General features: G+C 42.8%; 1 protein-coding gene across 1 annotated transcript; it reads left to right on the forward strand.

Moving 5' to 3' along the window:
* The first annotated feature begins 8,793 nt into the window (after nucleotides 1–8,793).
* DDX4 (DEAD-box helicase 4) lies at nucleotides 8,794–107,264 on the forward strand. Its single transcript, XM_065406277.1, has 20 exons — nucleotides 8,794–8,865; nucleotides 17,552–17,615; nucleotides 28,437–28,511; nucleotides 32,397–32,438; nucleotides 36,750–36,794; nucleotides 48,622–48,717; nucleotides 49,064–49,141; nucleotides 59,291–59,332; nucleotides 68,410–68,457; nucleotides 68,564–68,608; nucleotides 72,688–72,830; nucleotides 78,066–78,218; nucleotides 79,611–79,765; nucleotides 82,056–82,185; nucleotides 83,714–83,880; nucleotides 84,536–84,681; nucleotides 87,965–88,064; nucleotides 97,068–97,338; nucleotides 97,508–97,615; nucleotides 107,181–107,264. Exons 1-20 carry the CDS (start codon nucleotides 8,794–8,796, stop codon nucleotides 107,262–107,264), a joined length of 2,064 nt encoding a protein of 687 aa, XP_065262349.1.
* Nucleotides 107,265–144,179: the final 36,915 nt, after the last annotated feature.

Below are 144,179 nucleotides of genomic sequence, written 5' to 3' on the forward strand. Positions count from 1 at the left end.
GACAAATAATAAATAATAAACCTTTTATAGAGCTATTATTTTTGGGTGTCTCTCTGCAGACTGAGGAAGGCCTAGGCTACGCTACAAATATAATGGAATCAGGTCTCATTTATAACATGATTAACTTTTTAGCATGGACAGGACTTAACCATCTTATTGTAATGAGGCTAGTGCCTTGGATGTTTCAACATTACACTAGAGCATTAAGAAGATTTTTCTTTGCAACAATAAGGGAAACTGAAACACAAGGTACTGCAAGAAAAGTGTTAGAAAGAACTTCCAGACTGACCCAGCTCACTTCAAACCTGGGCTGAATCTAGTGCCCCAAGGAAATGTAATCACGGACACTATTTTTTTTCCAGTGACTATTACTACTATAACTTTTGGACGTACAAAAGAAAAAGAGAAGTTGGACTGAATCATCAATTCTTGCATACTCAGCGCTGTGGTCGGAAGAGAGATGTGGGATAGAGGCTGTAGGAGTTATTCTAGACTAGAGCCTGTGAAAGGATCAAGGGTGTTTGCAGATGCCAAAAAAAAAAAAAAAAAAAAGGCCATGAAAAAACAAAACTGAGAACAAAGTTCATTTTTGATTACATATAAATTGTATCTCACTATCTCAATTATTATGAAATAAGGCAGTTTGAATTTGTATTCCAGTACATACAAAACTTTCAGTGTCTTTTTAGTGTTACAATATCTACACGTTTTTTCCTAAAGCATGCTAATTTTCAGTATTGTAATACATTATTTAGGGAAAAGCTGCTCTTCATGGGTCACATTTTCTCATGCACCAAGATCCACTTGGTGCAATTGTTGGGAGGTAAAGGGGACCATGCTTCTTAGGCCTTGGCTACACTGGCGCTGTACAGCGCTGCAACTTGCTGCGCTCAGGGGTGTGAAAAAACACCCCCCTGAGCACAGCGAGTACAGCGCTGTAAAGCGCCAGTGTAATCAGAGCCTGCAGCACTGCACGCTCGCTCGCAGTGCTGCAAGCTATTCCCCTCGGAGAGGTGGAGTACATACAGCGCTGCAAGAGCTCTCTTGCAGCGCTGGCAGCGCGACTACACTCGCGCTTCACAGTGCTGCCGTGGCAGCGCTGGGAAGTCCCAAGTGTAGCCAAGGCTTTAGTTCACAGCTGTTCAAGCCACTGGCATGAATTAGGGCTCGGCTACACTTGTGAGTTAGAGTGCATTAAAGCAGCCCCGGGCGCCCTAACTCACGACCCGTCCACACTGGCAAGGCATTTAGAGCACTCTGACTCCGTGGCTAGAGCGCTCCTGGTAATCCACCTCAGCGAGAAGCATAACGCTTGGTGTGCCTCGGGTGAAACGCCCGGGCGTCAGTGTGAACGAGGTGTTGTGTTACTGCGCTCTGATCGGCCTCCAGAAATGTCCCATAATCCCCTTAAGTCAAGTGGCCACTCTTGTCATGGTTTTGGAATCGCTGCAGGGATGCGGATATAAAAAAAAACATTACTGTGGAATGCTGTGTGAGAGAGAGAGAGGCAGGGGGGAGGGGAGATTTGCTGCTGTCTGAACTTACAAAACAGCATGCTGACATGCTCTCAGCCCTCCCAAAACCCACTCTCTCTCCCCCACATACACACATCACACTTCCTGTCACACTCCACCCCACCCCATTTGAAAAGCATGTTGCAGCCACTTGCATGCTGGGATAGCTACCACAATGCACTGCTCTCTGTGGCTGCTGCAAGTGATGCAAATGTGGCCACGCCAGTGCGCTTGCAGCTGTCAGTGTGGACAGATTGCAGCGCTTTCCCTACTGCGCTCTACGAAGGCTGGTTTAACTCAAAGCGCTCTACATTTGCAAGTGTAGCCATGCCCTCAAAGTAGCCTAAGGGCAGCTGGTGGATATCCCAGCTGGACAGTTACGGACAGATTTTGTCTCCTGTGCACTGCTTGATTGGTGCTATTCAACCTGCTAATCAGTGACCGAGTCATGCCAGAACACTGGAATGGCATTCCAGCACCTTTTTGAGTGGCAGCATAGCATTCATAGACCTGTCTCCCTGTTCCTGAAGGAGAAGAGGTGGAAGAGGCAAGGGCAGCATTTCCTCACACTGCTTCCTCCACGTCTTCTACTTCCAGGTCTGCTCCAGAAGAGATGGTCACTCAGTATCAATCTCTCTTTCCCGAGCAGGTAGCTGTGCCCAGGGGGTGCCACTCAGAGTTTGGAGCCATCTCTCCTTCCAAAGCAGGGAGATGGGTCTGGGGAGTTCTGGCACTCTTTTTTTTTTTTTAAGGATTTGAGCACTGCTGATTATAAAAGATAATCTGGCCCCATATTATTTTAAAAATTACAGTTTAGTATAAATCTGTACCCAAGAATAGGTCTTATTTTAGAGCTTCAGGAAGCTTCACTCCCAGAAAACATCGCCTGGAACCTGTGCTCTAACTCCACTGCTTACATTAGGTTAGTGGTATTAGGTTTGGTCTACACTTGAAAGTTATATTGGCAGAGCTACAGCAGTCAGGGATGTGATAAAAGCACACCTCCGAACAACTTAGCTATGCAGACATAACCCCCCAGTGTAAATGAAGCTATGCTGACAGAAGACTGCTTCCGTCAACATAGCTAATGTCGTTAAGGGAGGTGGTGTTCCTATAGTGATGGAAAAACCCCTCTGTTGGAGTATGCTGTGTACACTATGGGGCTATGCCAGCATAGTTATGCCTTGCCGAAATAGCTATAGTCCCCATAGTTTAGACATACCCTTAGAAAAATCCTGTCCTCTGTCTGGTGGCTGAACTCTCTAGACACATCTACACTTGAGTGTTTTGGTATTAACGACACTCAGTCACCATCTGGCTTCTGCTGAAGCAGTGGTTAAAGTGTGAGAGTTGTCTCTGTTAATGTAATGAGGGCAAAATAGGGATGTAGATAGCCTGGAAACAGCAGGGACAGAGCAATCTAGGGATGGGGGTAGGGAGAGTGTGCTAGTCTGTCTACTCCTGAATAACACAGGCTTCCTGAAAATGCATATGACATGTACTTTGCTTGGCTAGCCTTTATAAATGTCCAGGAAATAGCATAACTGATGCTGCGGGGCTAGCAGCCTTTTTGGTTGACATATTCTGCCTACTTCCTTGGGTAGGCACAAAAGGGGACTATCAGTGCTATCTCTTATATAGCACCAGGACAGTATGGACATATAGCTTGCAAAAGCCCTCAATAATTTCAGGTGCATTATGCCTTTGCCCACATGCCAGCTGCCATTGTGAATTTCTCAACCTCAAACATACAGTATATCTCACTGAATGATAATTGCTTGGAATTACCAGCTGTCATAGAGTAATATCCACTTTATTATTCACAGTGAGCAGAGCTCCCATCTGCATTGTCTGGTGCTATAGTAAGCTCACAGAGATAGAAAAGTTAATTCATAAGTTTTACTGCTCTTTACCCTCATCCCTAGACTTCAGCACAATCTTGTTCCACTAGTCACTGGAGGATGGTCCTGGCATGAGCACAGGAAAAAATCCAATAAAGGTCCATAATGAGCAGGCATCCGAGACAGTTCTGAACAAGGTAGCAGAAGCCAGATCCCCTTTTCTTCAGTGACTGCCCTCCAGCAGCAGGAACTCCCTCTACTAGAGAGAGAGAGAGAGAGAGAGAGAGAGAGTGAGAGTGTGTGTGTGTGTGTACACACACACTTACTATATGTCCTTACTATATGTTCCATTCTATGCATCTGATGAAGTGGGCTGTAGCCCACGAAAGCTTATGCTCAAATAAATTTGTTAGTCTCTAAGGTGCCACAAGTACTCCTGTTCTTTTTGCGGATACAGACTAACACGGCTGCTACTCTGAAATCAGCCTTGACAGCCATTCAGTTCTGCATTACCAGTCTTTCCATCAGAAAATGGCAAAGAGATGGCTTAGTTCCTCTGCAATACAGGAGGAGCTATTATCCCGTTGGGATAATTGAATAAAATGGCAATGATTATTAGACAATTCTGGGATAAACACCCAGTTTTCTCAAATATTCTTTTGGTCCCACAATACCTTTTAGGGTCTTCTACAAACCCAGATTTCAGGGATGTGTGGTGTTGAGAACTGTGGAATAGATAACCTGAGGCGCTTACAGTGGATAGTTGGAGTAAATGCATGCAGATGCACTGAACTGTTTCAGGAGCAAATGGTGCTATAATTGCCTAGCTGTGATGTTGAAATGGTGTAGTGCTCTAATGTAGTCAGGCTTCGAGAGCAAAATCATCCGTTTTCCAATCTCCCTTATACCACTTTACATTGAAGGCTTGCATCCACAAATGGACTTAGGCACCTAGAAAAATCACTGGGACAACACTGCAATCCACAAAGCCTGAATTAGGCAGGTAGGCTCCCTAGACAATGAATGGGGAGAAAGAGGTGACTTAGAATGAAATCCACAAAGCAAGCATGCTAGTCAGGAATCTGACTAAACTAGCCAATGAGAGATGCCCATGAGAGTGGTGTGTCCTGAGCCTTCTGACAGAGAAAAGCGCTGATATCCAGGCTGCAGGGAGGTGCCTACTGATGCTTGTGATTCACTAGTGGGAATGCCTTTTCTTGGAGTCAGGTGGCTTAGGTGTCTAAGTCAGAGGTTCTCAAACTGTGGTCCGCGGACCACCATTGGTCCGTGAGCTCCATTCAAATGGTCCGCAGGCTGTTCACTTTAAGGTGCGTGCCTGGGTGGCTGCACATGAGAGAATGAAGGGCCACCCACCTAATTAGTGAAGCCGTCCAGACCTGGTTACACTAATTAGGTGCCTGGACCCTGGAGAAGATGCACATATAAGTTGAGGGCAAATGGGGGTAGGTGGGAGGGGGAAGTGGGGTGAGAAGAGGGGGTGGAGGAAATTTGGGACATGCAGGGCTGTGGCGGCCAAAGAAAGAGGCGACTTTCCCCAGCTCCAGCGCTGAGGCTGGTGGGGGAGAGACCACCCCCCAACCCCAGCTCGGGGGCTGCTGGGGCAGGGGAGAGACCCTCCCCCCTCCCAGCCCCAGCCCGGGGGCTGCTGCAGCGGGGGGGAGAGGGTACATCCATCGCATTAATATCAGTAGTCTTACCTTTCTAAAATATGAGTTGTGTGCTTTTATTTGTAGAACAAAAACATTAATTGTTATTAAGTTTTTTTTAATATAGCACTTTTATCCAAAGCACTTTACAATAGTTAGCTAACGGTACAAACAAAATCTGGAAAGATCATTAAGTGATCCGCTGAGACCCTCAGCAATTTTCAAGTGGTCTGCGGAAAAAAAAGTTTGAGAATCACTGGTCTAAGTTATTTCTTGTAAGAATAAGTCAGTCACCTTCCTCACTCCACAAAAATGGCCCAAGAAGGAGGTGTGCTGCCTACTTTATAAGTGGGTAGAGTGCTCAGCTGCAATGTGGGAGATCCAAGTCCAATATCCCCTTCTTTAGGAGAAGGAAAAAGAATTTGAACGGGGGTCTCTGTCACGAGGCAGGACTCACCCCTGCGGCACCTCCTGCTGGTCATCCAAGGAATTAGCATTTCCAGCTCCGGAATGCCCTCTGCAGGCCGGTGTCCCACTTACCGCTGGGCCCAAGTCCCTCCTGGACCCCGGTGCCCCTTTCAGGCTGGGGTGCTGCCACCTAGGAGCCGGACCTGCTGGCCACTTCTGGGGTGCAGTGCGGTGCCAGGACAGGTAGGGATTAGCCTGACTTAGACCCGCAGCACCGCTGACTGGACTTTTAACGGCCTGATCGACGGTGCTGACTGGAGCTGCCAGAGTCCCTTTTTGACTGGGCGTTCTGGTCAGAAAACCGGACACCTGGCAACACTAAGCAGAGCCGGGGGTCAAGCAACCCCTGGCACTTTGGAAAGTCAGCGCCTGTGGGAGAACCTATCTTACTCATAGACTCATAGACTTTAAGGTCAGAAGGGACCATTATGATCATCTAGTCTGACCTCCCGCATGATGCAGGCCACAAAAGCTGACCCACCCACTCCTGGAATAATTCTCTCCCTTGACTCAGCTGCTGAAGTCCCCAAATCATGATTTAAAGACTTCAAGTCGCAGAGAATCCTCCAGCAAGTGACCCCTGTCCAGCAAGCGACCCCTGCCCCATGCTGCGGAGGAAGGCGAAAAACCTCCAGGGTCTCTGCCAATCTACCCTGGAGGAAAATTCCTTCCCAACCCCAAATATGGCGATCATATTTTGGTTTGTGGATCACTTGGGGGCTTACGTGGGAGATGGGCATCTGGATGCCTGTAGAGAGGAACCAGTGTGTGTGCCCACACGCAGAAACGTAGATATCTAGAGAACTTTTACTGTAAAAATGTCGGTGCTGAGTGAGTTTAGGCGCCTCCAGGGTTAGGCAACAACTGAGCAGTAGTTTTGTGGATTCCAGTGGAGCCTATAACTGGGATTTAGGCACCTAAGTATCTTTTTTACTGCCTGTGGTTGATAATGTTTTCTCAAAGGTCAGTTGCAAAACACTGGGCTTTTGCCAAGGTGTTTTTGTTGTTGTTAATTCTTATGCTGTATAAAGGCACTTGCTTTGCTTGATGCAAAATGGCTGGAGGATGCAGCACCCATCTTCTTAACTTTAGCCCAGTAGTTAGGGCACTCACATGGGATGTCAGAGACCCAGGTTCAATTCTTCTCCTGCCTGATGGGGAGAAAGGATTTAAACAGAGTTCTCCTATCTCTCAGGAGCATACTCTAAGCACCCAGCTATGGGATATTTTGTTGAAGCTGTGGATAACTAACAAAAAAGTGATTAGAACAGGGGGAGGGGATCCTGAGTCTTCTACCACGAAGGAGGGTTCCCTAACCAGCAGGCTATAGAGTCATTCCCCCTCTTTCTCTTGCCCACTGACTGTTCCATTGTGGATACTTAAATAGGTATTGGGCTAGAAAGAGTGAAAGGGAAATGACTCTGAAGCTTGCTGGTTAGGGAGAGACTGAGGTAACCTTGCATCAGAACATCCAATAGCTCAGGGATTAGTGCATCTCTCTTAAGAGGCGTGGGAAACCCCTGTGTAAATTCTTTCTCCATCCTATGCAGAGAAGGGAACTGAACCTGGGCCTTGCACATCCTAGGTGAGTGCTCTAACCATTGGGCTAAAAATTATCTCATGAGCTCTGCTACCTCCCCCCAGATTTTGAATGGGACTTGATCTGGTAGGTGGTCTCTGAGAGAAGACTCACTTATCAACCCTATATGTGAGACAGGGGTTAGTCTGCCAATGTTCCCCCAATTTGTGAATTGCTCTGGGGCTTGGGCAGGAGCAAAAACACTGGTGCTGTGGGAAATTCACCCTGAAAATGTAGGCACTGAGAGAGTTTAGATGCCTATAAGATTTCGTGGGGTTTTGTGGATGGCAGGGGAGCCTAAAACTGGGGTTTAGATGCCTAAGTTTGAGGTTTAGGCACCGATGTATCTCTGTGGATCAGGTCTACAGTTCCTTATGAGCTCCCTACCACTTCTTGCACAGTGATGCAGAGGACTCCTTGCACAGTGACAAAGAGCTTTGAGAGTCTATAGTTGCAGTAATCTTTCCAATATGTTACACATGCTCTGCAGCACAAGCACATACAGAGCTGACCAGTGATCCCCTCCACCACTTGTGCACTGACACAGTCACACATAATGCTCCTTGGACAATGACTCCCCTCTCCCCCTGCCCACACAACCTATGTACAGTAACCCATTCACAGCTATTTGCAGTGACTTTTCTACTTTTAGTGACAGAAATCTCTTGTACCCAGACACATACACCCAGAAACATTGTATTTGCACAGTCTCTCCCTTTCTCTCACAAAGCAAACTGTACAATTACCTTCTCCAGACCACCAGTACAGTGACATACGGGGCAGGGGCTTTCTCTTTGCTCTCTGCTTTGAAAAGCACCTAACAGTGGAGGTCCTGGTCCCTGACGGGGCTATAGCTCGATGCTAATACAAATAACACAATACTGTGACCCGCAGCCCATTACACAGCGACACAGCTCTGCTTACCTACCGCCCCCGAGTTCCTTGCCAGACACTGTACCTAGCGACACAGCCACACATCCCCTGGACCGGCCCTAGAGCCCCCCAGCTAGCGGCTCAGCCTCAGACTAACACAGAACCAGCGCCACGTGCAGAAGCTCAAACTCACGGCTGAGTGACTCATAGCCACTAGCAGCGCTCCGCGCCCAGGGCGCTACGGCTGCTGTGTCCTCATTGGTGGGTGGGCGTGGCACGTGACACAAAGACGGGGCGCTGCGCGGTGGTTGGTAGGTAGCGGCACGTGCTGCGGCTGCTGAGTGGAAGAAGCCTCGTTGTGGGGGCGCGCCCCCTTTGTGGCGCGTGACGGCTGGTGCGGCGTGGAGCTGAGGAGGTGAGAGGGAGCGGGGCGGCTGCCGCCTGCTCTCCCGCCACGCCGGGGTGGGGTCGATGGCTTCCCTATGCAGCGCTGGCCTAAGGCAGCGGGCGGCGTTTGGGTGGGAAGCCCCGCGGAAGGGAGCTGGGCGGCGGCCCGCCCGGGCCAGCAACTAGTGGGAAGTCCGGAGGGAGAGACTAGAAAACATGGGGCTCCGCGAGAAGAGCTTGTTGGGGACGTGGATCGGCCGGGAAGGGCAATTCCGGGTTGGAGGAGGTGTGGGACTCGTGCGGTGCTGCGGGTGTTGGAGGGTCTGGGCTTTACAGGCTCTTCCAGTCCTGATTCGGCTCAAGGACTTCGCGGCCACTTTGTCGGCTCTGCCTGGCCGCGGCAGCTTCCCGTGGCCGCCAGTAACAAGGTCTTGCCCTCTCCGCGCAGATTGAGAGCCTGCAGCATGGGAGATGAGGACTGGGACGCCGAGATCCAGGACCGCATGGCATCCTTCGTACCAGACTTCCAGCAGCTGGTACGAGACCATGAAATTGGGGCAAAGGGAGGCTGGGGCACGGTTACACTTCATAGGGTGACCAGATGTCCCGATTTTATAGGGACAGTCCTGATATTTGGAGTTTTTTCTTATATAGGCTCCTATTACCTCCCTCCCCCTGTCCTGATTTTTCACACTTGCTGTCTGGTCACTCTACTTCAGCATGCCCTGCACAAGTTCTTTTTAACCTAAACCCTGGCCCGGGAGAGACAAACACGATCCCATATGCCTCTTCCCTTGCATTGGAGTGATAGATTGGTGGTAGACGACTGTGTTAGAGGCCAAGGTTTTATGGAACAACAAAGGAGTATTTATCTAGATTTCCTAAGTGTGTGTCAGTAGGGAGAGACTGTTTCTAATCTTTATACCATGTTCACCATGACTTGTGTAAATAAAATACTCTTATCCTTCTAGTCTCAGAAGTGCTGAGAAAATGTTCCTGCTGAGCAGATCAAGTTCTTTCCCCTTGATGTCTGTTGGATTCCTGTCTCTTTAACAACTTGACTTTGTCTATAAGCAGAGTACCTACCTAATCCTGCTCCCTCAATCCTTTGTTTTAGTTCCTCTGTTCTTTCTTGCGATGGCCTTCCCAATCATACCAGTTTACTGTTCCCTTCATTTCTGATTTTCAGCTTTTTCTCCAGGGATGTTTACTTCTGTACTTGGAACAGTCTCTTTTTCCATCCACCACAAGTGTCTTCTTTCTTTGTTGTAAACCCACTTTTCCCAGACGTCCTTACCTTCATTTTTGTCATTCATTCTCACACTGTCCATTACTTCAATCATTGAATTTTGTCGTTTCAAATTTTCACTGTATGCTTACAGCACTTGGACACCATACTGATGAGTAGGGCCCTACCAAATTCACAGTCCATTTTGGTCAGTTTCACAGTCATAGGATTTAAAAAATAGTAAATTTCATGATTTCAGCTATTTAAATCTGAAGTTTCACAGAGTTGTAATTGTAGGGATCCTGACCAAAGGAGTTTTTTTTTTGGGGGGGGGGGTCACAAGCTTATTGTGTGTTTGTTTGGGGGGGGGGTTGTGGTACTGCTATCCTTATTTCTGCACTGCTGGTGGTGGTGGTGCTGCCTTCAGAGCTGGGCGTCTGGAGAGCGGTGGCTTCTGGCCTGGAGCCCAGCTTTGAAGGCAGAGCTGCTGCCAGCAGCACCGTAGAAGTAAGGATGGAATGGAATGGTATGGTATTGCCTTACTTCTGCACTGCTGCTTAGTCTGCAGCCACCACTCTTCAGCTGCCCAGTCTCCCCAGTGAAATCTATATAGTATAGGGCATCGTTTCCCAAACTTTTTTGGCCACGGAACACTTTTTAGGCTATTACGGAATACATATAATATTATTTTGTAGTCGTTTTGTTTTCAAATAAAAAATTGCGTTATTTATGTTAAAATACATTGTATTTTATAAAACAAAGCAAAAATACAAATTTAAAATAACTTGAACTAACAATTTCTAACTGGAAAGCGCGTACAAAGTAGTACAAAAATCATGTGCAAGAGTCAAAATTAAAAACAGTGTTCTACTTAAAAAACCCTGTTTTTATATATACCCAAAGACCAAACAAATTAGATTTTTACTAGGAAAATCTATTTTTATAAATAGAAATACAAATTTGGATTTAATGGGATTAGTGTTTCTGCATTTTTCTATCACAAATTCGCTTAATATTAGGAATAATGCTGGAAAGTTGAATCCTCATGTCAGGCGCAGCATCAAGTCTATTCCTATAATTGGTTTTCGTTGCAGTATAATACGAAAATCCCGTCTCTCACAAATAAGTTGTAGCAAAAGGAAGGAGCACTCGAACTGCACGTTTAGCCATATTAGGGTACTCTTCTATTAGGCTGCTCCAAAAATTATTCAGCGGAAGATCCTTAAACTTTTGTTTCAAATCAGAGGCAGAAATTAAGTCAATTAGGCTTTCATAATCGTGCGCAGTAAAGCTGACTGGTTTGGCTGTAATTACAAACGGATTTCGAACCCAAGCATTATCATCAGTAGTTGTAGGAAAATATTCTAATAAAAAGGCCTGCAAGTCACGCTAGTGCTGTAAAATGGTGCTGGAAACTTCTTCATGGACTGTAGAATTTATTTCAGTCAGAAATTCATGTACTGTAGGGAAGCAGTCGAAGTTATTCTGTTCTACAGAAGATGCCCAGAATTCCAGTTTCTTTTTTAACGACGAAATTTTATCCATTGTAGTAAAAATGGTCACATTCTTTCCTTGCAGCGACAGATTAATTTCATTTAATTTTGCAAAAATATCTGCAAGATACGCAAGTCTCATTAGCCATGAGGAATTTGTCAGACATTCATTAAATTTTCATCCTGAATTATCTGAAGTGAAGAATACCACTACGAAGCTCAAAAAGCCTCACAAGCACTTTTCCTCTGGATAGGCACCTCACTTCCGTATGTAAAAGAAGCACTTTGTGCTGACTACCCATTTCCTCACACAAAATTTTAAATAACCTGGATTGAAGTGGTTGAGATTTGACAAAATTGATAATTTGTACTGCTTCATTGACCATAATTTTCAGATAGGCTGGTATTTTTTTAACTGCAAGTTCTTGTCTGTGTAGAACACAATGGCTCTAGTGCTTTCTGGTGCCACACTTATGATTCGCGTTACAGCTCCTTTCATCTTCCCGAGCACCGTCAGTACATACATCAATACATTTTCCCCAACTAATTTCATGCTGTCCGATAAAATTGTTGATGCAGTTGAATATTTCTTCTCCAGTTGTGTTGCTTTGCAGAGATTCATATTAGAGCAGGTCCTCTTCAATAATATTATTAAATCTATATCGGACAAATACTAGTAGCACAGCAAGTCCTGAAACATTAGTGGACTCATCTAGCTGCAATGAATACTCATGGCAAATTTGCAGTCGGCAAACTAGCTCTTTTTCTATGTCATTGACAAGATCTTTAATACGGTGTGCAATGGTATTATTTGACAACTGCATCAATTTTTTTACCAGACTGCTCGCTCAACATGCACGTTACAATATCTTTCACGCAAGGCTTGATAAGCATTTCTCCAATAGTGTGAGCTTCTCCGGCAAGCGCTATACGGTAACTTAATCAATAAGATGCCTCTGTTGCACTTTTGTTGTCTGTTTTAGCAATTTTAATCATTGAAAGTTTACAATTTCCAAGTGAGCCTCGCTTCCTCTTGAAAAAACGTATATCTTTGTCTTTGTATTCAGCATGTTTGGTTTCCAAATGCCTACAAAGTTTAGCAGGAGCCAATGAACTGTTTGCTAGTATTTTGTTGCACACGACGCACTGCGCATCAGGAACATCTTTATTTCCAACACATGTAAAACCGAAAGACAAATAACTTTCATCATACTTTCGTTTTGGTATTTTAACACCTGCTGCTTCTTGTTTTTTGATATACTTCGGTGGAAATTCTTTCACCTTGGATAACTCATTAGTACCAACAGTTTTTTTGGCAACAAAAGACTGCGATTGTTCATCCTCACTTTGAAGTGTCACAATATTTTGCTCGTTTATTTTGGCCACAGTTGGAGTACCAGAAGAACTTGCTTTTCATTTCAAAGTTCCTTCTTTTAGCCACAAATCCATGGTGATTAGGTTTAGTAACAATATTTAGAAATACTGATTTTTGTCAAATTTTGTTTGTCACAAATATTTATATTGTTTTGAGCGAAGCTAGTTTAGTTGTGCTTATCGCACACACGGTAAAGACCCGTAGGTTTGAACGTGTTGAGGAATGTTATATTCAACATGGCGTAAAGAGAATGGTGTGTGCATACCACTGCAGTTCGCGCAGCCTCGAGCTGAAGGGGTATGACGTCACTAACTGAAACATGCCCAAAAGGGGTAGACGTCAACATGCTTGCGTGCCACGTTCTCTTTACGCCATGATATTCAATACGAGATCCATCAATAACCGGAAAAAGAGTTTTATGTTAAATTAGTCATTCAAAAAGAGTTGTAAACTACGCTTCAAATATGCCAAATTTAAAATTAAAAAAAATTTAAAGACCCTTTTTTAAAATTATGATTCTTTCACGGAACACCTATTCACACCGTGCGGAACACCAGTGTTCCGCGGAACACAGTTTGGGAAACACTAGGCTCTCATGCTCTCTAATGAGAGATGTGCGTGTCTTTTGAGTGGTTGTGGCTGCCTTCTCTCATATCTCCTCGAGACAGAAAGGTGGAAGGCAGAAATCTCCCACATCATGGTTAGAGGTTGCATATGTTATGTGTATGAGTCAAGGTCCATGTCAGAAAAGTATCCTCCTTCCCTCCTCTCACCCTCCATGGAGTTGTCTGGCTGTACACTGGGGCTTTTCAAGGCACTACCTTGCTGGCTCCTAATCTTCAGCTTAGAGGGAAGGAGGATATTTTTCTGACATGGACCTTGACTCATACACAAACTTGGCTTTTTGTTCAGGAGTATGTTTTGTCCTGCAATGTAATGTAATGTGAGCCTCTGAAGCGCTCACAAGATCCTGGTGGGTATGAGTGCAGCTCTTGGTTACTAAAAATAAAATGGTTTTTTATCTGAATGATCTACTCATAAAATCTCTAAACTGACAATCTGCCTTGTGAGCAGTTTAAGGATAGTATCTCTTTTATCTTACCTAAACTTTCAGTCAGGACAAGTGAGTTAATTCCAGATCAACAGATGGTTCTTCTAGAATTCGTCTTTGACATTTCCATCAGAGCAGTTTTCTCTTTTCAGGAGACAGGAAAAAGTCATCAATCTAGTGAATGACGCTCAGGGGAAGACAGATCTCATGAATTACACAAATGCACCGCTTCTCACTTCATAAAATTAGTGCTTTGGGTTAAACACTCCTGATGTCCCCTGTCTGTACAGCTTCCAGTTAGAGGGGCTACAAATGTTAATTTATTTCAGTTCTGTGGTCAGGCAGTACTTCTGGTGAGAACTTCCAGAGAATTTATTGAAAAGTATGCCATTGTAAGAACTCCAATGTGAACGATATTGGGGATTTTTGTGCTTGAAGGAACAACTCCTATTTAGATATGTTCATGGGAAATGGTCCAGACCCAAAAGAAAGATGCACCTCAACCTCCTCCAGCTTAAAGCTGTGAGTGTTCAAGGATGTGGTGTCAAAGCATGGTTCTCCGAATCTGATTTGGCACAGTGTGATGGTTTTATGTGGTTTTACCAGAGGGTACTGGGAGCATAACTTTAGCCAGAAAGTTGAATGTTTTAAAATATTCAAGTAAGAATCTCAGAGCCTTAGGCTTGGTCTACACTTACCCCCCAATTCGAACTAAGGTACGCAACTTCAGCTACGTGAATAACGTAGCTGAAGTTCGAAGTACCTTAGTTCGAACTTACCTTGGTCCACACGCGGCAGGCAGGCTCCCCCGTCGACGCCGCGGTTCCCCCGTCGACGCCGCGGTACTCCTCTCGTCTAGCTGGAGTACCGCAGTCGACGCCGATCACTTCCTGGTTCGACTTATCGCGTCCAGACAAGACGCGATAAGTCGAACCCAGAACTTCGATTCCCAGCCGCCGAACTAGCGGCTGGGTGTAGACATACCCTTAGAAGCAACACACCAGGCTCTTAGAAAATCTCCTTTTTTGTTCAGTAAGGTCTCAGATCTCGAAATGTAATATCCTTGCTGTTCTAACTTGCTTAAATTTGTGCTTGCAGTGAAACACTTAACTGATCTGTTCAATATTTTACTTCAGTGTTTTCTCTATAGATCTGTAAATCATTGTACAGGTGAAAATATAAACAGCTAAAGACAGCTGATGAGAAGTGTTGTTCAACACTTGCTGTATTCAGTGAAAAAAAAATTGTATGAAATTTACCATACACTGGCTCTGCAACAGCATTATGTGCAAATTTAAAAATTCAGCCTTCTCTTTAACCAGGATTACATGAAAAATATTAATTCATACATTAAATGGGGTAAAGCTAAGGTTATCAAAGGAACTGACTTTACTATACACATTCTACTCCTGGGGGAATTCTGCGCCAAAATATTAAAAATTCTGCGCACAATATTTTAATATTCTGCAAATTTTATTTGTCAAAATAGCACTATATAATCACGCCAGTTTTAATTATTTTGGTAATTCATTTCAAAATATCTGTCAGCAAGTATGTCTCTAACAATACAGAGAGACACACAAATTCCCCCAAAAATAGAGAGTTAAAGAAACCCTACGACAATCCAGTTCCTGTTTCTCTGCGCCCGCGCCCCCCCCGAGCCTAGTTCGGGGTCCAGACACTCACACCCCTTCTCCCTCAGAGCCCAGCCACGCCCCCCCCCAGCCCAGACAGTCACGTCTCCTAACCCCCAGAGGCCAGCTGCAGGCCCCACTGGCCCAGACACACTCTTCCCCCCCCCCCCCCCCCGAGCGCAGCTTGCGTGCGCCCTCCTCCCCAGGGATCCAGAGGGAGAAACAGCTTATTTGGTGGGGTCCCAAGCTTGCACGGAGTTTCCTGTGTGCTGCCACCGCCTCCTTCCTTAAGGGTGTGCTGGGAACTGCAGCTGCTGGGAACCCTCCAGTTCCCTCCCACTCCCCCTGGCCTTGTCATCTATTTGCAAGCTGGGCTCTGCTGGGTCCACTTCGTGGTGGCCAACAGGTCTGCCGCCCATTTCTGTGGGGGGAAAAAAGGAAATTCTGCATGCACAACTTTAATTTCTGCAAAATTCTGCATTGCGCAGTGGTGCAGAATTCCCCCAGGAGTAATTTGACATTCAAAGTAGCAATTACATCTTAAATTTGTTTTGCTTTAGTGGTCAGCAGTATGTCTGCTTTGAGAAGGGTTAGATGATATGGTAGAAAAGCAGGGAGGATAAAATGGATGTTGAAAATAGTCTAATTTAATTTTAAAAATTTTGTTTATAAAAATGATTTTAAAATTTAATTGAAATTATGGTAACTTGGGTTAAGGCCTAAATTTACTATAATATACTAAAATAATTTGTATTAAAAATATATTAAGCAGAACATATTTGCTGCTGAAGTTTTAAAGAGGGCCAAACCTCTAAGCTGGTGAAGTGTTAAACCAGCTTTTGACAGCATTAGTCTCTTCTGCAAGTGCAGAAATATTTTCTTCATTTCAGTTTATGCAACGAGTTCAGTTCAATGACTAGTTTGAGAAACTGGGAGTTGAAGGGAAAAAAGGACAAAAGCTTGTTTTCCTTTTTCAGTCTATGGATAAAAACAAGGTGTGAGATGATGAGATCTATTGGTTCTAAAATCTTGAAGGACACGATGAACAGAAACAGTTGAGTTTACTAACTACAGTTAATACTTCCTTGTTTTAATAAATCAGTTAACTTTAAATATATTTTGATAATTTCTCTTAGGTATTCAGCACACTTAAGGCAGTTTTATTTAATACAAAAATTAAAATGCTGTTTGTCCATTTGTGAGTTTCAGTTTCCATCCAAATACAGCTTAACGCAAATCATAAATAAAAAAATTAATCAGGTAAACAAGAAATGCATCATTCACCATTTTCTAACAATGATATAAAAACTAAGATTCTGAATAAATGTATGTTAAGCTATATAATTGATTAAATGTGTATTGAATGTGTATAGATGTAATACCAAATTTTGTGTAAAGGCTATATGTAGTTGCCAGTCAACATGTTTAATATGGTTACTGACCAATCAATTTTTCTTTAGGAAAAATAACTAAAAATATGAAGGTGAAACAAGATTAATATTAAATCAAGGTTTCCTGCTTGCTGATATAAATCATCATTAAACTCTGTAATTTAGATTGCTTTGACTTAAATCAATCCACCTTGTAAAACAAACAAACCAACCCCAATCCTGCAAATAGTCTATTCTATCACTGCCACTGTTAACATTGTTGGAACTGCACCGTGCTTGACAAGAGGTAGTATAATTAGAGAATTCTCAGTGGAGTATACAGACAGTGGTGATATCACAGAAATCAAGAGTGAATGTTAAAGGATTAATTGGATTTTTGGTTAGCTGGTTTGTTTTAGCAAACATTTAGTTTGGATTAAAAAATGTGTTAAATGTTCAACAGCTCTGCTGTTTCAATTAAATTGTTAAAGCTCACAATACACATACTTCCATGATGATCTCCAGCAGAACCAGAGAAGATCAAGCATAACGTTCCTAATCTGTCTAAAGAGTAAAAGTAAGAACTTCCTTCACGTTCATTTAAAAAAAAAAAAAAAAGAAAACCCAAACAACTTTCAGACTTTTGTGCATCAAAAAAACAGTAAAGGCCCATTTAAAAACAAATAAAATTGAAGCACTTGTTCCGGGGAATTGACAGTATTCCTGTGTTAAAGGGACATGTTAAAAATAAATATGCATTTTGGCAGCCCCCAAAATTTGGGTGGTGTACATTGTGTCCTGGAAGTGTGTGAAAAGTAAAATGTTGCTCAGTTTAATCGTTTAGCAACTGTAGAAGATAAAGATTTTGAAAGAGATGTTAATAGGTTTAGCATATATTAATGCAGAACATTTTGACTCGAAACATGGTTTTGTTAAACAAAAGAGCATTTATAATATTTACTCTTGGTGTAACCTCCTCATTGATAGATGCATTTGCAACTGAAGTTTTTTTTTTTTTGCTTGGTCCAGAACTGTTATAATAGGTCTAATGTGTCTTGCTGTCTGTTGTAGGATAACTTTTCTGGAAGAGCAAATGACCCCTCATTTAGTTGCAATCAAAGCAGAAATTCAGCAGGTATGTGTTACGGAATTTCTAATGGTAAGCACTTGTGTTTTAGATCACTTGAGTGGCTTAAGAGATGCAGGAGGTTTTCAGCCATACAATCCTATGAGTGTATTTAGTACATGATAATATAGTAAAGAAAATTCAGTATAAACCAGCCATTCTTCTGTAATTTTGCAAACTTATGATCTGTTTTCTAAAGAATATAAACAGACGCAGTGAGGTTGGGTTGGTTCTTTCTTTCCTTAAGAGCTGAAATTAAAGGAAACATCAATATTTGTCAGTGTTTATTCTATAATACATAAAATAGGGGATGACTTTGGAAGTTTAAAGAACTGCTTGTAAACGTTGTAACATATTGGGGATTAATCAGTATAAATTCATGTTTCCCATTTTGGAACTTACACATTTAACACTATTGCAAAGAGAAACCAACTTAAAAATTGCATTTCACTCTGTTACACTAGACAGTAAAAACAAGTAATGTCCAAGATTGGTTTAAGTGAAAGAGTAGAGAAAAATATTTATTTTTCAGTTTGTGCATATTGCGCATTTTAGAATTTCCCCCAAAGCAACAGCTAAGCACCTAATTAACTACTGCCGGTAGCAAAAGGATGCACAGAGATAAACTTAGTCTGAAATGCCTAAGTCTGTAAGGCACTGTACATAGTACACCTCTACCCCGATATAACGCGACCCGATATAACACAAATTCTGATATAACGCGGTAAAGCAGTGCTCCGGGGGGGGCGGCGGGGCTGCGCACTCCGGCGGATCAAAGCAAGTTCGATATAACGTGGTTTCACCTATAATGCGGTAAGATTTTTTTGGCTCCCGAGGACAGCGCTATATCGAGGTAGAGGTGTAGCTTAAAATACTTTAACAGAAGTAACATTATTTAAGCATTAATTGTGCTTGCCTGACTTCCTAAAAAACTTTACATCGTTATTCAAGAAATCTCATTTGAACCCTACAAGAAGAGTTGATGGTATAACTTTTGAAAATTGCATAGTAAAAGCTGTTCACTAGTATGGTCTAGTACAAGTCTCAACCATTTTTCAGTATTGTGTCAATTTGTGCTTAGCATGTGGAATTTTCAGAAGCACCTGACTAACTTAGGAGCCCAATGTTCTCATTGAAAAGCAACAGGATTTAAAAACTTCTGAAAATTGTACTAGCATGTAACAATACTGAACAGACAAGGAATGACAATAGGTATAGAGAATTAATATCGGAGGGTAACATGTAGGTCAGGACTCGTTAGGGTATGTCTATACTGCAATTAGATGCCTGTGTTTGGTCCATGCCAGCTGAGTCAGACTCACGGGGCTTAGGCTGGAACCTTGGCTCTGGGGCCCTGTAAGGTAGGAGAGTCCCAGAGCCTGGGCTGCAGCCCGAGCCTGGAAATCTACTCTGCAATTAAACTGCCCTGCAGCCTGAGCCCAGTGAGTCAGGCTATCCTCTCTATCCTCATTTTGTAAATCCTTGCCTCTTTTCAAAATGCCTAAAAGTAGAAATTAAACATTTTGACTCAACATGTTTTAGATTTCTTGATTTGCCAAAAATTTCAGAAAATGTTTATTTTAACCCAAAATAATGTTTTTTCAATTTTGCAAAATGGCTAGTAACCTGAAAAATCCATTATTTGCCCAGCTCTAGTTCAGATCTCATTAAAGGGGTCAGAGGTTCTATTACCATAGTACCTAGGCGCTCTAATCATAGACCAGGACCTTACTGTGTATAAACACAGAATAGAGATGGTCCTTGCCCCATAGAGCTTACAGGCTAAGTATAAGCCAAAAGATGGATACAGACAGGCTAACTGGAGTATGATAAAAGAATGGGGAGTATAATCATACAGTATTAGTCAGCATGGCAGGCAGTAGCATCAGTGCACTAATGGCTTAACATTTTTTTGTAGGCATCATGGCAAAGGAAAGTTTTAAGAAGGACAGGGCTGTCATGGCAAAGTACCTAAAGATACACTGCAGGACTGGCACTACTTTCATTGACTGTTCAGTCCTCTTCCCCTGTTTTCATCAGCATTTCTGGTTATTTCCTTTGGCTGCTGGCTGTTAGGAAATGAACAAGGTATACCCCTCAGGGCAAGGTTGTGTCAGATCCCAGCCACCTTCCAAACTCTTTTCAGAGTCTTCTCTTGAGATTTATGGGAAATGGTCTTGGCCCTGCTAAAATGTAGGAGATAGAGCAGTGGTGCCAGAACCATACAAAGGGGATGAAGTTTTGTTTCTGGTATTTTCTTCTTCTGAAGGAAAAAAGTCTTGCATATTATTTTCAACCTCTACAAGATGAGTAGATATCTAAAAAAGTTATTTGTGGTTTCTAAAGCTCTCAAGCTGTGTTTGCATCCAGTCCTGCTGTGACCTCATTTAAAAGCTGCGACAGTGACTTGTGGCAACATCCTAAATGGAAGGACAAACAACAATAGATGTGCAACTAGGGTCCTTGATTTCAAAGGGGCAAACTTTAAAACATTAAGGGAATTTGTTAGGGAAGAGGACTGGACTGAAGAACTCAAGGATCTGAATGTGGAGGGGGCTTGGAAGTGAAAGTTGTAGAAATTATCTGAAGCTTGCATCCCAAGCAAGAGGAAAAATTTGTAGGGAAGGGTTGCAGACAAGCAAGCATCTCAAACAGGTGATTGAGAAAGCAGAAAGCCTCTAAGGAATGGAAGATGGGGTGGATCAGCAAGAAAAGATGCTACTTCTAGTGCTTGTTCATGTCCATTCCAATCAGGTGTGTGAGTGCCGCATGCACGGTCGTTAGAAAATTTTCCCTTAGCAGTTGCCATTGGGTCAGTTTTGGAGTCCCCTGGGGTCGTGCCTTCATGGCGCTCAATATATGACCCAGCCTCCCGCCCCGCCTCCCCCCATGAAGTTCCTTCTTACCGTCCGTGACGGCCAATGGAACTGCGTTTGCTTGCCTTTTAGCTTTCTTCTTTAGTCTAGTTTGTTTCAGTTAGTAGTTTTAGTTTTGTGTATATAGTGTCCCTGCCAGCAGGTAGGGGATCTTGGGGGGACAACTACTGCACTGGTGGGGTGCAAAATAAACTTTAGTAAGAAAATGCAAACACAGGGAAAATTCAATAGTGAGGGGTATGGGGTTTGTTAAAGTAGACAATTGGGGTGTGGTTTCAATAGTGGGGTACAATACAGTTGGTAACCAATTAACACTGAAGTATAAATGTAACAGGTAGCTAACAATTTCTATGTAAAGAGTGTGTCACAGCAGCATATAACCGACTAACAGTATGGGTAAAATGTGTTAAATAACCAACAACTTTAGGTAAAAATGTGTCACAGTGGTGTAAATGTAAAATGTGAGGTGTGTTAGAAAGAAAAGGGGTAACCAGTGGGGTTTTATGCTAGAAAGAGAGAGAGCAGACAGGCTGTAAGTTTAAACAGCAGAGAGGAAGAGAGAGAGAGAGAAAGAAAGTGGTAGAGACGTGAGGTTGGGGGATGGGGGAAGAGGAGCACGTGGTGGAGGGAGATTTAAACTCAGGGAGACACAGAACAGACAGGCTGCAAGTTTAAACAGCAGAGAGACAATTATACAAAACACAGCAAAATCTTATCTACGATTTAACTTAACCAAAACTACACAAATTAGCAAGTAACAAAACACAATGCAACAATTCTTTAAGCCTAACTTACAGGGTACAATGCAAGCAATTTTCTAAACCTAACTTAACTACAGCTATGCAAAATGAAATTACAACTTATCTAGACTAAAGGACAAAATCTAACCTAATGGGTGCACCTTATACTAGGGGTAGTTCCAGAGGGCAGAGTGGTGTGTGCCCAGGATACAGCTCCAAGGGGGGAGGGGGATTTAACTAGTGGTGGCTGCAAGCGGGGGGGGGGGGGGGGGGGGGTGGCTGCAAGCTGGCAGCCCAGGATACAGTCCAGGAAGGCACAGGCTTATTTCTAGCAGCAAAGGCGCTGCAAAGCAAGAAACAGATTACAGATACAGACCAAGGAGTTTAAGAGAGGTTTTAAGACACAGACCAAGGTTTAGCTTGAGTCTGTGTGCTGGGGAAACAGAGCCAGCAGCTAAAGTAATAAAAGTGTAGAAAGTTTCACAGAGGGATTTTTACCAGTCCCCAAGTCAGCAGCAAAGGCAGAAGCAGCAACAACATCAGAAGAAGCAAGGAGGGCTCGGTACGGTCTTGATAATCAGGAGGTCTCTCGGGCAGCAATTCGTTCTTCGTGGGGGGGGGGGGTTAAAAACGGGGGTACGCTCAAAAATAAAACAAGAGCGGAGAAAGGACCCCCCAGAACCCCTGGCTGATCAGACGAGGTAGCAATGCAGGAACCTTTCTGATGTTTGTTTCAAAAATGCCTGTTCTTAAAGGCAATCTCAGGCAGTTTCCCCACCAGTAATCCTGATAGGCTCCTTCTGTCACAGGGGAGGAGATACAGGGAAAAACTGCAGGTGAGCATAGAGACGTGCCTGGGCAGAGTCCTGGACCATAGGCGTGAGTTCCCACCTCAGGACTCAAAAGCACATTAGGTCTTGCAGCTCTGGACATTGCCTACCCTACACCGAGCCCAGGTTTAACAAGGTGATAACAGGACCAACCCTTTGAACAGGGCAGTGGTCCCACTTAGCACGCAGCACAAGTGGCCATCCCTTTGAGAAGGGCAATGGCACTTGGTAAACAACTTAAGGGGCCCTCCCTTTGAGAAGGGCAGTGGCCCTGGTAAACAATTTAACAGCCAGGGAGGGGCGGCCACAGGAGGAGAACAAAAACAAAATGGAGTAAGGGGACAGCTGTAAGAAACAATGGAATAGGGGGAAAGCTGTAACAGACACATAGTAGTTTGGGTTAGGGTGCAGGGTCCTCCCCTATCTCTTACCTCCCCTCGGCTCCGGGGCATGCCTCGGGGCCAAGGATTTAAATCTTGTGGGACACGCGGTAAGCCCATGCCAACAGGTGACCCCCACGACATGTGCCTGAAGTGTCTGGGGGAAGAGCACCAGACAGGTGCAAAATCTGCTGGTCTTTCCTCCCTAGGACAAAGAAAGAGAAGGGTTTTTGTCTGAAACAACTTCTGATGGAGTCCGCTCTCGATCCACAGCCTGCCAGGGAGCGCCGGGATCTGGCACCGAGCGTGTTGGTGCGGAGCGTTCCGGCCTCAGTGTGCGACATGGCACTGAGGAAAGACTCTGATTCAAGAGACTCTCGGCACTGGTGCTCGCTGGCACTGCAAGTGGCGCAGACAATCAGGCACCGCTCGCACTCACTGGTGCCGCACAAGCGGCACAAGAAGATGGACAGGGGTCATTCCTGGGTGTTGAAGGCAGCGCCAGGCACAACAGCAGTACGTCCCATGAAGGAGCACTCAGCGCCCAAGGACCAGGAGTTGGCACCGTTGACTTCGGTTCCCCGGAGGGGACTGTTGAGCCTGGTGCCCAGCGACTCCCCGGACAGACAGTGCCAGGTGGAGGAGTTGGAGTCCCCCTCTATCCCAGACACTTTTGAAGCCGCCAGTGACCTAATAGCAATGACGGCCCCACAACCTCTGGTTATAAGGGACAAGCTTCTGGTGCTGCTGCGTGTGGCGCCATCTAGAGGCAAGCCAGCCATGATGCGGTGATCACCTTCTCTGACATGGCACCGTTCCCCTTGGCACCACTTGAGTTCACCATCGCCGAGGCACCATTCTCCAGCTCGGGACCCCGTGCAGGGTTCCACGGCTCGGTCCCCGGTGGAGCAGCACCGGTCCTAGCTCAGTACTGCTTGGTGCTGCCATGGTCATCACGATCTAGATCAGTGTTGTCTGACTCGGGCGGGGACTTACTTTATTCACGCCGCAGCAGGCACAGGTCAGATTGGCACAGAAGTGAGGCATGCATGTTTCCACAATGGCCCTTTTGGACTCCCTGGGCTTATCACCAGGCCCAGGGCTCATTTTCCAGGGGCTCTCGGTTAGTAGTCTTAGAAGCCCGAGCACCCCGGCCCCATAAAGATAGCCCGGCACCTTGGGATTGGAATCGACTCCAGCACAGGGTCCACAGCCTGTCTAGGACACAGTTGAAACAACCGTGGCAACAGCCCTGACAGCCGGCCAAACTACCATTGCCGTGACAACTGTCAGCGCAGAGCCCACAGGCACTGACCAGGAGGACACTAGAGAGCTGGATGGTGAGGAGGACCCGGTACCGCCTCTAGCCTCCTCAACTTTGTCCCCGGACGAGGCGGTTGCAGGGACTTCGGCCTCAGGACCTCCTCCAATAGACCACCGCACACACCAGGACCTCTTGCGCAGAATCACCCGTAAGATGGGATTGCAGGCAGAAGAGGTTATCGAGCCAGAGGACCCCATGGTTGATATCCTGACTCCGGAGGGTCCCTCCAGGGTAGCTCTGCCCCTAATTAAAATTATACAGAGCAATATCAAAACGCTATAGCAGACACTGGAATCGATCCCGCCTATGACGAGGGACGTGAAGCGCAAGTACTTTGTCCCATCCAAGGGATACGAGTATTTGTTCTCGCACCTGCAGCCCTGCTCCCAAGTAGTGACCACGGTCAATGAGGAGGAGAGGCAGGGCCAACAAGGACTGACTCTTAAATCCAAGGAGTTTAAAAAACTAGACCTTTTTGGTAGAAAAGTTTACTCAACGGGTGGCCTGCACCTGAGAATAGCTAACCACCAAGCTGTCCTCAGCAGATACAACTTCAACTCATGGGCCTCCATGTTGAAGTTCAAGGAGCTAATTCCATCAGACTCCAGGGCTGAATTCATGGCCATTATTGACGAGATTAGTGCCACCGCCTTCCCTTCTCTTCAAGCCTCCCTTGATGCGGCGGACTCTGCCGCCCACACCCTCTCATCAGGGTTAGCCATGAGAAGGGGTTCATGGCTGCAGGCGTATGGGTTGCCCCCCCGAAGTGCAGCAAACCCTTCAGGACCTGCCGTTTGAGGGCACGGTCATTCTTGGAGCAGACGGACTCCAAGCTGCACAGCCTGAAAGATTCCCAGGTGACCATGAAGTCACTGGGTATGCACACCCCTGCAACCCAGTGTAAACACTTCAAACTGCAGCCTCAACAGCAGTGGTCGTACCCTTCTTGACCCACACAGGACTTCTATAGAAAGAGGAGTAGGAATGGCAGGCGCAGACCGTCTCACCCCCAGTCAGGTCAGGGCCAGGGCCCGACCAAACCTTTGTCAGGCTCAAAGTAGGCCTTTTGAAGGTGCATCCGAGAACAGTGTACCTGCCACTACACCGGATCCTTCCCTGTGCTTCATGAATCTATCCCACTTGGTCCCAAATAACATTGGACCGCTGGGTCCTTCACGCGGTAGAGGTGGGATATTCTCTCCAATTCTGCTCCTCCCCTCTCTCCCACTCCCTTTCCCCATCCTTCTTCAGGGACCCTTCTCATGAACAACTCCTTATCCAGAAGGTGCAGTCAATTGCTCCTCACCATAGGGGCAGTGGAGGAGGTTCCTTGGGAGCTAAGGAACAGAGGATTCTACTCTTGTTATTTCCTAATCCCCAAAGCAAAGGGGAGTCTCAGTCCCATTTTAGACGTGCGAGGACTCAACCAGTTCTTGGTCAAGCTGAAGTTCCGCATGGTCTCCCTGAGCACAAGCATCCCGTCCTTAGATCCGGGAGACTGGTACACCGCCCTCGACATGAAGGACGCGTATTTTCACATATCCATTCGGCCTGAGCACAGACGATTTCTGCAGTTTGTGGCCGACCATGAACATTATCAGTTCACTGTTCCGTTTATTGATGGGCCCCCAGGTGTTCACCGCGTGCATGTCGGTGGTCGTAGCCTTTCTTTGCGGGAGGCAGATACAGGTTTATCCCTTCCTTGACGACTGGCTGTTACGGGGGCGCTACAGGGAGCAGGTGGAGTCTCAAGTCCGACTAGTGTGAGCTAATTTTGAGAGACTGGGACGACTCCTCAACATGAACAAGTCGACCTTGTCACCGACCCAAAGAACAGAATTCACTGGGGCAGTGCTGGACTTAATACAAGCAAGGGCGTTCCTGCTAGAGACCCGATTCCAAGCAATGACAGACATGATCCAAAGCCTCAGGTGATACCCCACCACAACAGCAAGAGGATGCATGAGTCTCCTTGGCCACATGGAAGCCTGCACTTACGTGGTCCAAGAAGCGTGGCTCGCTTTGACCTATCGCCCAGGGCGCGACAGCCTGGAGTCAGTGGTGTCTGTGCCAGAGCACATAATCAAGTCCCTCTGTTGGTGGCTCAACCCTCGGACAGTCTGCGAAAGGAGTTCCCTTCCACAGCCCAAAACCCTCTCTGTCCCCAGTAACAGACACGTCAGCTCTGGGTTGGGGGGATCACCTGGGAGATCTCCGAACACAAGGCCTATGGTCGTAGGATGAGCTCTTACTCCATATCAATATCAAGGAACTCAGAGTAGTGTGCCTAGCCTGCCAGACCTTCCTGTCCCGACTACAAGGCTAGTGCATGGCAGTGATGTCCGACAACACCACTGCCATGTTTTACATCAACAAACAGGGCAGAGCCCGTTCCTCCCCCGTGTTGGGAAGCCATCAACTATGGGAGTTCTGCATAGCCCACTCCATTCACCTGGAGGTGTCGTATCTCCCAGGAGTGCAGAATGAACTAGCAGATCACCTCAGCAGGAGGTTCCGCAACCACAAGTGGTCCATCCGTCCAGATGTCATACATTCCATTTTCCAAAGGTGGAGGTTTCCCCAGGTAGATCTGTTTGCAACAGAAAGTGCCCAGTGTTCTGCTTCTTCTGGAAACACAGCCCGGGCTCGATCTTGAACGCATTCATGCTACCCTGGGGGGACTGCCTCATGTATGTCTTTCCACCGGTCCCACTCGTACACAAGGTACTGCTCAAGATCTGCAGAGACAAGGCAGAGCCGTTGGCCCCAGCGTGACTCCACCAACATTGGTACACCACGCTTCTGGAGCTGTTCGGGACACCCTAATTCTGCTACCGCTTTACCCAGATCTCATCACCCAGGACCACAGTCGCCTTCACCACCCAGACTTCCAGTCCCTCTATTTCATGGCTTGGAAGCTTCATGGTTAAACCCACTGAGACTCCTGTGCTTGGAACCGGTAAGGGAGATTCTGCTCGGCAGCAGAAAACTATCCACCAGGACCACTTATCTAGCTAAGTGGAAGAGATTCACTTGCTGGTGTGTCAAGCATCGCACACCTCCGCTCCAGGTGCCTATACCACTCGTCCTGGAGTACCTCCTACATCTGAAACAGGGCCTGGCAGGGTCATCAGGGTACACCTCGCTGCTATCTCAACTTGCGGAACTCTGTGCCAGAGGATGATGTGGAGGCCAAGACTATAACAGGGTTCAAAAAAGAACTAGATACATTTGTGGAGGATAGGTCCATCAATGGCTATTAGCCAGGATGGGCAGGGATGGCGTCCCTAGCCTCTGTTTGCCAGAAGCTGGGAATGAGTGACAGGGAATGGATCACTTGATTATTTGTTCTGTTCATTCCCTCTGGGGCACCTGGCATTGGCCACTGTGGGAAGACAGGATACTGGGCTAGATGGACCTTCAGTCTGACCCAGTATGGCTGTTCTTATGTTCTTGTTCTTCTTGTGGCAGTTGTCAGTTTTCTCAGTCTTTTTCAAACAGTATGGGGAAGAGAAACATTTCCAAGACATCTTGAGAGAGATTGGAATAGATGTAATAGCTTAAACAATTTCTTAAGTTGCATTCCGTTTAATAAGTGGAACCATGTTATAATTCAGACTAGTGAAATGAGAAACCTGGACAAAACAAAATTTAACAGCTGCAATAGTCTGTAGTGAAGACCCTAAGATTTCATTACTTCCGCAGCATGTAGTGATTCTTTTTTGCATATGTACACTGTTACTGTAAAGCTAAACTACTAATGGAAAAAGTACATCTTATAATGCAATCTCTCCATATATTAAATTGGGGGAGAGGGATAGCTCAGTGGTTTGAGCATTGGCCTGCTAAACCCAGGGTTGTGAGTTCAATCCTTGAGGGGGACACCTAGGAATCTGGGGCAAAAATGAGTACTTGGTCCTGCTAGTGAAGGCAGGGGGCTGGACTCAATGACCTTTCACAGTCCCTTCCAGTTCTATGAGATAGGTATATCTCCATACATTTTTATTAGCTTTTTTTATGCTTGCTTGTGGTTTAAAGCATGCAGTGAGTCTCCATTCTGTTAAAGAAGTAGCGAGATTTTTGTTCTGCTTTATTTTTATTTCTTTTGAATCATTATGTACAGATCCATACAAGATTTCTTTAGAAAATATTTTGCAATAATTACACCAATAACATTATACTTTATATCATTATATCATAAATTATCCGCCCTATCCCTACTCTAAGGCAATATATATTAGGAGCAGTGTTTCAGGTAATTAATAAAAGCACCAAAACACCTAGTGATAGGGCAGCTTAACACATAACAGAATGCAGTTTTTAATGCTCTGGTTATGTGCATTTTGCATCTTTTAAAATTAAGAAGAAAAAAAAAACTTCTAAGAACAGACTATGGGTCTATCTGGTCTGGTTTTCTATATCAAAAGTGATCTGTTTGATGCCTCACAAAACCAAAATCTGAGACCTAGCCCATTATACATTACTATATTGTGACACAAGTGAAGGGAGGCGTTTCCTCTTAGCATGGCTAGTAACTACCGGTAGATTATTTCTTGAGTTGAGGGTTGATATCTCTCTAATGGCTGTAGGTATAGCTTAGTCTTAACTTGGATATTTTGAAATAGAAAAACTTAATGTATTGAAATCTGAATCAATAATTCTTTTTGTTTTTCCCCCCAGATGCTGGTGTGGGACGTAACAGAAGTCAACACATGCGGGGTGGCTTTGGTACTGGAAGGAGTTTTGGGAATAGAGGTAGTTTTGTATTATCTAATGTTCGTTTAAAGTCCTGTTGTATTCACGTAAATTCTTAATTTGTAATTGTCAGGGTATACCACCCGAAATCTGAACTCTGGGGTACAGGTGTGGGGACCCGTATGGAAGACCCCCTAAGCTTATTTTCTACCAGCTTAGGTTAAAACTCTTCTAAGGCACAGTCTTCTGCCTTGGACAGATATTGCTGCCACCACCAAGTGATTTTCACAAATATTCAGGGAAGGGTCACTTGGAATCCCTATCCCCCCAAAATATCCCCCAAGCCTCTTTACCCCCTTTCCTGGGGAGGCTTGAGAATAAAATACTAACCAGTTGCCTTAGCAATGTGAGCACAGACCAACCCCTTGTCTAAGGACTTTGGAATCAAAGGATTCTTTAAAAGAAGGTAAATTTTATTAAAAAAGAAACAAACGTGAAAACTCAGGCTTTAGGGATTAAACACCAAAAATAACTTTCTTGGGGTTCAGTTTAAAGTTTACAAGCAAAACAAAAGCACCTGGGGTTAGCACAGAGGAATCCACAAATCAAAACAACCAAAAAGGTTTCTAATCACATCTGTCTTAACTTTTCCTGTGCTACTTGCATATCTGGGGTTCCAAATTAGGAGTTTCTAAGTATGATGCTGCTGATTTCCCATACCTGGCTTAAAGTTTAGAGCTTGTTGCTGCCTTCCCCTCTCTCCAGCCCAAGAGACAAAGATATCATTGAATGTTGCTACTGATGTCTGTGTGAAATAGTTGTAGCTTAATGTGAAAACATTTTGAGAACTTTAATTACCTTGATTTTGTCACAAGACAAAATGTATCTGCTTCCTTCGTTTGCTTCACTTTTCAAGTAGGTTAATTTAATATTTCTTTCTGTCAGAGTAATACAGCTCTCAGATACTTCATTTACACTCGTTGCTATTAAAAATTGGTTGCAATGTCGGGTATTCACTGTACTTTGTATGGAAAGGTACTGCTAACACTGCAGTATGTTTTATTACTCTGTCCCACCTTCCTGGCTGTCCCTCACATTGTGATGCTGATGTCAAGCTGCAAACCTCTGACAGGCACTGCACTTATGCAGACATCCACAGGCAGGGACACACCCAGCTGAGTTACATGAATGACCTCCCAGCCACTCATGAACCAACAATAGAGAGGCGCTGGCCAATTCCCCCCCCCAGCTCCCTGGTCTTGCACTCCAGGGCTATACTGTCTTACCCTACTCAAGGCTCCCTTGGGCAGTGGAAGTTCATTAAGTAGTTTGCCACTCCCTCACTGTGGAGAGGACACACACTAGCCTTTGTAAACTGAGTTGAGATTTCCCAAGCACTTCAACCAAAACACGCTGTTTTAGGTAAAATATAAAACAGATTTATTAACTATAGAAAGATTTTAAGTTATTGGCATAAAGTTCAGAGATGTTACCTTTAAGAAAATAAGAAGTAATCATGCTTTCTAAATCCTAAACTTTTAGTCTACGCAAGAGTTGAATCGAACCGCTTTTCTCACCTTGACAGATGTTACAAAGCAGATTACAGTTTCTCAATAAACAGGCTGGAACTAACTTCCAGCCTGGGACCACCTTTCCCCTGTTCAAGGTCTTTTTCTTCCAGACCTTCCTCCAGGCCTTGAAATGGAGGGGGGAAAGAGGCTAAGTGTTGTCACTTCCCCTCTTTCATATTTTCTTCCAGCTTGCTGGAAAGATCTTTGCTCTGATGGCGGATCAGGCAGTCCCGATTGGTCAAGCAGTCTCCATTGCATATGTGCTTTCTCTGAGAAGTCTCAGGGATGGCCACTGGGAGAGGATTCCCTTTAATGGGCTATCAGCATATTTCTGGCTGGTTCTTTGTTGCAATTGAAAGGTTGGCTGTGGGCATTTCCCAACCTGACAACATATTTCAGTAACATACATGGCAATTTGGCTTCATAACGTCATGTATAATGAAAGCACATGTAATCCAACAGGATATTAATGTGCAACAGATCAAGACTTTTAAAATGATGCCTCACATGGCATACTTTGTACAAAATATATCATAATTATATGACAGTGGTGAATACGGAGGTTTCAGGGTTCTACTTTGAGGTACAGAGCGTCACGTGTGCATTGGGGCTATATTGGATACTCCCTCAAATGCTTTTGTGCTAACTGGTGTCTAGTAAAAGCTGGGAATCTTAGTGTGGAGGAAAGGTGCTTGAAGTAGCAATAAGCTAATAGAATAGCTAGCTAGGATAGGGCTAAGTGGTAAAAGAAGGGAAGCTGGTGTCTGATGTGGAGGAGATAGGGAGTCAATGGAAGGATTCAGAAGAGGGTGGCGTAGCCAGGAAGAGAATAATGGCAATTTTTTAAATGTGGAGACAAGGTTGCAGTACTCAGGGATGGATTAGGAGTCCAGGCATAAGACGATGACATGGGCGAGAGTTTTGGTCATATGGAGAGAGGAAAGTACTTTGATGTGTTTGTTTCCTTTTTATTAGGTGTATGGGCATCAACTGACTGTTAAATGCGTATGTAGCATATGTCTTGGATCTTTTGTAAGAGAGAGCTGTAGAGAGAGGGTGCAACATTAAAGTTGACACCCATAATGTGGGCCTGGATGACTGGATTGAGGGTGTCAGTGATGTAGAGGCTGAGTTGAAAGACTCATGAGGAGATGTCAGAAAGACAAGCCAAAATGTGAATTTGGCCAAAGGGAGGACGGTTCCAGGGTAGAGATAGATTTGAGGGATCAGTGTACAGAGAATGGGTAACGTCGATAAGATGTATATGGTTTAGATAGAGAAGAGAACCAAGGATGGAACCCTATCAGGGATGAGGTGTGTGGTGTTGTTTTTGTTGTTGTTGTTTGTTTTTTGTAATGCTGCATTTTCCCTCACACTCCTCTAAAACCAAAATAACTTGACTGACTTTTTGTTGAAATTATTCCAAAGACTTTTAGGGCTGAGGCTATGTAAGAAACTTCAGCTGTAGTGGAAATTTGTAATATATAAAGTGGGGATGAAAAGAGCTTTCTAAAATGCTTTTCATTCAACTTTTATGGCTTTTAATGGTGGCTGCAATATTACTGCAACTTAAATTCCTCATAATATTTTGAAATCTTAAGAATAAACTGAGTTCTTTAAATCCAGTGGCTGCATCTACTGCTGTCTTGGCAAAACTGTAAGCAACAGTGTGAAATTAACAATTTTAAATTTCACAACTGCTGCTGAACTGAGAGGTATTGAAATGGACAAATGTTAGTTTCGTTTGTGAAATTAGGTCCCCTTGAGACTTGTGGTAAATAATTTAAGAAGCCATTAGCCCTGATTACCCTGAAAGACCCATGCAAAAAGGTTATTGTGCGTTCTTAAGAACGGTCAATATAACAGTAGTGGCATGCATCAATTGCCAGGAAGTTACTAGCTGCAAAAGCCTTAAGGGAGACTATTGCTGTTCTCATGGATGAAGCTAGAGTATGTAAACTGAGAGTACCTGGGGGAGTGGTCTCTGAAGGGCAGAGATTTTAGAGTTGGTCTCCAAAAATGGTGTTGATATGCCATAGACTTGTCTATTCTCCTGTCCCTACCCCCCACCCCAAAAAGAAAAGAAAATGTCCATCACTTTTACAGAAGATGTTGGGATGGCTGCAATCTTGATTGCCAGGCCAAAATTCTGTTTGGTTTGCCTTCAGTACCTCTGATGTGGAAAGGTTTGATAAAGGCCTCCATGTTCAGGTTACTCTGATCCTAATATTCCGTTCTGATTATTGGGTGATAGTCAGACTAGTTCATAATGGTCCCTTCTGACTTTTAAACACTATCAATATGAATCTATGGTAATACATGTGTTGATTCTTCTGCTATAGCTTATTTGTCTTATTCCCTATAACTGCACTAGGAAATAAATTTGAAGAAAGAAGAAACTCTGGATTTGAGAGAGGTGAGCTTGATTCTTCCAGTCTGTTTTTTATAGCATAATTCACCATCAGTACATCTCTACATATTGTAGAGATGTGTCATGTTGAACTATAATAGCTTTCAGTCAGTCTCTTTCCAGTGTGGTAGGTGGTTTGATATGGCTGTGCCTGACATTATTTTGGTGTGTAGATATGATCACGTGTTAAATACTTTGCAGGGCAATTATTGAGCTGTTTTATGCAGTGTATTTTGTAATGCCTATTAAAAGTATGTCCGTGTTCCCTCTTAAAGCATTCATGTTGAGACTTCTCTGATGAGTGTTTTCGTGTCTATGAAATGTTTAAACTGAAAGACTGGGACATTTTTAGACATGCTAAAAATGCAGTTTTTCATAGTACCAATCTTAAGTGTAAAACTGTATTCTTAATCTGGACAAAAAGGGTTAATATGGTCAGAGCTGAGGGTGCAGTTTAGCATTAAACTTAGAGAAAACTCGCTGTTCCACACTGCAATAAAATGTAACCTTTTAGCAAAAACATGTCTTAATTGCTGGTTGGAGAAAAGCATAAAATTAAGCTAATGCTTATCAGAAAAGAATATTCCTAACTTTTAAAAGTGAACTCTGGAGGTTGTGGTTCAGAGGAAGTTTCTTGTGATAGTCAGCTATAGTCTTGTCTGTCTTGTTTTGAATCAAATACAGAATGATTGTAGCTTCCTTCTGTAACTGAATTAGCTGTATGCCATTATTTTCAGGATTTGTCCACTCATTTTTATAGGTCCTGAACTCTCCTCCAGACATGTGGGTAGTACCTCTTCCTGCAAATAACAGTGTAGCTCAGACAGCCATGCTCTTTCAACCTTTATGCCAGATTCTGTCTGTGACTGTTTAGCACTTCCAACTGACCTATTGCTGTTCTAGCTATTAAATGTGGTTTTGAGGCAGCAACAAGCAAAATCTTTCATGCTGAGGGTGATATCTTCGCAGAAAGCCTTGCAAACAGAAAAATAGACACCCTCCACCTTTGATGGACTTCAAAGCTTCATCAGGGATTCATTGGCAACCACCTGATTGACTAGAACTACATTGTACTGGTGTGACAGCCAAAAGAACCTGTACTTTCTGGACCAAGACAAATTTAAGTCAGTACTAGAGAAAATATGCCTAGCTGCTGAGTTCATAGACTCAAGGCTGGCAGCAAAGACCATAGCCGCTCTGGACAGTAGATAATTGTTCTCATCAAATCCTCTGCTTCAGAATTCTCAGGTGAAATCCTCTTTGGAGAGAAGCTTCATAAAGTGGTAATTACCACCACCAAGGACCCAAGCATTCTGTCACCTCTGATGAAATCCAAGAATTAGGATTGCTCATATGGGCAAAAGCTACTTTTTTTGTTCTGAGAGAGGAATAGTCCAGTGGTTAAGGTGCAAACTTGGGACACCATGGGTCTAGGTTCAATTCTTTGTTCCGCCACAATCTTCTGATGCAACCATGGGCAAATCACTTGATCTTTGCCTTTCAGTTCCCCATCTGTAAAATGGGCATAACCGTTCTTCCCTATCTCACAGATTGCTGAGGATAAATATATTAAAAAGATAGAGGCAGTTGAATGGTATGGTAATGGTGGCCTTATATGTATCTTAAATAGATACCCACAAGAGAGCTATCAGGTCTGGGATCAAAACCTGTATGGGAAAACTTTGATCAGAGAATGGATCCAAGACTACTTTCAAACCCTGCCAGCAGTATGACTCCATTTGTGTCTGTCTCCCTACAAAAATAGACCTAAGGGAAAGGATATCCTTTAGGCTGCCTAAGACCAAAAGAAGTGAAATAGAGCAGTGAAGATTAAATTCAAGATGGAGACCTCAGCTTTCATTCTCTCTGCACTTTCTCAGGGAGATTGCCTGGTATTGGTGGATCTGATGGAAGTTTAGGTCTAATATGAAATTTTCAAATAATTTGCTTATGCCTAGTTTACTTGTGAAAATTGCCAGTATCCACAGAGAAGATCCTGTCAATTCCCAGGATCTTTAACAAGGACTTTAGGGAATCATCTATACATTTTCTTCAATTTATTAGTCAGAGGCACTGTCCACAGGGACCTTGCAGAAAGTGACCTTTACTTTAGCATGCATGCTTCTTGCTTAATTTAAAATAGCTCTGTGATTCCCCCTCTTAGGATTATCCTCCTAGGAATCAAGATAGGTTAATAGATTTTTAAGGCCAAAAGGGACCATTGTGATCATCTAGTGCAGTGTTTCTCAACCTACAGCCCAATCAGCACACAGTTGCGGCCATTGTGACATCCCCAGGGCCATATAGGGGGTGTATGTGTGTGTGTGTGTGTGTGTGTGTGTGTGTATATATATATATATATATATATATATATATATATATATATATATATATATATATATTTTTTTTTTTTTTTGTGTGTGTGTGTGTGTGTGGATGCGGCCCACATAACACAGAGAACTGCATATGCGGCCCACAATGGTAAATAGGTTGAAGAACCACTGATCTAGTGTGACCTCAAGCAAAAAAGAAGTCATCGAATTTCATACAGTAATTCCTCGATCAAACCCAGTAACTTGTTTGAATCAAAGGCATTTATCTTTTAGTTAAAAACATCCAGTCCTGCTTTAAAGATTAAAGGGAAGGAGAATCTACCACATCTCTTGGTAAGGTATTCCAATAGTTAATTACCTGTACTGTAAATAAATAAAAATAATTGCACCTTGTTTCTGAGTTGATGCAAGAGCCAATCTTCCTGAAAGGTAGGGTAAAATTTGCCAAATCCTATCACTGATTACTTAAGTGTTGTGGGAGAGGGTCTCCATCAATTTTCATTTGAAGTTCCTAGGTCTCCTGATCTCATTCATCTCACTTTTCATTGTTACCCAGAATTTCAATATCTGAAAGAAAAAGCATCTTCTATGTAAAAAGAAGTTGAAATGTGCCTTATTAGGGCCAATCAATTCACAAGAACATCACCTCTATTTGTTTCCATCCACCTTAAATACCAGTGCCTGATGGCTTCCAAGTCCTCCAAAACTAAGAGAGTTAAATGCTGTCACTCAAGCATATGCAGCCCCTAATTAACCAATTCCAGAAGCTATTAGAACCCATTCAGTATATTTCACATTAGCATTCTCTGTAGAAAAGGTCAGCCATCAGAGTTGAAATCTCTCAAATTCTCAACTGATCATCCATCAGGCTTGATCATCACTGTTTTGCAAAAGCATTCTTTAGCAGAAAGGCACTTCAAAGGATGGTCCCAAAATAGAATACTACTACTGATTTTAGGGGGAAAAGGAAGGAATGTGGGTTTCTCTTTCTCGTTCCTTATGCATTTTGTTAGTCAGACACCTGGAAGTGGAAAGAGTTCAAGATCCAGAATGAAGAACATGCTACTTCTTTCTGGGGCCTGAGCTTTCCACCATCCATCCCAGCTAAGTCCTGCAGGTAGCTCTCTAAATTATTCTGTTATACTCTGTGAGGGAAAAAAAGCAATGTGATACAGAACCTCATGGATGAGTCTGAATTGCCTTTAGTATTTTCAGGAAGACAAGTACAGCCCCAGTTTCTCAATTTGAGAAAAAGAGCTCAGTCCTATTTAAAAAAAAAAAAAAAAAAAAATTAATTTTCCATTTCAAATTAAGGGAAAAAACTAACATGGGGAAAACGTAAATTTTTTATGTACTTAGCAAGTCTTATTTTGACCATAAGCATGTATTCTACAATGGTTTAAACCAAAGAGGGTTAAACATTGTAAAAGTGGGTGATTATTTCAAATTAAATTATTAGTAGGAAGAAGGAATCCAGCATATTCCTCAGTGCTTAAAGGCAACATATAATTGTTTCTTTACCAAAAGACAGCTATAAAAGAAAGTCTCTTAGTGAAATCATTCTAATTATATTCTGGTTGACTGTAGTGGTAGAATGGTTTCTTCAGGCCTAATTTCCAGTCCATTCCATCTACTCTGCAAACTTGTAACACACACAATTAAATTAAATGGTCAGGTTTTTTGCAGGAACGCTTGTGTAAATGCTGCTTGCATCCTCTCCCAGTGTTTCCTGATAGTGGGATCTTAATGCAGCAAGGCTGTAGGAAGTTGGTTGCTATGCTGTGGCAAGTGATTTGTGTGTTGCAAATAACGTACTATTTGTTTTGTCTGATACAATTATGCTAGCTGTTAATGTGTACCTTTCAACCCAGTTTAATACTTCGAAGGCTAAGATCCAAAATCCTTAGTGGTGTGTACAATTAAGCACAGCACAGAGACCTGACAAGTTTGTTTAAATTTTAATTTTAATGCATTTGTCTTGAAGAATCTACTGAAGATGGCCAATCAAGAGCGCTTTCAAGGAGAGGAGGTAAGACCACAAAGATGAAGTGACACTGATAGAACAAACAGAGCTGCTATCTCCAAGGGAGTCTAACGTTCTTTGAGTGATTGTCCATATAAATTCTACTGTTGGTGCCCATGTTCCCATGTGCTAGAGATTTCAGCCTTTTCACTCTTGGAGTCTGAGGCCATGCATGCGCTCCGAAAGCCCTCCTACTGAGGGCATGTAGAGCAGACTGGGCCCAGCCGTCCCTCGTTCCTTCTTACTACCCAGGGCTGTGAGATGGAACTCTAGTGTCTGTCACAACACACTTTTTTTCTAATCTTAGTGTAGATATGTAGATGTGACTATAATAGTGTGGTTAGGTTTAATATAGTTAGGATAGCTTATGAGTTGGTAAATATTTTTTATAGTTCAGCTCTTTTTGGTTTGGTTTTGACAGGAAGATTTTGTTTTTCCTGGGGATTTAGCCCTGTCTGATTCTAAGGGCTGGTCCACACTAACCCCCCAGTTCGAACTAAGATACGCAACTTCAGCTACATGAATAACTTAGTATTCTTAGTTCGAAGTATGTTAGTTCGAACTACAAGGTACTTACCGCGGGTCCACACGCGGCAGGCAGGCTCCCCCATCGACTCCGCATACTCCTCTCGCGGAGCAGGAGTACCGGTGTCGACGGCGAGCACTTCCGGGATCGATTTATCGCGTCTAGACAAGACGCGATAAATCGATCCCAGAAGATCGATTGCTTACCGCCGAACCTGGAGGTAAGTATAGACGTACCCTAAATCCCTGGGATTTAAAACTGTTCCTCCTAACAGTGGCTATCCCTTTTAATGATGGGATAGGGCAGTAGTTTTCAACCCAGGGTACATGTACCCCTGGGAATACGCAGAGGTCTTCCAGGGGGTACATGAACTCATCTAAGATATCTGCCTAATTTTACAACAAGCTACATAAAAATCACTAGCAAAGTCAGTACAAACTAAAATTTCATACAGTGACTTGTTTATACTACTCTACATACCGTACACTGAAATGTAAGTACAATATTTATATTCCAATTTCTTTATTTTATAATTATATGGTAAAAATCAGAAAGTAAGCAATTTTTTAGTAATGGTGTGCTGTGACACTTGTATTTTTATATCTGATTATGTAAGCAAGTAGCTCTTAAGTGAGGTGAAACGTGGTGTATGCAAAACAAATCAGACTCCTGAAAGGGGTACAGTAGTTTGGAAAGGTTGAGAACTACTGGGATAGAGAATCAAAACAGTTTGATTTGTTAGGAGTTAATCATTAGCCAGCCTATAATTTAGGATCACTAACTACCAAGTGTTTTTAGCTCATATAATCATATCTTGCTATTCTAACTTCCTGGATTTTGTTGACAAACTACTGCAAGATGCATGGCGGAATTTAAATTTTTGATTTGAGGGACAGTGGATAACCAGGACATTCCTTCAGGAAGCTCTGGATGCCTCTGACACCACATTCCATTCCATGAAAATTTCAGTTGTTTGGAGCTGGGATGCTCTACTTATATCTTCCAGCATCACAAGGGAGATACAGTTAGCGGTGGAACATTTCACTGCGAAGAAAGATGAGGCTCTTCATTTGTTCAAGGACTCCTGGGCTGCACTTTATTCTCTTGGAATATATACACTAACTCCTAGAAGGAAGCAGGGAAAGCTGCCCTGCACCACATAGTAAAAGATACTGGGTAATAGCCTCTATCAGGTCCACTGACCCTCTATGGAAGGAGATTGTGCTTTCAAAAGAAGAGTCCTTTGGCCTCAACATCCACATCCCGTCCTGCCACCACTTTGAAGCAATCACTTTGATGGATTGGTCTAGAGGCACTCTACAACAGTGGTCACCAACTGGTCGATCATAGAGAATCTCCCGGTCAATCCTAGAGAATCTCCCAGTCGATCGCGATCTCCGGTGGCACAGCAGGGCTGCCACTAGCCACTGCCACTGCCCCAGTCCCATGTCGCTCCCAGAAGTGGCCCATGCGGCCCCGGTGGCAGGGGTCTCCCTCTGCACGCTGCTCCTGCCTGCAAACACTGCCCCCACTGCTCCCATTGGCCAGGAACGGGGAGCTGTGGCCTGTGGGGGCGGTGCTTGCAGAGAGGGACAGTGTGCAGAGCCACCTGCCCCCCTCTCTGGGACCGCAGGGGTGCGTTGGCCCCGTCCAGCAGTGGCGTGGGGCCTTAGTGGCAGCACCTCTTCGCTGCGGACCAGGAGCCACCCAAGATAAGTGCCACCCCATGGGAGGCCGCACCCCAACCCCCTCCTTCATCCCAACACTCTGCCCCAGCCTGGAGCCCCCTCCTGCACCCAAACTCCCTCTCAGAGCTTGCACCCCTCATCCCCTGCTGCACCTTAACTCCTTGGCCCCAGCCCAGAGACTGCACCCCCTCCTGAACCCCAACCCTCTACCCCAGCCCACTGAAAGTGAGTTGAGGGTGGGGGAGAGCGGGTGATGGAGAGCAGGGGGGATGGAGTGGGCAGGGCCTTGGGGAAGGGGTGGGGTAGATCCTGGGTTGCCCTTATATTCAAAAAGTGATCTTGGGCATAAAAAGGTTGGAGACGACTGCTCTACAACGATGCAGATGGATCTTTTAATCTTCATCCACTCTCTATTTGGAGGCAGCCTTTCAGCATGGTAGCATCAGATGTCTGGGTTATAGAAACAATAATATACCTCCTACAATTCCAGCCCTATCACCCACTCCCTTCTCTGTCTCTATTCAGAGACTCCCTTTCAAAGAGACTATTTCAGCAGGAAGTGGAATTGCTTTTCTGTGGCAGCAGTAAAGGAAGTACTGCTTCAATACAGAGGGAAGGGGTTTTATTCCAGTTGTTTTCTAATCCTCAAGAAAAAAGGATGCTGCCCTGTCTTGGAGCTGAGGGCATTTAATGCCTTCATTTGTTGCATCAGGTTCAGAGTGGTAACTCTAGCCTTCATAATTCCTTCATTAGAGCCACAGGACTGGTTTGCAGCTCTTGACCTCCATGTTTGCTTTCATATCACCATACACCCCGTACATAAAGTACTTAAGGTTTCAAGAAGGATAAAACCACTATCAGTTTAGGGTCTGATTCTTGAGTTTGTCTGCATTCACAAGGGTTTTCAACAAATGCCTAGTAGTGGTGGTGGTTCGCCTCAGAAAACAAGGCATAGTGTTCCTGTATCTTGATAACTAGCTGATCCAAGGAAAATCATCACAACCCAGCTACAAATCCACTTAATGGGCAAGTCCATGAGGCTGGCATTGAACCCCGGTCACAAGAGGGCACTTCCCCCTGCCCCCCCACAAAAAAACCCCAAAACCATGATCTTTGCTCTGAAGAGTGTGGGTGCTGACTCACAGTGCTTCATCTTCAGTCCCGTTTCCAAGATCAACCAAATCTGATAAGACACTCTCAGAAATTGAATGGGTCACAAGGAGTCCCAGGAGTAGATTCCAAACAAAGAGCTTAAAGAAGAGCTTTACCCTCTTTCTCCAATTCTGAGACTTCATGGTCTTATGTGGTTATACTGAAGCTTGAGCTCATGAATGTGTGGAATCCTTGGCACAAGCAGACTATACTTGGATTAGTTGTTGAGAGTGCCACTGCTGAAAGCTGCTTTATCTAAGAACTTGGCTCCTTCAACCTTCTGCTCTTCAATATCAGCTCTGACGAAGGCTGTTTGGAGGCCAAAGGCTATTTTGATGCCACTGCTTCCACTGCCACAGACTTCAGCATCTATACTGGCCTGGGGGACACCATGGCATCATCTCTACCTCAGTGCCATGGGGCTCCATTGACATTTATGGCACCGATGGACCTTGGTGTGCTGCTGGAGCTGGAATCTCCATTGATGCCAGAACTACCTTCGTAGGCTACACAGCTTGTGACCCAGAGTGCCTTGATGGTGCTGCCATCAGTGCCCGTGTCTATGGGACCTACTTAGAGTGGATATGTTCCTTCTTGTCAGCTTCCTTTCTGGTGTCAGACAATAGGCAGGGAATGGAAAATTCCCGTATGTATTCTTCTAGTAGTTCTCTTTCACCTTTATTTGGTTTTGAATAAGGGATCGAAGTACTCATTGTGAGACAAAGACTCTTGCGCACCAGGTAGCACCTGGACATGGGCCGTAGTTTAACACCATATCCACCAGGCCCTTATCCATCTGTCAGTGTGCCATATTGGGGGGCCTTGATCTTTCCCTGGCAGAAAGGGTAACAAAAGGCTGGTCTGGATAGTTCTAATATTCTTCCTAAGGCCCTGGCTATGCAGTCTGCCTCTGAACTTCCACCTGCTCAGCCTTATTCCCAGTGTTAGGATGTACCAAACACAGTTTCTTCCTTGGTGGATCTATTGGGAACCACTATGATTTCCTTTTCATTCCCAGTATGCCTCAGTGGAACGACTTTCAGGGTTTTCAGGACTCAGTCTGATTCCTTACAAATCCCAGTGGAGGAGATCCAGGAACCTATGCATAAACTAATGGATATTCAGCAATCTGTTTTTTCAGGCAAGGATCGCACTTCTGATGAATGAGGCCATTATGGACCCTGCACAAGTGATCTGGCTGACACCATCTATAGTGCCCCTGCTACCTACAAAGCAGACAAAATATCAAATGGTGATCGGGACGGGGAGCGGTAGTGGCTGCGGCGGGACACGGATGATTCTGTCTCTGAGGAGTATTCTGTACCTGACCACGGGGGAGCGGAGCCGGACGGTGCCGGGGAGCGGTACCGGGGAGATTGAGACTGAGATCGGCGCCGCAACATCGTGGGCTTCCCCTGATGATGAATCAATGGTGGTGCCACCCTCGGTGCGGAGACAGGTGTCGTAATCGTCCACGGTGCTGGGCATTACACCGCAGTTGGTGCTGTCGCTGGTGCCACTGGCGGTGCCTGAGTTTGCGAAGTCAGGCCCCGCACCTGCAGGGCCAGGTACTGCGCTGTCATGGCAATGAGGTCTCGAGCCGCCTCTTGTGTCCAGAGTGGAGGGGAGATCAAGCTCTTCCTCCAAATCGTCCCGAGTAGGAGAGTCCATTCTCGCTGGACTCAACGGCTTTGCAACTGGAGCCGGAGTCAATGGCGTCGGTTCTTGGGGACCAGATCGAGGGTGTCATGGACAGGTCACCTGCTGTACGCGTTCCTGCCATTCACCCTCATACAGAGTGCTCCTCAAGACTTGTCAGGACAGGGCTTTTTTGATCCTCATAGCACCAGCGGGGCCTCACCAGCACTTGTTCACCATGTTACTGAACCTCTCAGTGGACAGACCAGTAGCGCTCCCTCTCTGTCTGACCCTAATCACACAGGACCACAGCCGTCTACAGCACCCCAACCTCGAGTTCCTCCACCTCATGGCGTGGAATCTCCATGGCTAAACCTTCTTGAGCTTTAATGCTCACACTCAGTGAGGGAGGTCCTGTTAGGAAGCAAGAAACCCTCCACTCGAGCCACGTACCTGGATAAGTGGAAGTATTTTGCCATTTGATCTCGACAAAGGGGAACTGAGCCATAATCAGCCCCAGTTCCCCTTATTTTGGACTATCTTTTATATCTCAAGCACCAACGGTTAGCAAGATCATCCCTGAGGCTACACCTTGTGGCCGTTTCGGCTTTTCACCTGGGAACGGCGGGGGGCATCAGTTTTCGGTAATCCCATGGTGAGCAGGTTTCTTAAGGGCCTGGACAGACTTTATCCTCCATTACGTCGGCCTGTTCCCCCCTGGGACCTCAACCTGATCCTGTCCTCACTCATGGGGCCCCACTTTGAGCCCATGGCTACCTGTCCTCTGTCCTACCTTTCCTGGAAGGTGGCTTTTCTGGTGGCTATAACCTCCGCTAGAAGGGTATCCGAACTCAGAGTACTGACCTCCGAACCGCCTTATACGGTATTTTATAAAGACAAGGTGCAGCTATGCCCCCATCCTGCATTCCTGCCTAAGGTTGTTGTCTCCCAGTTTCATGTGAACCAGGATATATTTTTACCTGTGTTCTTTCCTAAACCCCATGCCACTAACAGGGAGCGCATGTTCCATTCTTGGATGTTACACGTGCCTTAGCATTTTACATTGAACGCACAAAGCCGTTTCGTAAGTCACCGCAGCTCTTTATTGCTATCGCTGAAAGAATGAGGAGGCTCTCGATCTCATCACAGCACATCTCGTCATGGATCACGTCCTGCATCAGGACTTGCTATGACCTGGCTAAAGTTCCAGCCCCTCCACTTAAGGCACACTCTACCAGAGCGCAGGTGGCATCCGCAGCATTCCTGGCGCAGGTCCCTATCCAGGACATTTGCAAGGCGGCAACCTGGTCTTCAGTTCACATCTTCACTTCCCACTACGCCATTATCCAGCAGGTGAGGGATGATGCTGGGTTTGGTAGAGCTGTCCTGCACTTGGCAATTAGGTGAACTCCGACCCCTCCCCCGGGGTAACTGCTTGGAAGTCACCTATTGGAATGCACATGAGCAATCACTCGAAGAAGAAAAAACGGTTACTTACCGCTCATAACTGTTGTTCTTAGAGATGTGTTGCTCATGTCCATTCCAAATCCCTCCCGCCTCCCCACTGTCGGAGTACTCCGGCAAGAAGGAACTGAGCAGGCGGCGGGCCGGCAGGGACATATATACACCGCCATAAAGATGCCACTCTAGGCGTTTCCACAGCCGACCCGACGAGTACTGCTAGGGAAAAGCTTTCCAGCAGTCGTGCATGTGGTGCTTGCACACACCTATTGGAATGGACATGAGCAGCACATCTCGAAGAACAACAGTCCCATTGTTTGTGGGATTGTTTATCTGCTTGGTAGATACGTTAATAAAGGGACTTCTGATAAATTGCAGTTTCTCATGTACTTCTAGGGTGTCTCATTTTAATGATATTGATGATGATGCTCCTGGTGCTGTAGCCTTCAGGAGACCAAACCTTTGACCACTGTGGTCTAAGATTGATTAATCAGTATATCAACCCATCATACACATCAGAACAAAAGACTGTGATCCTAAAAGATGGTTTATTTGGCCACTAGTTTGCAATGCTGTATTAAAAATTACCAGGCCTGATGGGCAAGTATGACTTCCTGGATTGAATTGAAAAATTCATGTGTTTTATGAACAAGTTACTAGCAGATGCAAAGGGAAGAGTTTGGTACTGTGGTCAACAAGGCCATCTAATTGCCAAGACCAGCTTCTCAGCTGCGCTGGATGTATTGCATACAGTACCTTACTCGGTGACTAGAGGTGTAGTTGGGAAGAGGGTTTGTGGCTGCAAGGATAGGGCTTAACCTGCAGGTGCAATTTACAGTGGAGGACTTGCCCTTTGAAGGATCAGTGTTGTTCAGCTCCAAAACTGATGAAACCCTTCACACACTGAAGCACTCCAAGGCAACTTAGATCCCTCAGGGTCTTCACATTAGTCCCTAAAAGAAAGCATATCAGACCACAATTATACATCTCATAAAGATCAGCTCCATCTTCTTCCTGTCACCAAAGACTGGCTGATCCTTCCAGAAACAGGTAGCTCTCCAGTTTCCAGAGGACACGGACAACCTTTGCAGCTCACTCATTGCAGTCTCCATCCCAGCAAAACATAATATAGAACCCACAGTGTTCTATATCTACATTTGTTTTGATGGGACTGTCAGAAGGTTCAAACTTACTCCCATTGATCCAGAACCACTGAGTTTCTTTTGGGGACCATCTAGCCCTTCTCAGGCACACATGTTCCTGCGTCGCCTCAGACCAGTGAGTTATGGATACGATTACAACAGAATACTCTGTCCAGGTTCACGTTGTGCCTACTCCCAACCCTCTTTCCCAATCTCTCTTCAAGGATCTGTTTTATGAGGATCCGCTACATCAAGCGGTCCTCTAGCTTCTTTTAGAGTGAAAGAAAGGGTCCTACGTCAATACCTAAGGAGGGGATTCTACAGCAAATACTTTGTCATCCCCAAAAAGAAAAGGGGATGACAGTCCATCTTGGACGTGACGCTTAACATGTTCATAGATTGAAAATGAAGTTCAGGATGATTATGCTTGCTTTGATAATTATCTCCCTGGATCCGGGGACTGACTTGCATCTCTTGACCTCCAAAATGCATGCTTCCATATATTTATTCCATCATACAGGAAGTACCTAAGGGTTGGTGGCAGGTCATGAACGTTTTCAGTATTGAGTTGCTACCTTTGGACTATTGACTGCATTGAGGGCATTCACCAAGATATTAGCAGTTACAGTGCATCTGGTCTTGAAAGTCAGCATGCAGAAGTCCAACCTAACTACTGCTCAAATATTCCAGGGTTGGATTTCAACAAGTCCACAGCCTTTCTGCCTGCGGACGGGTTCGAGAACCTGATCATAAGAACATAAGAAAGGCCGTACCGGGTCAGACCAAAGGTCTATCTAGCCCAGTATCCTGGCTACCGACAGTGGCCAATGCCAGGTGCCCCAGAGGGAGTGAACCTAACAGGCAATGATCAAGTGATCTCTCTCCTGCCATCCATCTCCCCTCTGACAGACAGAGGCTAGGGACACCATTCCTTACCCGTCCTGGCTAATAGCCATTAATGGACTTAACCACCATGAATTTATCCAGTTCTCTTTTAAACTCTGTTATAGTCCTAGCCTTCACAACCTCCTCAGGTAAGGAGTTCCACAAGTTGACTGTGCGCTGCATGAAGAAGAACTTCCTTTTATTTGTTTTAAACCTGCTGCCTATTAATTTCATTTGATGACCCCTAGTTCTTGTATTATGGGAATAAGTAAATAACTTTTCCTTATCCACTTTCTCCACATCACTCATGATTTTATATACCTCTGTCATATCCCCCCTTAGTCTCCTCTTTTCCAAGCTGAAGAGTCCTAGCCTCTTTAATCTCTCTCCTCATATGGGACCCGTTCCAAACCCTTAATCATTTTAGTTGCCCTTTTCTGAACCTTTTCTAGTGCCAGTATATCTTTTTTGAGATGAGGAGACCACATCTGTACGCAGTATTCGAGATGAGGGCGTACCATCGATTTATATAAGGGCAATAATATATTCTCAGTCTTTTTCTCTATCCCCTTTTTAATGATTCCTAACATCCTGTTTGCTTTTTTGACCGCCTCTGCACACTGCGTGGACATTTTCAGAGAACTATCCACGATGACTCCAAGATCTTTTTCCTGACTTGTTGTAGCTAAATTAGCCCCCATCATATTGTATGTATAGTTGGGGTTATTTTTTCCAATGTGCATTACTTTACATTTATCCACATTAAATTTCATTTGCCATTTTGTTGCCCAATCACTTAGTTTTGTGAGATCTTTTTGAAGTTCATCACAGTCTGCTTTGGTCTTAACTATCTTGAGCAGTTTAGTATCATCTGCAAACTTTGCCACCTCACTGTTTACCCCTTTCTCCAGATCATTTATGAATAAGTTGAATAGTATCGGTCCGAGGACTGACCCTTGGGGAACACCACTAGTTACCCCTCTCCATTCTGAGAATTTACCATTAATTCCTACCCTTTGTTCCCTGTCTTTTAACCAGTTCTCAATCCATGAAAGGACCTTCCCTTTTATCCCATGGCAGCTTAATTTACATAAGAGCCTTTGGTGAGGGACCTTGTCAAAGGCTTTCTGGAAATCTAAGTACACTATGTCCACTGGATCCCCCTTGTCCACATGTTTGTTGACCCCGTCAAAGAATTCTAATAGATTAGTAAGACATGATTTCCCTTTACAGAAACCATGTTGACTATTGCTCAACAGTTTGTTTTTCTATGTGTTGGACAATTTTATTCTTAACTATTGTTTCGACTAATTTGTCTGGTACAGATGTTAGACTTACCGGTCTGTAATTGCCGGGATCACCTCTAGAGCCCTTTTTAAATATTGGCGTTACATTAGCTAACTTCCAGTCATTGGGTACAGAAGCTGATTTAAAGGACAGGTTACAAACCTTAGTTAACAGTTCCGCAACTTCACATTTGAGTTCTTTCAGAACTCTTGGGTGAATGCCATCTGGTCCCAGTGACTTGTCAATGTTAAGTTTATCAATGATCATCTTAGCAGAGTTGGAATCTAACCCAGAGACCACAGTGAGGATTTCTCACCTACTTAAGCACATGGCTTTGTGCCCTTCGTTGTGCTATATGCTAGACTATGCCTTTGGATGCATGTAGGTCTGGCTGAGGTCAGTGTATGCCCCCACCAAGCATCATGTAGATGTGTCCCTCTCTGTTCTCCAATAACAGTTATCCCTGAAATGGTAGAAAGACCCCAAAAAGTCTGCAAAGAGGAGTCTCCTTTGCACCTCTCCCTCCCATCCAAGAATCTAGTGATCATGCCTTGCTCTTGGGGTGGGGAATTAACATGAAAGATCTGCAAGTGCAGGGCCTTCGAACTGCATGAGAGACACAGATGCATATCAATCTGTGGGAACTCAGAGCAGTGCGCAAAGCTTTTCAGTTTTCCATCACTTGTTCTATACTGATAACAATGGACAATATGCATACCATGGTCTATGCCAACCTGCAGCACTGGGTGAGATCTTCCCCCTAAGTTAAGAAGCAATCAGACTATGGAGCTAGTGCATCAGATCCCAAATCTCCCTTTTGATGGTATGCATACTGGCCTGCAGGACAGTGTAGCAGACCTTCTTTTCCAGTCACAGGTGTGAGATCAGACTCCATTCTCCAGCACATCTCCTTTGAGTGGGCTACTCTTGAGTGGACCAGTTCGCAGTGCAAAACAAGTGTCAGGCTTTTGGCTTGAGGGAGAGGTCTGAGTTCAGAATTCCTGTCTGATGCTTTCTGAATCATGTGATCATCTCTGATGTATGCTTACTCACTAGTCCCACTGATTTCTAGAGTGCTCTTCAAGATTATACAGGACTCTGCCAAGCTGATATTGATCGCTTCTGCGTGGTCCAGACAGTTTGATTCCCAGATGTTGTGAACCTCTTGGTTTCCCAGCCAAAGACCTTGCCTGTGTTCTTATATGTACTGTGTCAGAGTGAAGGGATCTCAAATTCCTTCCTCTTACAGCTCATCTGCTGCAGCTGTGCTCTTCACCTGTCTGGAATTTTCTAGTGAACAGCAGAAAGGACTACTAGACACACTTAACCTTGCAAAGTGGAGCAAGGTTTTCTTGGTGGTGTCATCCAAAACCCTAACTTGACAAGAAGTTTTGGTACCAGAAAACTGAAATTATCTGCTGTACTGTATTCCATATTCTTAGCCGTTTTTTCACAAGTAAAATCAAATAAAAGTACAGGTACCCAAGATTAGACAGTTAATAAACTGAGAATACTTCATTACATTATTGGTGCATTGAGACAAGTGATTCATTAGAAGTGTCATGTACTGTGATGGAGATAGGTATAGTATCCTGATCTGACTCAGTCTTCTGGTTTAACCATTGGAGAATCTGTACCAAAGTGGAAGACTGGAGGGTAGGGAGTTGTGTATCTTAATCCACAAATGTAGAAGTGCAGTGTGGAAGAATACTCCAAGGCCTTAATTCCTTCCACTTGTATATCTGTCACTGTGTAGTACCAAGAAAGAATACCAACAGAAAGGGTAGCTTTTCACTTTTGTTGTCTTGCGAACTGTAATAATTGCTTCAGAATAGCTTTTATATAAATTTGCTTGAATGTAAAGAGTAGCATACTGAAAAGGACCTGATTCTTTGAGACTGTGGGTAAGTCACTTCAAATCACTGCACCTAAGGTTTCCCACTTGTAATTTTGGGATCATATTTATTCTCCTTTCTAAAAAGTGCTTTGAAGTCTGCGGATGCAAAATAATAGTGTAAACTAAGGTGCTAAATTGCTGTTATTCTGTATTGTAGGTTTTCAGGAAGGAAGCTATTCAGAAAGTCTTGGCACACAAAGAGGTGTTGCAGGGGGTTTCAGAGGTGGCCGTGTAGGATTTGCACAAAGTCAAAGTAAGTTGTATGGCATTCAGCTTTTCGTATTCATCATGGAGCAAAAATTCAATTCAATTACTACTTGAGTAGACAGAGGGCTTTCCCAGAAGATTTTAGGAATAAATGAAGGTACAAGTTATGAAATGGTCTTTGTGCTTCAGAAATATATGGAAACTTAAAATGTACATGAACAGGTTCACTTCTGATATTGCAGAGTGGGAGTTTTTTAGGAATAATATAGTTTTATAAATGATAACCTGATGGGATTGCCACTTTTTTTTTTTTAGTTCATAGAGTTGAAATTGCTAATTCAGGCTTGAACACTTACGCTTTGTATAATTACTTTGGGTATGAATTACTACAGATAATGAAAATGAGCAACGAGGACAGCAGTCTGGTAGCGTCCTTATCTCTAGGAGAGGAGGGTTTGGAGGTCCTACAGGTAAGATTATACTTTCTGTAAAGTATTTAAATCTTTTTTTGTGATTTATTTGGAGCTGCTTGCTCCTCGACTCATTCTTCACTAACCCTAAGCATTCTTTAGCCTACAGTTGTATTAACTTAGGTTTCTTCTGTGTTTGAGTGTAGAGATAAACTAACAGACATAGGAGGGGCCTGGAAAGCTTTTAGTCTTGCCTCTTTTTAAAGAGAAAAGCAGGGTGTCTGCAACTGGGGTATCACATGCAGAATCCAGGTTATAGAATTATTTTGTTGCTACTGACATTGGATATGTTTACGCAACTACATGTATACTCCCAGCCCTGCTGGTTTCTATTTACTAGAATACATGAATCACTCATTGGAATGATGATGTCCTCTACCCCCAAAAAAGCAAGCTGGATTCCTTTAACTACTCAACACTTTCTAAGGATTCAAACACCACCTTCCTGATCACTGGTTTAGAATTAGTACTTTAAATTTATGGGTCCTCCGAGAATCAGTGTTTCAGGTCTTTACATTGTAGGTGGCAACTAGCTTAGTCAGTTTTTCAGAATGTTTGTTCAGCAGGGTATAGCAATTGGTTATGGTGGTGGTGGATATCTGAGCTGGTGGTCTGATTCTTTATTATCAGACAATAGAACTATTACTAGCATGGCTGTTGAGTAGGGCTGTCAAACGATTAAAAAAATTGTGAGATTAAAAAAAAATCACGATTAATCGCACTGTTAATAATAGAATATCATTTATTTAAATATTTTTGGGTGTTTTCTACATTTTCAAATACCGTATATACTCAATCATAAGCTGGTTCGTTTATAAGCCGACCCCGCCAAGGTGGATAAGTAAAAATGGAAAATTTTTATAACCCGTTCATAAGCCGACCCTATAATTCAGGGGTCAGCAAACTTTCGCTCCCGGGCCATCAGGATAAGCCGCTGGTGGGCCGAGATGGTTTGTTTACCTCAAGCGTCCGCAGGCACAGAGGTAAACCTAAGTAAACAAAGTGTCCTGGCGTGCCAGCTGCTTACCCTGATGGGCCGGGACAGCAACTGGTGGGGAAATTTTTTGGTGGGGGAGAAGCTGGGAGTCAGGGGAGGAACCCTGTGACCATCCACACATGACCCCACCCCTAACCCGGGACCCCCACACTCTCCCCATCCCATCCCTTCCCACCTTATCTGGGGAGGGCCAGGGGAGGATGTCTCTGACCTGGCTGGAGCTGCTCCGGCGGGCCGGACTGAGCGGCGTGGCTGCAGCCCCGGAGCTGCAGCTGCTTCGGAGGCTGGGGGGAGAGCAGCGTGGCCAGAAGCGGAGAGACTCTGGCTCCGCCTCTTCCCGTTTCTCTGCTGGCTGTGCTGCCTCTCCTTGCTCCCTCTGTTGGGGGGAGGGGCTGTGTCCCATCTCACCCTCTCTATACCCGTTCATAAGCCGACCCCCTTCTCTGGTGCTTCCCTCTTTTACTAAAAAAATTTGGTTTATGAATGAGTATATACGATATATTGATTTAAATTGCAACACAGAATACAAAGTGTACAGTGGTCACTTGTTATATTATTTTGTATTACAAATATTTGCACTGTAACAAGATAAAAAGTCAAAGCATGAAGCGGCATACGAATGTGTAGCATATCTGGCATGTAAATACCTTGGAATGCCGGCTACAAAAGTGTCATGTGAACTCCTGTTCTCGCTTTCAGATGACGTTATAAATAAGAAGTCAGCATTATCTCCCATAAATGTAAACAAACTTGTTTGTCTTAGGGGTTGGCTGAAGAATAAGTGGGACTGAGTGGACTTGTAGGCTCTAAAGTTTTACATTGTTTTATTTTTGAGTACAGTTATGTAACAAAAAAAATATACATTTGTAAGTTGCACTTTCATGAGAGAGATTGCACTACAGTACTTATATGAGGTGAATTGAAAAACAGTTTATTTTGTTTATCTTCCTTATAGTGCAGATATTTGTAATAAAAAAATATAAAGTGAGCACTGTATGCTTTGTATTCTGTGTTGTAATATAAATCAATATATTTGAAAAGTAGAAAAACCTCCAAAAATGTGTAATAAATTTCAGTTGGTATTCTATTATTGTTTAACAGTGTGATTAAAATTGCGATTAATTGCGATTAATTTTTTAATCAAGTTAATTTGTTTTGAGTTATTTGCTTGAGTTAACTGTAATTAATTGGCAGCCCTAGTCTTTAGCTACTGTTCCAGGGCTGAACTTCACAGGTTTGATGTCTGGGGCCTACAAACTCTCCCCCCCCCCCCCCCCCCCAGTCCCTACATTCTTTTTCTGAAAGGTTTTCTCCCCCACTCCCATCTTCAATTAGCTATTTTTGGTAATTTTCCTATGTTCGTGTTGATTCTCCAGGAAGTGTTGTATATCCCTGTGTCTTTGTACGTTCCTGTTACCGAATTTGAAGCCTCAGGTGTGAGATTTGAAAGCTGATTGGTAGGCTAATTGTTTAAAACCTGTAGACAAACTTGACGGGAACAAAACCAAGGGCCTTGTAGATGAGCAGGTCAGCAACGAAACAGGACAAACCAGTCTTCCTGCTGAAATAGGTTTCAAGTCCCCATCTGATAAAAATTACTTTCAAGATTCAGCTTTATAACCTGAACGATTGCGTATCCTTGTATGATTGGTTCTTGCGAGCCCAAACGAACAAACTGCCATTTTTCATTTTCATTTACAGAATGAAAAATGCACTGCTTGAAGGTTTTGCATATCCAGTGGCTTAGTATATTGTTCATAGGGTCATAGTATCAATGCATGTCTTGATAAACAAAGATCTGAAAATATTAGGAAATGGCAAGAAATACTTAAAATATTGCTTGACACAGTCAAAATTTTAGTCCTTCCACAGCCACTGTGGAGTGCTGGAGAGCAACAATTGTGATGTTTACTTGAGCATCCTTAAGCTACTTGCCAGACCTAATACAACTTTTGCCCATCATATCAGTGACGCCAAGAGAATCAAGTACTTGAGCAAGACAATTACTGATGAACTAAGTCTCTTAACATCAGATACTAGCAGACACATACTTATTAGTTGCAAAGAAGTTAAATTTTCTTTTTACTGTCATTGCAGATACAACCATGGATATTAGCCATGTTGATCAAATAGCCATTTTGCTTAACTTTGTTAATATTGATTGAATCAAAGGAAAAGTGGATATAAAAGAGCATTTTGTAAGCTTTATAGCAGTAAGTGAGGCAGATGCTGAATCCTTGTTTGATCAGTTAACTAATGTTTTATTCTGCAAGTATGGATTAAACCCCAAATACATGTCTGGCCAGGGATGTGATGGCTAGTGTTATGGCCAGAGCTCATGGGGGACTGCAAGCAAATATGAGAGAATATCTTTCAGGTAAGGGAGATAGTGTGTGCACCATATAACCATTGCCCAGACATCAGATTAACTTAGTTTTGATTCATGCTGCTGAAGGTAAAGCCAGTATAGACCTGAAGGTTTTCTTCACAACTTTGCAGGAAATATATAAATATTTCAGATTCTATCAATGGGCAAATACTAATGAAGTCTAAAAATCGTCTTTATCTTCAAACTCTTACTCAAGAGAGTACAGTTTTGTAAAGAGTAAAGGAACTTGATGCACTTCAAGCCTCTGAAGAAGTTGACAGGATTGATGCAGCAGATTAAAATGAACAGGCTTCTGAAGAATGAAGACGACCTTTATATCTAAAGTACTCTGCAAGACTAAATGGGCAACTCAAGTGAAAGCCGCTGAGGCAATGATAGTAAATTTTCAGAATATATTTGAATGCTTAGAAGATAAAACTGTCACTCAATGCAGGAGGAGTGAGGACATACCTTGAGCAAAAAGCAAACTGTCCTTGTTGGATTGGAGTTCTTCCTCAGTCTGTTGTTATGGCATGGGAGCTTAGTTATCAGGACTGCAGTCTCTGGAATCCTTCAGTCAAAGAAAATTTACCTTTTCCAAGTCCTACAGATATTTGAGAACATGGTGAATGATTTCAGCAAACTCAGATCTGAAGGAAATTGTAAAAGAATCTCAGAACAGTGGGAAGCAATGGGTTTTGAAAATGCAGTCTATCCAAGCCACAGGAATAGACATGTATGCTGCAAGGATGACAAAATTTCACATGATTCTGTGTTAAGTCAAGCATAACCATCAAAGGAAATGCTTCAAGGTTTTGGCATGATTGGGGAACTAACATTTCAATGTGAGGGATTTCAACAGGTAGCTACACTATTTGGTTCCTCCATCCCTGACGACTTCAAAATACAGCTTTAGAAGAGTCAAAGGAGGAAATTCTTAAACTCATGGGAAAATAGTCACATTTTTCTTTAGACTTGGTTCATGAGTCTTTCAAGATGTCTTACTTTGCAAATGCTGCGGAGGTGTTTAGTTTGTCATTTGGAGTCCAGAGCTACTTGAATTTCAAGAGAACTTGACATTATGATGCTTTTCCGGAAATATTGTGTTGACTCTCACCAATGCATTCAGCACTGTGTCAGACACAGCTGAGTGACCTTGCCCTCCTTGCAACTGAGAAAGATGAAACAGCAAGATTGGAGCTGAACAGTATCATAGAACAATTTGCCAAGAAAAAGCATCACTGTGCTGTGAGATTCCAATAATTGGAAATACGCAAGCCAACAGAGTTTGGGTGAGTGTGTTTTGTGTGTGTGTGTGTGTGTGTGTGCTCTGAGAGTCGTTAAAACTGGGTTACTCCTCAACCTCCAAGCATGGAGGTTATCCTCTCTTCCTTTTTAAACATCCCTTTAGCTTCTCAATTTACTGCCAACTGAAGCTGTTCAGAGAACTGGAACTGCCTCGCTAACTCCCTGGTGTCTTGCCTCCACTTGAAGCATGCGGTTCCTCTGGCCCTCTCCTTTTTTCCATTACACTTTTAATTTTTATCCCTCTTCATGGTGCCCGACCAATAAGGAGAAGAGTTTTGGAGGACAGAAGCTTGTAAGAAACCTATGTTCTAGGAGAAAACGCAGCAGAGTACCAGTCCTGCCATTAAGGGAGGAGAATATATCATTTTGTGGTACAGGTATGCTACTTCAGTAAGGCTTAAGCTCAGAGCTTTGAGGAAGTGGTTTCAAACGTGAGTGTTCATGGTCAGCCCTGCTCTCCTCTCTCTACGTATCACCTCTATTTCTGTACATATGATTAAAATAAAAAGGCATTCCTCTGTGTCTTCAAGGGGCAAGTCATAGACTGCAACAGCAACAAAGCTGTAGCTGTTGCAGAAGCAGCAGAGACTTTGCAACTGTGAGGCTGGATAGCCTAGTAGGTTAGAGGAGTTTCTACCACGTCTGAAGTGACTAGTTCATGTTTTTAAGAAGAGGCCTTGGTATACCATGACACACACAACATCAGCATCCTAGGATAGAAACAAGAAGAGAAAAGGAAAGAAAAATAAAAAACCATAAATTCCCACACTCGGTTAGGCTACTCCATTCCCGTGCACCCCATCCCCTTTGAACAGAACTTTATTTCAAAGTTTTCAAGCTTTCCACATCAAATTAAAAATCCATATTGGACAAATTTTCTCAAAATGAACGGTCTTCCCATAGATTTAAGTTCCTTTCTGTTATCCATCTTGTTGCCCTCCTTCGTTTGGTCTAGGTAACAGTTAGTGAAGAACAGCATTGCAAGCCTCACTTCACCAGAAACAATTATTCCTTTTTCTGAGGACATTTTGGGGTTTTCAGTCAAGACTCATCCTAGGGGAAAGAGAGCAGACAAGTTTAGCTGAAACTAGTTCTGTCCAGCCTGACTATGTGCAAGGCTCATTTCTGCACTGAGGTCCGGCCTTTCTGATTTGTGTCAGCATTTTTCATTGTCCTACAACAAAGGCTGTCCCCATGTGCCTGTGCCACCAATGCAACCTGCAACTTTGCGAACCCATTTTCAATTCCAGGTTATGCCCTTTGACTTCCGTTGTTTTTCTTCACCAATGCAGTGGTGTATCTGATGGCCAGTCTATGACGGGTCAAAAATTACTTGTTGATAACTCATTTGTATCAGATAATGTGTACATCCTGACCATATCTTTTAACTGCTTGAGTCCCTGGTTGACTTCTGTTTTCAGGAGCTCCTTGGTGCCCTCTCAATTGGCCCACCTCTATTAGATTTTTCCTGGTTCTAGTCTAATTGCCAAAGAAAAGATTTTACAAGGAGCTCCAAGTATTTGTCCTCCAGGGACTCTAGTTACTTTGTGTGACAGTGACTGGATTTGGAAACTGTTGTCTGATAGTTATACACCTTTGCTTAAATATATACCACATTCTCTCATTCCTCCTGTTTCAAAATTTCTAAAAGGACTAGTTCATGCATATCCTTTGCATTTGGGAGTGTCTCCTCTCCTGTAGCTTTAATGTAATTCTGATGGGCCTTATAGAACCAGCCTTTGAACCCTTTCCGGTTTTTCAACATCCTTTTAGAAGCGTGGACACCAGAACTGGATACAATATTCAGTAATGGTTCTGCTATTCAGAGTGAATGACACCTCTCTACTCTTCTGTGAAATTCCTTGCTTATACAACCAAGGATTGTGTTTGCCCTCTCAGCTACAGCATTTCAATGGGAGCTTATGTTCATTTTATCTGTTCTTGGCTGGAATCCTTTTTTGTGTCCCTGCATTCCAGGATACTGTTTACCATCTTGCAAGTGTGGCTATATTCTTTGTTCCTAGATGTTGACCTTGTATTTGGTTGTATTAAAAAGCCTGATATTTTGATGAATCCATCTCATCAGGTTGGCCTGTATAACTGACCTGTCCCCATCATTAATTTGCAGATGACAAAAATTGGTAAAATGGTAAATCATACCCACAATGATTTTATATTTTCTTTCACATCATAGATAAAGATATAGAATGACTTTGGGCCAAGAATGGCTCTCATGGGACTCCACTAGAAACACCACCATTGGTTGAGAATTCCCCACTTTTATAATTACTTTTGGGAACTATTTAACCAGTTTTTAACCCTTTTAATATGAGCTACATTGACTTTATATAGTTATAATTTTTTTATCAGAATGTCATGTGGAAGAACTAAATCAAAGTATATTACATCAAGAGTTAGTTGATAAAGTTAAGCTTGTGATCTCATTTAAAAACAAAAAACAGGTTTGACAAGACCTATTTTTCCATAAAACTGTTGATTGACATTTATTATACTGCCATCCTTTAATTCTTTGTGTCCATACGAGCCTTTGCCTAGGATAGAAGTGAGGCTAAGGTTATGTCTACACTGAAGTTTGACACCTGTGGCTGGCCCATGTCAGCTGACTCAAGCTCTCCAGGCTTAGGTTAAGGCACTTTTTAATTGCGGTGTAGATGTTTGGGCTCCATCTGCAGCTCAAGTTCTGGGACCCTCCCACCTCACAGGGTCCTAGAACCAGGTGCCAGCCTGAGCCTGAATGTCTACACCGCAGTTAAACAGCGCCTAAGCCGGGCAAGCCTGAGTTAGCTGACATGGGCCAGCCACAGGTGTCAAACTGCAGTTTAGACATACCCTAACTGGCTTATAGTTAACCTGGGCTTACCCTTTTAATATTGGTATGACATTTGCTTTTATCCAGTCCTCTGTAACTTCCACAGTGTTCCAAGATTTGTTAAAAACCAATATTATTGGTTCAGAGAACTGACTGGTGGATTCTTTTAATGCTCTTGGATGTAAATTATTGTGTTTTAAAAAACGTTTAATTGCTGTTTAACATCCTCCCTGGCCACTGATGGAATAGGTAGTATTCATTACCCCTATAAAATACTAATTTGTTATCCTTCTGTCCAAATACAGAAAAGATGTATTAATTTAATATTTTCTTTCCTTTATCATGATAGATGATTTACCATCTTTATCTAGTATCAGACCTATACCATTGCTAGAATTTTGTTTTACTGATATAATTAAAGAATTCCTCCTCCTTAAATGTACTAGCAATACCTTTTTCATTGATACCTTTAGTTTCCCTTACCAATTGTCTGCATATCCTAACTGCTGATTTGTACTCACTGGTATCAGCTTCCCATTTTTCCATTTGTTATAATTTTTTGATTTATTATTGCTGCTTTTGCTTCCCCTCTTGACTAGACTAGTCATTTTACCCAAAGGTGGCTGCTTTTGTGATTATTTTGGAATTGTTTTTAGGCACTTAATAAAGCATACTTAAACAATTCCCAATTACTATTCATGCCTTTGTTTTATTTTATTTTTTGTCCCATTCAATTTTGCTCATGATTGTTTTCAGCTTTGAGAAATCTGCCTTTTTAAAGTACAAAGTAATTCCTGGGTAGGACTGTATTCTGTTTGCACATAAATAGATCATGATCACTTGTATGTAGGCAACAATCAATTTTGATTCCCGTGATCAATTTATTTTTCTCTCTCAGAATCAGGTTTAGTATAGAATTACCACAAGATGGTTTCAATACTTTTGTGTTAGAAAGTTACCTATAATTTTTAGGCACTCCAGGGATATTTTAGAAGTGGCAGCATATGCTTCCTAGATTGAAGTCCCTCATGATCGTAGAATTATTTCTAAATATTCTAGATAGATACATTTAAGGAGTTTCAAATACTGTTCCCATGTCTGATTTGGTGGTCAGTGACAGACCTCCTTCCTACATCCCATCTTGCGATTTATCAGGTAGAAGGAACATATTCCAGGTCCTGTCTTCAATTGTCAATAACTAAACCAGATAATGGCATCCTTGATGCACTACACACCACCCCTCTGCTTCTACTTACTCTTTCCTAAATAGTTTATACAGTTATTTTAACATTCCAGTTATGTGATTCTTGGTATGGATACCAGTAGGCAAAACTCATTGTTGGTGGCGAGGTCTAGCTTAACTTGTAAAATAACTTTCTGCATGGAAAGGCAAGCTGATGCTGTAGTTTCCAGTTTATTTTCCAACTGGATACTTGAAGCAAGCGTTCTGGGGTGGCTGAGGAGGCGGTACTTGCTACTCAGCTTCCTGGATTCATCAGTAATCTCTCTGGAGTCCAGGGAGATTACTGATGAACTGGGGAAGCTGAATAGCACATACCACCTCCTCAGCCGCCCTGCATGGGGCATAATAAAACACACTTTCCCTTAAAACCCTGCAACTGGGGGTCTGGCAGCCACTCTCCATGTCAGAATTATTTGTTCATGTGTCTTAGGGGAGTTTGATATTGAGTAATCTGAAATGCTTTGGATAATCAAAGTAGTTTTTAATGTAGTAGATGTAGAATGGTGAGAGGTCCCTACTCTAGTAGGTGTTCAAGTTAATGATTGTTGTTCTGTATTTTCCGTTCTCAGTAAAAGACCCTCATGATATTTGCCACACATTTAACATTGCATGGATCCTATTGGTTCTCTTCAATAACATTTTGGGATGAAAAATAATGTTAATGAACAAAATGAAAAAATGTGCCATAATTAAACGCAGGATGGCTTTTTGGGTGGGAGTTTCTGTTTTATCACATGAACTGAGGTATTCCCTGTAGGATGGGACAACTGGAGACAAAGAATTGAAAGTACTTATCATTGTCCTTCCTTTCCACTCAGACTTTGTAGACTAAGTTTTGCCGGCACAGCTATGTCTGCTAGTAGTGTGAAAAAATTACATAGCTATGTTGGCAAAACCCTCAGTGTAGATAGCACAATACCAACAGTGTGTTTCTTCCGGCTTAGCTGGTGTTAGTCTGGCACATAGTGTGGCTATGCCAGCAGAAGAACAACTTCTCTCTGCTTATTCTGCGTCTCTTCTACAGAGCTCTATTGGAATAATGGTGTTGTGAAGGGCTTTGTAGTGTGGACAAGCCGTAAGTCCTCTCTGTTGTCCCATAACTATATATGACCTAAAAGTCTCTACAATAGAGAAGGCATGGAATGAGTTTATGGACTGCTTGTTACTGATTTTTCTTTTTTTAGCCTTTGCTGCTTGAAAGGAGGAGTTGACGTTCTTACATAAAGAATTACTGGGTGGATGGATAATGAACGACTGACAAAACCGCTGCCAGATTTTTCTTACTGGGAAGGGATCCTGCTTTCTGCTACCTGTAGTCATAACAGCTTTAAGATATTGTATTAAGATCTGTGAAGCACTGTTACACCCAATTACATGTAAATAATTCTGCCTTTGTTTTTCAGGTGATAATGACAATAATAGAAGCAGAGGATTTGGAAGCAAAGGTCAGCTGCTTATGTATTGGGGTTATACAAAGATTGTGTATATTTACTAGTGATTGAAAGGAAGGGAGGGAGTCAGGAGGTTTGGGTCGTGTCTTCCTAGCTCTGATACTTATTTTCTTTGACAACTTGGGCAAATCATATGTCACTCCATGCCTCATTTTCCTTGTTTATAAATGGGATAATACCTATCTTGAGAGACAGAGATTTATTTTATCATTTTTTGGAAAGTGCTTGTGAGCTCCTTAAATGCAGAAAAACAAAAATATTAAGATGCATTTGCTAGAATTTAGCAGAAGCATCTTAAGGTGGCATTGTCAAGTTACATTTCATTGGTGTCTTAAATTTCCTTGTTCACTTTGTACCAAATAACTTTGTTAAAACGGAAACTTTTTCAAAAAAAGTAAATTTACTTTTCACTCTTACTTATTTACTATTGCATTTCTCTCATCTTGGATAATGAAAATATAGTAGCCAGTTTGATTTCTAATCAGTTCAGTCCATTTCTGTTTTAGGTTTTCGAACACTAGACCAATGTTTGCAATGTGGCCGCAGTGTTTGGGGTGCAGGCAGGGCAAACTAGCTATTTAATATATTAAGATACTACACTAAAAGTACAGGGTACTGTGCATATGCTTAATCTCTAGTCCTGGCTGTCATCTATCTTTTTCCTTCCATCAAACCATTCGGATTAGCCACTGTATGTAATTAAAAAAGGTATGATTCTTAGTTCTCCAATGTTGTTTAGTTCCGTCCATCAAGATTCTTTCACAATTTAATTTTTTAGATAGTCACTAATCCCACTGACAAAGGAATATAGACTGCTTTCCAGACAGGCGTAGGATAGTTTTAGTATCCCAAGCATACCAGTTCATTTTGCCACTAGCAGCTGTGGAGCACTGTTTTGTTTTTTGTTTTTAGAACTTGCTGGAATACCTTATTTACATTTTAAGAAAAGAAATTTCTAATGGTTCTTTGAGTGCTTGCTCATGTCCATTCCAATGTAGGCGCGCGCGCGTTGTGTGCACCGTCGCTGGAAGACTTTTTTTCCCCTAGTGCTATCTGTCAGGTCAGCTTTTGGAGTGGTTCTTCCATGGTGCGGTATATAGGCACCTACTAGCCCGTCCCCTCCTTAGTTCCTTCTTTCCATCTGTGGCGGTCACTGGAATACTCCTATCTCTTGCTCAGCAAGTGAATCCTGTAGTGGTAGTCTTCCTGTAAATAGATAGTAGATAAGTCTAACTAGTTTGTTAGCATAAGTATAATGCTAGTTCGTCGGTAAGCACCCGCCCAGGACTTCAAACTGTGTGTGGTGTGCCGCAAGCACAGGCCAGTCAGTGGCCCTCACGAGAGCTGTTTAAAGTGCTTGGGAGATGGTCATATTCAGGATAAGTGCCAGATCTGTAGGAACTTCAGTTGATCTTCTCTCTTTTTTGGTCCTTGGTCTGAAGTTCCTACTTATGGAGGCAGCACTCAGTCCCGTTTCAGAGCAGCGACCGGACCCGGTACCAAGCACCTTTTCTACCAGGAGTGTGCAGGTGTCTGTTTGGGACACCCGCATGGATTTGGCTCCCCAGCACCGTCCTCCCGGCACTGGCATGCTTCTCCGGCGCCGATGACTTGGAACTGATCCCCATCACCAGTGCTGAAGAAGTGGTCAAAAAAGTCTGATCAGGGACGTTCCCCCTTGAGAGAGCCTGTTGAGAAAGTGCAATCTGTGGCAGACCACTCTCCATTTGGAGGCAGTTCAACTGGCACCATTGAGTCCGGCACCAAGAGGCTCCTCACATAGGGTGAGCCAAGAAGTGGACACGACCCTGGCAGCACTCCCAACACTAGAGGCATATGAGGAGGCACAAAACCTCTTCATTGTCCTGGCACTGCTGTCCCCAAGCTGAGGGCTGCAGGGAATAAACCAGGCATCACTGGTTCCAGCCACAAAAGGGCAAGCACCAGCCCTGAGTAAGCCCACAATGATGGCAAGACACTGCTCTCCATCCCGCTCATCATCAGGGGAGTCGGCACGGAGACCACACTCACTGCAGCGACACGGCACCCCACCTAGACGCTGGTCGTACTCCTGGCACCTGTCATACTCCAGGCGCTGATCGCAATCTCCATGCCGCTCTTTGCCATGGCACTGCTCGCAGTCTGCACCACTTGTCGTTGAGACACTGCTCTCCATCACGGCAAAGCTCCCCATGGTGGCACCATTATTTGTTGTGGAACCACTCTCCTCGGAGACGCCGCTCGGCACCACCGGGCACGGCACCGCTCTGGTCATCTAGGGGTGGGTCCTCTGGCTTAGAATCGCAGGCAGTCATATGCCTTGTGAGGAACTGGATCCAGAGTGGATCACAGACGCCCTGCGGGCAAGACCCAGGGACTTGTCCCAATAGGGTGGGTCTGGCCAATGGCAGATGCCTCCTCAGTGGCCAGTGAAAACCCCTTGGCCGCAAGTGGTCCAGGTCTCCCACAGAGTGACGCTCTCTTTCGGCACCCTGGGAGGCGAGGGTGCCCCCTCTGTCCCCTTTCAAAGAAGAAAAGTGTACTCCACAGGGGGCCTTCGTTTTAGAATTGCTAACCACCAGGCCCTGTTTAACTGTTCCTATTTTAATTCCTGGTTGGCAATCCAGAAGTTCAGAGTTCCTGCTAGCTGACTCTAGGGAGGAATTTGGGGCCTTGGCTGAAGAGGGCAGAGCAATAACCAAGGCGTCCCTACAGGTGGCTCTAGATGCCATGGATGTGGCGGCCTGGGCAAGGGGCACAGGTGTGGTAATGAGGAGGAGCTCCTGGCTACAGTTGTCTGGCCTCCCCCATGAGGTCCAACAAATGCTTCAGGGCTTCCCATTTGAGGGGCAGTTCTTGTTTTCAGAACAACTGACTCCCGGCTCCACAGCCTCAAGGATAACCTTGAAATCATTGGGTCTCCCCTCCCCATCCCGGAAACATTTTAAGCCGCAGCCTATGGGCTGTTTCTACCAGCCCTACCAGAGGCAGGATTTTGGGCAAAGGAGGAATAGGGGTTTCAGAAAGAGACAGACCCCTCACTCCTCAACAGCCTCGACATCTGCGCCCACGAGATAATTATCAGGCAACAGACAAAACTTTTGAGGATGCGCCCGAGGATGATGCACCAGTCCATAACCTATATCTTACCTGTATGTTTTTGGACTGTTCGTTCCAATTTTACTGGGCGTGGGCCAACATCATGTCTGACCGATTGGTGCTCCTCATGGTAGAAGTGGGATACACCTTGCAGTTTCTCCTCCCCTCCTTCCCACTCCCCATCCCTCTTCATGTACCCTTCTCACAAAAATCTCCTGGCCCAAGAGGTGCAGTTACTCCTAAGGGCAGGAGCAGTAGAGGAGGTTACCATAGTGGTAAGAGGCAAGGGGTTTTATTCCTGCTATTTCCTGATCCCAAAATCCAACAGGGATCTCAGACCTATCCTAGACCTCAGGAACCCCTCAACAAGTTCTTGAAGAAGCTGAAGTTCCGCATGGTCTCTCTGGCCACAATTATTCCTTCCCTAGATCCAGGGGACTGGTATGCCGCCCTCGACTTGAAAGATGCGTATTTTTATATAGCCATCTTCCAGCGGCACAGAAGATACCTTGGGTTTGTAGTAAATCAGGACCACTCTCAGTTCAAGGTTCTATCCTTCGGTCTATTGGTGGCCTGGAGAGCCTTCACAAAATGTATGGCGGTGGTGGTGGGCTTCCTTAGAAGGAGAGGGGTGCAGGTCTACCCATAATTAGACGACTGGTTGGTGAGAGGTTGATCCAGGGAGTTAGTGGAACAGCACGTGCAGATTGTATGGTCCACTTTCGAGAACCTGGGCCTCCTGATCAACGAGCAGAAGTCCATGCTCATGCCCATCTAGAGGATATCTCCAATGCAAACCAGGCAAGAGCCTCCCTGCCAAAAGGGTGCTTCAGGACCATCTCAACGCTCATTCAAGGCCTGCTAGCATGCCCCACCACCAGGGCAAGAAACTGCCGAAAACTCCTTGGGCATATGGCCTCTTGCACCTACATAGTGCAGCATGCATGCCTCGGACTCCGTTCTCTACTGCTGTGACTGGCATCGGTGTACATACCGGGGCATCACCTGCTAGACAGAGTGCTCACTCTTCCCCAAGCGACGCAAGATGCCCTTCAGGGGTGGTTAAATCAATATATAGTATGTGCAGGGCCTGCACCGTCAATAGAGCTGGTCACGGATGCCTCGGCTATGGGGTGGGGAACCCACCTGGAGCCCCTTGGGACACAAGGTCTGTGAGCACCGGAGGAGGTACACCCGCATATTAACGTCAGGGAACTAAGGGCAGCGCGCCTTGCCTCCCAGGTGTTCTGCCGCAAGCTCCAGGGCAAGTCTGTATCAGTCCTCACAGACAACACCACGGCAATGTTCTGTATAAACAAGCAAGGGGTGGGAGCCTGATCATCTCCCTTATGCCTCAAGGCATTGAAACTTTGGGACTACTGCTTATCCCACTCCATTCACCTGGAGGCTGCTTATCTTCCATGCTCGCAGAACAAGCTAGCGGATTACCTGAGCAGGTCCTTCACCAGTCATCACGAGTTGTCTCTCCGACCAGACGTCCTGGAGGCTATTTTCCGGAGGTGGAGGTTTCTCCAGGTGGATCTGTTTGCAACCAGGAGCAACAGGAAATGCCCCCAGTTTTGCTCATACCTGGGTCACAGTCTGGGCTCTCAGATGCCTTCCAACTGCCATGGTGGGGCGGGGGCAGACTCCTGTACACTTTCTCTCCCCTCCCCCCCTCCACTCCTCATCCACAGGGTGGTACTCCACATCAAAAGAGATAAGGTACACATAATTCTCATAGCGCTAGCATGGCTACGCCAACACTGGTTCACAACCCTGCAGGACCTCTCCATAGACATCCCAGTTGATCTCCCAATGTGGCCAGACCTCATCTCCCAGGGCCACAGCCACATGCTTCACCCGAACCTGGAATCTCTGCATTTGACGGCTTGGCACCTTTGGCTGAACGAAATGGAACTAGCCTGTTCAGCACCGGTCCAAGAGGTACTTATGGGCAGCAGAAAGCAGTCAACTAGAATGGCCTACCTAGCAAAATAGAAAAGGTTCTCACTCTGGTCGCTTCAGAAAGGGGTCTCCCCTCTGGAAGCCATACTCTCCTTTATCTTGGACTATCTGCTCCGTTTGAAAGGGGAAGGTATAGCTGTGTCCTCTATTAGAGTCCACTTGGCAACAATATCAGCATTCCACCCTCCGGTGAACGGAAGATCAGTTTTCTCCAATTTAATTAGCTCTTAGTTCTTAAAGGGCTTGGAGCGCCTGTATCCACAGGTATGCCAACCTCTGCCCCCCTGGGATCTCAACTTGGCCCTATCACAACTGACAGGGTCACTGTACGAGCTGCTAGCAACATGTCCCTTGATTTATTTGTCCTGGAAGACCATCACCTCAGTTAGAAGGGTCTCGGAGATCTGAGCCCTCACCTCTGAGCCGCCCTACACAGTCTTCTTCAAGGACAAAGTGCAGTTGCGGCTGCACCCCTCATTTCTTCCGAAAGTGGTCTCCCATTTTCACAACAGTCAGGAAGTCTTTATCCGTCTTCTATCCTAAGCCCCATACGGCTAAACACGAACAGAAGCTGCACTTTTTGGATGTTAGAAGTGCTTTGGCTTTTTATATAGAAAGGACCAAACCCTTTCAAAAATCCACCCAGTTATTTCTGTCTGTTGCAGAAAGGATGAAGGCCAGCCCGATCTCGGCTCAAAGGTTTTACTCCTGGATGAAGTCCTGCATGAGCACGTGCTATGACCTGGCAAAAGTGCCTCCCCCATGTTTAACTGCGCACTCCACGCGGTCACAGACCTCATCAGTGGCATTCATGGCCCATGTTCCAATTGTAGACCTCTGTAGGGCGGCCACCTGGTCGTCTAGCAATACGTTTATGGCACACTACACCCTTATTCAGCAGGCAAGGAATGATGCAGCCTTCAGTGCAGCGGTCCTCCAGTCCGTGTCTCAAACTCTGACCCCACCACCTGAGTGTTTGCTTGGGAGTTCCCTATATTGGAATGGACATGAGCAAGCACTCGAAGAAAAAACGGTTACTAACACTTCCGTAACGGTTGTTCTTTTAGATGTTTGCTCATGTCCATTCCACAACCCACCTTCCTGCTTCTCTGTTGGAGTTGCCAGCAAGAAGGAACTGAGGCGAGGGCGGGCCAACAGGCGCCACTCCAGGAGGCATCAGAGCCCACCTGACAGATATCGATGGGGGGGGAAAGTCTTCCGGCAATGGTGAACGTGACGCGCGCACACCTATATTGGAATGGACATGAGCAACACATCTTGAACAACAACAGTTAGGAAAGGTTAGTAACCGTTTTTTATGGCTTGTGTATATTGTGATGGGGCAAGGCCAGATGGCTACAGTAAAGTAGTGAGGAACAGGTATGTTGGCTCCAGGCTAAACAAATCCCTGGTACCATGGTAACCAAATGGCAGTTGCTCCAGGTTAATCAAGACACCTGGGGCCAATTAAGATCCTTCTAGAAGGCAGGAGAGACAACTAGATTGATTGGGACACCTGAAGCCAATCAAGGACTGGTTGGAACTAGTTAAAAGCCTCTCAGTTAGTCAGTGCGGGATGGGTGTCAGGAGCTATAGGAGGGAGCAGTGCTGTTGGAGGAACGAAGTAGTACGAATCCATATCAGGTGCAAGGAAGGAGGCCCTGAGGTAATTGTGAAGAACATACTGAGTGGGGGCTGCTGTGGGGAAGTAGCCCAGGGAATTGTACGTGCCCTATTTCCAAAAAGTCAGCTTTCATAGCTGCTAAGTTTAGGGTCCCTGGGCTGGAGCCCGGAGTAGAGGGCGGGCCCGGGCTCCCCCCTCCCCACCCTGATTAATCACTGATACTGGGAGACAACAGAGACTGTGTGGGGGAGGGTTGTTTCTCCTCATCTCCCTTGCTGGCTTATGATGAAAATGGTTCAGTAGACTGTGACCCTTGCCTCTAGAGAGAGAAGGGCTATGTGGAGGGTCACAGTGAGCCTCTGAGGCTAGCAAAAATCCGTCAGGAAACGCAGGACCCACGGAGTCAAGGACAGAACTTTGTCACAATATATAAAAGCTTTTTCTACAAATTCTAAATTTGTGCCAAGCTGGACATCATACTTTCCCTTTCTAAAATGTTCAATTGAAAAAATATGGACTTGTGGATGGATCAGAGTATTCTATTGTTTTTAATCTATATCTTAAATTTCACTTTGATTGTGATGGTTTCTTGGGAAGAGCCCAGAGTTTTACGGTAAGCAACATAAGTGTTCTGGTAGGTAAGTTTTTGAGCTCCTCGCCCTCGAGACCATAAGACAAAAGCAGATCATAAACCTAAAAATTCTAAGAATGTAGGTAATAGTTGCCTTGAGCAGGGTGGATTTGATTTAAATCATGATTTAAATCACTAGTCAGGAAGACTCGATTTAATCATGGTTTTCTACATAAGTGATTCTTGTTGGTTGTTATAACCTTAATACATATTCTTCACAACTCAGAGATAGATGTAGGTTTCATTTTTAGAAGGTACACACGATACATTTTTAAACAGTGATTTGTTTTGAAAACTTTTCAGATTAGTTTTACAGCTATATCAGAAAATGAATGATTGTTTGGTTATTTCATTTACCAAAGGTAATTGAAGCAGATATTTATGAAGTCATTGGTAGGTGAACTATCTCCAATTCAACAGGTTAATCATTAATATTTGGAGTATTTTCTTGCCATGCTGTATTAGGAGGAGAACATCACCAGACAGACATTTAAATTGTTTTATTTAACTAAAACAATAACATTAAGTATTCTGGATTTTTTTTCTTCAACAGAAACATATAATATTTTAACAAAACAAGCATATGTCCCTCACTTCTCACATTTATGTCCAGACTTCTTCTCCTTGTCCAGATCTGTTCCGCCCCCAACAATCTTCTATTCATTGAACTTTTTGAAACTTTGCACTTTGAAAGAGGTAAGGGATTAACTCTGTGTACACAAATTTGCAGAAGGACAATAGAGTTAAGGTCTGTTGTTTCTCACCTCTATATATTATTTATTTATTTAAAAACATTTTTGCTGTTAACAAGCATGTTACCTCTGGAGACCCAAATCCACAGTTTGAGAACTGCAAAACTAAGCATCTCTGATGTTATCTTCTAGACTAGCACTGAGTCCTATTGGGTAGATAGAAAGATTAACCTTAAATAATCTATATGGAAGCCTGTGGAACCCGATAAGATTGGGTCCCTAATCCATGAACTATTGGAACTCATTTACAAAACTTTTCTTAAACATTACATTAATATATTGTCTCATACTATAGAATTAGAATTTATAATCCCTATTCCATGATGAGCTATCTTTGAACTATAATGTATCTTAAACCCCCTATCTAAAGATAGTTTTAATTTTTTCCTCAAAAAGCATTTTATCAAAAACATGCAATTTAAATGTCTTAAATCTTTGTTTTTTATCCACCTTGGCCTTGAGGTATCCAAAGATAGAATTTTCCTTTCTGTGGTTTGCTTCCCCATTCTGGACTATGTGAGTGATTCCTCACCTCTGGTCAAAGGATCAACATCTGGTCTCTTTTCTGACTATACTGCCAAACTATCATTCATGTTGCTTCTTGATTACTGCATCCATCTCTCCTCTGGTCATCATCACTGCAACATTGCTCCTTCTGGTCCGGTCAGAATGCTGCTGCCAGAATCCTTTTTCTCAACTCAGTGCTTTGGTCAGGTCACTCTCCCTTATCCACTGTGTTAAACACAAACTTTTGGTCCTTGTCTTCAGTAGCTTAGCTCACCTTACTTTCCTGACCCCTTAGCTCACTGTGTTTACTCTGCCAACTGTCCAGCTCTATCACCCATTTACTTTTACAAGCTCCTAAGAATCTTCCATGCTGTCCCTCATGCACGTTTCTGTTGTGACTGTACTTTTAATTTTTGAAAAGCAGTAGAGCCTGAGAAGTGTTAGTTTATTTTGCAAATCAAAATAAAATAAATGTGACATATTTTAACAGGAGGATACAGAGGTTACAACGAAGAAGTAATTGCAGGTTCAGGAAGAAGTAAGTAGATTCGCTATAAGGTAGCTTGTCAAGAAGTCAATATTTTTTTTTTTTATTGCCTGACTATTCTCTTTCTTTTTCCTAATCAATTTCTTTTCTACTTAAGGTTCTTGGAAATCACACGACAAAACAGAAAGTGGTGATAATCAAGGTAAATTTAAGAAATTAATTGGGGTACATGTATGTAGGCTTACTTATAAGGCAAGAAGACCAAACTTGTAAAGTTTGATTCTGTTTTAGATTTCATTAATCTATACATATAATTGAGTGACAGTGAACAGTACTAAGCAAATAGTAAAAAAAAATATTATAAATGCCTCAAGGTACACAGGGTGCCCATCTTGGAATTTATAATCTAAGGCAATCCACATACTGGTTTTTTGGGTTTTTTTTTTTTTAACTTTTCAAAACATTTCAGTTGCACAGAGCACCATGTGACCAGAATTTGGAATTGTCACATTGGTGCACTAGTTCTTGTGACCTTTTTAAAGTATTATTTCTCTAGTTGTTCGATTAATAGGATTCACTTAAGTGTATTGAATTTACTTGAAAGACAAAAGGTTAGAAAGTTGCTGTACAGGATAGGTAAAGTTATTCCAGGCTTAAAAGGCATCATGGAGAAAGGCAGACACAAAGATGAGCATAGGAGTGATGCAAGAATTGGTAAAGTGAGATCCAGCAGGTCCAAGGGACTGGAGAGAGATCTAGGACACATGTGTGGCGCTTGCCCCATCCTGTAAGAAAATCAGGCTTGCCCATAAAGAGTTCTCCAACCATTCAAGGAAGACAGATGATCCTTGCTGGAGATTCTACTCGGAAGAAAAGAATAGAACTTTCTGCAAGCTACAAACTGACAACAGGACAACGTGCTGCTTTCCTGAAGCCAAGACGAGAGACATCACTCTAAGATTGGGTAGGCTTCTGAAGTTGACAGGCAAGGATCCACTGGTGCTGGGTCACATTGGCACAAATGACACTTCATCACAGGATATCTTGCAGATAGTAGATGACTTCAGGGAACTCTGAAGCATGCTGAAGAAGAAAGTCTAAGGCATCTTCTCTGAGATCCTTCCTATCCCATGATCAAAGGAAGACAGAAGGCAGAAGTTCTTCTCGAGTAGTCCCCCTAGGGATGCTGCATTTCAGGAGCACATGTGCCTCTTGATCCCCCAATAGGAGATTTCTAGCCAGCAGTTTCCATTTGGCCCATGAACAGTTCCTATGCCTCCACTCTTCTGACTTTAAGGTTGCGTCCTTTAGTCCACCTTCCTTTGGGGACTGTCTTGTCCATTTCCATCAGGTTTGGGAGCAGATCACCTCAGACGAATGTCTTGGAGGTCATAATATTAGGTTACATCATCCAGGTTTTGCCACTCTGTCCCTTTCATCCCTTTCTCCGTCCCTCTTCAGGGACTCCTCTCACGAGCTTCCCTTTAGAGGGGCAGAGAGTTCTACTCCTAATTCCTAGTACAAAAAAAGGATGGCGGTTGCTGGCAGATCTTGGAGCTAAGACTGAACAAGATTGTGAAGCCTCAAGAGTTCAGGATGGTGACTCTGGCAATTATAATTCCTTCTCTGGAGGAAGGGGATTTGTTTGAACTATTATTAATTGAAATTATTAATATGGGAAAATACCAAGCACTAATTTAACCATAAATTCATTTATTAAATCCAAAGGTATACAATTGCTCAAAACATGCCTAAAAAGCCCAGAGAATAAGCAATTTACTACATCCAAATAGTAACAAAACATTTATAAGTATTTGATTAATATACTTACAAATGGGTATATTTGCGGGGTGCTTAGACCCATATTGGTCAACTCCAATGTGGTCAGGCAGGTACAGTAACTCCTTACTTAACGTTGTAGTTATGTTCCTGATGCATCTGAAGAAGTGAGGTTTTTACCTACGAAAGCTTATGCCCAAATAAATCTGTTACTCTTTAAGGTGCCACCAGACTCCTTGTTGTTCCTGAAAAATGTGACTTTAAGCAAAACGATGTTAAGCTAATCCAATTTCCCCATAAGAATTAATGTAAATAGGGAGTTAGGTTCCAGGGAAATTATTTTGCTAGACAAAAGGCATTATATACTTTTTAAACAAGAAATTTAATACAGGTATTAAACAGGCTGGCAGCCCCCCTATCATGCATGACCCCACCCTAGCCTGGGACCCCCACACTCTCCCCATCCCATCCCTTCCCACCTTACCTGGGGAGGGCCAGGGGAGGATGTCTCTGGCCTGGCTGGAGCTCTCCGGCAGGCTGGGCAGCGCAGCCGCAGCATGTTCCAGCGGGCTAGGCCAGGTGGCATGGCCGCAGCATGCTCCAGCGGGCCGGGCAGTGCGGCCACAGCCTGCTCTGGGGGGCGGGGCCGAGTGGCACGGCTGCAGCCTGCCAGCCCTGGAGCTGCAGCTGCTTTGGAGGCTGGGGGGAGAGCAGCGTGGCCAGAAGCGGAGAGACTCTGGCCCCGCCTCTTCCCTGCTGGCTGTGCTGCCTCTCCTTGCTCCCTCTGTTGGGGGGAGGGTCTGTGTCCCACCGCTCCCTTTCTATACCCGTTCATAAGCCGACCCCCTTCTCTGGTGCTTCCCTCTTTTACTAAAAAAATTTGGCTTAGAATCAGAATATCAGGGTTGGAAGGGACCTCAGGAGGTCATCTAGTCCAACCCCCTGCTCAAAGCAGGACCAATCCCCAGACAGATTTTTGCCCCAGATCCCTAAATGGCCCCCAAAAGGTTTAAACTCTCAATCCAGGGTTTAGCAGGCCAATGCTCAAACCACTGAGATATCCCTTCCCCCAGTGTACGAGTATATACGGTAGTTGGCATTATGGAGGGATGATTGCTTGTTGTCCATGTCATAGCCAACTCCTCCTCTTCAGCAGTTAAGGATTGACTCTGGTACTGAGTATTGAGAATATTTGCAAGAAAATGAGCTGGAGATAGTGCTTGTCCCATTCGTTTTTTTTAATGCTTGTAATTTAACTCTGTCATTGCATATTTCTCTTTTTAAGATCTCACTTCGTTCCTTCCAAATTTCAACAGCGTCAGCAATAAAACAGCTATTTCCCTGCATTTTGTTCAAGGCTACAGAAATAGGCGTCAGGGTACTCAACATGTGTTCAACATTTCTCTTAAGCCCAATGTTGAGAACTTTGGCTGTGACAGTGCCATCTATTTTTTCACAATTTTGTTCACAAACTGCAATCAGATTAGGCCAGTTCTTGATATGATGCTCAAAACAGTCCATTACTGAGTTCCATCGCATGTCTTGTGGGAGAGTTAGCTTGGTTCCTCCCACTTTTTTCAGAGCAGCTGCTGCAATGTGGTTGTTACGGAAGTATTTTGTAATTTCAACAACATTAGCCTTTATTTAAGGAACACTGAAGTCTTTGGCTAGGAGGTGCATCAAATGAGCACTGTAACCATATGTTATTAGCTTGGGACTCTCTTCATTCTCTTCTAAATAATTTCTTCTCATTTGGATATGTTTACAGCATTGTCAGTGACCAAGCTGGGTACTAGTTACTTGAATTTTTTTTCAGTTTGCTATAGCTTTTACTGCTACTTCTTGTAAGTATTCTGCTGTGTGTGTATTTCCTGATGTATCAATTGTTTCTGTAGGGAAGACGTTCCCTTCTTCTGCTCTCACGCAAACACGTTTCTAATGCACTTGAACACCTCACATCCACATATAAGTGCTCCATATGGCTTACTGATGTCCCAGACAAAGTTTGGTCTAGACTTGATTTCAGCAGAATGTAAACTTTGTAGTGTAAACAAGACTTTAAAGGTGTAAAATTCAGCTTCTGGTTTTTTAGTTACCCAGTAGAACTCAACTAATTCTTTCTATTGATTAGAAGAGCCATTTGTGAGAAAAGTGAACAAATGCTAAGCAAGTAGAATGTTTCACAAAAACTTTGATTTTGACAACTGCAGGTAAGGTGTTTTTTTTTTTTTTTTAAATTGTAATGTTTGTTGTGCAATAAATGTACAATAGTATATTTTGTGTGTAAAAAAAAAAAAAAAAAAAAAAAAAAAAAGTTGTATTGGATAACCTCAGTGCAGCACACTATTGAATCTTTTTCATACATGAATTATAAAGTGCAGGTTAATGAAGTTCTACTGAATTGTTTGGCTGCTCCAAATGGAACAAATTACTTTAACTAAAATTTTCCCTCAGATTATTGTTCATGTATCTGAACCATTGGTTTTCTTTTTTATTCTGAAGGTCCAAAGGTGACCTATGTGCCTCCACCTCCACCTGACAATGAAGAAGCCATCTTTGCACACTACCAGACAGGAATTAATTTTGATAAATATGACACAATTCTTGTGGAAGTGTCAGGACTTGATCCTCCACCAGCAATACTGGTTAGTGAACTCTTGTCCTCTATTAAAGTTACTGGCAAAAAGTATTTTTAAAATGAGTTTGTTCCCTTTTTTGCTGCTTTATGATGTATAAAAAGTAGTTTTTTCTTTTGATAAAAATATGAATAGATGTAATGAATGGCAAAATAGAGCTCTGAATTTTTTGTCGGAAGATCTCTTTTGAGGGACAGAGTTTCAGGGACTTATTTTGTAAACTTTGAAGGATGACAAACATAAATGTGGAATCTTAATTTTTTTCCAAATTACTGTTGAAATTAAATAGCTGTCAAACACACCAAAGCCTGATTTAGGATTTTTTTTTTTCACCTCTCAATTGCTCTGCTTTGTGTCTGTTGAGTGTTGTGAAACTTCACTACCTCCTCCATAATATTCTTCCAGGTTTAATAGGACTCTAATTTTTAAAGTAAAAAACCAAAGCAACCTTTGGGGCCTTCTTTAGACACTACAAAGAAGCAAAAGGTACAAGCCCATTTTTCCCCCCTTTGCAATAATTTTTTCTTTAATAAAAAAAAAAAAAGAAAAAAATACTGACCTCTAAAAAATCATTAGGAACATTTTAGTAAAAGCGTGTTCTGAAATCTGTTCATTTTAAAGCAAATGAGAATCCTTAGAGTAAATTTAGTATTTTTTTCACCTTTGATAGTCTGTTTCCATTGTCCGTAATGAGAGAAATAAAAAAACTAAAATAACATGTTTTGAGAAAGTAAAGATGTACAGTTGTCAGTATTAGATCTCTAAAGTGATGATTTTAACATTCCACATTATCTAAATAATTTAAAATTTTGTTTTATTTGTTTGCTCTGCAAAAATACATACTACTACTAATTTCTCTCTAAATCAAATACTTGCAGTATGCTGCCTGAGGAGATCTGCTTTTTTTTCATTGATACCATATATAAAAAGCTGCAACACTGAGGAATGGAAATAGTAAGCATAAGAGTTTGTGTTCAGAAAAGGTCGTTTTTTACAGAAAATTGGGAACAGTAAATATAATTAAACTGTTTTTCTACATGTGATAGTGTGGTCTGTCAACTTCAAGAAACTGGTTTAGGTTTTTCCCTTAAGGAGCAGTTTTTTGTCTGTTTTGGGTATTTCCTATTTTGTGGGAGCGAATGCAATACAAATGCTGTGTGAAATATAGTAAACTTTCTTTCTCTGGGTGTCTTCCCAGCATTAAAGAGAGAACCTATGTGTAAATGCATGTTATTTGGTAAGAAGTTAATGAAGTAGGTGTTTGTAGTTGGTTACTGATGGCTGATAGCCAGATTAGACCAGTCTCGAGTATGTCACAGGTGTTTGTTAAGTTGAAAGAAAGAAAACTCTAAAACTTCAGAGGGTGATGTAGGGATACCAAAGAGAGAACTGAGAGCCAGGTCCAGACCTTGCTAGTATAGTACAGCTCACAACATTTTGGCCAAAAACTTTATGGCTATTCGTTGCTGTGGGTTTCTCTCTTCCCCCCCCCCCCCCATTTTTATTTTACACGGCTATTTAAAAAAAAAAAGCACAGCTGCAAGTGACACCATTGGAACTCTGACTTTTTAAAAATTGTTCATATTTCGGTCAGTAAAGTGGCAACACTTACATAACAATTTGTTTTGGTATTTATTGCAGTCTTGTTCTCTTCTGGTTTTGATGTTGCATGCAGTTCATAACTGCATAAAGAATTGGATTTTAAAATTGCTTATTGGAAAAAAAATAATGCTACTTTAAGGTCCAGGTGTTCTCGGAAGATATTTTTATAACCCAAATTATAAACTATGAAAAGCTTGAAAAGGGATGTAAAAATGTTTTGGAGAAATATATTTAGTAAACTACTCCTGTGAGTAACTTTTCATTAGGTTAAGAAAAAAGATTGAACCCATTTTGCTCAGGCTAGCCACAAGAGAGCTCAAGGTTACAATTCTCACTATTAATAAATGTTTAAACACACTTCTAAAATTAAAACTGGCATTTGAGTCTGTAGTTGGATTTGATGATCTTGCTGAAAAGTTGCCTCATTTAACAAACTAGCAGTGTGAGCGCCCTGTGCAAGAAACTCTTCAACTATTTAAGTAGGTTGGACAACAGCTTCGTCTTAAATAGGGCTCCCATACTAACATGTCAGAAATGAAATTTGTTAAAGGTGTATGCCAGCAGAAGGGTCAGATGCCAAAGTTATTTAAACTCAAAATTGTTTTCATTGTGACGGGTTGATTCTGCAATATCGTCCAGATTCCTCCCCTGCAGTTATTAGATAGTTCAGAGTCAATTCCAACAAGGAAACCTCTCCCTTTATAAGGATGCACCTGCTGGAAGTAAGCCTCCAAAAGAGAGAGAGCATCTCATGGAACTTTTCCCAAGCTCTTCCTAATTCTTCATGTAGGACGTACAGTAGTAACTTTCCTGTTATGTACTTTTGTACCAGATATGGAGTGGCTACAGAGCTTGCTTATACACACCAGATGTGTTCATAAGATCCTTTAGTGATCTCCCATGTATGGCTGAGGTTAGCTTTTAAAGGTATTTTACACCCAACACCCCCTAGTGGCTGAACAGTATAATACAGTTTAGCATTCTGTTCTATCTCCCCTTTTAAGTTATACATTTCTACTATGGCTGTGGATTAATCACAGTTAACTCACGCAATTAACTAAAAAAAAAATTTACTGCGATTAACAGTGCGATTAATCGTGATTAATTTTTTTAAACAATAGAATACTAATAGAAATTTATTAAATTTTTGGATTTTTTTCTACATTTTCAAATATATTGATTTCTGTTACAACACAGAATACAATGTGTACGGTGCTAACTTTTTATTTTTTTATTACAAATATTTGCACTGTAAAAATGATAAACAAAAATTGTATTTTTCAATTCACCTCATCAAAGTACTATAGTGCAATCTGTTTATCATGAAAGTGTCACTTACAAATGTAGTTTTTTGTTACATTGTTTTGGTTTTGAGTGCAGTTATGTAAAACTTCAGAGCCTACAAGTCCTACTTCTTGTTCAGCCAATCGCTAAGACAAACAAATTTGTCTACATTTATGGGAGATACTGCTGACTGCTTCTTAATTACAATGTCAACCTGAAAGTGAGAACAGGCATTTGCATGGCACTTTTGGAGCTGGCATTGCAAGATATTTATGTGCCAGATATACTAAACATTCATATGCCTCCCCATCCTTTGGCCACCATTCCAGAGGACATGCTTCCATGCTGACGATGCTCGTTAAAAAAATAATGCGTTAATTAAATTTGTGACTGAACTCCTTGGGGGAGACTTGTATGTCTCCTGTTCTGTTTTACCCACATTCTGCCATATATTTCATGTTATAGCAGTTTCGGATGATGACCCAGCACATGTTTGTTTTAAGAACACTTGCACAGCAGATTTGACAAAATGCAAAGAAGGTATCAATGTGAGATTTCTAAAGATAGATATAGCACTCGACCCAAGGCGTAAGAATCTGAAGTGTCTTCCAAAATCTGAGAGGGACGAGGTGTGGCGAATGCTTTCAGATGTCTTAAGAGCAACACTCTGATACAAAACTACAGAACCTGAACCACCAAAAAAGAAAATCAACCTTCCTCAAGTGGCACCTGACTCAGATGATGAAAATGAACATGCGTCGGTCTGCACTGCTTTGGATCGTTACCGAGCAGAACACATCATCAGCATGGGCACATGTCTTCTGGAATGGTGGTTGGAAATTTTGTGTTTTGCTGTACAACTACCCTGACATCTGTTGGAAGTCACTCATTACTACCGTTATATTGGCTGCTTCTTGCCTCATTGGTAGTGATGTGACTGCAGTTCAAAGTGCTAAAGCAGATCAAATCCACTCTAATCCTTTGATGGAGAAGATAAGAATCTTAGGCAGAAATATGTTCTTCTCTGTCATTCTGGGCATTAGAATGGTAAGCTGTCAGGTGATTATATGCAATTGCCAGTATTACCTATGGGAGAAAATAGTATTGTTTGCCCAGTCACTGCTGAAAGACAATACAAGACTAGCCAAACCTTTTATTTCTGAAGGTCAATCAGTCAGTTGCTAAGAGTGCCTTGAGAGCATCATTCAGTGCTTCTGATGAGGCCTCTAGAATTGTAGCAGCTGAGATTAATGTAAAGTACCACTTGTGGCTATGTTTGTCAGGACTTCCTGTAGAAACAAGAATGCAGGTAAAAGACTCCACTTGATGGTGAAGGGCTGTTTAAATCTAGAACAGACAAGGTTCTAGACCAGCTAAGACACCAGGTCTACTGTTTCTACAAGATGATATAGAGGCCAAGAGCTTCAAAAGCTTAGCAGGGTTCAGAAAGGGATTAGACATTGATAGGGATAACCAGAATAATCCAGAATTGTTGTAAATATTAAATAAGGTTTGGAAGAAATATAAACCTTCATCCGTCAGGTTTTAAGCCTGCTTCTGACTATTGGTGGTGGATGAAATAGAAGGAAACTTTCCCTGGAGCCAGGTTATCCCATAACTGCTTGCTTCAGAGTTTCTTGCACCTCTTCTAAAATATTTTTGCTAGCTACTGTTGATGATTAGGATATTGAACTTGATGGACCCCTGGACTGATCCAGTATGGTAATTTCTATGCTCCCATATATTATCCTAGAAATTGCTTTGATACTCCACGACAGAAGCCAGTCTGAGGGACTCTGGAGCAACTGGGCAACTTATCAGTCTGGGGAATGTTGATCAGATTCAAAAGGCAGAATCAGCATAAATTCACTTGGACTTGGGGCAGTGAGACTTGCACTGTGGGAAATCTGTCAGTTCAGTAAAATGCTGCAATCTGAAGAAATTGCTTTCAGATCTGTCTGTAGATTTCTGAAGCCAGATACAGCAGTTGAGCTTCCACCTATTCTGATAACCAAAATGGCATCTGAATCTTGTCCTGAAATCCCTAACTGTTCAGCCATTGAAACTCCTCTCCATGTCACTCTGGCAATCCTTTTAATTTTTTGTGAATGGCACTCATATGAAGGAATGGTCACTGCAGTAGTTGCAGGATATTGTTGTGGGGGTGGAGGGGAATTAAATAGAGAGTGGGACACTCTCAAGTACCCATAGACATTAAAAGTTCTGAATCCTGAGGAGCAGTGGAGTAGTTCTGGTCTTTCAATCATCTAGACCACTTACTACCAGTATTTCGCAACTTCTGAATTTGAATCATTTTAGTATGGTGCTATACTGTTATAGACTCTTTCTCTTTTCTAGACTTTTGAAGAAGCTAATCTTTGTCAAACATTAAACAAGAACATTGCTAAAGCTGGATATTTGAAACTTACGCCAGTGCAGAAGTATAGTATTCCTATTATACTTGCAGGGAGAGATTTAATGGCATGTGCCCAGACAGGATCTGGAAAAACGGTAAGTTCCCACCCCTCTGTATAAAGGGGGCTTCCATTGTTTCTAATGCCCCCGTGCTTAAATTACACAGGAGACAGGTAGATAGCTGTGACATTCCCTCCTGTCCGGGCAGATTGTACAGCCTAATATCAATGAGTATCCACAATTCCTTACATAGTGTTAATACATACATTTCACAATGATACGAATCACCAGTGTCATTAGCTTTGAGAAAAGATTTCACTCTGTACACTCTGATTAATATAGTAATATTGTATATAATAAGTTGACTCAGTTGCTTCTCGGCTACTACTCAAAGTAAAGTTTATTTAAGCTTGAGGAACGCGACATGGAATCTGGTAGTGAAGAAAGCTCCATGCTCTTTCTTCCCCCCATTTGTGTTTGCTGAAATGCAAATTGTTCAGTTTCCTGCCATCTCCTCCCCATGCTGTCTTGATGGTCCTGTTTCTGCTTATATGTAAATATGGACTTTCGGTGTCTTTGGCTGAAGATTGGGCTGGTCAGACTCAAATACGCATTCCTTTGTCTAAGCAGGCCTGTTTACTAACTCCCCTGACGTGCCTGGCTTGAATACATTTTAGTTATCATTCCAGCATATGTCCATAACTCTCAATACCCACTGCATGCATACATCATTCAAGAATATTAATGATCAGTGAGTTTAGTTTTCAACTGATACCTCACAAGTAAGGCTGAGAGTCTGTCATGGAGGTCATGGATTCTGTGACTTTCCGTGACTTCTGCAGCTGCTGGCACGGCTGGCTCCGGAGCTGCCAGAGCAGTGCCAGTCTCAGGCCACCGCCCCGCCGCTGTCCCCCCTTCCCCCCAGAAGCAGGAGGAGGAGTTTGGGGTGTGGGAGGAGGTTGAGGGCTGGGGGTTGGCATGTGGGAGGGGGTGAGGGCTCTGGATGCTGCTTAACTTGTGGGGGGCCTCCCCAGAAGCAGCAATATGTCCGTCCCTCAGCTCCTAAGTGCAGGCACTGACCCCGCAGCTCCCATTCGCCGTGGTTCCCAGCCAATGGGAACTGCGGAGCTGGCAGCGCACGGAGTTAGGAGCTTAGGGAGGGACACGTTTCCGAGAAGCCGGGTAGGAAGCCTGCCAGCCCTGCCAACTCCCCGCCCCCAGCACCAGCGCAGGTCCCAGGCTGCTCCCCCCTGGATAACATCGCTGAGTACCTGCAGTCCTCCCAAGCACCTCATGGCTCCCCCCGGGCTGCTGCCCACCCGCAGCGCCCCGTCTCTGAATTTCTGTAGAACTTGCTAGGTTTATTATAGCTTTTCAAGCTTCAAATAACTTTATTTCCTTTAACTTCATTGCTTCACAAATTGCTCACACTATTGAAACTAATTTTTTAAACCCAATGCTAATAAAGCATTCATGTTTGCTCTCCAGGCAGCTTTTCTTTTGCCAATTTTGGCTCACATGATGAAAGATGGGGTAACTGCCAGTCACTTCAAAGAGCAGCAGGAACCAGAATGTATTATTGTAGCCCCAACTAGAGAACTGATAAACCAGATCTTTCTGGAAGCAAGAAAGTTTTCATACGGGTAAGCTTTTAAAAAAAAATACCAGGCTACATTGCAAAAGTATGAGGCTTAATTTAATGACTGTAAAATCAAAGAATTGCTGCTACGGCATTGCCTTAAAAAACACACGCGTTTTATCCAGTTCAATTTGTCTACATTCACTTCAGCAAGGAATTGAATTTAGGCCACAAAAGACTATTTTTGTAGTCTAGTTTACAGATAAGAAATTAGAATGGGCAAAAGGAGTTTGTAAGATGATTTGTGACAAATGTTTATAGAAGCAGAGAGTCTTCCTATGAAATGTGTTCCAATTTCTTAGTGAAATGAAGTACACCTCTACCTCGATATAACGCTGTCCTCGGGAGCCAAAAAATCTTACTGCATTATAGGTGAAACCATGTTGCTTTGATCCACCGGAGTGCGCAGTCCCGCCCCCCCGGAGCGCTGCTTTACCGCGTTCTATCCGAATTCGTGTTATATCGGGTTGCGTTATATTGAGGTAGCAATGTAATTAATTTAATCTAGTTTGCTTTCATAATTTATAGTAAGGTTTTTTGGCATTCACTCATCTTGACAATAAAAATAAAGTAGCTGTGGTTCAGTGTTTCTAATCAACTCTAAATTAAGATTCAAAGAGATCTGATTGAAAGTCTGAGCAAAAATGGTTAATTCTTTTTGGTTTGAATCCTTCGAGGCAAAACACTCTTGCTATTATTTTTTTTTTTTTTTTTTTTTTAAGTTTTCATTCTTTTCTTAACAGCGGTTCTGTTGCCTCAAAGGAGAGGGATAGAAATTCAGCTCTTAGGTTGGATAAGGGTCTTCGGTGGTGGTGGTGTTTTTTTTGTTTTAATACACCTCTACCCCAATATAACGCTGTCCTCGGGAGCCAAAAAATCTTACCGCGTTATAGGTGAAACGGCGTTATATCGAACTTGCTTTGATCCGCCAGAGTGCGCAGCCCCGCACCCCCGGAGTGCTGCTTTACCGCGTTATATCTGAATTTGTGTTATATCGGGTCGCATTATATCGGGGTAGAGGTGTATTTAGTAAAATCAAGTCCCATGCCTTGGCAAATGGAATAGCTGGGAAAATGTTTCACGCAAGCACTTTAATTTTGTAATCTTCCAAAGTTCAGTTTGCACTACATATGTGTGCATAACAGTTAAATAGAATTTTAAATGCCTTTTTTAAAAACAAATCTCTCATTTGATGCACTTACTGCCTTTGCTTCATTAAAGGTACATCTTGTACAAAACAGCTCATTCAAGTGCATTCTATTCCACACTATAGAATTTGTTTCTATTGTGTCCTTTTTAAGCAAACCACTTAAGATGGACACTCAGAAGTGCCTCAGTTAAGGTTGCTTGCACAGCATTAAATCTGTCCTTTGTGTGTATTTGTTACCGAAGTTGTAATGATTGTATAATGGATGTGGTTCAAAGGGAGTACAATTTTTCAAGCATGTGTGTGACTTATTCAGTGGGACTTCAGCTCCAAAGTTACTTAGAAGTCCTGGGTAAAATTTTGAAGAGTGCCTAACTCATTCAGCTTGCGGGTTGATGGTGCATATTGAATAAAGCAAGGACATAATGAATGGGATCTACGTTTTTGTGGGTAAATTCTACTTGCAATTATTATAGCATAGGCCTGGAGTAAATCTGTCAGCAGATTCAGTCCCCGTTCTTACAGGTGTAAGTGAGAGCAAGTGCAAGCCCATGGTGAACTGAGTGTCCAAAATGTAGCAAATGGATATTGAACTGCTGTTTTAACCACTGCATGAGATAGAGATCCTGTGGGAAAAGGGGTAATGTAACCATGCAATACAGTCATGATATATATGCACAAAGGGGCAAGATAAGTTGTGCAAGAAAAATTAACGTTGGCATTTTCTGACTCTGAATGTGACCTTTAAGCTGTCATGTTTTAATTCTGTAATGTATGAAGTTTACAAAAGTCTCAAACAAAATACAGAGGACTGGCATCAGGATTCTAAAAATAGTAGCTGTTAATCTTAGCTCTATTGTAATTGTACAGAGGATTAATTAACAAATAACTGAGAGAATGCAGAATAACTAAATGGTAGTGCTTGTCATACTATATCTTCACACAAAATCTTGCCTCTTTCAACATCAACCACAGTCACCCATTATTTAAGTTCCTGACTTGAGCAGTTTGTGGAAAAGCTTTAAATGCTGTAACTATGAAACAGTACAGTAATTCCTGGGCCGAGGAGGAGGGGGGTTTATAAATGAAGGTGTGTAACTAAGAATTGACTTGTGAACATAATCACAATTTCTTGCCAATTTAATAGAACTTGCATAAGGCCAGTTGTGATATATGGAGGTACGCAAACAGGTCATTCAATTCGTCAGATAATGCAAGGCTGTAATATATTGTGTGCTACCCCGGGAAGGCTTATGGACGTCATAGGTAAAGAAAAGGTAAGATCTTACCTAAAATTTCGATTACATTTAAGAATATAATTTACCTTGAATTCCTTGAAAACCGTTTGCAGCATTTTTATTACAGATCAGTGCTAGTCAGTCTAACTTGACGCAGGCAGAGACAGATTTGCAAACTTGTCACCATCGATTAGAATGGATGAATTTGGCAGTCAAATGAGGTTGCAGTGATTCCATTTGCATGACCTAACTGAGTAGCATTTTTGAATAAATGCTAAACTTGTTGCAGTAATATAACTAGCCAGTGTAAAATATGTTTGTAAATAGATGCATATTTATAGCACTTAGCAGGATTTATATTTGGACTCTTTTGTAACACCAGAAATGTACATAGCACTTTAAGACATCTAGTTGTGACAGTATTCTTGCCCTGAGGAACTGGAGTCAGACATAGTACCAGCCAGGGAGACAGCCAAGTGTTTGGAAGGTTATGTGGCAAGAAAAGGATTACAGAAGTGAAAGATAATGACAATCTTGTTTACTTATGGGATCAGTCTTCTTTGTTGTTTTGATTTTCAGAAAATTAAAACTTTGGAGCAGGGACATGAACTCGGGTCTCCCTAGTGGTGTCTCTCTTCAGGGCAAATCTCCATCTGACTTACACTGGCTTAGTCTTCCGTTGGTAGTAAAATCCTTAGTATTAGGATTAGCAGCTTTTATGTCTGTGTGGAACTATTTTCTTAACATAAAATAAATTAAATTAACATATTTGAAAAGAGCTTATTTTTTCCATTAATCGGTTTGTAAGTTTGTGACTATTATTTGCACTTTGGTGATTATGTTGGCAGAAAAACACAAAACCCATGGTGTAGTGTTAAAGTAGTGTGCAGTAAATGGGCCCCTGGGCAGGTGAAGATACCTCAGTCCCTCCTACAGAATTGTTTTCCTTCCTACCAAGGAAGCATCTGGTGTTGGTTTTCCATCTGTTTTCCTAGGACTACTGGTCAGAACCTCACTCCTGATTGGTGATAATAGTCACAAAATAACTTTTGTCTGTAGTTACTAATTCGTTTTGTGACTTGGTGGAGGGCTGCATTAGTGACACCAAGGGATCATGTCAAGGAACAAAGGGTGTGTTGGGTGCCGGTCACTAGTAAACATCTAGTTCCAACTAGTAAACATCTAGTTCCAACTAGACTAAAATTTTTAACTATGCTGAACTAGATCAGGAAACAGTTTAATACTGAAATTCCCTGACACTTTGTAGAGTAGATAGTGCAGAGGTAAAGTAAGTTAAGATCTTTAAGTTGTGTACTGGATAGAAATGAACAGGAATAAGGGGATTCTGGGGAGAACAGGAAGCATTTTAAATGTGACTGACCTGCTATCTGAGAGGGGAGGAATACCTTACCATTATCACTGATAAAATAGTCTCAGAAAATGGCATCGGCAGAAAAGTTTCTTGTTTTTAGCCTGTTCTGTTTTGAATGTATCTTTACTGAAATATTTTAAAGCTGTTTTCTTTCTTTTTCTTTCTTTCTTGTACTTAAATAAAAATCCACTAAAGATTGGATTGCATAAAGTGAGATATTTGGTGTTAGACGAAGCCGACCGTATGCTCGATATGGGTTTTGGTCCAGAGATGAAGAAATTAATCTCTTGCCCAGGCATGCCATCAAAAGATAGGCGTCAAACACTAATGTTTAGTGCCACTTTCCCGGAAGAAATTCAGAGGTGTGTGACAATTTGCATGAAGCTGGAAATGTAGTTGAAGAAAATGTGTTTTTAAGATCTGTGATCAGACTTTGCTTATTTGGACAATCAAATAAAAATATTTGAAGTTGCTACTTAGTACTGTTGTAATAAATTGAGCACTAATATTTAACAAACTTAATAGGATATTAAGTTTATTATTGTAAAGACCCCAAGTTGAGCTCATTTTGTGTGTTTTATGTGTTGTTCACTGTGTAAAAGAGTTAACTTTAATTTTTTGCTGCATAAGTCAGTCTCTCCGATGCTGACTTGTGCTAGAAGCAGTGTGGTCTGGTGGACTGCTGAGCTTGCTGAGATTCAGGAATCCTGACTTAACTGCTAATTTTTCTTACTAAAGATTAATGTGTTGATTATTTTAAAAACTTAAGGCAAAAATTCTGCCCTGGAATATGTATGCAGGATTCCTGTAACATTAATGGGAGTACTGTATATCCCAGGATATAATTTGGCCTGAAAGGTCTAATTTTTAAGTCTAAATGTATATTCTTTTGCTGTGTTGTGGTGATTGGGTTTATATATAATAAAAAGCTTTATGCAACTTACCTGATTTGTATTGTGCTAATTATAAGTAGTTTAAGAACCACTACAATAATGTAAACTTTGTTCTTTTTTGAAGGCTGGCTGGAGAATTTTTGAAACCTGAATACTTATTTGTTGCTGTTGGACAAGTGGGTGGAGCCTGCAGTGATGTTCAGCAGACCATTCTTCAAGTTTCCCAATATTCCAAGAGAGCGAAACTGGTTGAAATTCTACAAAGCATAAGTAACTTTCTTTGTTACCTTTTTAATTGCCTTTTCCAACGAGAGAGAGAATCAAGTTAATAGGAATTTATTTTAGCGCTTGATTCTGCTACTCAGCCAGGCCCAGGGCCCCACTTTTCTAGGCACTGTACTGTTATATAGTAGAAGACAGTATCCATTTCAGTAGAGTATTTTCTTTCTTTAGCAAATTTCACTGCCTTTCCTAATGTAAGTAATTTTGTTTTAAACATATTTATGTTGTATATAGGTGTTCTCTAGATAGTCCACTAGTATTGTGTACTGCTAGACAAAAAACAGTTACCCAGGTTGTTGGCACCCCCAGAGCAAAAATAAGGATTTGTGGTCATTTCTGTGAAGGAACTCTACAATCTACAATTCCACCTGCGAGTCTTACTTTGTACCCTGGTCCAATTTTAGTTTATTCTTTGGAACTGGAATTCTGTGGGGGAATATTGACCACTAGTTAGTGAGGGCAAGTTGTTAGTTGGGGGGAAAAGGCACTGAAGGTTTCTGCCAAGGTGTGAAAGCTATCTGAAGCAAGAACATCCCAGTTTCCAGATCATTGATCCACTTGCAGAAATGCAAAGTACAGATACAATTAAATACCTCTATCACAAAATTGATTTTTATTTAATTGATAGGTGTTGTTCAATTATGTGATACTTCATACTACATTATTAAATGTGTTCTGTATCTTGTAAATGTAATAAATTCTTACTAATGTTAGGCCTCAACACATGTCCTATTAAATCTTTTCTGAGACGTGGGGAGGTACTATTGTCCTGCTGGTGTCGAGTGTGCTAACTAATGACGTGTTCTAGTATTAAGCTCTAACTTCCTTTGACTATATGCATGAAATATTTTTTTTTTGTCCATCTGTGAAGGCCCTCAGGCACTCTAATGGAGGCCATTTAAGTACATGGCTGAATGGACAGACAAAATCAGTTTCAGTTACTTTGACCTTTTTGTACTCCACAGAACTCACCTCTACCCACCAGAATAATAGTATTTGAATGTGTTTTTTTTTTTTTAATAATCCTGATCTTGCTTTGAGAGCATATATTTTTGCATGTAGTTATTTTAAAATAAGCTCAGTAATAAGCCTTCAGAAAGGCTTCAAAAACTAGGTGGGCTGTGCGTCTAGTGCCAGAGAATAGCATACCTCCATTATTACTAGGGCTGTCAAGCGATTAAAAAAATTGTGATTTATCACGTGATTAAACAATAATAGAATACCACTTATTTAAATATTTTTGGATGTTTCCTACGTTTTGAAATATACTGATTTCAATTACAACGCAGACTCCAAGGTGTACAGTGCTCACTTTATATTTATTTTTGATTACAAGTATTTGCACTGTAAAAAAACAACAAATAGTATTTTTCAGTTCACCTAATACAAGTACTGTAGTGCAATCTCTTTATCAGGAAAGTTGAACTTACAAATGTAGAATTATGTACAAAAATAACTGCGTTCAAAAAGAAAACAATGTGAAATTTTAGACCCTGCAACTCCACTCAGTCCTATACTTCATGTTCAGCCACTCGCTCAAACAAACAAGTTTGTTTACATTTGCAGGAGATAATGCTGCCCGCTTCGTGTTTAGACTGTCACCTGAAAGTGAGAACAGGTGTTCTCATGGTACTGTTGTAGCTGGCGTCGCAAGATATTTATCTGCCAGATGCGCTAAAGATTCATATGTCCCTTCATGCTTCAACCACCATTCCAGGGGACATGCATCCATGCTGATGACGAGTTCTGCTCGATAACAGTCCAAAGCAGTGTGGGCCAACTTTTATGTTCATTTTCATTATCTGAGTCAGATGCCACCAGCAGAAGGTTGATTTTCATTTTTGGTGGTTCAGGTTCTGTAGTTTCTGCATCAGAGTGTTGCTCTTTTAAGACTTCCGAAAGCATGCTCCACACCCCGTCCCACTCAGATTTTGGAAGGCACTTCAGATTCTTAAACCTTGGATCGAGTGCTGTAGCTATCTTTAGAAATCTCACATTGGTACCTTCTTTGCATTTTGTGAAATCTGCAGTGAAAGTGTTCTTAAAATGAACATGTGCTGGGTCATCATCCGAGACTGCTATAACATGAAATATATGGCAGAATGCGGGTAAAACAGAGCAGGGGACATACAATTCTCCCCCAAGGAGTTCAATCACAAATTTAATTAATGCATTATTTTTTTTAACATCCTGGTCATGAAAGCATGTCCTCTGGAATGGTGGCCGAAGCATGAAGGGACATATGAATGTTTAGCATATCTAGCATGTACATACCTTGCAATGCTGGCTACAAAAGTGCCATGCAAATGCTTGTTCTCACTTTCTGCTGACATTGTAAATAAGAGGGCAGCATTATCTCCTACAAATGTAAACAAACTTGTTTGTCTCAGCGATGGGCTGAACAAGTAGCAGCACTGAGTGGACTTATAGGCTCTGAAGTTGTACATTGTTTTGTTTTTGAGTGCAGTTATGCAACAACAAAAAAACTACATTTGTAAGTTGCACTTTCACAATAAAGTATCAGAGGGGTAGCCCTGTGTCTGACGAAGTGGGTATTCACCCATGAAAGCTTATGCTCCAATACATCTGTTAGTCTTAAAGGTGCCACAGGACTCTTGGTTGCTTTTCACAATAAAGAGATCGCACTACAGAACTTGTATGAGGTGAATTGAAAAATACTATTTCTTTTGTTATTTTTACAGTGCAAATATTTGTAATAAAAAGTAATATACACTGATTTCAATTACAGGCAGAATACAATATATATGAAAATGTAGAAAAGCATCCAAAATATTTAATAAATTTCAATTGGTATTCTATTGTTTAACAGTGCGATTAAAACCTCAATGAATTGCAATTAATTTTTTTAATCGTGATTAAATTTTTTTTATTTAATCGAGTGAGTTAATTGCCATTAATTGACAACCCTAATTATTACTCTTGCTATTAGTGAGCAAAGATTAGGGTGATAGGAAAGGAGCTGCAGACATTGGATCATGGGGTGTAGGGAATTGGCGAATGCAATACAGAATGTTTTACCCCAAAGGTATTGGCTTGATGCAGAAACTAGTGGGTGAAATTCTGTGGCCTGTTTGTGTAGGAGGTGAAGCAAGATGATCAGACTGGTTCCTTGTGGTCTTAAACTCTGAATCTATTTAAATGATGGCAATATGTTCATGATATAAATGATAAAAACACATTAGTGCTTTTGAGACTGTAGGAAGTCTGTAATGTTCCCCCTTTACCAGATTGTGTCTTTAATCTGTTGCAGGAGATGAGCGAACTATGGTGTTTGTGGAAACAAAGAAAAAAGCAGACTTCATTGCAACCTTTCTTTGTCAAGAAAAAATACCAACCACCAGTATTCATGGGTAAGTATTTTACTGAATAAATTCTTTTGGTCTGCTATGGTTTATTTAAATTAAAAATGACCTCTTCTGTTAAAACTCATTTGTCATGAGCAAAACCATTATTGGACCAAAACACTTGGAACCAAGATTCTGATTCTCAGTGCTTACTGGACAATGTAAGAGTTGGCGGTGGCGGGAATCCTGTTCTCACTGCTAAATGGCTAAATATTTTTCTGTTGTTTCCCTGGGATAAATTGTACATATAAGCCTCTTTGTTTTCAGTTTAAACTGATTTTTACCAAAAAAAAATCTGGGATTGTAAAAAAAAAAGTATTACTCAGTTTTTTTCCAATTTTCACCCTCCTTTTGTATCATTCAAATATATAAAAAATAACTTTTTATTAGGAAAATACAATACATTGCATGAGATGTATGTATTATAATACATTAGTCTGTGTATATTGTGGCAGAGCTCCAACCTTATCCCCGTGGGTCCCGCGCTTCCAGGTGGTTTATGCTAGCCTCAGAGGCTCACTGCGACCCTCCATGTAGCCCTTCTCTCTCTCTCTCTCTCTCTCTCTCTCTCTCGGGCCAGGGTTACAGTCTACTGGGCCCTTTTCATCATAAGCCAGCAAGGAGGTTCGTGAGAGAATTCCCAGAGTCTCTGTTGTCCCTACGGGCTTATTCAAGAACAGTTTAGCCTCCTATCCTGACAGGGACCTGTCTTCCCCTCCCAGGAGGTGTTTCTGTAGTGGTGGGTTGTGGGGAACTGGGCCCGCCCTCTACTCCGGGTTCCGGCCCAGGGACCCTAGTGGCAGCAGCTGTTGGCAGCCTTCCTTTCATGGCCAGAGCTGCTACATTTCCCTGGGCCACTTCCCCACAGCTCTCCTGTTTCTCTCTTACGCCTTCTTCACCCTTACCTTCGGGGTCCCTTTCCAGTGGTTTGAGGGTGTCTTCATTACCCAGCCCTTCAGCCTGGCCTGACCAGAGTGAGCCCTTTTACAGTATCAGAGGGGCCTTTATTAGAATCAGGTGTTCTCATTAGCCTAATGGCCTCAACTGACTCTTTGCAGGCTAATTGGAGTCATGTGTCCACCCTAGCCTGGAGCAGCCCCCGCTCTGGTCAGTCGGAACAGAAAACTGCTTATCCAGTGGCCAGTATATCTTCCTTCTACTACTCTGCTGTACCCAACTGGCCTGGGTCTATCACAATATGCAAAGCTGCCTGTTGAAGTAAGGCTATGTATTAGTCTAGAAGATGCACACAATAAACAAACAGGCACGCATGCAAGCTCTGAAGTGCGTGCGCATCTGAACGTACTGATGAATCTCACACTCATTATGTACACTTTTCAAGCTGTTAGCAGATAACGATTTAAAAATTTAACGCACTAAAATGGGAAGAAAACGAAAATCTGTATCAAAATACATTTCAGAGCACAAGGAGATATTCATCCTTTTCTCCTGTTGGTTTGTTTGTTTTTAAACTTTTGAAGTTGAATGTACATGCTGCAAATCGTGTGGCCCAATTATTAAATTTAAATATTTATAGGCTAATAGTTCTAAGCTACAACAGTAAGCTGTTTATTCAAATGAAAAGTTTTATTTGGGTATTAGAGATGTATTGTTTTCTTAAACTCATAGGTGGCATTGTGTTTTGAGTTCGGTTTTAGTTCTGCAGCAAACCACATTGATTAATGGAATTCAAAACATTAATCTATTGAATGCTTTTCCCTGCTGTCTTTCCATTCACCAAAATAAACCCCGATATTTACCCAGAAAAATTAAGAATAGTTTTTTGCACTGATTTTCACCCTGTTGTTGTTGTGGTAATAAACACTGATACATTCCTGGGAAAAATTAAATAAAATAAAAACTGAAAACAAAGTGCCCTATCTACATATAATTGTACATATAGCATGTACAAAGTGATTTTCCTTGTACACTGCACCAGTGGGGTGCTCTCCTGAGACAGTGATTCCCCATCTTCACTGCAATGCACAATTGAGGTCATAGTGTCCATCTAATCCATAATGCTGTAGCCATTTTCACTATATAAATATAATTTTATAGACTGAGAAAATTATGTTGACTTTTTAATGAAACTTGAATGACAGAATTATAACTTGTTTGATTAGCTTTTTACACTGTATCATGAAAACATATGGTTTTATAAGTAAACTTTGTAACAACTCTAGCTACAAAAATTTTTTAAACTGTCACATTGTAGAGCACTTTATTTGGCCAAATTGCTTTGGCCAGCTTCAATATATTGACTTAAATTGAATTTAAAACTCTTGAAAGGTACCAGACTCCGTCCTTGAGACTCAAGTCCTGTTTATCTGCAGAAAGAAGGAAATCAGAACTGGTCAAATTAAAGCCTACAGATGTGTGTCACAGGGGAGGGAACATGGATAACTTCATAACTTCCCCGTGTGGTGTGCTTTAATTCAGATAGTGATAGTGCAATGAAAGCACATAGAGAGGGAGCACAAGCATCTGGAGTTGGCATTTCCAACACTAGCATTCACTTCTCATGTTAAATAAAAACATATGTCAAGGAGGTGGAGCAGGAATACATGAGAAAGTGAGAGCAATATGTAATTTTTACATCTGCATTTTGCTGCTGAGAGTTCTGGCTTTTCTTCTTTTTTATGTTTTATTTTCATTTCCCTGTTTTTGGAAGCTCATGGGATTTGGGTCTTATTTTCTGGCTCTGTGGCTAAATGTTTTGGCCTGCTTAGCGGTCCTGTACAGCATGAGAAATAGAGGGGCAAGTTACTGCGCCAAATATACTTCATTCCAAGGATGAAAGGGTAATGTAGTCATCTTACATATTTAATCCTTGGCTTCTGTCAAGATTGTCAGTTATGATGGTGACTTTTTCAATGCAGAGCGATGTCCCCCCAGGGCCTGGAGTGAGAACCAGCTAATTTTACAGGTCCTCAGAAACTCCTCTTATGAGTCTGACTACCTTTCAGTACTCTGAGGGAATTCTGCACCAAAAAATTTAAAATTCTATGCACGATATTTTAGAATTCTGCATGTTTGTCATAATAACACAATATAATCATGCCATTTTCAATTATTTTGGTAATTTATTTTAAAATACCTGTCAGCAAGTATCTTTATAACAGTACAGACAACAAAAGATTCAGGAAATGTTTTTTGACAAATAAATCCCTTACTAGGCATAGTAATACAGAATTTTGAGTAATAATTCATTTAATTTACAATATAGAAATGTGTTTCCTGCACCCCTCAAAGCAGTGCAAAGGCTTGCGGGAGTCCAGGGTAATGGAGGAGCTGAGGGAGAGGGAAGTAATTGCTGGGAAGGAGCCTGGGAGTGAACCTGGAGGGTTGTCGGGTGTGCGTAGGAGACGTATGGAACTTTTTTGGGGGGGCGGGGGGGGAGGGATTGTTAGGGAGTTGGGGAGTATTCCCCATGCAGACTTTGGCTGATCTCTAGCCTCTCCCATTCAGTGAGGCACATTTGCCTCTCTCCCTTTGTGTCCCTGTACACCCCACTCAGCCACCCCATCTCCTCGTCCCCATGTGTCCCTGCACCACCACTTCCATTCAGCTCCTGGATCAGTGCTGTTACCCCACTAGCTCCTGTGCCCCTGCCCTTCTGAACCCCAGTCTGTGACCCCCTAGCAGCCCTGTGTGCCCCTCTCTGTCCCCCATATCCCATGTTTCCTCACCTGGCCCCGCGGGCAGGGTACTGTGAGGAATGCAGTCTCTCCTCCCCCTTTCTGTGGCTGGCTGCTTTGGTAGATGAGCTGGCTGCCCTCTGTTCTGGCACCACAGCAGCCCCTGGTGCGTGAAAGGTGTAACTGCATTGCCTCCCCAGGAGAATGTATTTTCTGTAGAGAAGAAAAAAAAATCTTTGGGGAATATGAATTCTGCATGTGCACAGTGGTGCAGAATTTTCCCATGAGTACTTTTGGGCAGTAGCAGCCTGGGCCAAATTCATATTGGTGGGTTACAGAGCCAAAAGGCTCAGATAGCTAGACTTGTAGCCAAACAAATAAAAATGAAGTTGGGAGCAGTGGTTTGGATTGTGGAGGAAACACTGAAATACCAAATATAGTTACATGCGTTACCTTTATCTCCTTTTCTTTTCCTGATTCCCACATTCTTCTTTCCTAGATGTTCAATGTCCGAATATCTCTGTTCGCTCCCCACTCAGTGCTAAAGTTTTCTCATGAGTAGCTATGTCTGAGGACTCTTCGAGGGTTAGTATCTTTCCCAGCATTTAAATCTAGATTTCTCAGGAATAGTAAAGATCTTAGGACCTGTCCCATACATTTCTGGTCAAAAGTTCCTGCCTTTTTAGGAATTATTCATAGCAGTTTTAGAACTTCTGTTTTATTCATAGCTAGTTTATCTCTGGGGACAAAAAATTCCTTAAAGACAAAATACAAGTCTAGAAAACAGTCTGAGCAGCATAAATGTGCCAAATCTTCAGACTCTTAAGACAAATCCCAGGAGGAGGAGGACCTGTCTGGTTTTAAGTTCAGTAAAATCCAATGCAGATGCTCAGACTCCCCCCAAGAATGATCTGACGAATTACACTGGGTCTGGAGCAGCCTTGCAGTATAACCAACAAGAAACCTTAAAGTAAAAAAGCAGGAATCTCCTTTAAAGCAGGCATAGAACACAGATCAAGTCTGAAAGGAAGGTGCTTCTAATCTAGGCTTGGTAAGGCAGTCGGTTTGACTGCCTGTTGTTTGACCATGGACAAATATTCCTGCAAGAATACCCTATTGTAGGTGCAAAAAGAACAGGAGTACTTGTGGCACCTTAGAGACTAACAAATTTATTTGAGCATAAGCTTTCATGGGCTACAGCCCACTTCATCGGATGCATGTAGTGGAAAATACAGTAGGAAGACACACACACACACACACACACACACACACACACACACACACACACACACACACACACACACACACACACACACACACACACACCATGAAACAATGGGTGTTACCATACACACTATAAGGAGAGTGATCAGTTAAGGTGAGCTTTTATCAGCAGGAGAGAAAAAGAACTGTTTGTAGTGGTAATGAAAATAGTCCATTTCCAGCAATTGACAAGGAGATATGAGGAACTGTAAGGGGGGAGGGGAGAATAAGCATGGGGAAATAGTTTTACTTTGTGTAATGGCCCATCCACTCCCAGTCTTTATTCAAGCCTAATTTAATGGTGTCCCGTTTGCAAATTAATTCCAATTCAGCAGTCTCTCATTGGAGTCTGTTTTTGAAGGTTTTTTTGTTGTAATATTGCGACTTTTAGGTCTGTAATCGAGTGGCCAGGGAGATTGAAACCTATTGTAGGTGGTGGCCTACCTTTTTTGTTGCATCGTGGCGCCATCTGTTAGCAAACCTGCTTAAATTTCTTGAACACTCTCTTTACTACATGGTAATGCCACACGTTAGGAAGAAGGTGAACTAATCAAAAGTTGAGTATCTTAACTGGCTAGAATCTTCTAGAACAAACACTCTGTATATGCCTTTACTTGTAAACCAGGCCATCATTGTACATGGTTGTTTACAAACAACGTTCAACAAGTTTAAAGATGCGTTTCCTGCCTTGAAGGCTTACAGTCTAAACTGACTAGACAAACATACAGAAATTAACTCCGAAGGGAGTGGGGGAGAGAGAGGAGGGTTCAGTCATTAAACTTCTGCACCGAATACACACACAAGATGCATGGCTATTGAGTTGTTTGAAGAGGTGGCCTGCTGCCTACCTAGCATAAGTGCATTTACAATTAAAAATTTTTTATAGCTGCTGTTTGTTCTATTTCTGATTAATTTTGTTTTTCTTTTGTAACTGTTCGGTCTTGAATAACATTCACATTTTAATGCTAACTTAAATTGCTAAAAAGTGTTTTGTTTTTTTTACAATTTCATTTCATTGTATTTTTCAAAGTTAAAACAACTTGTTAAATGACTTGGTTTTTGTAATTAGGCATAAGTATCTAAAGCTGAGCCTATTGAAGGCCGTAAAGTCTTCCTCTTCTTTGTTATTGTTACTGAGCTAATAAATTAGTGCTACAAAATATTTGACATTTGACCAATATCTGACTGGTCAGTTGCCCAATTATTTTTGGATAAGTCAAACGCCCAACCCTATTTTAATCTGTCCTATTTAATCTGTAGTATTCTCATCACTGTTCACAAATTTAGAAACAGACAAGTGATTTACAGAATTCAGAAACTACCAATCTTGGATACAGTCTTAAAAAAAGGTGTCATAGTGGTGGCAGAGGATAAAGAGCTATAATGCGGGCCAAGAGTTTCATGATACTTATTTACAGAATCACCATATTGCATTTTTTAATATATAGGGCAATAGAAGAATTCATCTTGAGGAGCAATACAGTTTACTATAGAACCCAATGTAGAGATCTTCCATCTTTCTACTCTCTATCTGAACACAGAAAAGAGACACTCTGGAAATAAACAAAGCATTTGTAATATACATTAGGACATCTGGGCTGTTCAGAAATTTGTGCCCTATTCTCCTTTTTCCCACAGATTCAAAGAAGGCATGCGCACAGACCCTAGGTTAAATTTTGCTCTAATTTTATACTTGTGTAAATAATTGGCTTCAAAGGCGTCATGTTTAGTTTACACCCGTATAACTGAGAACAGAACGTGGCCCACATCTGTGGGTGAACTACAGCTGGAAGAGTCTGCATGACACCAATGCAAGAGGACATCAGCACAGGTTCTTCCAGATCTATTACACCCGCAGCTTAGAAGTCATTTATAGCATGAGAATAAACGTCTAAAGTGGCCAAGTTACAAGTTAATTAGCCATTATAAATGAAGCCATTGCCATCTTTGGCTAGAAGATCTGCCCTACAATAACTCTTTAACTTGCCTTCTCCCTTAATTGTTCCACTTTATTCCTTTTAGTCCAGTTTTGCCCTCCTATCTTATTTCCACATCTATTTTTGTGTTTGTTACCGGACCATTTTCTGTTCTTTGATTTGGACAAAAAAGAAATGCAAATATAAACCCTATTCCTTGGGCCTAGCATATATAAATTGTTACTGTGTCAATCAAGATGCCAAAAATTTTAGCTGTAGAAGGTCAAGAGGTTAAGGGTGAGTCCTGCACCATTCACTTGCCTCTGACTAACAGTTGTACCTGTTTCTGGGAACTCCAGAGGGATAGCTCAGTGGTTTGAGCATTAGCCTGCTAAACCCAGGGTTGTGAGTTCAATCCTTGAGGGGGCCACTTAGGAATCTGGGGCAAAAATCAGTACTTGGTCCTGCTAGTGAAGGCAGGGGGCTGGACTCAATGACCTTTCAGGGTCCCTTCCAGTTCTATGAGATGGGTATATCTCCATACTTCAAAAAAAAAAAAAAAAAAAATTCTGCATACTTCCCCTGTGACTATTCGGGGAATCTGTACAATTTATTAACTCTGTCTTGAGATTGACTCTCTTTGTATCTTTACCAAGCTGCAAACTCCATTTTGAATGTGGGGTTAGTTGTCATGTCTCTTGTGCAATTGCTTCCATGTTGGATTGAAATTCCAAGACAAAAGCCTAAGAGTAATTAAACTTTGACCGTCCATCTAAATGACAGATGGCTGCTGCTAAGGCAAACCATTCTTTCAAGTCTGAACTCGGGGCAGGTCACTGTAGCAATTAATTATAAAATAAATCAATTGGAATATAAATATTGTAGCAATGAGAATTACCTAGTAGGTGCACTGGTCACCTGATGGAGTCTCCTGACAGAGGAGACTGGATGGTTATAAAAAAATAAACCCAAAAGGGAGGAACTGATCTATTCAGGGGGACATTTTTCTCCAGTGCAAGATGGAGTAGCAGCCCAGTATGTAGGGACCTGATGAGGCAGGGGACTCTGCCTACATTCCTGAACACATGGTGCTCCCGAGGACTCCCAAGGGAGGGGTGAGCTAGTGAGGGGCATCTAGGATATTTATCTTCTAAATTATCTGTGCTCTCTTAACTGAAAGAGCAGTGATGTTGAGAATCTTGTGTAGTGCGTTACAATTACCAGAGGCCTCCTGAGAGTGTTAAACTGTAATCCAAAAGGCTCACACGTTGGGGTGGAGATCTGAGAGACGGTGTGTTGAAACTATGGTGGTGTCTGAAGGGTCAGCACTGAGCCCAGGGACTAGGCAGCTGGACAGCAGATTCCAGCTCTCATTAGGTGTTCTAGGCAAAGGGTCTGTGCCCTGAGTGTACTAAGTGTGCCTAGGCCCCAAGACTTGGGGCAGTAGCTGGGCTCCATTCAGCCTCTGGAAGCATAAACACCCAAGGGCTGAGCAGATGGGTTCCTTCAATGCAGCGTAGTGAGTGATCAAGAGGGGGCATTCAGCTGGGATCCATGACATCTTCTCTTGGGGCTCTAGTAATAAAGGAGAAATAGTGTGTTTGGTAGACTGATGCTTGACTAGATCTCTGTAGTCTTAGGTAAAACTTTTCATCACCGCGGTACACTGCAGCATAATATTGCAAATGTATATTGAAGCAACTTTAGTATGAACATACAAACATATCAGACTTTTGTGTCTCAAAGCACAAAACTGATTTGCAATTTCCAGCATCTCATATTTTCTCCTTCACATCTTTTCTACCTGTTTACTTCAGACCCCTCCTTCCACCCACCACATTTGTGTCCCCTGGCCATTTTGCAAAAGTGCTCCTAAGATCACTGCACTTCCAAGCCAGAAGTGAGGAGGTCCTATCAAAAAATCATGCCAGGGGTCTGCAGAGCTGAATGTATCTCCAAAGGTGCAAGTTAAGGATCCCCGCTGAATATTTTAATAGTTTTACTTCTCAGTGAAATGTTGCCAATTTGGTTTTATAAAATTTGAAACATTCTTTTTTCTTAAATATCAGTATTGCCCATGTGTCTTACTGCAAGTCAAAGATCAACAAGCTATGGATAGTATCTTAATCTGTAGCGTTCACTTGCCTTTAGAGAAAAATCTGTATTCTAACCAATACTTTCTTTGTTTGCAGTGATCGGGAACAGAGAGAGCGAGAAGAGGCTCTTCGGGACTTTCGCTTTGGAAAATGTCCTGTTCTTGTTGCTACTTCAGTAGCAGCAAGAGGCCTGGATATTGAAAAAGTTCAACATGTTATTAATTTTGATCTTCCTTCCACTATTGATGAATATGTTCACCGGATTGGGCGAACTGGACGCTGTGGGAACATCGGAAAAGCGATTTCTTTCTTTGATTCTGTTTCCGACAGCCACATAGCGCAACCTCTGGTTAAAGTGCTTTCAGATGTACGTTGCCCAGTTTTTTTCAAAATTAAATGTGTTCTCATTTCATATACTACTAAGACTTCATTTTAATGCATAGACTAGCCATTAGTCCTGTGATGCACTTGAAAATCTCTTAATATGTAATTTGGCAATCAAGTCAGTATTTAAATTTGCAATTATTCTTCTGTAGGCTCAGCAGGAAGTTCCATCATGGCTGGAAGAAATTGCGTTTAGTGCTCAGGGAATTGGCTTTAGCAATCCAAGAGGAAATATCTTTGCATCTGTTGATACTCGAAAGGTAAGTTTGGAATAAAGAAATGAAATTGTTGGTTTGGGAAAATTTTTATAAGCTAGGTCCATGTCAGTGTAAAATGTCTTTTGAGTGTCCTTTAATATTGTAGTTTGAGTGGCTAGGACAGTCTGGTCAAGAGGGCTCTTGAAATAAGAATTGTTAGCAATGTGTGTAGAATTCAGGGGTGAGAGAAAGTGAAGGGAGACAGACATCTGTATTACAGCTGGTTCTCAGGAGTTGCCAAAAGAGGATGAACTTAAATTCTGTATTTGGAAGGGGAGGTTTCTTCAAGAACAATTTTGTGACAAACATTAATACCAGGGCTGTCAAGCGATTAAAAAAATTAATCGCACAATTAATCACACTGTTAATAATAGAATACCATTTACTTAAATATTTTTGGATGTTTTCCACATTTTCAAATGTATTGATTTCAATTTCAACACAGAATACAAAGTGCACAGTGCTAATTTTATATTTATTTTTTATTATAAATATTTGCACTGTAAAAATATAGTATTTTTCAATTCACTTAATACAAGTACTGTAGTGCAATCTCTTCATCATGAAAGTTGAACTTACAAATGTATAATTATGCACAAAAAATAACAGCATTCAAAAATAAAACAATATAAAACTTTAGAGCCTACAAGTCCACTCAGTCCTACTTCTTGGTCAGCCAATCGCTCAGATAAACAAGGTTGTTTACATTTGCAGGAGATAATGCTGCCTGCTTCTTGTTTTCAATGTCACCTGAAAGTGATAACAGGCGTTCGCATGACACCGTTGTAGCCAGCGTTGCAAGATATTTACGTGCCAGATGCGCTAAATATTCATATCTCTTCATGCTTCAACCACCATTCCAGGGGACATGCGTCCGTGCTGATGACGGGTTGTGCTCGATAACAATCCAAAGCAGTGCGGACCGACGCACACTCATTTTCATTATCTGAGTCCGATGCCACCAACAGAAGGTTGATTTTCTTTTTTGGTGGTTTGGGTTCTGTAGTTTCCGCATCTGAGCGTTGCTCTTTTAAGACTTCTGAAAGCATGCTCCACTCCTCGTCCCTCTCAGATTTTGGAAGGCACTTCAGATTCTTAAACCTTGAATCGAGTTCTGTAGCTATCTTTAGAAATCTCACATTGATACTTTCTTTGCATTTTGTGAAATCTGCAGTGAAAGTGTTCTTAAAATGGAAAACGTGCTGGGTCATCATCGGAGACTGCTATAACATGAAATATATAGCAAAATGCAGGTAAAAAAACAGAGCAGGAGACATACAACTCTCCCCCAAGGAGTTCAGTCACAAATTTAATACTAATTATTTTTTAATGCGTCATCAGCATGGAAGCATGTCCTCTGGAACGGTGGCTGAAGCATGAAGGGACATACGAATGTTCAGCATATCTGGCACGTAAATACCTTGCAATGTTGGCTACAAAAGTGGAATGTCTGTTCTCACTTTTGGGTGACATTGTAAATAAGCTGGTAGCATTATCTCCTGTAAATGTAAACAAACTTGTTTGTCTTAGCGATTGGCTGAACAAGAAGTAGGACTGAGTGGACTCGTAAACTCTAAAGTTTTACATAGTTTTGTTTTTGAGTGTAGTTATGTAACAAAAAAAATCTACATTTATAAGTTGCACTTTCACAATAAAGAGATCGCACTACAATACTTCTATGAGGTGAATTGCAAAATACTATTTCTTTTATCATTTTTACAGTGCAAATATTTGTAATAAATAATATAGTGAGCACTGTACACTTTATATTCTGTGTTGTAATTGAAATCAATATATTTGAAAATGTAGATAAACATCCAAAAATATTTAATTTCAATTGGTATTCTATTGTTTAACAGTGCTATTAAAACTGCGATTGATCACGATTAATTTTTTTATGGCGATTAATTTTTTGAGTTAATCGCGTGAGTTAACTGCGATTAATCAACAGCCCTAATTAATACCAAAAATTGTTCCCTTTTTAGAGGCTCTTTTTGTTGATTTTTCTGCCTTTAGAGGAGACAATCAAGTTTTCCAATTGCTTCTATGACATCTAGAAGTGTGAATCTGCCTTTCTCAAGGCAACTTTTGTGTTTTAACTGACAGTGCCATTTCTGATTGAGTGTTGGGGGGATTTTCATTCTTTGTTTCAATCTCCTAGTTTTGCCTGGTTTCCTCATGGTTCTCTCCCCCCCCCCCCCCTTAATTGTTTCTCTCATTCCCTTGCTCTTTGACATTTAGCTTTACTGAAGCTACTAAACTAGAAGCAGAAGCACCTACATTTGTGGAAGTGTTGCATCTGCCTTCCATGAAGGAGGTGCATGCTGAGTTTCATTGAGCTGCTTTGGTATGGCTCACTTGTTCACCAGTCTGAACTGGAAGGGGATTATATGTAGAAGTGAGCACATTGTCTGTGCTGTTTATCCAGACATGATATTGATGGAAGCAAAATAATTCCATGATCATGCTAAAAAGCCATTGCAGAACATATTCTGGATCCTGACATCTCTTCTGGTTTCAAGACATTTGGGCTATGCCTGTCTTCCCGTGCATACTGGGTCAGTTCAGACTTGTCCGTGAGACTCAGGGCTTGGCCACCTTTCATTTCACCCTTGCATTAGATTTCTACTTCCAGCTGTGCAAACGAAGTAGTGGTTCAGTGTTCCCACCTCATCCATTATTATTGTTATTTCCGTAGCATAACTTTGGGGCAGCAATGGCCAAAATCCATTTTCTCTCTTCTCTGCCCCCTCCCCCCCCTCTTCCTTATGGGACCAACATTTCCTGGATTTTTTGACCAAATGAGCCCACTTTTTGTGCTCTGCTTACATCTGCTCATTCCCTGATCGTGGCATGGCAGGCCAAAAAAGGAAAACAGAGGGCAATAACAGCTGATTGGAGAGCACCTCAGGAGCCACAGAAAAGGAGCTCTTCCATAGTTCTGATCATGGACTTTTGGGACCTCCCTGTCACCCTACATCTCCTGAGATGCCCCTGGTGATGCTTCTATAGGGATGGGGGACCAGTCCTCTTTATTTCTTGGGACTCAACAAACCACACTGAACAAGGTCTCGTAAGAGGTAAGTCCAAAGATCCTCTCAAACTCCTGGTCCAATCACTTCTAATGGAAAAGCTCCAGGATACCCTTTGTTCTCCAGTGGAAGGTCTAGTATCTTTTAGGGATGTTCCCCTTTGTGGCTTCCCTAGTTATATATACAGTTATTAATTACATACAGTATGATGTACAATAAAACCAGGGAACAGATCAGATTCCCTACTTCCACAACCAGATCTTCATCCAGAAAAAGCCTTCGGAGCCAGGATGTCTCATTTCTCAAACACTTGGTTCCTGTCAACTTCAAATAGGTGGATACAGAAGATGGTATCTGTGCAGCACTTTCTGCAGCTTCAGGTTCCTCCACATCTCCATCTCGTTTCCTGGTTTCTTAAGGATGGAAAGATCAAACAATCCTGAAAGATTTCTTCTTCTAGAGTTAGGGGCAAGAACCTGTCACTCAAGAGAAGACATGCGCAGGGCCATGCTCTGTATTCTAACGTAGTTTTAAAAAGTCGGTGAAGGTGGGTCAAAAGACAGGACAAGTCAATGAAAACAAAATTCAGAATGGAGTTGTGCTAATGTCCGTGAATCTGGCAGAAACTGCATATTCTGCGTGGCTCTTGTCAAAGCAATTTTTTCAGTTTTCTCATGAAATTCACCATTACTAGTACAAAATATTACTTGAGTCTGTTTCAGTGTGTTCACAAAAGTACTGAGTGAGAAGTTTGTCTTTAGACAACATATTAATCAAAACACCATGCTTGTGGACCTTTCAGGAAGCAAGCCAAAGGGCTTCTGTCTACAGTGCTCTGGGCACGTGGATTTATGATTTAAGGAAGAGCTCTTATTCTTTACCTCTGAGGACTATCGGCCTAATATGAGTCTGAGACATACAAGGAGACAGCCATTGTCTTCTCAATATAGCGAAGTTTTGAAAGATCTAGTATGTAACAGCATTATCTGTACCTGCAGCTACTAGGTCTTCTGGTCTCCCAAACATTGGCAAGACTGTACATTAGAGTTTGTGGCGATGCCGTCTCATAGTTGCTGTAAACGGGTAGCCCACATGATAGGATTATCTCCTCAATGTTGAAGAGATAACCGCCTTTCAGGATGGGGGAATACATCTGGGACACCATAATATACAGGCAACATGGCGTAACTCCAAGAGACTGAAGAATTAATACTCTAAAGATGCAAGTGGTCTCGTTCGCTTTTCAGAGAGAGCAGCCCATTTGGGTTCATTCAGACAACACAGTGACATAGGCTTACGAGCGTCCTTTCCCAAGTTATCTAAATGATCTCCCTTGAATGTAAGGTTGGCTAGCTCCATGGAGGCCATCCAAACATCAAGTGGATCAAGTAAACGAAAGTAGGCTGAATAAACTATCAGCAGATAACTCAGGATGGCTTTTTCATCAAGAAGTGTTCTAGATCAGTGGCTCTCAAACTTTCCAGACTACTGTATCCCTTTCAGGAGTCTGATTTGTCTTGCGTACGCCAAGTTTCACCTCACTTAAAAACTGCTTGCTTAGAAAATCAAACCTAAAAATACAAGTGTTTCAGCACACTTTTACTGAAAAATTGCTTTTTCTCATTTTCATCATATAATAATAAAATCAATTAGAATATAAATATCGTACTTATACGTCAGTGTATAGTATATAGAGCCGTATAAAGTCATTGTATGAAATTTTAGTTTTGTATGGACTTCGCTAGTACTGTTTATGTAGCCTTTTGTAAAACTAGGCAAAGAACTAGAAAACCTCTGTGTACTCCCAGGGATACACGTACCCTTGGTTGAGAACCACTTTTCTAGATGATATCCAGGGAGCTAAGTGGACATATTCACATCCATTTGAAACACAAAGCTGAGGGTGTTCACTAGGGAAAAGGACCAGAGATTGTTAGGCTCTACAAAGTAATACGCCTTTACCCTTGCACAGTCTTCCCACACTCATGGCTTATCAAGAACGTGGACAGAATTCTTACGTTTTTTTTTTTTTTTAGGTTGATTTTAACAAAATGTATTTTCCAGCTCCTCCTGGGTTTCTTACAGTATGGCCTGGGTTTGGCTTCCCACTATCAGATCTTATGTCTGAGTTAAATAGTATTATAAATACAGGCTCTATTCTGCCTTGTCTTCCATACCTAGGATCCACTTACGAGGCTGCAAAATCCCAAGACTCATCCATTGAAACCAATGGCATCTAATGCCCTGTATTTTCTTTCTTCAAGACATACTTAGTTGCAATCCCAGCAGCAAAAATCTCCAGTGTCACTGCTCTTAGAGGTCACGATTCTTGGTAGATCATCTTCAAGAACCAGGTTTACTTCATACATAAACAAAAGTAGCTCATTCTTCCCCCATTTTGTTCAAAGCCATTAACGCCCCAAATAGAAGGTATGACTATATGAAATGAGCAGTTAAAATATACCTTAGTCAGGCTAGTCAGAAAATTATCTTTTAATTCTTTGAGTGGTTGGCCACGTGGTTTTTACTTATGGTGCACATGTACTCAAGATTGTATTTTTTTGGCCAGTATCTATTGAGCTATGTCTGCATTTGTACTGTCCACCTGTGAGCATAAAAGGTGGAGTGGGCCCACCCATCCCTCAATTTCTTCTTGCCTCCCATGACAGCAAGATGGGGCCCTTGCAGTGTCAGGTTACTCTGGACATTGTGCATTTTTTCCCCCTGATGCTGTTTAGCAGTCTTCTTATTTACCCATTGCCTTAAAAAAAACAAACCAATCAACAAAATCCCTCCCCACCCCTTTTTCTATTAGATTTAGAGAACTCATGGTATTGGGATCAAGTAGCAGTGTCTGAATTGTAGTCCCCATGGTTCAAAACTGGCCCCTCTTGTGATGTGGCTATTCCACTTAAAAACACAAATCCTACGTGTCTCTTTTTACCTTGGAGAGGGACATATCCCCAGTATTTAGTCAGGTCTGCTGCTCCTTTTTATGCAGTTTCTTGGGAGCAAGAGAGGTCAATCTTAACTTTCTTCTTGAGAGATTAGAAAAAGCGTCCTCTGAACTTTAGACAAAAGGCCCTACCAAGCCTGAACAGCTTTGGTTGGTGCTTCTGTGGACTGTGGCCCTGCTCCAAGCTCCTGGGGTCATTCATCCAGGAGACTGAAACTTTCAACTTCAGAGTCAGGTAGAGCAGCTAAGACTCCCCTCACATCCAGCCCTCAGAAAGGGGTAAGAAAGAACACCTCACACACCAAGCAGAGCCATAGGTCATCCTCTGTGGGGCCTAGTAAAATGAAGCAAAAACCTAACCATGCCACAGTATCTTCTCACACTGCTCAGCCAAAAGGTAGTTCATGACTCACATTAAGTTCCTCTAATGCCTTGGCATAAACCCGTCACCAAGTACCCAGAAGTGTCAATCTACACTTCCCTGTATCTGATATCTTGGTACTGTTAGTGCACGAGGTGCTGATGACTCCTGTGCCAGTGTCTCTGTTGCTGATACTTCAGGCACTTACTTTCTAGGCATTGAAGACCTTTCTTTGTACTGAGCAATCACACAGTGATAGCACAGACAGAATCACCCTTGCTGCTCTCATTTGCCATTAGAAAACTGTTTGCCACAGTACTGATGAATGCTGCTGCTCTTGATTGTGATGGGGATTCGAGAACACCCTAGGACACCAGTCAAGAGTAGTCCCCACTTAGAGAAAGAGTATTTGTTTTCTTCCTTCCCTTCTGAACGCAGCAGGGAGGAATGCTCCATCCAATTACTTAGGTCTCACTCTAAATGGGCCTAGGAATTTGCAGCAGACTGCAAGGTTTTCATGGGGAGCAGTCACCTTGATATCCACTCCCATGTCCCCAGCCTCTTACCCCTACAATATACAATCTTGGCCTTATTGGCCTACTTTGAGTGTGCAGCCAGCTAGGAAGACTTCTGCTTGCCCCCTCTAGAGTTCAGTCTCCCTACCTTATCCAGTGACATGTGTCTATTCAAGAGTCTGTTGGTACTGTTCCACAGCCTACATCAGCAAAAACACGACAGTGAAGAACACCACCTGCAGGAAATGGAAGAGCCTATGATTCCAGCAGCAATATCCATTTCCTCACCAGAAAAGGTTATAGTTTCTTCTTCTTCTAGTTACCTGTATGATTTTTAAAATCTTTCAAGATCTTTTACATCATATGGCAGACACCTTGGAGATTTCTTGGAGATAGTGCAAGAAAAATCCTGCCGAAGATTGGACATCATGCACTCCTCCAGGCCTGGAAGGCCATGTTCATTAACAAAGGGCTACTGGAACCAGCAAATAAAAGTGGCGCCTCCTCCCCCCCTCCCCAATCTTTGGCACCCACATCTAAAAATTAGGTAGACATTATCAAGTCCTGGTTAAGGAGTTTGAATATTTCTGCACCCATCCAGTTCCTGGATTACTGGCAATGGTGACTATACAAACAACAAAGGCTTCCAAAGATGACTCCAAGAGACAAAGATCCAGCAAAACATTGATTTGTTTGGCAGGAAGACTTCCATACTAAGTAACTGGGTCTTTGAGTCTACAGATGCACATCTCAAATCACCAGGCACGTCTGTCAAAATATTACCTCATTTGGGACAAGGTGTCACTGTTTATAGAACGACTCCCACAAGAACATAGGGAGGAACTGAAATCCATTGTATCTGATGGACAGCTAATGGTCCAAATATTACTGTAGACTGTTAAACACTTCTGATACAGTGTCACGCTGAATGGTCATGTCTGTTGCCCATACAGGGCTCCATGCTGCAATATTCAGGAATACCAAAAGAGGTCCAAACAATCATTGAAGACTTCCCATTTGAATGTTGTGTCCTGTTTAAGGTGCCTACTGATGTAACTCTTGGTTCTCTCAGGTTTAAGAGCCATGCCTTGCTTGTTTGGAGCCTCTATGCCAGCTCTTTAAATAAGGCAGGCCAGATCCCAAATAGAGGCCCTTTGCTTACTACTGTAATCCACAAAGAGAATCGAAGTTGCCAAGGAAGAAGCAGAGGTTTCAACACAAGCGAGTTCTCTGAGTTCTTCCTCTATTGCACACCCCATATCAGCCTCACAGCAGCAAGTTTGATGTCATTTTCAAGAGCTAATCTGGAGCCGTTTCAGATTTGGAATGATACCCCGTGCCTTGATAATTCCTTTGTTAGATCCCCAGGACAGTTTTATGGTTCTCGACCTACAAGATGCCTACTTCCACATCCAGCATATAGGAAATATCGCTAATTCAAAGTAGAAGCATCCTACTACCAGAACAGAAACTTTTCCTTTGGCCTTTCAACAGCACCGAGGGTATTCAAATGTTTAGCAGTTGTCAGGTCACCTAAGGAGACAAGGGACAGTATACGCGAATCTCGATGATTGGGTCACTCAAGGAAGATCATCACAATAGGTGAATAATTCCACTTGATACTAGAACTTTCTTTCCACACTAGGTCTTGGGATCAACAAAGAAATACACACTGTTGCAGGCCTGAAGGATAGAATTAATAGGAGCCAGATTAGATCTGAGAACAGCAAGAATTTATCTACTGTAGGAGAGGTTCCAGACCTTGGTAGACCTCATCAGCCATCTACATGCTCACCCACAGACATCTGTAAAAGCATACCTCAGACTTGTATACTTATCATACCTCGTATCAGACTTCACTTACAATCCATTCAAAGGTAGCTAAAATCAGTATCTACCCAGCAGATATCATGTGGACATGAGGGTACAGGTTGCCTGAGAATTCCTTTTATATAGACCACCCTCAGACATAAGGCTTCTGGATTCACTTGAAAAGTTGCCTCCATGTAAATGTTCTAGAACTCGGAGCCACTTGCCTAGTGTGCACAGTAGTTATTGATCCATGCAGCAGGGTTAGACAAGTCAAGTAATGACAAACAACACAACTGCACTGAATTATGTCAGGAATGAGCACAGTTCTCCCCTTTCCCTTTATAAAGAAGGTTTTAATATCTGGAATTGGCAAAATCATAAAATCCCATCAAGTAGCTCTATATCTACCAGGCTTACAGAATGTCCTAGAGGATCAGCTCAGCAGGCAATTTTCAGGTGACCATGAGTGTTCTGTCAACAACTAGATCCTGAACAGCATCTTTCAAAGGTGGGAATATCCAAGAATAGACCTATTTGCTACAGACTAGACCAGGAAATGTCAGTGTTCTGTTTGGGGGATTGCAGTGGGAAGAATCCCCCAAATTTATCTGGTCTAATAGCAAAATGGGCATGGCCAAACCCCATAATCCTATGGACAAATCTGAACTGTCTTTATTTGCAGGGAGGCAGCCACAGCCCAAATGTCTAACTGTTGGGGAGGTCAGTCCCAGAAGGGAAATAAATCACTAACAAATTTTCTACTGTATATATACATAGTCATGGTAAGGGTAAGATTTTTATATAGCTTTGACTCAGGTTAAAACAAATGAACTTTTTTTTTTTTTTTTTTAAGTTAAAATGTCTACAAGTTAGTATCAACTTTATTTTTTAGATTTACCAAGGCAAAGACAGTATGAACACAGGAGGACTTACTATGTCATCTACTACAGGTACAGCTGATGAGTCGTGGGATTAAGACTAAAACAGTACCAAGTTACAGATTTTGGTTTTGATACAAAAGTTTGTTTTTTAAAGACTTGTAAAGTGAGAGATGTTCACTTAACTAGCCAGTAAAGAATTTAGTTATGTAAACTACTTAAAATGTTTAAAAAACTGTTTGTGTTACTAAAAAGTGGTGATTCCATCAGAAATGTGGATCTACTAAATGTAGTATTCCATGCTTGCTACTTTTGGTATACTTTGTGAAAGGCATTTTAACAAGTTTCGTACATCCTGGACCAAGACTTCCACTCTTGAAAATATATTACAAAAACTATCATTAAGAGTGTTTACTGATGATACTTTGGCAGTGAGTATTCTTTGTTGCAGAATGTGTGAAATTTCCTCTCTCGCTCTCATTTTTCTCTCATTTTTTGTTCTTAAAAAGAAACCAGTAAATTAGTCCAAGTTACCAGTTACAAGTCCATAGTCTATATGTGAACTACACAACGTTACAAAAAGATGCTTTGAGATATAGACTCCGTTATAAAGGGCTTACTTACATTTAAATTGTAATTGCAAAATAATTTAACTTCTCAAATATGTCAAAGGTAAAATACTGTATGCGCCAGATGACATGTCACGTTAGTCTGTAAAAAGCTATTGCAGATTACTGGTTGTAAACATACTTAATAAAAACTTGAGGATTATGTCTTGTGTTGCTGATTGCTTTTATCTTGACTTTGTTATGATGTAGGCTTTTATAATATCCACTTCCGACACATGAAGTCTGTCAGCTAAATACTGAACATCACATGCTGTATTCTAAGCACATTATTTCTGTACAAAACAAAAGGTCAGTGGGTCCATCCTGAGTCTGGCTGTAGTGAAGTTGTTCTACAAAACAGCTAATCACATGGATTTTTTTAAAAAAACTTATCTTAAAATAGCAAAACTCACATTTTAAATCTTGATTTTACTAGATGTTAAACATCATTTTGCCTTCATGTTGACTTAAATGTATGTAATTTTAGTGGGCGGTAGTAACATTGCCCTAGCCCAAGGAACAGCTATCTGGGGCCTCTTTTTCTCTCTCTCAAATCTGATTCAACAAACCTTTCCCATTTTTCCTCCCTTAGCTCATGCACTCAACAGCTGGGTAAACTACACTTAGGTTGACACCAAGACCACATACCCATGAAGGTGAGACTTAGTGTCTATGCTCCTTTTGTCCAGTTGCTTTGCAGTACAAAAGAACCTGAGCTTTAACTGCCAGACAAGATTGCTTTAATGATGCTCTGGATTCAGTTGATCTTTGTGTCCTTTGTGCTTATATATCAGTGACCTATAATGTGCAGAATATTTAGCACATTTTGACCTAACAGTCATATTCCTTTCCTTTTTGCATACAGTAAAGTGGCTAACAAAGCTTTATCCCTGGCAGCTAAGTGCACATATTGAGATAAATGGGGGCGTTCACACCTCAGCTGTTTCAAGTTCTTTGCTAGTTGAGGCAGACATCTCAGCATAACATATATTTGCTTCACATTTTGAAAGTTTTCACAATCATCACTACAGACATAACTTTTAAAAAGAAAAGCTAAGACCCCGGGGAACAGTTGAGGTCTTGTCCACACCCTCCTGCCACTAGTCTTCTGCACACCTTATACTTTGGGAAATACTACCTTAAAGCATTTCTTCCTACAAACTAAATCTTTGCATGGCCTGAGATGTTTAAACATTGCAATGAAAATACTCCCCACTACTTTAAAATTTTGTTTCTTCAACGACACTCATCACAAGTTTCACTGTAGCATCAGTGACCCTGCATGCAGACATAATGAGGAAACTCCCTTAGCTCAGAGTTCGGAGCTGCTGGTTTTAGGAGGGTCCACCTTTGTATCATTCTGCTTTTAGGGTTCCTTGACTGCTGCTGCTGCAGGTGGTCAGTTTGTCGATAGTTAGTCCAAGAGTTCTCAAACTGTGATTTCTTTTAATGTCACTGTCTTGTGATACTTGGATTGTCAAGCCTTTTTGTCCCATTATAGAGAAGCTTTCATTTGGAACAAGTCTGCTTTGGTGTGGCTGTTTCTGGGGTTTTGTAAACATCTGACCCTTCTTCCCATTACAGTATACTTTCATTGCAAACTTCAGCTGTTTCCTGATATAACTTGTAAATGCAACAGACTACATTGACTATTATTGTGTGTTCTCTCCCTGCCCTCTTTCCTTTTTCGGGATGGCGGTAAGCACTGCAGTGGCTTTAAAAAGTTGGGCAATGCAGTTCCATGTGCTGACATAGGTCCTCAATGAATAGGTCCTGGACCAAAATTAGTTCAGGTGGAAGATAATGCTGCAAATAATTGAGTCTAAGAGAGAACTCTTAAATTCTCTCTTGGTACTTCAGATATGTTTTGTAAATTTAGTTTAAATCTTGAAGTTACAAATTTGGTTACTAAAAGTAATAGTGTTGTAATACTTTTTAAACTTCCTGATCTTTTTCTGAAAGAATTGCTCTAGTTCAAACAGGAATAACTTCAGGGAAGTCCTGCGGGCCTGTGTTATGCAGGAGATCAGGCTGCATGGTCACTGTTGTCTCTTTTGGCTTCATGTATGAATTTAAAAAAAAAACTAATTGGGCAACCAGAAAAAGGCAATTCACCATAACTATACCTTTTTCTTTTGTCTTCATAGAATCTATATGAAACATAGAAATGTGGGTTTCTTTATTGCCAATTTAGAAGAGGCAGGTCTTTGAAAAGTAATGGGGCATGAGATTATATGTGTGTATTTATCTAGTGTCATTACAGAAGGAATGTCTGTCCTGTGCCCTTAATTTTGGTGTCTCAGCTCCAAATCACTAGCTGTAACTTAGTTTTCTCTTGCACACTTGCATTCTAATTTTTTCATCCTGTTTATTTCAGGATTGCTTCAGTGTTGCAGAATCTTCCTTGATATGTCTTATCAGGACACAAAATTCTGGCTTGAAACTGCAAATTGTTCACACATGATGCTTTAATAAATCATGCCTCCTCTGTTAAAAGCAAGATAATCTTCAAGGTTTTGTGGACTGCGTTCAGTTTTCGCTGCTCTTCCCCAAATAGGCACATGCCTTTAAAGGAAATACCTAGTTTATCAAAGGCATTAACCAAACACCAGGGATCTTTTCAGAAATATAAAAATAGCACCTAGCTGAAGATACCACTTTCCTGGAGACATACTTGGTCCCACATTGATCATTAGAGATGTCTTGTACTCTTCCTCTTTGGTCAAAACCAGGAACCCTCTACAAAATAAACAAATTGGGAGAGGTTATAGAGCCCAGAGATGGGTAGAGCATCTGTCTGGTTAGTACTGTAGAGGCAACAGGGTTCCTAAGCATTTGAAGATTATCCTGCTTTTAGCAAAGGAAATACAATTTTTTGTTAATTTAACACTTGGTATTCTCTTACATAGACCGTACCGTCCTCTGTACCGAGAGAGTTTACACTGGTTTTGGCTCTGTCCCCTTATAGAACTACTTAGCTTCTCATCTATGGAGAAACTAGTAGCTGCTGATTATTTATGAACACATTTGGGTAACAACACATTTGACTTGTTTTTTTTGTTTTTTTTTGTTTGTTTTTGTTTTTTTTTAAATTGAGAGCCCTGTTTGGGTTTTTCCTTGGAACCAGTGGGAGGAGGGGAGGATTGGTGTTTTGAACAAAAGAAAAAACTGACATGTCTAAAGCTCTATTTCTGGTCAAGTAATTCTAATAAGTAGTGTCTTCAGCATGTGAGTTTTGTTTTTGAAGGATCCCTCCTTGCTGTTAGTTTTGTGTCCAATCTGGTAAAAAATAATTTCCTGGAAGCTTAGTGAGGTAAGAGTTCTGCTAAGAGGAAGATGTATTGTACTTAAAGCATGAACCTGATTTATCATCTTGCTATCACACATTTTTGTCGGATTAAACATATAGTTTCCTTTACAGTCATGCTCACAGGGCTATGATTCATGAGTATAATGGAGGCAGCATTTGGCCCATATATGGCAGTAAGGATGGTATTTTTTTTCAAAGGGTTTAGATCAGGGTGGGCAAACTTTTTGGCCTGAGGGACACATCTGGATATGGAAATTGTATGGCGGGCCATGAAAGCTCATGAAATTACCGAGGTGGGGGAAAGGGGACTCATGGGGTGTGGCACCGGGGGGGGGGAGGAGAAGGGCTCTACGGGGCGGTACCAGGGACTCCAAGGGGCCCTGCTGGCAGTGACATCAAGGCGGTTGTACCAGGCACCACCACAGGCAGAGGCATCCTAGCTGGGATGCGTGCAGTGCCTGGGCGGTTTTGAGAGTCTTGAGGGTGGGGCCATAGAAGACCGGGAGGGTCTGGGCTGAGGTGATTGGCTGATGAGAAATGAGGAGTCTCTGGGAGGAGTGGTGTCTCAGGGAGTGATAGATGAAGGAGCTTGCGGTTCCTAATTGGACTCTATTAGGGGCAGTATCCTGCGATGCTGCTGGCCTTGATCATTGGCTAGTTTAGGCGGAGGTTGGCGCAAGGAGGATGGCGCTTCAGGGATTGGGCATGCTGCCGTGTAGGGGTGGGGTTCCAATCCCAGAAACAGCATGGTGAAGTCTGGCTAAGCGGTGCTGGTTGCACCCGTGCAGTGTGGCTCTGCATGTGTGAAGATGGGTGCTCATCAAGGAATTTGTGAGTCAGGGGCTGAGGGGTGCCGGGCGCGTGGAGCGGGGCAAGCCCCCCGACCCCACTCCCCAGCTGGAGCACCGGAGCAGGGCAAGCCCCCAACTCTCGCTCCCTGGCAAGAGCTTGAGGGCCGGATTAAAAGGTCTGACGGGACAGACGTGGCCTGCGGGCCATAGTTTGCCTTCCCCTGGTTTAGACCAATTTTAATTTCAACCACCAAATTTCCAACTTTAATGAAAATTTATGTACAATACAACAATTGGTTTACTCTTATGTTGACTCTCCTCTATCCAGTGACTTGTGCTAATTCTCACCCCCTCATTTTCATTGACAAAGTAGTTCTGTGATATGTTGCATGTACCTGTCTGGCTGCTGCTGTACAGTCCCACCAGGCCCGCTTCAGTAATATGCTGAATGATGCATGCTTTTTTCCTGGTTTTCTTTGAAACAAGAACAGTAAGTGCTGCTAACTCCAGCCCTTCTGGCTACACTAAAATTGCTGCTTTTGCAAAGAGGCCTACATTCTGAAGCACATAGGTTGGGTTGGGAGTACGTGGTTCTCTGTGTCACTTGCAAAATGTTACTTGTGCTTCAGCAGCACATGGAATACTACTAACTACTGTCATCTGCATCTACTGCAACAGCACAGTCAATGCTGCAACCTCTTGCCAGCCTTGAGTGAAAATGCCAGGTCTGATTGAACCAGTGTGAGATCTGCAATTGCACCATTTGGATAATTCTGGTGTTTGGATGTAAAATTTGGATTACTAAGGTAAGAGACTTGAAGATTTATTTAAAAACATATGGAATAAAGTAATATAAATATTTTAAAATAGTTGCCTAATTTCAAAGTTTCTTGCCTGGCAACATTTCATTTCACTGTGTGAAGATTGTCCATTCCATGATTATTTGTTTGCCACACAGGAAAGCAACCCATAATAAAATAAACAATTATCTTAAAAACCACTCTTCAGCAGGGAATGTTTATAGTCTTTCTCTGTAGACTCATTAAAAAGAGATTTATATTTATATATTTTCCCTCCTCCAAAATATGCTGCTAAGCCAGCTTTTTTTTTTTCTTTTTCTGGTGTCAACATGCAAATACTGGCTCACAAGAGAACAATACAGGGCTTTCATTCTAGGTTCTGTGTACTCTTTACCCTAGCTTTGCCTGAATTGGCCACCAGGCAATTACTCTGGAACAAGTGTATTCCCTTGGTGGCATAGAGCTGATGAAATGATCCCTTTGTCACAAGTAAGTAGTTCTCAGCAAGACCACTGAGCTGTGTGAATGTTCTTTAGCTCAGATCTTGACCACCACAGCTATGCTCTCTAAGGGTATGTTTACACTTCAAGCTGGGGTTGTAATACCCAGTTTGAGACATACCTGTGCTAGCTTTGCGCTAGCGTGCAAAAAATAGTGTAGCTTTGGGGTGTCGCAATCAGTGGGAGGGGCTAGCCCCCACCCCCATATACATGACTAGTGTCTAGGATGGGTATATACTTGGGTAGGCTGGCCAGCCCCTCCCGCTTCTTAAAATGCCATGCCTACACTCTGTTTTTAGCATGCTAGCACGGGTATGTCTCCTTGAGCTAGGAATTACATCCCCAGCTTGAAGTGTAGACGTATGCTAAAAATCTTCAAATATTACCAGTTCTACCACATGGACTGTGTTTTTACCTAGTAGTTATTCTATTGCTGTAAATTTGGCTTTCCCTAGAATATATTACTTATGTTTAGTCTTGATTTTGCATTTTTTGCAATGAATTTTCTGCATGAGATTGAGTTACATTCTACCTTATAACTTGCAGTAGGTATTAAGTAGCAATAAGACCAAACCAGCTATTCACCCACATTCTGTGAACTACCAAGAATGTATCATCCTCTGAATACATATGGCGTACTGCTAAAACTGAGTCCCAGCTTCATTTCCTGTAACTTTCTAATTATCTTCTACGTTTAGGGAAATATTAAAATGAAGAGTGTGTGCTCGTTTCCAAGCACAGACGAATACAAAGAGGTTGTGCCAGGTGTTACTAAAATTGTTTCGTGGGTCATATTATTAATCTTCAAAACTACAGTGTGTTATGTAGTACCCTTAAATATAGGTATGTTTTTGTTCTTTTCATTGAACAGAAGTAAAAAAAGTTACAGCGAGGGCAAATGATGAAGGAACTAGCCTGGCCTGTGGGTTACTGACATTAAGTTCTCTGCTCTGCCACAGACATTGTTTGCCCATATGCAAGTCACCTGGGGCCATATTTGAAAGGTATTTTAGAGACCTAAAGATGCCGATAGGGATTTTCAGAAGCACCTTTCTTCATCTTTGGGCACCTAAATATCTTTAAAGATCTGGTCCTTGGTCTCGCTGCCCCTCCGATAGAAATAATAGTACTTCCCGACCTCACATGGGGTTGTGAGCATACAAACACTAAAGATTATGAAGTGCTCAGATTCAACAGCAATGGGGGCATAGAAATACTCAAGATAAAATAAGTTGAGTTGTAGCCATGTCGGTCCCAGGATATTAGGCAAGATGGGTGAGGTAATATCTTTTATTGGACCAATGTCTGTTGGTGAGAGAGACAAACTTTTGAGCTACACAGAGCTCTTCTTCAGGTATTAAAAAATGACCTGAAGGAAGAGCTCTGTGTAATCTCAAAAGCTAAGTTAAATGAATGGTGAAAAACATTGAAGTGAAACAGGCAGCCTGATTCTGCTGTGCTGTTGTTAATCTAAGGACACTAATTAAAGTCTCCAATCAAAAGTGCACGGTCAAGTGCACATCATATGTTGGCGCACCCATAGGGACAAAACATCTCAAACTCAAATTACTGTACAGATAAGTGATCTCTTTCCTGTATCAAACATGCTATATGTGGAATACCCCAAATCTACCTCTGACCTGCTAGAGATACTGCAGTTTTCTCAGCTAGTACTAAGTGACTGTGATTAAACAATTTGAGCATTAAATTGTCAGCACTACTTGGTGATTGATTTACACCTTAACACCATACATTTGAGATTTCCTTGCACTATAGTTTTTCTGTTTCCTCCCTTTTAACTAAGTAAGCTAAAACTGATTTAAATAGAATGTCTAATCTAATCCCTATTAATAGCTGTGAACTTTAAGTGATGTTGTTTATCTTGCTTTTCCTACCATCAGCAAAATGGAGGATGCACACATTCTGAGATGGGGTGATTGTTTATTCATATAATTTTTTTCTGAAAAGATGACTGAAATATGCTGAAACAGAAGAAATTGACTTATTTTTGTCTGTTTGCGGTACCCAGGAAGATATTGTACAGAGTGTTTAGTTATGTACATTGAACTGTTTATTCTGTTTAAAGAAGATATTTTATATGAACTGAAAAATACATTAACTATTCAGGATTCAGGTCAAATCTTTATTATTCATTGAAAGATTGTAATAATCATATCATAGCATTGCGTGTAAAAAGATAATCAGGTGACACAAGGGTTTGGCGCTTAATTGGTACCATTGTGCTAAACATTTAGTTTCAAATATTAGTTTGAGCAGTTTGGATGTAGGTAAGCATATTCTCTTTAGAGTATGTCATGAATTCCATTGTAGGTGCTCATGTATATAAGATTGGTGTCATTTGCATAGTTGTACCCATGGAGGTCGCATGTGAGCCTTGTGTTCTTGTATAAAGGCATAAACGGCAGAGCAGCCATGCCCCTCCCTTCGTTCCCTCTTACCACCCATGGCAGCAGGGCAGAAACTGGTGAGTGTACGACCCACTAGTTCTTAACTTTGGCTAAACCTCACTCTTAAAAAAAACCTTCAGAACTCTCCAATTTATTGGTTTATGATAGCCATGAATATCTACCTGTCTGAACTTAATACTGATGATCAGACCCACCACTGTACACACTTCCCTGTACAGGGCACCTCAACATGGGGCACTTAAAACTTGCATGGTTCAATCTCTGCACATTCTGTGATGGACTAATTCTATTAAAGGATGGATACAGTTCTGCCTCTACTGCTTAGGCCTTGTCTACACTAAAGGGAAAAGTCTATCTAAGCTACGCAATTTGAGTTACATGAATAGTGTAACTCAAATCGACGTAGCTTAGATCTAGTTACTGCGGGGTCCACACTATGCGACCTCAACAGGAGATGCTCTCCCCTTGACTCCCCTTACTCTTCTCGATCAGGTGGAGTACAGGAGTCGACAGGAGAACGATTGGTTGATTTAGCAGGTCTTCACTAGACCTGCTAAATTGACTGTTGATGTATCGATCGCCGTAGCGTTGATCCTCCGATAAGTGTATACAAAGCCCTTAGAGTCTTTTATACCAAATCAGTGTTCAGTGTGCCTATCATTCTCTGCAAGAATGTGCAAATCATGGGATGCTTGGTTGAAGCTTCATCTCCTGGAGTAATCTGTGAAGATCTGTTTGGGTCCTGTGGAGACAAGTTCAACAATCCTGGTAGAGGACATGCCAGCTTCATTCAGCACTCCAACTAACAGGCTAGTGACATCTGAGACCAGCACAGAGAGGACTCCTGTAAGAAAAGACCTGGCACCAAAGCAGACTCCCCAGCACTGCTGCCGATACTTCTGGAATGAAATTTACTCCAAACACAGGCAGACATTCCAAGCAGCGCTCCATGTCATCCCATAAGGACAGACTACTTACGGCTTTGTGGGAGAAGCACCAAGCCCTGCTCTGTCAAGGGGATAGAGGAAGACCCCCTCCCATACAGACCACAACTCTGGCGATAAACCTTTGGCATCAACACCCAAGCTGAAAATGTATCTCTGGAAGAGATAGGGTGATCTTTGCTACCCAAGCACCTACTGGTACAGACTCCTGGTACCGAGAGCACCGTATATCTTGGCACCAGCCCTAAAGGAGGTCTCTTCCCCCTCTCAGACTCTGGAGGCAAATGTTCTTACCACCTTTAAACAGAGAAGCCTCTCCTCTGAGATTGGTGGATGACACCACAGAAAGGCCTGCTGGCTCTCCGTTACAGCCACTGTCTTGTCAGGAATGGCATTGGACTAGCCAATACTAAGCAAGCCATAGCTCAGAGATCATTGCCATGGCTCCCCTATCCAGTTTTTCTCTCTCTATTCCCTACCCATCTGCTTCCCCAGTTCTCTTCAGGGACTGTCTCACAAGAGATGATTGCAAACAGAAGTGGCCTTGTTGCTTCATCTAGGAGCCAGGGAAAAGGTGCCCCCAGAATTCAGGATATTTCTTTCTCAAAAAAGAAAGGAGATCTTTGTTGTATCCTAGACTTGAGAAGACTAAACAAATGCATTACACCATCTCTGGTTCAGGATGATAATGCTTGACCCCATTTCGTGAAGCTCAAGACTGGTTTGTGGCTCTCAGCCTCCAGGATGCATATTTCCACATAGCTATCCCCCAAGTCTACAAAAAGTACCAAAGTTTCACAGTGGCACCCCGGCTATTACCAATACAAAGTACTGTTCTTTGGATTCTCCGTGGCACCAGGAGTATCCACAAAATGCTTGCCTGTGATAGCAGTGCCTTTAAGGAGAAAGGGAATCCATGTCTACCATACATGCATGACTGGCTGGTCAGAGGTAGGTTCCAGAAAGAGACTGCAACAGCCCTAGAATACATCCTTTCCCTTTTCTTGCAAGTAAGACTCCTGTGAACTATGAGAAATCTTGTCTTGCACCATCAGACAATGTAAAGCAGAGATTATAGGAGCCATGATCAAATTTCAGTCATTGAGAGCTTATCTACCAGAGGATAGGTTCTGTAGTCTCCAGTCAATGACACAAGTCCTATAATCAAATCTGACAGCAATGGTGTATACATATCTGAGGCTACTAGGCCACATGGCATGCATGCATATGATGCTACTTGTCAGACTTTGCCTGTCAGCCTTGCAACTTTGACTGAGGTCCGTGTATTCCCGTCCAAGTATCACATGAACATGAGTGCTCCCTGTTGGCTGTTAACCTTTATCAGGTAGGTCCTCAGTGGCTCAGCCTCCGGCTAAGTCGCACATAGTCTAAAAGCATGAAGGAACCCCTTCCAGGGTGAAAGGTCCACCAGGGTCTGTCCCTGAACCCTTGTTGATGTCTTTAGCCCCATCTCTGGGCTCAGTTCTCAGCCCCTTCTGGGCTAACTCTAAGTCCGTGCCTGCCCTTGTATAGAGCAGTCCCCCAGGGCTTTCTCCCTGGAGATTTTGTCCTCAGTGATTCTCTGTTTTCAGCTTTAAATTCTGGCCCCTTTCTTAGGCTTTTAATACTGAGTCTTATCCCCTTCTTGAGGCTTGGGCCACTTCCCCAGTGACTGATGGGGGAGAGGGGGACCTGGGCCCGCCCACTACTCTGGGTCCCAACCCAGGGACCCTACAAATAGAAGTTCATTGCTGCTATCTTTAATAGTTGCTGCTGCAGCGTTCCCTGGACTGATTCCCACTCTGTCCCATCACCACCTTGGATCTTCTGTCTATTCCCTATTTGTCTATTCCCCTTGATGGGATAAATCTCTCCCAGACCTCCTTGCCTAGAGAGTTTCCTCAGCCTCTGACCTGATTTCTCAGGGTCTTCTCTCAGGCCTCTTTGCTGTCTGTCTGTCCCCTTTTAGTCAGGGTTCTTGCTCACAGGCCTATGTGCCTGGAGAGCTTCACAGTCCTGTCCCTTCTCCCCAGTCTCTTTACCTGTGGAGTTTCACAGTCTTTTAGTCCTCCTTCACCCTTCTGGTCCCAGCCAGAAGCTGACGTGCTCAGCCCCTGAAGCTTCTTTTACCTGAGCCTGCTGCACTCTGGCTGCTTTCCTGGAGCCTTTCTAAGCATTCCTAGGGGACCCACTTTCACTGTACCTTTTGTGGGACAGCATGTGGTAGGACTGTAAGGACTCTAGCAAGGGGCCTCAGAGGACCCAGTACACCCCATCACAGAGCCACATTGATAACTGGCTAAGGCATTTTGGCTGCCAGGCATCTTGCAAATGTCCATTTGCCTTATCACCTAGTGCACTGCCCCCAGACATATCTCAAAACCATACTTGTCTATTGTACCCAGAACCACAGTTATTGACCTGATGGCCTGGATGTTGGATGGTTGAGCCCTATTGACGAGGTTCCTGACAGGCTCAGAAATTTTCATACAGAGCAGGAAACCACCTACTAAGAAGACCTACTCCTCCAAATGGAAGCAGTTCTCCATTTGGACAGTGCAAGGTAATTTGGACCCAGTCAAAGATCCTTGACTATATACTGCACTTGAAACACACTGGACTAACATTTTAGTTCTGACAGTCCACCTTGTGGCAATATCTGCTTGTCATGCTTCAGTGCAGTCATACTCTATTCTCACATCCAACAGTACCAAGATGGCCTCCTACATCATTACCCAGCTGTCAGAGACCCAACTCCTACATGGGATTGTGACATCATTATCTTGAAACTCCTGGAGCCTCCATTCAAGCTGTTTTTGGATTGTTCAATATGTCTCCTCATCCTTAATATGATCCTTCTGGTTACCATCGACTCAGTTTGGAGGTCAGTGAGCTCCAAGCCAGATCTCTGTACGCATCCTTTCACTGGGACAGAGTGGTTCTGAGACTGCATCCTAAGTTCATTTCTAAGGTGGTCTCAGACTTTCATCTCATTCAGCCGATTAACCTACCAGTCTTCTTCCCAAAACTACACTTGATGCCAGGAGAGAAGAAGCTACGTACTTTAGATGTTTCCCACCCTGCTCTGTTACCTTGATGGGACAGATAGCCTCTTTGTGGCTATATTGAGCTCTTTGAAACACCAAGCCATCTCATCACAGAGAATCTCCAAGATGTGGAGATAAACTGCATGATCCATATCAGCTGGGGAGCATCTTGCTCTGAATGTCAAGGCATTCTCCACCAGGGATCAGGTAGTACCTCCAGCTTGCTTCAGGAACATGCCAGTATGTGAGATCTGTAAAATGGCAATGCGGAGCAATCCACTGACTTTTTTGTGAAACATTATGCCTTTGACATGGAAGCTAGGTCTGATGCCAAGTTTGGGAAAACAGTATTTCAATCTGTGTAACCCTTCTGCCAGGTAGAGCTGATAGCAACACACGCCTGGTTCAATATCCAGGGGTTCCTTTTAACAATATGAAACCAAACCAACTCAAAACCCCACCCAGTAATCTGGGAAAACTAAATACCAACCGTTGGGCGTCTCTAAGAGGCAGTATTTCCCCACTCACAAGCAACGAGTTTGTGTATAAGAAGAGAGTATTTTTATTCAAAGGAAAAGGGAACCCAGCATTAATTTGAGATTAGCAACTATGATTCAAAAGTATGTGGCCACAAGCACACTCACCCCACAGTATGTTGGGCAATGGCCTTTGCTTTTTAAAAATCACTATTCGGCCCCTACTCAACTAAAACTGTTTTAAACCACAACTTGGAGTGGGAGACTTGGTTTCTATTCCTGGTTCTACCGTACATTTTTATGTGACATTTGAGGCCTGCTCCTGCTTCTTGGTTTAACTTCTCATTAACTTATCACCACTTTAGGATAAAAATTGTCAAGCAGACACTGATTTTGACCTATTAGAGCCAATTTTAGTAGATGGGGGTCTGCCCTCTTTAAAGGGCATAATTGGGAGAGGGGAGCAGCAGCCATGATCCAGCAGCCATACTAGCGTGGTTATGGCCCTGCCACTCCCTACTTTCCAGCTAGGACATTACTGGGGTAGTGGAGAGGAGTGTGTGTGCTGGGCCTTCTCCTTCAAGGTTACCCTCTTCCCCCTCATTGCAGGAACAGCAACTTAGCCAATACAGTTTCTGCCTCACTGCCCACCATGCAGCTAGGACAATTTCAGGATGGGAGGAGATGTCTGCCCATTTGAGGGGATTCCCACACATCACTGCATAGCTTTGCCCTAAATGCCAAAGTGCACATTGTGGATCAGAAAACATGTTTCTGGTACTGATTTCAATGACTATACTTTTTCTCTATATTTTCTATTTAATTTTATTGTTAGTCTATTTGTTTCTAAATGTTCTTCAGTCTGATACATTCTAGTGCTTCCATTTGGTAAATCACATAAGACACTTTAAAAAAAAAAAAAAAAGACTTAATTTCTTCCCATTGAATCATTACAAATAGATTTAACAGTCTGGATAACTTATGCTGATTTCACTAACTGCTTCTGGACTTGATCCTGTCATGTGATAAGCACTCTATTCCAATCCAGCAAAACATTTAAGTATGTGCTTAACTTTAAGAATCTAAGTTAAGTAGTCCCATCGAAGCCAAGGGATGACTTGCATTCCTTTAAGTTAAGCACATGCTTAAAAACTTTGCTAGATTTGGTTAGAGTGCTCAGCACTGTGCAGGAATGAGCCCTTTTTGAGTTGATAGTACTAACTAAAAACAATACATTAAGTCCGTCAGCACAGGGAATCATTAGACAAAATCCAGGATACAGCTGCTGACGTTACAAAAATAAAAACATAGGACCAAACCCTGAACTTCTTGCTCATGTCTCATTCAGACAAAACTTTGTGATATCTAGGGGAGTTTTGTCTGAATAAGTAGTGAGTTCGGGTTTAGTCCATGATTTTGGTCAGCACTGATTGTTAAATTATTGATTCACAAGAGTTTATGGCTTGCAAAGTATCTAAATAGTTATAAAAAAAAACCTAAGAAATTTAAAATGTTGGAGTACACTATCATATTAAAATACTGTTTAGCAGTATTTAATATATTTTAATGCAGAAACAAAACAGAACAAAAGTATCTCCTGGAGCACGTGACCCAAACATGTCCACTTAGTGCACCCAAACAAACTTAACTCTGCCCTGCAGTAGAATCATGGAATTAGAGCTGGTCAAAAAAATTTCATCTGAATGATTTTCTGATGAAAAATGTCCTTTTCGCAAAATGGAAATTTTGTACTAGAAAACAACTTTTGCCAAAAATACTCAATTTTCCAACAAAATAATAAAAATGATGGCTCCCTGACTGCTTGCCTGGACAACTCTTGTCAATTTCACTTTCTGCAAAGTCTGAGTGAGTCTGCATGGTGGGACTTCTCTGGAGCTGCAGACTTTGGGAGCCTGGACAGCTGCAGAGTGAAACTGATGTTCTTGTTATCTAGATTTGGTACAAACTCTTGATATGCAGTTTGGGGCCAGCCATCAATTGAAGCTGGCTGGGGTTCAACTGAGATAGGAGTTGAGGGAAAGAAGATACTTCACCTGAATTGGCAGAGGACTGGAGGAGACTTGTTTTCCTGGAATATCCAGATTCCACCAAGGACTTCCAGGATTAATTTGCAATGGACAGATTTATAGACACTCAGCTGGATGTAGACTTGCAGATCAGGTTCAGCAAAAGGCGGTCAAAGGCACTTTGAAAGGCTGTAGAATTTTCCATGGAACTTGACTCTCCTTGCAGCAGTGTACCAGAAGAGTAAGCAGTTTCTAGTTAGGAAGATGAAATCTGATTGCCATGAACCTTGTACATACAGCTCCATGTCTAATATGTATGATGGGGGTGGAAAGGGATTCTAATCTGGTTTGCTTTTGAAGGATTAAACTGAAGTAATCACTTTTTCTATTAAACAAGGGAAATTGGCAATAATGTAAAAATGAAGGGAAGCGATTGAGTTAAATCTCTGGTACTGTGGAAAATGGCCACAGAAAGGATTGTTATAAATTTAGGCTGGCTAGAGCAGAGCATCATAAGTGCTTATGAAGATCCTTCACCCAGTTCAGGAAATGGGGTATGTGGGGAGGTACAAGGATCAGCCCAACAGTTTTAGATCTGGGCAGTTAAACAATAATGAGAGCCTGACTATTGAGTGTGTAATAGGATCTGTGAAAGGTATAGGGATAGTGGATGGTGGTTAAACGTAAATTTAAGACGTGCTGAAAAGGCTATAGAATAGGGGATCCAAAACTTACTATCTAATTGATTTCAAAGGGAAACTATGACTGGGGAACCTGCACTTGTTTGAAAACTGGATCTCTGGAATTTGGATAGTCAGAAGTTTGGATAGCCAAGATGGTGCATTAGCTAATAATCGGTTTGGATTTTATTATGGCTAATAATGGTAATAAATACCAGGAATGGTGTCTTACAAATTGTCTGTGGACATTCCCTTTAAAAATGTGGCTGAGGTGCAGCAGATGATTTGTAGGCAATTGGTTTGCAGTGAACTAATTGTACTGCTTCCAGAGGCAGAAACCAGCTCCATTTTGTGGTAGCTTTCCAGCAAAAGTAACATGGTGAGTAGTTGTAATCTGTTTTGCCACCTAGAGCTCAGGCAACTCTTAGCTGCTAAAATTCTGCATTCAGATCCAGAACAGATTCCTGACCATTTTGCTGAATGGTTTTTGACCAGCTGTAAATAGTTTTTTTTTAAAAAGGGGGTGGGGGTGAGGGGAGAACCATGGTTACAAAATGTGAACCAATGAATCTTCTAAATGCTAAGAGTAAAACTATAAGGGGGAGGGGTGCAAGTGAGCTCCCAGAGTTTCTATTGGACTTGTTCCAGTGCAGTGCTGTTCATTTAAATGAGCAACAGTAGAATGGTCTAAGATGTTCTGGCTGAGAATCAGGAGTTGTTCTCCCAATCCAACAAAGATATAGGTTGTATGGCAATGGTCCAGCACAAGATTGATACTGGGAAAAACTGGACAATTAAACCGCCACCTTATTGTTTACCAGTAACTAAGAGGGAAGAGGCATCGCAAGCCATTGAAGAAATATATTAGCAACACGTGATTGAGCCTTCCACTGGTCCTTGGGTCTCACCTATAGTTCTGGTTAAGAAAGAGTGGCAGCACCAGACTCTGAAATAGAGAAAATTAAATGAACTCACTTTAAAGGATTCTTATCCAGTGCCACAAACAGATGATACCCTGGATGCTGTGACAGGTCCGATCTGGTTTTCCACACTGGATCTTAAAAGTGAGCATGGGCAAGTGGAAACTGAGCCAAAGATCAGTGAAACAACTGCTTCACAGCAGCACAAGGCCTGTGGGAATTTAAAGTGCTGGCTTTTGGCTTGTGCAATGCACCAGACACATTTGAAAGGCTAATGGAGAGGGTATTACATGGCATGCCCCTCTTAGCTGGTTTGCTATGCCTAGATGATACCTTGGTGCATGCTAAAACCTTTGAACAAGAGCTAGTACTTACAAATAATCTTTGATAAATTTAAGATTTGCAATCTGAAACTGAACCCAAAGAAAAGTTATTAGAAAAATATTTACCGTGGGCACACAATAAGTGAAGGGGTAATTTCCATTCAGGAAAGAGAATTGAAATTATACAGAAATGGTCACTTCCCCACTCTGATGTGCAGAATAGGACTCTGCTCCTATTACAAGAAGGCTTATCTGTGGGTTTGCCAATATTGCAAAACCACTGCATAGGTTGCGTGAGACAGGAAAACCATTTCTGTGGTCAACAGTGTGCAAATTAGCATTTTCAGAGTTTAAAAAAAGGCTCTTGTGACTGCTCCCATTTTACCTTACAATTACATGTTACAAATCCCCTTTCATATTTGACACAGATGCTTGTATTTATGGCTTGGTGGCAGTTTTGAAAGAACAACACTGTGATGGGGTGTGCTCCCTGCACTAGCCCTGCAGGAGCTGAATTAGACCAGGAGGGGCCCGATCAGCTAATTATGCTGCGAACAGAAGAGTTTTAGGTTGGAGGCAGTTAATTGGAAAGAGGCTCACCTATGTAGGAACAAATGGGTCCTAAAAGCCAGGTAGTGGGCTACAGACAGAGGCTGCTGGGAAAGGGCAGACACTCCTTGGGAAGGGGGAGGAGTTGAACCAGTGGTAGGAAGCAGTCCAGGGAAGGAGCAGTGAGGGCTGGGAGAGGAAAGCCCAGTACTGCTGAGCTGGACTGGAACCCGCTGTGGAGGGTGGGCCTGGATTCCCCTACCCACCACTGGAGTGACCAGGGCGTGGGAAATGCCAGCTAGCCAGCCAGCAGGTCTCGAAAGACTGAATTCCCTGGAAGGGGAGGACCTTGGTGACCTGACCGGACGGCCAAGCCATGAAGAGGATGCTGCAGATCCAGGAGTGAGTGGGGCTGCAGACTGAGACAGGACGTGGGGAAGATGCCACTGGAGGGAGAGCGCAAGTTGGCAGAGCTAATTCCCAGGACAACCAGCAGGAGACAATAAGCGGTGAGCGGAACCTGTGACAAACACAAAGGACTTAAGAGGGTAGTGGTTTATTACATCAAAAGTCTAAGTTCTCCGGATATAAATTATTGCACCATCAAAACTGAATTCCTGTAAGTGGTTAAATCTGTAGAACACTTTCAATATTATTTATAGGGGAAGTTTGTGGTCAGGACAGAGCAGTTGTTTCCCCAGGATTTGAAATTAAGGGGGGGGGTGTTCGAATTTACAGGGGGGGTGTCAGGGCCGATGAGATATATAAAAGAGATATGAATAAAGTAAATGTTTTGTTAGGAAAATGCAAAACACATAACAGGTCTAGATTTCTAAAAAATATATAATTTAAAAATAAAAGGTATTTAATTTAAATTGACTTTTGAAAAGTAAGCCATCATGGGATAAGAGGGAAGTCCTCTCATGGATCAGTAACTGGTTAAAAGATGGGAAACAAAGGGTATGAATAAATTATCAGTTTTCAGAATGGAGAGAGATAAATAGTGGTATCCCTGAGGGGTCGACTGGGACCATTACTGTTCAACATATTCATAAATGATCTGGAAAAATGGGTAAACATTGAGGTGGCAAAATTTGCAGATAGAACTGTTTCATAGAATATCAGAGTTGGAAGGGACCTCAGGAGGTCATCTAGTCCAACCCCCTGCTCAAAGCAGGACCAATCCCCAAATGGCCCCCTCAAGGATTGAACTCTCAACTATGGGTTTAGCAGGCCAAAGCTCAAACCACTATTCAAGATAGTTAAGTCCCAGGCAGACTGCGAAGAGTTACAAAGGGATTTCACAAAACTGGGTGACTGGGCAACAAAATGGCAGATGAAATTCAATGTTGATAAATGCAAAGTAATGCACATTGGAAAACAATCTCAACTATACATACAAAATGATGGAGTCTGAATTAGCTGTTAACACTCAAGAAAGAGATCTTGGAGTCGTGGATAGTTCTCTGAAAACATCCACTCAATGGGCAGCAGCAGTCAAAAAAGCAAACAGAATGTTGGGAATCATTAAGAAAGGGATAGATAATAAGACAGAAAATATCATATTGCCTCTATATAAATCCATAGTACATGCGCACCTTGAATACTGTGTACAGATCTCGTCACCCCATCCCAAAAAGATACATTGGAATTGGAAAAGGTACAGAGATGGGCAACTAAAATGATTAGGGGTATGAAACAGGAGGAGAAATTTAAATGACTGGGAATTTTCAGCTTAGAAAAGGGACGACTAAGGGGGGATATGATAGAGGTCTATAAAATCTTGACTGGTGTGTAGAAAGTGAATAGGGAAATGTTATTTAATCCTTCACATAACACAAGAACTAGCAGTCACCCAATGAAATTAATAGGCAGCAGGTTTTAAAAAAACAAAAGGAAGTACTTCTTCACACAACATAAAGTCAACCTGTGGAACTCTTTGCCAGGGGATGCTGTGAAGACCAAAACTATAACAGGATTAAAAAAAAAACCTAGATAAATTTCTGGAGAATAGGTCCATCAGTGGCTATTAGCCAGGATGGGGAGGGATGCAACACCATGCTCTGAGTGTCCCTAGCCTGTTTGCCAGAAGAATCATAGAATAGAAACATAGAATATCAGGGTTGGAAGGGACATCAGGAGGTCATCTAGTCCAACCCCCTGCTCAAAGCAGGACCAATTCCCAACTAAATCATCCCAGCCAGGGCTTTGTCAAGCCTGACCTTAAAAACCTCTAAGGAAGGAGATTCCACAACCTCCCTAGGTAACCCATTCCAGTGCTTCACCACCCTCCTAGTGAAAAAGTTTTTCCTAATATCCAACCTAAACCTCCTCCACTGCAACTTGAGACCATTACTCCTTGTTCTGTCATCTGGTACCACTGAGACCGGTCTAGATCCATCCTCTTTTTGGAACCCCCTTTCAGGTAGTTGAAAGCAGCTATCAAATCCCCCCTCATTCTTCTCTTCTGCAGACTAAACAATCCCAGTTCCCTCAGCCTCTCCTCATAAGTCATGTGCTCAAGACCCCTAATCATTTTTGTTGCCCTCCGCTGGACTCTTTCCAATTTTTCCACATCTTTCTTGTAGTGTGGGTCCCAAAACTGGACATAGTACTCCAGATGAAGCCTCACCAATGCTGAATAGAGGGGAATGATCACGTCCCTCGATCTGCTGGCAATGCCCCTACTTATATAGCTCAAAATGCCATTAGCCTTCTTGGCAACAAGGGCACACTGTTGACTCATATCCAGCTTTTCGTCCACTGTAACCTCTAGGTCCTTTTCTGCAGAACTGCTTCCTAGCCATTCGGTCCCTAGTCTGTAACAGTACGTGGGATTCTTCCGTCCTAAGTGCAGGACTCTGCACTTGTCCTTGTTGAACCTCATCAGATTTCTTTTGGCCCAATCCTCTTAATTTGTCTAGGTCCCTCTGTATCCTATCCCTACCCTCCAGCATATCTACCACTCCTCCCAGTTTAGTGTCATCTGCAAACTTGCTGAGAGTGCAATCCACGCCATCCTCCAGATCATTAATGAAGATATTGAACAAAAACGGCCCCAGGTCCAACCCTTGGGGCACTCCGCTTGATAACGGCTGCCAACTAGACATGGAGCCATTGATCACTACCCGTTGTGCCCGACAATCTAGCCAGCTTTCTATCCACCTTATAGTCCATCCAGCCCATACTTCGTTAACTTGCTGGCAAGAATACTGTGGGAGACCGTATCAAAAGCTTTGCTAAAGTCAAGGAATAACACATCCACTGCTTTCCCCTCATCCACAGACCCAGTTATCTCCTCATAGAAGGCAATTAGGTTAGTCAGGCATGACTTGCCCTTGGTGAATCCATGCTGACTGTTCCTGATCACTTTCCTCTCCTCTAAGTGCTTCAGAATTGATTCCTTGAGGACCTGCTCCATGATTTTTCCAGGGACTGAGGTGAGGCTGACTGGCCTGTAGTTCCCCGGATCCTCCTCCTTCCCTTTTTAAAAGATGGGCACTACATTAGCCTTTTTCCAGTCATCCGGGACCTCCCCCGATCCCCATGAGTTTTCAAAGATAATGGCCAATGGCTCTGCAATCACATCCGCCAACTCCTTTAGCACCCTCGGATGCAACGCATCCCGCCCCATGGACTTGTGCTCGTCCACTTTTTCTAAATAGTCCCGAACCACTTCTTTCTCCACAGAGGGCTGGTCACCTCCTCCCCATACTGTGCTGCCCAGTGCAGCAGTCTGGGAACTGACCTTGTTCGTGAAGACAGGCAAAAAAAGCATTGAGTACATTAGCTTTTTCCACATCCTCTGTCACTAAGTTGCCTCCCTCATTCAGTCAGGGGCCCACACTTTCCTTGACTTTCTTCTTGTTGCTAACATACCTAAAGAAACCCTTCTTGTTATTCTTAACATCCCTTGCTAGCTGCAACTCCAAGTGTGATTTGGCCTTCCTGATTTCACTCCTGCATGCCTGAGCAATATTTTTATACTCCTCCCTGGTCATTTGTCCAATCTGCCACTTCTTGTAAGCTTCTTTTTTGTGTTTAAGATCAGCACGGATTTCACTGTTAAGCCAAGCTGGTCGCCTGCCATATTTACTATTCTTTCTACACATCAGGATGTTTTTTTCCTGCAACCTCAATAAGGATTCTTTAAAATACAGCCAACTCTCCTGGACTCCTTTCCCCCTCATGTTATTCTCCCAGGGGATTCTGCCCATCAGCTCCCTGAGGGAGTCACAGTCTGCTTTTCTGAAGTCCAGGGTCCGTATTCTGCTGCTCTCCTTTCTTCCTTGTGTCAGGATCCTGAACTCAACCATCTCATGGTCACTGCCTCCCAGGTTCCCATCCACTTTTGCTTCCCCTACTAATTCTTCCCAGTTTGTGAGAAGCAGGTTTAGAAGAGCTCTGCACCTAGTTGTTTCCTCCAGCACTTGCACCAGGAAATTGTCCCCTACACTTTCCAAAAACTTCCTGGATTGTCTGTGCACCGCTGTATTGCTCTCCCAGCAGATAGGGTGATTAAAGTCTCCCATGAGAACCAGGGCCTGCGATCCAGTAACTTCTGTTAGTTGCTGGAAGAAAGCCTCGTCCACCTTATCCCCCTGGTCTGGTGGTCTATAGCAGACTCCCACCACGACATCACCCTTGTTGCTCACACTTCTAAACTTAATCCAGAGAGACTCAGGTTTTTCTGCAGTTTCATACTGGAGCTCTGAGCAGTCATACTCCTCTCTTACATACAATGCAACTCCCCCACCTTTTCTGCCCTGCCTGTCCTTCCTGAACAGTTTATATCCATCCATGACAGTAGTCTAGTCATGTGAGTTATCCCACCAAGTCTCTGTTATTCCAATCACATCATAGTTCCTTGACTGTGCCAGGACTTCCAGTTCTCCCTGCTTGTTTCCCAGGCTTCTTGCATTTGTGTATAGGCACTTAAGATAACTCGCTGAATGTCCCGCTTTCTCAGTCTGAGACAGGAGTCCTCCCCTCTTGCACTCTCCTGCTCATGCTTCCTCCCAGTATCCCATTTCCCCACTTACCTCAGGGCTTTGGTCTCCTTCCCCCGGTGAACCTAGTTTAAAGCCCTCCTCACTAGGTTAGTCAGCCTGCTTACCTGTCTGGGAATGGGCAACAGGGGGATGGATCACTTGATGATTACCTGTTCTGTTCATTCCCTCTGAAGCACCTGGCCTTGACTACTGTCGGAAGACAGGATACTGGGCTATATGTGCTATTGGTCTGACCCAGTATGACCATTAGTATGTAAAAATTAATTATAATAATAAAAATGTTTAGTACAGAAGCTCCCCAACATAATGACCTCTCAAGATAGCAACGATGTGAGATAACAACCTTGGCAAATAACACTGGTCTACAATTTTTGAGAAGTCGTCTGCTTCAGAGATAAAATGTGCTATTTATTATGTATTTTGATGTGCTGAATTCAAATATGACAATTAAAACAACTGATTGACTACTGTTTCTAAGATATTTAAGTTTTTACATTTTATGTCTATGTATATTGTGTAGATAGTAGAGTTTTAATCATAAATTGTAAACCTAGGTCTTTTCATGTGTTTATGGTTGCTTTACATGATAATATTTCACCTGTCCTGTTTATGTAACACTTTAAAAATCAGCAAAAGGGTTATATAAATAAAATTTATTATGAAACAAAAGGCAAAAAACTATTATGTACATAGTTTAGTCCTATTCAGTGTCTACTCGGCGCTTCTTGGCTTGTCTCTTGTATTCATTAAATGGAGCATCTCTCGTCACTGTCCAGCAATAGTCTGCAAGCATTGATGGGCTCCATTTGCCCTGATAGCGTTTCTCCATTGTTGCAATGTCCTGGTGAAATCGCTCGCCGTGCTCGTCGCTCACTGCTCTGCAGTTCGGTGGGAAAAAATCCAGATGAGAGTGCAAAAAATGTATCTTTAGTGACATGTTGCAACCAAGGCTTTTGTATGCCTTCAGGAGGTTTTCCACCAACAACCTGTAGTTGTCTGCCTTGTTGTTTCCGAGAAAATTTATTGCCACTAACTGGAAGGCTTTCCATGCCGGCTTTTCCTTGCCACGCAGTGCATGGTCAAATGCATCATCTCGAAGAAGTTCACGAATCTGAGGACCAACAAAGACACCTTCCTTAATCTTAGCTTCACTTAACCTTGGAAATTTTCCACGGAGGTACTTGAAAGCTGCTTGTGTTTTGTCAATGGCCTTGACAAAGTTCTTCATCAGACCCAGCTTGATGTGTAAGGGTGGTAACAAAATCTTCCTTGATTCAACAAGTGGTGGATGCTGAACACTTTTCCTCCCAGGCGCCAATGACTGTTGGAGTGGCCAATCTTTCTTGATGCAGTGGGAATCTCTTGCACGACTATCCCATTTGCAGAGAAAACAGCAGTACTTTGTGTATCCAGTCTGCAGACCAAGCAAGAGAGCAACAACCTTCAAATCGCCACAAAGCTGCCACTGATGTTGGTCATAGTTTATGCACCTCAAAAGTTGTTTCATGTTGTCATAGGTTTCCTTCATATGGACTGCATGACCAACTGGAATTGATGGCAAAACATTGCCATTATGCAGTAAAACAGCTTTCAGACTCGTCTTCGATGAATCAATGAACAGTCTCCACTCATCTGGATCGTGAACGATGTTGAGGGCTGCCATCACACCATCGATGTTGTTGCAGGCTACAAGATCACCTTCCATGAAGAAGAATGGGACAAGATCCTTTTGACGGTCACGGAACATGGAAACCCTAACATCACCTGCCAGGAGATTCCACTGCTGTAGTCTGGAGCCCAACAGCTCTGCCTTACTCTTGCGTAGTTCCAAATCCCTGACAAGGTCATTCAGTTCACCTTGTGTTATGAGGTGTGGTTCAGAGGAGGAGGATGGGAGAAAATGTGGGTCCTGTGACATTGATGGTTCAGGACCAGAAGTTTCATCCTCTTCCTCTTCCTCGTCTGACTCAAGTGAGAATGATTCTGGTACATCAGGAACCGGCAGTCCTTCTCCGTGGGGTACTGGGCGTATAGCTGATGGAATGTTTGGATAATGCACAGTCCACTTTTTCTTCTTTGACACACCTTTCCCAACTGGAGGCACCATGCAGAAGTAACAATTGCTGGTATGATCTGTTGGCTCTCTCCAAATCATTGGCACTGCAAAAGGCATAGATTTCCTTTTCCTGTTCAACCACTGGCGAAGATTTGTTGCACAAGTGTTGCAGCATATGTGTGGGGCCCACCTCTTGTCCTGATCTCCAATTTTGCAGCCAAAAGAAAGGTGATAGGCTTTCTTAACCATAGTGGTTATACTGCGCTTTTGTGATGCAAAAGTCACTTCACCACAAACATAGCAGAAGTTATCTGCACTGTTCACACAAGTACGAGGCATCTCTGCTCACTTTGGCTAAACAGAAATGTGTCCCTTTGCAAAATCAAACACTGACAAATAAGAGAGCACGACACTGTATGCTTTCAGAGCTGATATAGGGCAATTTGTTCAGCAGAGTGATGTAAGCTTCGTTATCATTGCATCATCCATGACTTCTAGGAATAACATGATGCAATTCATATCATGTATGATGCAATACCAGCTTCAGATTGCATCATTCATTGTTTTGCCTAAAAAGCAAGTACTGTCCAAACCCAGTCATAGATTTATTCATAGATCCAGTCAAAGATGTATTTTAGTCATTTCTGGTTTAAATTGAGATCCCTTCCCTTTATAACTCACGTATCCTCCGCCATTCCCAAGTCAAGGGTCGTATATACTGACCCAATAGCATATCTTGAAAACTAGAGCCAATCAACAATTTTAAGCATCATTTTCGTTCTCAGTGACCCAGCATTAGTAAAGTTTGACTACATTTATTTCAGAAGCATTTTGGCTGTAGAGCAGTGTAATGCATTTTAAAAATCTTGGCCTACTAGGAAACATATTTATATAAGTTTCCATTTCCAGTCACAAATCTAGCATTCTGGAGCAAAGTCACTAAAATATAGTCGCTCTGGCTACTGCTGTTCATTGTGCCACTGTTCACTCCACCACTCTGTTGCCAATGGCCCTGCGCAGTCACCTTCTGCTGCCACCTGCCACTGTGACCTCTGCGAGTTGGTCTCTTGAGGTTCCACCCAGCTCTGTGATTTCAGCTGAGCTTTCAGTGGGGGAACCTCGCTGCTAGTTCAGTCTGGGCCGTCTCTTCCACAGAAACACTGTCCCCACAGCAGGACTAAGCACTTAGGGCTTGGCTACACTCAAAACTCCAAAGCGCTGCCGCGGGAGCGCTCCCGCGGCAGCGCTTTGGAGTGCGAGTGTGGTAGCGGTGCCAGCGCTGGGAGAGAGCTCTCCCAGCGCTGCAGGTAGTCCACCTCCCCGAGGGGATTAGCTTACAGCACTGGGAGCGCGGCTCCCAGCGCTGGGGCACTGTTTACACTGGTGCTTTACAGTGCTGTAACTTGCTGTGCTCAGGGGGGTGTTTTTTCACACCCCTGAGCAGGAAAGTTGCAGCGCTGTAAAGCGCCAGTGGAGCCAAGGCCTTAGGTATCAGTGATTTCAGCTGCAGTGGTCACTTAACAGAACAAAAGACTATCTATGTAGCCTAATCAGCTCTGTTTTTAAACAGTGGAGAGGGACAGGTCCCCACCCTCTTTCTTGATGCCCTCAATCAGTAGAGGCTAAGTACAGTTCTACTGGCCTTTACTCATACAATAAGAACTACAACATTTCATTACCCCCCCCGCCCCACATTCAAGTGATTTATAACTCAACCCCAGCCAAAATCTATCACTTGGGCAACACAGCTCTGTTTGCTGGATACCTAGGTAGATTAGGTGTGAATGTAAATACACTCTGGTCCTGAAGCCTTTCCCGCCAGCCCCAGCTCATCACTAGCTGTCAGGGAGAGCTCATTTAGACTTTGCTTACAAATCATCATTTGAAATTACACCTCTTCCCTGATATAATGCTGTCCTTGGGAGCCAAAAATCTTACTGCGTTATCGGTGAAACCGCGTTATATTGAACTTGCTTTGATCCGCCGGAGTGCGCAGCCCCCCCTCCCCCCCCGGATCGCTGCTTTACCGCGTTATATCCGAATTCATGTTATATTGGGTCGCGTTATATCGGGGTAGAGGTGTATTAGGTTGGCCAACTCACCGAAATGAATGCACTGACATTGTCATAAAAAACAGCTGTATATGTTCATACTTTTCAAATCTATTATACTTTTTCAGATACATGTATTTTATCATACACTGTATATGCTTTTAAAGTGTGTATTAATGTTTCAATTTCAATTCAAATTTCCGAACAGTCACTAAATTGGCATGTAACTAGTTCACAAAACTGGGGGCGGAGTGTTGGGGAATTTCAGGGGGGATGTAGGGAAATCACTGGGACAGAGAATACACCCTTGCCCTGCCTCTTTCGATTTTAGGTGACTGGAAGAACTGCAGTGCTATGATTTCACTGTCGCGTACAGACCTGGCTACAAGCACAATAGTGCTTGATGCCTTGTCCAGACTGCTTTGACAGGAGGCTAATTACAGATACTACTGTAATAAAAAGAGCAAGGAATTTGTTTGCTCAAAGGAACGTATGTACTCAGGAAGAGATGTCGGTTTCCCTTTACATAATTTGTAGAAGTGCAAATGTTCTTGGTTCATCCATTGGAACAGTGCATGTAGAGGTTGCAGGAATGGACTGTAGAACAGCTAAAAGCTTCCCAAAGGGAGGAACCTGATATCAGCATACTGTGTGATTGGAAAATCATTTAACAAATGCAACCATCTTGGAAGGTAGCATCACCTCAAATAAAATAAAAGCTTTCTGGTCACAGTAGGAAAGCTTGGACTTTAAAGATGAAATATTATATGGGGGGGGGGGAGCGGGGGACAGCAGCTTGTAACAGGAAAAGAAAGGTTCTGAGGTTCATGATTTTAAAACTGCTGAACATTTTGGGGTTTCAAAAACTTTAGCCAAGCTAAGGGAGAATTTCTACTGGGGAAATGCTGTCAGGATGTAGAAATTAATTCCCTGCACCAATGTGATGCTTGAATTACAAAGAAGGGTTCCCCTAAGACAGGAAGAGCCCAACTGCAGCCGTATGTTGTGGGTGCACTGGTGCAATGCATTGCTATTTATGTGCTTGGGCTTCTTTCTGCGACTGAGGATGACAATGAATATTTGCTAGTTCCTACTGCTTTTACAAAAGGAATTGAAGTTTGCCCCCTAAGAAACCAAGCGTCTGTGAAAGTAGTAGTGGTTCTAGTGAAGGAATTCTTCATCAGCGTTGGGGTCCCTCCTACTAGGTGAGTTACACACAAATCAAGGGAGAAACTTTGAATCCAGAGTGTTTCAGCAGGGTGTGAGATTCTTGGAAGTGACAAAAACCACACCACCTGACAATCTGATGGGATGGTTGAATAGTTCAATTACTCTGCGGGTTCAGTAGGCTACTGTTAGTGCTGTTGTGTAGAGACAGGCTTCTGGATCCTCAGTCTCACTTAACAATTAACCATCCTGGTAAATAAGCAGGATTGCATTAACGATACCTGACTCTATCAGTTTCTCCTCCTAATGGAAACAATCCCCAGGACCTTGAACCCGTGCTAAACGCTTGGATTAAAAAAGGTAAGGGTATCTACATCCTTGCAAGTATAGTCCTTTCCCCCCTGTTTTGTACCCCTGCTTCAGTCATATTATGCCTTCCATAGTTTTGTGATGCTGAAGGATGGATCATTTTCCTAGATCGGGGCATAAGCCTTCTAAAAAATTATAGTACAACCTCAATTTTATCAACACAACTCCTATGAACGACTCGTTGTATGAATCATTTCCCCCTGGGGCATGGTGGTGGGGAAATCACACAGTGATACTGAGGAAGAATAGCTTAACATCCTTTCACATTCTAATTCTTTCAATGCATTTGAAATCTCTGCAGTAGTTTGACAAAGGGAAGAAAGCATCCTGCAGCTTGTGCTGTACCTACCGTAATTTTGAAATGTCAATTTTATTAACTCAAGTCCTCAGTTCACAAAATGGAGGGTTTTACTGTAAAACAATTTAAGTTTAGACTCGCTTTTTGGTCGTTTCTGGTTTACAAGGTTGATGCCTTAACTACTTAGTCAATACTCTGCCCTCCTCCCCGACCTACCCCCGAGATACCAGCCTATGGACGGGGGGAAGGGCCTTGGCACTGCCCCCTCTCCTGATCGTTTTCTGAAGCGGAGGGAGGGTCTGTGGCGGTGTGGGGGAAGGCCCGCGCCTGGGGTCGCACCGCGAGGGGCCACGGCAATCTCAGCTCGCCTGGACTTAAGCGTCTGGTCCTGCGCGTGGAGAAAAGCGCCCTGGGGAAAAGACACCCCCGCCCCCCCGCAGTTGTTTCATGTCTCTTGATCTGTTGGCATCTGCCTGGGCCCTTCCAGCTCTTCGGGTCTCTCTCCCAGCAGCGGGTCCTGCCCCTCCCCAGAGGGCGGCACATCACCGCCTCGGCCCAGGGGCCAGCGCTACCCCGGCAGCCCCACGGCTGGGCGCTGTCCTGGGCGGCCCTGAGCGGGCGGGAGCCGGGGGCCGCGCAGGGGGCGCAGAGCTGAGGAGCGGCGGCTGTGGCTGAGGAGCGGTGCGGGGCTGGGCGGCGCCGCGGGCGAGGGGCGCTGTCTCCCCCGGGCAGGGCCAGCTCCCTGTCCGTTAGCAGCAGGTGAGAGGGTCCCGCCCGTCACCCTGCGCTGTGATCCATCAGAGGCGACGTGTCTCGAGTGGGTTGGAGGGATGCACGGGGGGCTGCGATCCATCAGAGGCGGCGTGTCTCGGGTGAGTTGGAGGGATGCACGGGGGGGCTGCGATCCATCAGAGGCGGCGTGTCTCGGGTGAGTTGGAGTGATGCACGGGGGGGCTGGGATCCATTCAGAGGCGGCTTGTCTCGGGTGAGTTGGAGGGATGCACGGGGGGGCTGGGATCCACTCAGAGGCGGCGTGTCTCGGGTGAGTTGGAGGGATGCACGGGGGGGCTGGGATCCACTCAGAGGCGGCGTGTCTCGGGTGAGTTGGAGGGATGCACGCGGGGGGCGCTGCGATCCATCAGAGACGGCGTGTCTCGGGTGAGTTGGAGGGATGCACGGGGGGGGGGGGCGCTGCGATCCATCAGAGGCGGCGTGTCTCGGGTGAGTTGGAGGGATGCACGGGGGGCTGGGATCCACTCAGAGGCGGCGTGTCTCGGGTGAGTTGGAGGGATGCACGGGGGGGCTGGGATCCACTCAGAGGCGGCGTGTGTCGGGTGAGTTGGATGGATGCACGGGGGGGCTGGGATCCACTCAGAGGCGGCTTGTCTCGGGTGAGTTGGAGGGATGCACGGGGGGGGCTGGGATCCACTCAGAGGCGGCTTGTCTCGGGTGAGTTGGAGTGATGCACGGGGGGGCTGGGATCCACTCAGAGGCGGCGTGTCTCGGGTGAGTTGGAGGGATGCACGGGGGGGGGGCGCTGCGATCCATCAGAGGCGGCGTGTCTCGGGTGAGTTGGAGGGATGCACGGGGGGGCTGGGATCTACTCAGAGGCGGCTTGTCTCGGGTGAGTTGGAGGGATGCACGGGGGGGGCTGGGATCCACTCAGAGGCGGCTTGTCTCGGGTGAGTTGGATGGATGCACGGGGGGGCTGGGATCCACTCAGAGGCGGCGTGTCTCGGGTGAGTTGGAGGGATGCACGGGGGGGGGGGGGGGGCGCTGCGATCCATCAGAGGCGGCGTGTCTCGGGTGAGTTGGAGGGATGCACGGGGGGGGGGGCGCTGCGATCCATCAGAGGCGGCGTGTCTCGGGTGAGTTGGAGGGATGCACGGGGGGCTGGGATCCACTCAGAGGCGGCGTGCGTCGGGTGAGTTGGAGGGATGCACGGGGGGGCTGGGATCCACTCAGAGGCGGCGTGTGTCGGGTGGGTTGGAGGGATGCACGGGGGGGCTGGGATCCACTCAGAGGCGGCGTGTGTCGGGTGAGTTGGAGGGATGCACGGGGGGCGCTGGGATCCACTCAGCGGCGGAGTGTCTCGGGTGAGTTGGAGGGATGCACGGGGGGCTGGGATCTACTCAGAGGCGGCTTGTCTCGGGTGAGTTGGAGGGATGCACGGGGGGGCGCTGGGATCCACTCAGAGGCGGCGTGTCTCGGGTGGGTTGGAGGGATGCAGGGGCGGGGGCTGGGATCCACTCAGAGGCGGCGAGTCTCGGGTGAGTTGGAGAGATGCACGGGGGGCGGGGGGGCTGGGATCCACTCAGAGGCGGCGAGTCTCGGGTGAGTTGGAGAGATGCGGGGGACTGTGACCTTTATAAGGTCTGAGTGTCATTTGTGGTGTATGCTTGTACTCCAGAGACTTCGGGCTATGCTCCAGAGACTTCGCCTGCCCTGTTCTTTCTCTGCTTCTTTCCCTCTTTCATTCTGTCCAGTACCAGTCTACCGTGCTCCTGTAACACTGTGGGCACACCGGCTGTAGCTCTAGCTCCTGTCCTGGGGAAGAACCTCCTTGTCTTGTCACCGCACTGACACTTTGTCACTTCTCCAAATCTCACCTGAAAATCTTTCCGAAGAACTCTGGATTTCTCTCTTCGTTATTTAACTCTGTAATCTCTTTGGGATGAAAGATGATGTATACATGCTAGTTGTGTTGTGTTTGTTTCCTAAGTCATAGCATCCATCACAGATGGAGTAAAATTCTAGTTTCCTAAATGCCCAACCCCCCAAGACACAGCATCTCTGCACTGCGGGATTTTGTTTCCTAAATACCCTCTGCTCCCCAGGGGCCCAGATGTTCCTACTGGTGGTGGTACTCTCTCTCTCTCTCTCTTTTGTCTTTCCTTTTATTTTTTTAACTGTCTTTGGGTCCAAACAGGAAAAAGTGTTACTTGTACTTTGCTTAGTAACTTCCTATTTCATTATAGCCTCCTTTAATCTTTAGAGGGGGAGGGAGGATGCATTCGCTTAAAGAGAAATTCCTGTTGTACAGCTACAATAAGTTAGACTTATCTTATGAATAGTGGTGTTTCTGTTAAATCTCTAGGATGTCCGGTGTGGAAAAGTAACTATCTTTGCTGGAAGTGATGCCTGCATGAGTTCAGAACAGTCTAGAATAGATAGCAGTCTCCTTTGGTGCTGAGCAGCCTGATTATATCTTCGGTTCTGACCACAGGATATATAAGAAGGTTGCAGCTCAAGCAACTATTCAGTTTTTTCACTGCCTATATCAGTAAAAGTTGAAATTCAGCTCTGTCACTAATTGTCAGTCTCTTTTTGAGCACCATTTTTCTAAAAAGTTTAATTGCTATAGTTTGATGTAGTGTAGGCTTTTTGCCAGATGTTTGCTGCTTAGGGCATTTTGGTTTTGCTTATGATTCCACTGAGCTGCTTCTGGCTGTTGTGGAGCATCCAGACAACTCATTTCTATAATGATATAGTGTCTAGAGCAGAAAAACATATTTGGTGCTGCTTTGCCTAGGGGAGGAACACATAATGAGTTGATGCTTGTATATAAGGCGTTCACAAACACCACATGTAGAACCTAGTAAAACATCCTTAAACTTTCCTTTTAGAGTTGGCTATGTGGGTGTTGTCTCCTGAGGCAGATTGCCTAAAAGAGTTCATGACTAGGTTCCTGTTTCAATCTATAGCCAGCTACTGGGTGCCAGGTGGGTTTCATGCACGAAGGAAGCATGATGTGCAAGGATTTAATTAAAGCATCTTATGGGACAGACTCCAATGCTGAGGGTCATACTAAACTGTCCTTTGAACATGTGGTTCAACCCAGTGAGTAAGAAGGGGTTAGCTCCAAGATCAAGCACCCCTTGAACACTGACATAAAATCCACACGTCATTTAAGGTAAGTCTTTGCTGCAATTAAAAACCCACAGCTGGCCCATGTCAGCTTGCTTGGCTCAGGCTGTAGCCTAAACTCTGGTATCTTCCCATCTTGCAGGGTCCTACAGCCCAAGCCTGCACCATAATTAAACAGCTCCTTAGCCCAAGTTGGCTGAAACAGGCCAGCCACAGGTGTCTAATTGCAGTGTGGACATACTCGTAAGACTCTCTTTTTCAGCAATACTGTTCCTTCTCATAGATAAAGGAGAAGAAACAATGAAGATAAGAGTTTCATGACACTCTTTGGTAGCATGACCAATGTTATGTAGAAAACCTGATCTATGAGGAAAAGCTTAAAAAAAACCAAAAAACACTGGGCATGTTTAGTTTCAAGAAAAGAAGCCCAAGAGAAGACTAAGTCTTCAAATATGTTAAGGGCTGTTATAAAGAGAACAGTGATCAATTGTTTTCCATATCCACTGAAGGTAGGACACGAAGTAATGGGTTTAATCTGCAGCAAGGGAGACCTAAATTAGATATTAGGAAATGCCCTGGGCAACAGCAGCACCACCCCCAGGCAACGACAGAATAATTCAGTCTGAGGTAGATAACTAGCATGTAAAATTTCAGCCCGAACAGTTAAAGTTTGGCAGAGGTATAACCAATTGAAAATAGAGTTTTATAATGGGAAGTGTCAGGCTGCGTTAATAATAGTACTAGCAGCACAGCCTGTAATAATAAAAATAGATTTTAATTGGATATTAAACTTCGTTCTTCGGTGCTTAAGGCAGTCTTTAACAGAGTTGTTTGCACCTTCTTCTGAAGCATCTGGTGCTGGCCATTCTTAGAGAGAGGGTACTTGACTAGGACTATGGGTTTGATCCAGTATGACCGTTCCCATGTTCAGGTACCAGCCATGGGGCTGCTTTTTTATTTTTTTTATTTTTTTGCAACACTTTAATCAAAGACCTGTGCAGAATGAGTAATTTGATTCTCAGATGAAGAAGGGCATATGCTGCCAGCAGAGGTCATCCTCTGCATGAGCTGGTTTGTCATCTTTGGTGTCAGCGTCCACCTACCACATTTCGTGGGGTTGCTGAAAGTCTTGAACTAACTTTTGTCGACATTCATAATCTCCATACGCTTCTTTGATTCATGCTTCTGAAACTGTTTCCAAGGTAGGTCAAATTCTCCCACTCCTAGAACTTCAGTGAGGATTGTGTATATCCTGCACAGGGAGAGCCGAGCATCTGGAGTTCCTTGGGCTGGCTGTTAGGCATTACTTTCTGATTATTTGGGGTGGCTTTTTGAGGTAGGGAATCCAATTAACGCTTTATGCCTGGAGCAGTAGGTAAAAAAGCTGTCTCCTGCAGGTGGCGTTGCTCTTTCTGTTTTATATTTAATCTCTCTCTCATAACCCCCTTTATATAGCTGCATATTTTTGAACTACTCCTAAGAACATAAGAATGGCCGTACTGGGTCAGACCAAAGGTCCATCTAGCCCAGTATGCTGTCTACTGACAGTGGCCAATGGCAGGTGCCCCAGAGGGAATGAACCTAACAGGTAATGATCAAGTGATCTCTCTCCTGCCATCCATCTCAACCCTCTGACAAACAGAGTCTAGGGACACCATTCCTTACCCATCATGGCTAATAGCCATTAATGGACTTAACCTCCATGAATTTATCCAGTTCTCTTTTAAACGCTGTTATAGTCCTAGCCTTCACAACCTCCTCAGGTAAGGAGTTCCACAAGTTGATTGTGCGCTGTGTGAAGAAGAACTTCCTTTTATTTGTTTTAAACCTGCTGCCTATTAATTTCATTTGGTGACCCCTAGTTCTTGTATTATGGGAATAAGTAAATAACTTTTCCTTATCTACTTTCTCCACATCACTCATAATTTTATATACCTCTGTCATATCCCCCCTTAGTCTCCTCTTTTCCAAGCTGAAAAGTCCTAGCCTCTTTAATCTCTCCTCATATGGGACCCTCTCCAAACCCCTAATCATTTTAGTTGCCCTTCTCTGAACCTTTTCTAGTACCAGTATATCTTTTTTGAGATGAGGAGACCACATCTGTACGTAGTATTCAAGATGTGGGTGTACCATTGATTTATATAAGGGCAATAATATATTCTCCATCTTATTCTCTATCCCCTTTTTAATGATTCCTAACATCCTGTTTGCTTTTTTGACCGCCTCTGCACACTGCGTGGACATCTTCAGAGAACTATCCACGATGACTCCAAGATCTTTTTCCTGAGTTGTTGTAGCTAAATTAGCCCGCATTATATTGTATGTATTGTTGGGGTTATTTTTTCCAATGTGCATTACTTTACATTTATCCACATTAAATTTTATTTGCCATTTTGTTGCCCAATCACTTAGTTTTGTGAGATCTTTTTGAAGTTCTTCACAGTCTGCTTTGGTCTTAACTATGTTTAGCAGTTTAGTATCATCTGCAAACTTTGCCACCTCACTGTTTACCCCTTTCTCCAGATCATTTATGAATAAGTTGAATAGGACTGGTCCTACGACTGACCCTTGGGGAACACCACTAGTTACCCCTCTCCATTCTGAGAATTTACCATTAATTCCTACCCTTTGTTCCCTGTCTTTTAACCAGTTCTCAGTCCATGAAAGGACCTTCCCTTTTATCCCATGACAACTTAATTTACTTAAGAGCCTTTGGTGAGGGACCTTGTCAAAGGCTTTCTAGAAATCTAAGTACACTATGTCCACTGGATCCCCTTTGTCCACATGTTTGTTGACCCCTTCAAAGAACTCTAATAGATTAGTAAGACACAATTTCCCTTTAGAGAAACCATGTTGACTTTTGCCCAACAATTTATGTTCTTCTATGTGTCTGACAATTTTATTCTTTACTATAGTTTCGACTAATTTGCCTGGTACCGACATTAGACTTACCGGTCTGTAATTGCCGGGATCACCTCTAGAGCCTTTTTAAAATATTGGCGTTACATTAGCTATCTTCCAATCTTTGGGTATAGAAGCCGATTTAACGGACAGGTTACAAACCCTAGTTAATAGTTCCGCAATTTCACATTTGAGTTCTTTCAGAACTCTTGGGTGAATGCCATTTGGTCCCGGTGACTTGTTAATGTTAAGTTTATCAATTAATTCCAAAACCTCCTCTAGTGACACTTCAATCTGTGACAGTTCCTCAGATTTGTCACCTACAAAAGCCGGCTCAGGTTTGGGAATCTCCCTAACATCCTCAGCCGTGAAGACTGAAGCAAAGAATTTACTATTATAAAATTGGCAATTGATTCTGGCATGTCATTAACTCTTAATCTTATTGTAGCTCTTAAATGCCTTTTTGTCACTGAATATAGTTATTCAGTGACTTAAAACATCAGGGGGAAATCTGGTTACTCAACTTTGTTTCTTTTAGTCAAAGGATGTGAAATTCAAACGGTTAACCCCGTTGATACAAAAATCTGTTGTACATATTTAGCTGAAAAGTCTTAATTTACTGGAAAAACAAATGCAGTAAATTGAGAACAAAAATTTCCCCACATTTTTGTATGTGCTGTTAATGATTAAGAATTTGCAAGAGCAAAAACTAGAAAAGAGCTACATTTATCTTCATTGTTGAATACTGGCTGCTTATCAAGTTTTTTCATGCAAACAGCTACACACATACTTAACATCACACAGAGGAGTCATCCTCTTGTACATAAATGTTTGCAAGATTAGTGCCACAATAATTGTAATGAGCATTTTGAAAAAAAATTACATTTAACTAGGTAGGAATTTCTAATGTTTATAAATCTATTTATTTAGTACTAATTGAAGGAATCAAAAGTTATTTTCATAGTATTTGAACACATGGTACAGGAACCACCCCACTTCAATAGCTATTGAAAGACAGCCTCTGATGTAGAATACAACTGTTTGATAACACCATTATCATTATACAGTAGTTTATGACATGAAGTGAAGAGTGGTATATTTAGCTGAAATTTCTGTGAGAATTTAGATAGAACATAATTACTCAAGTGAGAATTTGACCAGGATACCAACACCTCTACAAAAAGAACCTGTAAAATTGACATCCAAAGGGTCTATTAAAAACTAAAATGGTGCCTTTTTTGCCTCTTTATGATGCAAAATGAAAAGCTGAAAGGTTCTTAACTTTTTCTTTTTGCTTGTTTTTTATCTTAGAAATATCAGCAATGTCATGTCTAAACTTCCTATTTTTGCTAATTGACCTCTGGGGTTTTGAAGTATGTTTATTTTGAGCTCTAACTCTTTACTCTTTACAAAAGCATATCCTGTATCCAAGATGTGTTAGTAATTGAAGTTAAATACTTATTAAAAAAACAAACCAAGAATTTTAAGCAATTGCTGAAATTTAGTTCTCTTGACTCTTGTGAGGCTCTCCAGTCATTATAGTGTGTCCCAGGGCAGATTACCTTAATTTCTTATTTAGAAACAAACTAAAAATCAGAGAACATTAACAAGCAAAAAAAGTTACAAGCCCATTGTTTCTCTTCCTCATTTGCAGATCTCTCTTTAAAGCAGCAGTACTGTATGTGCTAATGCAAGACTTTGAGCTAGTACAACAAAAACATAGGTTTTGTTAGCTTTAGCAAATATTTCCCCTCCATCTAACATTAAGATTTGTTAACTATTTCTGTAAAAGCAATCAAAAACATTTTTGGTTTGTATTTCAGTGCAGTGTCTGCCATCCCAAATATTGCAGTATGTGGATTCCTTTGCATGCCTTATACAGGTTTCA

The sequence above is a fragment of the Emys orbicularis genome, chromosome 6, assembly GCF_028017835.1.
Source record: "Emys orbicularis isolate rEmyOrb1 chromosome 6, rEmyOrb1.hap1, whole genome shotgun sequence".
Lineage (NCBI taxonomy): Eukaryota > Metazoa > Chordata > Testudines > Emydidae > Emys > Emys orbicularis.

What these genes read in the sequence shown, in the direction of transcription:
- DDX4 (XM_065406277.1), top strand. Translation starts at nt 8,794, where the DNA reads ATGGGAGATGAGGACTGGGACGCCGAGATCCAGGACCGCATGGCATCC. An exon ending in AGGATTTGCACAAAGTCAAA is followed by an intron (nt 48,718 to 49,063) that starts GTAAGTTGTATG and finishes GAATTACTACAG; the next exon opens with ATAATGAAAATGAGCAACGA. An exon ending in CAGAGGATTTGGAAGCAAAG is followed by an intron (nt 59,333 to 68,409) that starts GTCAGCTGCTTA and finishes ATATTTTAACAG; the next exon opens with GAGGATACAGAGGTTACAAC.